At 33.4% G+C, this 144,179-nt stretch overlaps 11 protein-coding genes across 14 annotated transcripts in view; 6 read left to right on the top strand and 5 right to left on the bottom strand.

The window, feature by feature from the left end:
- LOC133190323 (BAI1-associated protein 3-like) overlaps nt 1–1,811 on the top strand; it is a 122,718-nt gene extending 120,907 nt beyond the window's left edge. Inside the window, exons 36-37 of the mRNA XM_061325876.1 lie at nt 1,141–1,386; nt 1,614–1,811. Coding sequence (XP_061181860.1) covers nt 1,141–1,386; nt 1,614–1,802 — 435 coding nt within the window. The 3' untranslated portion in view covers nt 1,803–1,811. The remainder of the gene's footprint in view (nt 1–1,140; nt 1,387–1,613) is intronic.
- LOC133190328 (uncharacterized) overlaps nt 1–43,573 on the bottom strand; it is a 292,684-nt gene extending 249,111 nt beyond the window's left edge. The window contains exon 1 of the mRNA XM_061325889.1: nt 43,570–43,573. The gene's annotated coding sequence lies outside the window, so the exon portion shown is untranslated. The remainder of the gene's footprint in view (nt 1–43,569) is intronic.
- On the top strand, nt 20,345–36,540 carry LOC133190324 (beta-lactamase domain-containing protein 2-like). The gene is made up of 8 exons (XM_061325877.1): nt 20,345–20,505; nt 21,627–21,814; nt 29,067–29,166; nt 30,544–30,649; nt 30,952–31,074; nt 34,114–34,310; nt 35,080–35,325; nt 36,007–36,540. Exons 1-8 carry the CDS (start codon nt 20,359–20,361, stop codon nt 36,238–36,240), a joined length of 1,341 nt encoding a protein of 446 aa, XP_061181861.1. The 5' UTR covers nt 20,345–20,358; the 3' UTR covers nt 36,241–36,540.
- Nucleotides 43,574–51,880: 8,307 nt separating the features above from the next.
- Nucleotides 51,881–57,840, bottom strand: LOC133190847 (uncharacterized). Its single transcript, XM_061326532.1, has 9 exons — nt 57,673–57,840; nt 56,877–56,938; nt 56,570–56,666; nt 56,155–56,223; nt 55,996–56,062; nt 55,381–55,439; nt 54,986–55,117; nt 54,782–54,802; nt 51,881–54,559 (listed from the first exon to the last, which is right to left on the bottom strand). The coding sequence occupies exons 1-9, from the start codon at nt 57,743–57,745 to the stop codon at nt 54,420–54,422; spliced, it is 720 nt and encodes a 239-aa protein (XP_061182516.1). The 5' UTR covers nt 57,746–57,840; the 3' UTR covers nt 51,881–54,419.
- A 216-nt stretch (nt 57,841–58,056) lies between these two features.
- Nucleotides 58,057–64,472, top strand: LOC133190846 (H/ACA ribonucleoprotein complex non-core subunit NAF1-like). The gene is made up of 10 exons (XM_061326531.1): nt 58,057–58,134; nt 58,808–59,640; nt 59,740–59,794; nt 59,933–60,026; nt 60,146–60,228; nt 60,582–60,742; nt 61,260–61,311; nt 62,715–62,842; nt 62,928–62,965; nt 63,787–64,472. Exons 2-10 carry the CDS (start codon nt 59,000–59,002, stop codon nt 64,371–64,373), a joined length of 1,839 nt encoding a protein of 612 aa, XP_061182515.1. The 5' UTR covers nt 58,057–58,134; nt 58,808–58,999; the 3' UTR covers nt 64,374–64,472.
- A 2,177-nt stretch (nt 64,473–66,649) lies between these two features.
- Nucleotides 66,650–70,396, bottom strand: LOC133190845 (U7 snRNA-associated Sm-like protein LSm11). The gene is made up of 4 exons (XM_061326530.1): nt 69,954–70,396; nt 68,018–68,157; nt 67,483–67,554; nt 66,650–67,237 (listed from the first exon to the last, which is right to left on the bottom strand). The coding sequence occupies exons 1-4, from the start codon at nt 70,384–70,386 to the stop codon at nt 66,713–66,715; spliced, it is 1,170 nt and encodes a 389-aa protein (XP_061182514.1). The 5' UTR covers nt 70,387–70,396; the 3' UTR covers nt 66,650–66,712.
- Nucleotides 70,397–70,566: 170 nt separating this feature from the next.
- LOC133190844 (basal body-orientation factor 1-like) lies at nt 70,567–73,949 on the top strand. Its single transcript, XM_061326529.1, has 7 exons — nt 70,567–70,752; nt 70,872–70,925; nt 71,119–71,173; nt 71,689–71,833; nt 72,195–72,274; nt 73,103–73,279; nt 73,408–73,949. Exons 1-7 carry the CDS (start codon nt 70,613–70,615, stop codon nt 73,675–73,677), a joined length of 921 nt encoding a protein of 306 aa, XP_061182513.1. The 5' UTR covers nt 70,567–70,612; the 3' UTR covers nt 73,678–73,949.
- A 5,305-nt stretch (nt 73,950–79,254) lies between these two features.
- Nucleotides 79,255–98,119, bottom strand: LOC133190321 (IQ domain-containing protein E-like). Of its 4 annotated transcripts, none has more exons than XM_061325872.1 (25): nt 98,048–98,119; nt 97,444–97,500; nt 95,006–95,048; nt 94,830–94,874; nt 94,501–94,596; nt 94,293–94,379; nt 93,830–93,985; nt 93,534–93,607; nt 93,334–93,411; nt 93,092–93,249; nt 92,772–92,894; nt 92,274–92,425; nt 91,940–91,998; nt 91,646–91,733; nt 91,195–91,357; nt 90,922–91,038; nt 90,347–90,419; nt 88,375–88,479; nt 87,246–87,344; nt 86,745–86,870; nt 85,928–86,026; nt 82,697–82,878; nt 81,892–81,959; nt 81,367–81,404; nt 79,255–80,932 (listed from the first exon to the last, which is right to left on the bottom strand). In XM_061325872.1, the coding sequence occupies exons 1-25, from the start codon at nt 98,114–98,116 to the stop codon at nt 80,843–80,845; spliced, it is 2,445 nt and encodes an 814-aa protein (XP_061181856.1). In that variant the 5' UTR covers nt 98,117–98,119; the 3' UTR covers nt 79,255–80,842. The 4 variants fall into 4 exon arrangements, with proteins under 4 accessions (XP_061181856.1, XP_061181857.1, XP_061181858.1 ...); XM_061325873.1 differs by having other exon boundaries at nt 97,877–98,117; XM_061325874.1 differs by lacking the exon at nt 86,745–86,870.
- A 548-nt stretch (nt 98,120–98,667) lies between these two features.
- Nucleotides 98,668–116,916, top strand: LOC133190320 (sorting nexin-8-like). Its single transcript, XM_061325871.1, has 14 exons — nt 98,668–98,712; nt 98,839–98,963; nt 101,551–101,683; nt 101,879–102,072; nt 107,765–107,882; nt 108,157–108,278; nt 111,800–111,880; nt 112,139–112,299; nt 112,831–112,963; nt 113,307–113,375; nt 113,634–113,744; nt 114,179–114,217; nt 114,405–114,554; nt 114,709–116,916. The coding sequence occupies exons 1-14, from the start codon at nt 98,691–98,693 to the stop codon at nt 114,835–114,837; spliced, it is 1,587 nt and encodes a 528-aa protein (XP_061181855.1). The 5' UTR covers nt 98,668–98,690; the 3' UTR covers nt 114,838–116,916.
- A 4,585-nt stretch (nt 116,917–121,501) lies between these two features.
- On the bottom strand, nt 121,502–125,868 carry LOC133190843 (uncharacterized protein C2orf81 homolog). The gene is made up of 11 exons (XM_061326527.1): nt 125,616–125,868; nt 125,084–125,246; nt 124,865–124,934; nt 124,618–124,753; nt 124,073–124,181; nt 123,621–123,824; nt 123,224–123,327; nt 122,912–123,054; nt 122,570–122,622; nt 122,253–122,324; nt 121,502–121,985 (listed from the first exon to the last, which is right to left on the bottom strand). Exons 1-11 carry the CDS (start codon nt 125,729–125,731, stop codon nt 121,791–121,793), a joined length of 1,365 nt encoding a protein of 454 aa, XP_061182511.1. The 5' UTR covers nt 125,732–125,868; the 3' UTR covers nt 121,502–121,790.
- A 458-nt stretch (nt 125,869–126,326) lies between these two features.
- On the top strand, nt 126,327–129,938 carry LOC133190842 (enkurin domain-containing protein 1-like). The gene is made up of 6 exons (XM_061326526.1): nt 126,327–126,449; nt 126,778–126,938; nt 127,527–127,676; nt 128,525–128,685; nt 128,859–128,995; nt 129,451–129,938. Exons 1-6 carry the CDS (start codon nt 126,377–126,379, stop codon nt 129,609–129,611), a joined length of 843 nt encoding a protein of 280 aa, XP_061182510.1. The 5' UTR covers nt 126,327–126,376; the 3' UTR covers nt 129,612–129,938.
- The last annotated feature ends 14,241 nt before the right edge of the window (nt 129,939–144,179 follow it).

Below are 144,179 nucleotides of genomic sequence, written 5' to 3'. Positions count from 1 at the left end.
CCCTGGGAATGAGGCTAAACCCATCAAAATCAGTGCTATCCTTAAATATCTTCTTTACTACAGGACAGCAAACTGTTGAAATATTGTAATATACTTTGAGTCCCCTACCAAAATTTTGAATTTCATGGCCCCTGGGTCAGAGATTTTGGTGTTAAGGCAGAGCTATATAGATCAGATATTGAAAATGCACAAATTATTTAAACATCTTCTTCCCTGCTCCTTGGTATTTAACATACAAATTAATTGCATGGTTATGATAAGCAAGGGTGCCTCTTCCAAAATTATGAAATTCATAGCCCAATGATCAGGGGTTTTGGTGTTAAGGTAGGGTTCTGGTTAATATATCATGAAAATGCATTATTTCTTTGAAAATCTTCTTTTCTGTCCCTGGGTATTTAGGAAACATACTAATTGCATGGTTATGATGAGCAAGGGTGCCTCTTCCAAAATTGAGAATTCTGGATCCTGTGTCTAGGGCCTCTGGTGCTAGGATGGGTCTCTATTGATTGTATAGTGAAAATACATTAATTCTTTGAAAATCTTCTTCTCTGCTCCTGGGTATTAAGCAAACACAGTAAGTGCATAGTTATGATGAGCAAATGTGCCCCTTCCAAATTTTTGAATTTCATGGCCCCTGGCTAAGGGGTTCTGGTGTTAGGACAGGGCTGTGTTGAATCTATAGTGAAAATGCATTATTGTGTTGTTTGAAACTTGATAATACTAGAATGGAAAAAGATCAAAGACCAATAAGAATTAAGGTCGCATAGTGAGCAAATTTCATTACCATGCTCAATATTAAATTCCAACATACTCCTTCTAAATTAAAATCTAGAGACTTTGAGTGTTTTATTTTCAAAATTCAAGGACAAGAAGCCAGATTTATCACTAGTATTTTCAAAACGCCTGCTAGCAAATAAACACATATTTCACCTTTAAATATTTTTGGAGACTAGTACATTTCAAAGTTCTGGGTCATGAGATCAGTACTTCTAGCATTTTGCAAAATCCAACATGTCCAAAAAGTTAGATCCCTTTGATTGTTTAAAAAATTCTGGGCGTGAAGCATTGAGATCGGGAAAGAAGCCTGTCTAAGAAATCTCTATGTCCTTCACGTCTGAAGAAATTTTCTTTATCATTTAGTTTGCTGCTTTCAACAATCCAGATTTAAATCAAATTCCTCTGACGTCATTTCTCGGATTCGGAAATTCACGGTCATTGGCCAAGCTCTGGGGAATTTTGGCCAACGGAGGGACCTATAACAACAATACCCTCCTGAATCCGGCGATGATTAATCTACTGGGGTCCCCCTTAATCAGCGGTCGCAGTAAGGACGGGGTGCTCGACACAACAGTTGGTCGAGGTGTATTTTTCTTACCAACACCTCAGGTAAGCCACCTTAAAATTCCATTCAGAACATTTGTATCAGCCTTCATCATTTTCCTCTCTTTTTAAAAATTGATCCAGAAACATTTTTTCTCCATTTATCTATCATCTTCAAATACAATACCCATGAAAGAGACGCTATAAGGTGATGTGACTGCGGGTTTGCAGACAATATTTTAAAAATTTACAACCCGTGCACTACAATGTAATGTAAAGATTTCATGTTTCAGGGACATTTATCGTTTGGACATCCAGGTTATGGTGGACAAACAGCATATGCAGACGTCCAGAATAACGTCGGGATCGGCTATCTCACAAGCTACCTCAAGTCTTTCACGCTCGGAGACGACGTACAATTTCTAGAGTACGAAGCAGCTTTCTACGAATGTCTGGAAAAATATGTCAAAGGAAATACATAGAATTAATTATAAATGCTGAAAGCAAATTACTTGGTTGGTTTGAACATATTTTATTGTAATTAATAAATACAATGGGATTGGGCACAAGTTCTGAAAACTTATTACGCCCTCTCCCTACATGTAAATTACATATTTAAATCGTCACAGTTAAACATGAAGTTTTAAAGTATACAATAATTGCAAAAGTTTACAAAACGATGCATTTTGCTGATATATAGATACACTTAATTTTGTACCAATGCATATACTGATACATTAGTTAATGCTAACAAGGAAATCTACCAGAATGTTTAATAAATAATTGAACAAAAGAAAAGAGACGTTCATTTTCTGCAGCATTCAATGAATCTACCCCCCATAATAAGACATGAGTATCTAGAATGTGGATCTTATCAAATTGTAAAAATTTATTTAAGAATTCTTTTCTGGCTTTCTCATACTTTGGACATACAAAAAAATAATGATATGTATCCTCAACTTTACCACAGGAGCATAAAGGACTTGATATTAAATTGCATCTATAAAGGTCGCTATTCAATACGCAATTATGCCGTAGTCTAGTTTGCAGAACATTTAGTCGTCTGTTACCGTAATCAAAGTATGATGGTGGAGCAGATTTTTTAGTACTAATTTTAGATTTGAATTTTGACATTGACTGTAAATTTCGAATTTCGAGTGGAATTGAGTTCCATTCATTAACTACTGTCGGAATAAATGTAGACTTATAAGTTTGTAATCGACATTTTGGAATATCATAATTTTGAGAATTTCTTGTAGAGTATATAGATGTGTTACAGCGCATATCTGGAAGTATGTTCATTAAGTATTCAGGCACTAAATTATTATGAAGCTTGAACATAGTTTTATTCTAGCTTCTTGTCTTCTACAACTAAGAGGTTCCCATCCCGTTTCAAAGTATAGTGAATCTTTAGAAGCTATAGTTGTTAACCCTGTTACAATTCTAGCAGCATAAAGTTGCAGTTTTTCTAACTTATCGTTATCACTATATTGACAGCATCCCCATACCACTGAAGCATATTCAAGTTGCGGTCTTATAAATGACGTATACATGAGTGAGAGAGTTTTTCGATTTACTTTAAATTTTAATTTTTTCAAAAGAGATAATTTTTTGTAGGCATTAGACAGTAGATTTTCAATATGCAGTGACCAACTAGCGTCGTGTGAAAAAAATACTCCGAGGTGTTTGTGTTCAGAGATGAAGTCCAATTGACATTGTTGAAAAAGAAGCTTAGGATATTCTATGTTTTTCTTTGTACTAAACATTATTGCTTTAGTTTTAGAGGGATTAAATTTCAATAACCATTTTTTAGACCAAAGTTCCAGAGCATATAGATCTTTGTTTAAGTCTCTTTCAATAATTTTCATATTATGAGAAGAATGCTGCAAAGAATTGTCATCAGCAAATAATCTACAAAAAGTAACCATATTATCAGCAACATCATTCACATAAATTAAAAACAAAAGTGGTCCTAAAACGGAGCCCTGAGGAACACCAGCAAATAAGGGTTTGGGTGTTGATAACAAGTTACGATACATCACCCGTTGATATCTACATTCAAGATAATTCTCAAGCCATTTGTACAGACTACCAGAAATTCCATATGTTTTAAGTTTAAATAAAATACCTTTATGCCAAACACGATCAAACGCTTTTGAAAGATCACAAAATACCATACAACAAAATTTTCCATCATCAATAGCTTTTACAATGTTGTCATATGTTTCTATTAACTGGTACACTGTTGAGTGACCATGTAAAAAACCAGCCTGATATTTATAAAAAAGATTATTGTCATGAAAATAATTATAAATATATTTAAACACAACTCTTTCCATGATTTTTCCAACACAGCTCAACAATGAAACTGGTCTATAATTAGACATTACAGAAGGATCTTCTTTTTTAAAAAGAGGAAGTACATTTGCTAATTTCCAACCGGAGGGAAAAATACATTCATTCAGAGATCTATTGAACAATAAACAAAGCGGTTTAGCAATAGTAAACTTTGCTGATTTTAACATCTTGTGGCTTATATTATCAGGACCAATAGCTTTGTTTGTAGGAAGTATTGATACAATATCAATTATTTCTTGCTCAGTAATACATATACTACTAATTTCACTGTTACATACATAATATACCTCAGGTAATTCTGAACCACTATCATCAACACATGATACAGATGTAAAATAATTATTGAGTACATCTATTTTCTCTTCATTTGAATAAGCAATATTTGTACAACCAGTATCTGTTATATATTGTAATGGTGGAATATCAGAGGTAACTTTAGTTTTAAAAACATCCTTCAATAATTTCCAGTATAGTTTCGAGTTGTTTTTGCTAGCGTCAGTAAGATGTAATTCTAGATTATTCTTGTAATTTTCAATTGCATGTTTTTTCATATTATTAAACTTATTTCTCACTTGTTTAAAATTTGTCTAATCAGAGTCTTTTTTGCTTTTTTGGGCTTTTCGTTTAAGTCTATTTTTTATACGAAGAGTTTTGCGCAATGCGGAATCAAACCATGGTTTATCTTTCGGCCGTATAATAACAGATCTTTCAGGTATACATTGTCTAACTATATTCATGAATGCCAAAGAAAAGTTTTCAGTTGCCTGATTAACATTTTGTGCATTACAAATGAGGTTTGCCCAGTCGGTATTTTCGATAAGTAAATTTAGTTTGTCTATGTCTGCATTTTTATATACCCACACCTTACGTTCATAAGATTGGTCTAGATTAACGCTTGATTTAAGAAAAATATATGTCCCTTTGTGATCGCTTATTGCACTGTCTGTGTGTAACACGCCTGAGTGAAGAACTGAAATATCTGGATTGACTAGAATTGGGTCAATAAGTGTGTTCGATGAGCTCGTGATACGAGTGGCTTCATTGATAGTGTTTGTGAGATTGTATTTTAACAGAATTTCATTCATGATGTGTGTTCGAGGAATGTTAAAGAAATCTACATTAAGGTCTCCAACTAAAATTATTTTACTGGAAATATCAGAAGCTTTTTCTATAGACCACATAAGATTATTCCAAAAGGATTTGTTGCTATTTGGTGGACGGTATACACAGCAGAGCAAATTACTTAATAAAATTGAAATACTTAGCATATATAAATACAACTGCATTAGGGGGGAACCAAGCATGGAATCGTTCTTCAGAAAAGATTGGCGTTAATTTTTATCCTCTGAATAGAAAACCCGATTACCTGAGAGTGAACTTGATTTGTTTTTTTTTTCTACATTCTACATAGTGAACATGATTTGTTTTTTCTACATTCTACATAGTGAATAATAGGGATACAGTGAATAAAAGGATTTAGTGTGATGTACATGTAATCACTTATAAATGCATCGATCACTTTTTCAATTGGGAAACACATGAACCATGCAGTTTCAAAATTTGACAGTCTCTACGCTGAACACGGGGCCGTACACCATGTAATACTTATGTTACATTAAAAGTTTAAATCTAAAGTTTAAACTTATCTATAACTAACAAGTGAACTTGTGATGAAATTTATTAAGATATGATTTACGAAATATAAATGTAGAAGTTTGTATATATCCGAAAATAAATCGAGTAAAGTTACATAAAACAAAGACGATTTGAAATGCTCACACACGGACACACACAAACGTTTTGGTAACTCGGAATAGTCCAGAGTAAAATTTTGTTTTCCTGATGACGGAATGTCCAGTACATCTAATATTCACGTCCGGGATTGTCCACGGCGGTTCTAAAACTGACTCTCTCACACAACACATGGCATTCACTTAAACTTCAATTAACACATTTACGCAATTATCACACATACGAGTCGGACACTTTTTGAGGCAGAGGATTGACACTAATTCCTTAAATAAATATTGAGTGGCAAATTCCTTTTTACTGTCTAAACATTAATTGTTAGATAAATAATTTTAAGTATATGAAGCATTAAAAATCATTCTTTTTATAAAATCAAATTTTGTTAGATTGTAAATTAATTTTGTAAAATTTACTATGTGACAATCCTTCCCCTCTCCGAGTAAGACTCTGTCCCAGAGTCTACAAATTCTCAAATTATTGAATAATATAAATATGACAAGGACATATATATTGAATTTTTAAACAATTTGTAAAAAGTCTCTGATAGTCCGGAGTTCAAAATCAAAATCCATAAAAGGGAACATAATTTGCTGTCGGTATGGAAGGCTGTCGGGGACAGGATGAAAAGCGCTGTTGTTGTGAAGGTTGATACGTCCGCACTACAGGATATGGTGATACGGAGTAGTTAGGAGAAGTAGCATTCTGTTGTTCTTTATTACGTTTCGGTTTCTTTTTCCGCGAGGACTGTTTAGCTTCTATATGGTTAGGATGGCCTGGGGGATACCAAATTTTTCCTGTTCTGTACGCTTCCATAGCTGGCATTTGTGTGGATGCGTCGCTGACTTGTTTGGGGCTACATGTATCCGTGTTGGTCCCGACGCTTTTCTTCTGTATGGGAACTGGAACACAGGGTACCGGTGGCACTAACCTAATAAAACTTAACTGACGCTCCTTTGCTACCAGCCGATCTGACACGGACCGAAGGGCTTCTCTCAGGTCAAAAATTTCTGTGTCCATTCTTCCGATCTTCTTTTCCAGAGCTTTGTTCTTTGTTCGCGCGTCGTTCAGTTTGTCTTCCAGGTCATCAACAAATATTTTCTTTCTTTCTTTTTCATCCTTGTTTTTCTTCCACGCAGCTGAGAGTTTACTCTCTAAGGATGTAAGTTGTTCTTGCTGACTCTCAATTATTTTCTTGAAATTTCGCACTTTATCCGTTAATGTTGTGCTCTTGCGTTGTTGGTCACCTAAAGGCTTTGTAGACAGGGAATTTATCGAGAATACAAACTCAGTCTGAGATTCAATGCTGTAAAATGGGAATTCCATGGCAGACATGCGTCTAGACTGAAACTCATTCCAGCGTTTTTGGTCGCGTTCTTTCTTATGGACTGACTTCTTTTTCACTACAAGAATGGTCACTTGCTTTGTGTCAGAGTTCCTACATTGTTTAGAAAGATGGCCAAATTGTTGACATTTAAAGCACTGTCGATTCATTGCCTTGCATTTTGTAAGATGTCCTTTGTAAAATAATTCTCCACAGCGGTAGCACAATGAATTTGACATTTTTACGCAAATTTGGGGAAATTAACTGCACGGGTAAGAGTCTTGGTACCGAGATCTAGGTATTGCACAGGAAATGCAATACCCCCGGGTAAATTACCCTTAGGATACTCCACCAATTAACACAAGTGAACTTGTGATGAAATTTATGATTTACGAAATATAAATGTAGAAGTTTGTATATCCGAAAATAAATCGAGTAAAGTTACATAAAACAAAGACGATTTGAAATGCTCACACACGGACACACACAAACGTTTTGGTAACTCGGAATAGTCCAGAGTAAAATTTTGTTTTCCTGATGACGGAATGTCCAGTACATCTAATATTCACGTCCGGGATTGTCCACGGCGGTTCTAAAACTGACTCTCTCACACAACACATGGCATTCACTCAAACTTCAATTAACACATTTACGCAATTATCACACATACGAGTCGGACACTTTTTGAGGCAGAGGATTGACACTAATTCCTTAAATAAATATTGAGTGGCAAATTCCTTTTTACTGTCTTAACATTAATTGTTAGATAAATAATTTTAAGTATATGAAGCATTAAAAATCATTCTTTTTATAAAATCAAATTTTGTTAGATTGTAAATTAATTTTGTAAAATTTACTATGTGACACTTATCTCAGTGGCATCACACGGACTGCCTTTCCGATTTACCGATGAAACATACCTCATTGATTATGTATGCTCGTCAGATAGAGCCACTATATTTCTTGATTCTTCGCAAAATCCAGATGTTTGTTTTCTGAATACACGACATCTCAAAGCAAAATCATTTTTTTTTTAAATTGCATGAAAGAAATGGTGTGATGGTTACAAATACTCACGGACCAAATTCCGTTATTTCAATGATCGACTAGTCATTTTCTCAGGGAGAAACTTACAAATCATAATGATACATGTAATTGCGCTGACCAAATCAAAAGCAAGTTTGTGATTGGATATTTTATGTGGCGTATTATGACGGAACAGCAGGACAAAAATCATGTATGTGATGCAAGTACCGGGTCATGAACGTTGCACCATTGATGGTGGATTGATTTAATCAAGAAATTTTACAGACGAAGTGATTTAATTCGACTCCATTGATTAGCTTGAAGCAATGTGACCCATGGCAAACTCGAATGCTCGATACCCCGCATGGCAGTGGCGGGAAATGGAAGATTTCCCTATATATCTAAGTATTTTAAGCCTCTAGTGGGAACACAAAACTACCACCACTTCTGCTGTCCATGTACAGATCCTGGTAGAATCAGTTTCATCAGCATATATTAAAAGACAGAAGTTTTTGATTAGGATAGGCCAGCTATTATGTACAGCCAGGTATACAGCCCATTGGTCTTTCTGACTCTCACAAGCATTACTTAAATTGTTCAATCAAGTACGACCATCTGTCCAATTTGGTCCGCTTCGTTTAAAGGCCCGGGGGGGGGGGGACCTAATACGGTAACATAAGGCCCGACGTGCCTCTATAATAAAAGGTCCGCCTTCAGTCTTACATGTACCTGCATTGCATTTAAGAAAATTTACTCTTCTGTATTTATTCGAAATTAATTTGTTTTATGTTATGATTTTTTCTAATTAAAGAAGTTGTTATAATAGTAGTCTTTCCCAGCAGAATGGACGAAAGAAAAGGAAATAATACGAAAACAAAAGTAAGAATGTATTAACCTGTTGATCGAGTTTCCTTTTGGGAAAATACGATTGGGTCTTGTATAGTTTAAATAACATTGACGTTATCATCATCTGATCATGAATTGATAATAACAAATTACGCTTTTATACCCTCAGTGGCAGATTGGTCAGTACGCAGTTTTCGTAAGGCACAAATCTTGCTAACAATGATCATTTCATTACACAGTCTCTTTCCTAAAACGTTCAGCTTCCACTTCCTAAAAATTTCGTATCTTTCAAAAGACATTTATTAATATTATCAGTAAATATTATGCATAATTCTTACCATTATTATAGTAGCTAAGAAGGGCCACTGTGACAGGGATTTGTGTTATGTTGTACTAGCTTATACCCCGTAATTCAATATTGTTAAAACAACATGTCTGTGCAATGGGGTAATAATTGTCTCACATGACAAAACAAAGTCCCCATATCCTCTGTTAAAGGTTAACTATTATTTCTACTAGATATATTACCACGGGGCGAAAGAAGATGTGAATACGTTTGATTTCCATTAGTGAACTCTTCAAAATTAGAGGCGCGTTTGGTCGTCTGACTGGGACAGCATGGCTTTGCGGATAATACAAAACATTCAATCCAATTTTAAATGTTAAATGTATTTGTCATTCCAATTAAAGAATAGACGAACTAAAAGACATATGTAAGAGAGCGAGAACCCTAAATTTATCATCCATTAATAATAAAAAAAAAAAACACGACATTTCCGAGGTATGTGTATTGTATTTAAATACCATACGATAAATAGATATATACGATCAACAATATATATAAATTGATATGATCGTTGTCATTTCTACTCTTAATGTATATAAAGTCCACAACAATAAAATATTTCATCAGCATTTTGTTACGATTTGTTCATCGATATTCAACAGATTATTTACATGTTTATGTTACGTTTGTCCCAGAAATCCCGCGAGATTTGTACATTTTCCGACTTTTTCACAAAAGAGCGCACTAAGAAGTATAACTCTTCAATAGTGGAAATAGAACGTAATTGACGAAATCAAATCAAGTCAATCGAGTTATTGAACATTTTAAGCAATAAAAGAAAACAAGTGTAACTGGTCTTGTTTTTCTTTTTTTTTAGGGGGGGGAGGGGTACCAAAATAATGCAGATACATGTTATAATAGTTTTGTAAAAGTGTTCCGGTATTGTAGCATCGAAGGATAATTATTCTATTTATTGCTGTTGCACAGTTTCAAGTCCAAATGCTACTTTTCTCTTCCTCTTTTATAAGTACAAACTAGCAGAGCTACAGTCTCGTCAGAGACTTCTGGTTTCTATTAGAATACCGAATGACAAATAATGAAGCTTGTAAATCTTAAGTGATTTGGTGGAGGCTGCAGTCAAATATGCTTTCCTTCCAGACAATCTTTTTCTTCTGACGTTGATTTTTTTTTTAATGAAAACCAAATATAATATTATTGTATACAATATACATATTTGTTTTTCTTCCATATTTGAAGAACAAACGTAAATTATATTCCAAAAGTTTAATTCTTTTGGCAGAAGGAGTTTGTGGCTATGTATTTCATACGACATTCAGCTTTTTTTCGGGGGGGGGGGGGTACATTTTTTAAATTAAAATTCTTGTTTTTTCTTCCAACAAAATATATAGATTTTCACAGTGTCCTTTCGGATTATGGGCTATATATTCTTTTCTTTGTAGAAATTGGTAGAGAAACTACGAAAGCCTATTAGGATCAAACTAAGGTAAAAAAAAATTTAAAAGGCGTTATAATGCCTTTTTCAAAAGGCGTTATAACGCGAAAAAAGGCGTAATAACGCCTTTTGAAAAGGCGTTATAACGCGGAAAAAGGTGTAATAACGCAAATAAAGGCGTAATTACGCCTTTCCAAAAGGCGTTATAACGCGAAAAAAGGCGTTATTACGCCTTTCCAAAAGGCGTTATTACGCCTTTCTAAAAGGCGTTATTACGCCTTTCCAAAAGGCATTATTACGCCTTTCCAAAAGGCGTTATAACGCCTTTCCAAAAGGCGTTATTACGCCTTTCCAAAAGGCGTTATTACGCCTTTCCAAAAGGCGTTATTACGCCTTTCCAAAAGGCGTTATTACGCCTTTCCAAAAGGCGTTATTACGCCTTTCTAAAAGGCGTTATTACGCCTCTTTTTTTCAATACATGACTTACTTAGCCCACCCTGGGGGCTGATTATAATTAGATTTCTAGGAAAAAAGATTTTTAAATGTGTAAAATATTTTCAGTGTTAAACCAACTTAGTCCTTCTCTGATGCCAGACGCTTCTACCAAGGTGTATGGATTTCAGAAATTTTGTTGAAGGCTAATTGCTCATTATACCTATGCAAATACTTTGCCTGTTTTTTACCAAGAGGAGAGAAAAATATTTCAAATTTGACATGAACTTTTAATACGTGGCTAGCAAAGCCCAAAGCTGGTTCTGCCTATATCCTGGATTTTCAAAAGTAGAGTGTTGACTTCTCTTAATATGCATGCAAATGCAAACAACTGTCTGCGAGATGTGCAGGAATATAGAAAATACTATAATTTATAATATAATTTATAATATTAAAACTATAATCTAAATATTGCATAAATAAAGATGTCTTTGGTTCAATCTTTCATATATTTACTATTTTAAAATAACGCCTTTCCATTTTTGGATACAACTCCTTTTCAAACAGGCCGGTAGTACGAATGTGAGTTGGGGGGGGGGGGTCCCCCACCCCACTTTTTGGGAGAATAGTCTTGCTATAGTTTAAATATAAAAAATCATTAATTGATTGCTTGGTCCCTTAACATTTTGTTGCAGTATGGTTAAACTCGGGCAAGTCATTGCATTTACAAAAAGTTTTACCGAAAAATTAGAACAAGTTTCCCCTCAAGTTAAGGGCAGTTTATTTTTTTCGGGGGGGGGGGGGGGGGGTTCTTGTTTTTTTGTTTGCTTGTCAATTTTATGGGACCCCCCCCCCCCAACTTTAAAAGCACGGGCCTGTCAAAACATAATAATGGCCCTTCAAAAGGCATAATAACGCCTTTTAGAAAGGCGTAATAACGCCTTTTGGAAAGGCGTTATAACGCCTTTTTAAAAGGCGTAATAACGCCTTTTGTTAAGGCGTAATAACGCCTTTTAGAAAGGCGTTATAACGCCTTTTAGAAAGGCGTAATAACGCCTTTTGTTAAGGCGTAATAACGCCTTTTAGAAAGGCGTTATAACGCCTTTTGGAAAGGCGTAATAACGCCTTTTTTTGCGTTATAACGCCTTTTGGAAAGGCGTAATTACGCCTTTATTTGCGTTATTACGCCTTTTTCCGCGTTATAACGCCTTTTGAAAAGGCGTTATAACGCCTTTTAATTTTTTTTTTACCGTAGTTTGATCCTAATAGGCTTTCGTAAGAAACAGAATCGGATCCAGACATTATTTTTAGCTCTAGTCAATCTAATAAAAATTAGATCCTTTGATCCGCTCACGTAGATCGCTACACGAGGAATCAAGGATCATCTCGTTGTTTAGCGATCTACGTGAGCGGATCAAAGGATCTAATTTAAGCAGATTGCTCTAGTCCACTAGTCGTAGTACAGATACATGTAACATTTGCAACAGAAATTATCCATCTTCCTAGAATCTGTCTATAAACGATTCTTTTAAAATTTCTACTTCTCTTACAGTTCTATTCGAGTTTTAATAAAATTTGGTACACACACACACAACCCCCCCCCCACACACACACACAAACCGCACATCAAGATACATCATTCTGCATCACGTCATTGTGTACAGTGTATATATGTTCTTGGTTTCAATGGGTATTTTATCATAATTACTTTAGACAGAATAATCTTTGAAATTCTTCCCTCGTAAATTTTGTTCCGACTTATCACATAATCACATACAAAAACTATAGAAAAAATTTATACAGTTTTATTATTCTTATTTCGATAAATATTTTTTCCTAGTTTCTCAAAAAAAAAATGATAATCTGAAAAATCCTTTCAAAAAAGTACTTATCCTGTTCTGATTTGATTTCCATAAAACCTTTTTCTAGTTTAGAAAAACGTAAAATATCTCATTCTAACTAAATTATTTTTAGACTCAAATAGATATTACAAGTCTAAGTGAAACTTTGCATTTAACTACTCATAAGTTCAAACAAATAATGTATAGCTAAAGTTGGTTGTCAAAACAAGTTATTCTAGTTCCATCATTTCAAAACACGTGTACTCTTTTTAAAAACAAAAGCATACTCATAGTGGTGAAAAAGGTCTTAATTGCTTTGACTTTTACCAAGAATACACAGCATTGTTAATCTCGATTACTTCAATATCTAACGATTAATTAAAGCTTTATGTCCTTTATTATTTAAGGATAAAGGACATTTATATCGTCTAGTCAACTGATATACTGTGGGTAATATTTTTTTTATCCTCTGTACATTATATAAGACGGAACAAAAGCTTTCATCATATACTTAAAAAGAAAAATGACTACACATTTGAAGAATGATGGTGAGTCATTGTGTAACTGAGCTGATTGCATTGTTGAAATATTTATTCAAAGAGAAGCCAATGTCTATTTCCGCACAACCCTTAGCACAGTAAACAACATCGACGCACAAAGCATCAAATAAAACAGTTTTGACAATTATTGCCCCCTGATTCATTCCAGCATATCATCATAGCAGAATTACTTACTAGTTACTGTGACTAGAAAGAAGATGGGCGAACAAGGCGAGCAAAATCCCTGTTGTGCGACAAATATGAAAGTGAAAAATTAAATCTCAATTATGACAAAAATTTCTTTAATATGTATACTTTATGTAAAATATCCATAAATCGCAACAATCTAACAAATATTGAAATTATTCGTCTATGAAATAGCATATATATAAACATCAAAGAGAGCAAAAAATGATCAATTCTTCATACTAAAACGCTATTTTTCCATATGAGAAGATCTATCATTTTGCACGCCTTGTTAGACCATCTTTTCTTTATAACAGTTAAGATTAAGTTGCTGTACAGGTAATATTGATTGAAGTACTACTCATATCAATCTCTATAAATTACGTACAACATTTTGTATCTTTGATACGTGAAAGAGGAACAATTTTGACAGAAGAGATTTTCTCTTTTATCGGGGTCACATCTTTCTTCCTTCTGAGGTATTATAATATTACATGTATTTCAAAAATTCATTAAAATTATTTCAATTATATCATTCACTATACATGGGAATCTTCGTGCTGTAGCTTGTTAATTTACTAATAAAAGAAATGTAAACAAATGAAAACAAGAACTATTCCTTGAGTGTAAAAACTAATTATACTTAAACACCCGAGTGAAATTTTATTAAGCCATTAATCAGAATAAAATTATATATATATATATATATATATATATATATATATATATATATATATATATATATATATATATATATATATATATATATATATATATATATATATATATATATATTACGTTATCGAGCTTGTAATTATCAGTCAAACTCTCTCCGTATTACATGTAGATCCTTCATATCTTGACATATAGACTGTGTTCTATTCTTCAGTCTGTAAATTCATCAAATCACAATAAGAATGTAATAAAAAGTGAAATTTAAAATCAATACGCAGATTCCCACCGGGGAGTGTTTAAGGCTTGCGAAATCAATCATGTTTAAATACATTTTTCCTTATAAGGTAATGAAAATAATTTGAATTAAACATATTGCCAGTTGAGTTGATAAATGTTAAAGCCCATGCCAAACAACATTTTTTTTTTTTACAAGTGTAAACACCTGTGAATTTATTATTTTTTAATGTGTTTTGGTAGTAGTCTACTTCACTTGAAGTTAAGTTTTTTTTTTTCAGTGAACGGAGAAAGTTAAATTATGTCTCTTGATCTAGTTTTAAAGTTTATTATTTTCTTTGATTAAAAAAAAAGAACAAACTGTTATTAACATATATTCTTAGGAAATACTCATCTATCATCAGGAATAAAATACATGCAATCTCTGCAATCCACGGCCTTTTGGTCTGCTACGCTGAGTACGCTCTCAAGAGAGCCTAGCCAAACGAAAAAAACTTAGCTTCGAAGATATACATGCTTAAAAGTTAAGTGATTATTAAGATTATAAATGATTATGCATCAACTGTTTCAAATCATCACAATCAAATATTACTGACACATAGATGACATATATACTCAGTCATTCTACAAAAAGGTGATCAAATAACCATTTTGTAGGTCGCCTACAACATCATATTTATATTTTGAACGATCGATTTCAACTTTAAGACTAAACAGACATAAATGGTTTTGTAAATACATAAAGATATATGTGCAGTCTGATTTTCGACATGAACATAATATAATGTTTAAAAACCTGTTCTACTGCAAATCTTAATTTACAAATTTCAAGACAAAATTCTCATTTGTATCATGCAGTGTTGCAACCACTATTGAAATAACGACCACTATTGAAATAATTATTTCAATAGTGGTTGAGAGTGCATTTCAAAACCAGACACAGCTTGTAACCACTATTGACATAATGTTCACTATTGAAATAATTATTTCAATAGTGGTTGAGAGTGCATTTCAAAACCAGACACAGCTTGTAACCACTATTGAAATAATGTTCACTATTGAAATAATTATTTCAATAGTGGTTGAGAGTGCATCTCAAAACCAGACACAGCTTGTAGCCACTATTGAAATAACGGCCACTATTGAAATAATTATTTCAATAGTGGTTCAGAGTGCATTTCAAATCCAAACATAGGTTGTAACCACTATTGAAGTAACGTTCACTATTGAAATAATTATTTCAATAGTGATTGAGTGCATTTCAAAACCCCACATAGGTTGCAACCATTATTGAAATAACGTTCACTATTGAAATAAAGATTTCAATAGTGATTGAAATAATGATTTCAATAGTGATTGGAATCATTATTTCAATAGTTGCTGACAATGATTTCAATATAAAAACCAAATTGCAACCCTCATTGAAATAACCCCAATATTGGAAAAAATATAAGGAGAAATTCTTCATTATGTTTTCCAACATAATAAAATTAATTTATTGAGTTTAAATATGATATGTAATTTTATGTTTCAATTTCTGTCCAGAAATACTATTAATACACGGATATCTGTGATTTAACTTATCTAGTAATTTTAAGTAATTTTGTTATATAATTTTCATCTTTGTTATTAATTGGGGAAAGTAAAAAATTATAAATACGGATAGTTGTAGAAATTAGAATATCTACATTAAAAAGAAGAAGGAAGACATCTATATTGATATCTAATATGTTATCTAATATACTTTCTGATGAAAAAAAGATTAATTTTAATCAAAAGGATATAGAATAGAAGTAAATTTTCGCTTATATTCTTGGGCTTGCCCACACTACTAATATGGAGGGTAAATCAAAAGTTTCTTGTCAATACATTAAAATCAACTATTTGGGAAAACTAAGTATAAGTGTTATAACATCAGAGGTCGTACTTTCAATAGTGGTTACACGTATAAAAACCGCTATTGAAATAATCATTTCAGTAGTGACCGTTATTTCAATAGTGATGACAACCTGGTTTAGGCTTTGAAATGCTCTCTTAACGACTATTGAAATAATTGTTTCAATAGTGAACGTTATTTCAATAGTGGTTACAAGCTGTGTTTGGTTTTGAAATGCACTCTCAACCACTATTGAAATAATTATTTCAATAGTGAACATTATTTCAATAGTGGTTACAAGCTGTGTTTGGTTTTGAAATGCATTCTCAACCACTATTGAAATAATTATTTCATTAGTGGTCGTTATTTCAATAGTGGTTGCAACAATGCAGCGTTCCGAATTAAGTGCATGGATTTTTTTCCTATATAAAAAAGAAAAACAAACCTGTTCTCATATAGAAAGTAATGTATTTTTGTTTCATACGAAATCCTACAATGTCGCAGAAACTAAATTAACCCCCGTAACGCTTTTGTTTTAATTGCACGCAAATCAAGCAGATCTGACAATGAACTGGACTTACCCAAAAGTGCCCATGGAACCTAATATGATCAATCCTAGTTTCGAACCAGATAATTGTGACCATTATTTTTTCGACAGAACAATCAAATTCAAAGAATTGTGGTCCCCCGCTTTCGGTGTCTTAGTGGATGGGATGCAATTGTTTATGGCATATTGTAACTGTCTTGTTTGTGTGTCCTGTCTTGTCTGTGCATCACACAAAGGAAAAAAACATAAATTATTGAATTAATAACAGTTATGGCAAAGATTATAGCTTCTCAAAACTACATTAAACTTCAAGATCAAGGTTATGAGGTCAAATTTCATAATACAATCCGAAAGATCAAGTGTCACAAGTAATGCACATGTGAAAAAATATCAAAAACCAGAGTATACAATTGGAAAGGTCTTGAAACAGGTAATGCACATGTCATATGTAAATGCCATATCTTCTCTAAATCAAAAGTTATCACCAATGTTAACATTTTTGAAAATTAAGTCAAATTTTAAGGTGAAGGTCATGGGGTTCAAAATCATAGTATGTTTGGAAATGTTTGTCACAGGTAATGCACGTGTCAAATATGAATGCCCTATCTTTGCTCCTTCAAAAGTTAGCAACACTGATGAAATGTTTGAAAATTAGGTCAAACTGAAGGTCAAGGTCACGGGGTCAAATATCATAGCACATTCGGAAAACTTTTGACACAGGTAATGCACTTGTCAAATATAAACACCCTATCATATGCCATTTAAAAGTAATTTTAAAAGTTTTTTAAAAGTTTTTTTTTTTGAAAATAAGGTCAAACATGAAAGTCAAGGTCAAGGGGTACAAAAATAATAGCATGCTCGGAAACACATTGTCACAGATAATGTACATATGTAATATGAAAGCCCTATCTTTTCTCATTCACATTTTATGACCAATTTAAGTGATGTTAAAATTATAGAAAAGCAGGTCAAACTTCAAGGTCAAGGGGTCAGAAATCATAGTATATATGGAAAGGTCTTGTCACAGGTAATGCACATGTCAAATACGAATGTCCTATCTCTTCTCAATACAAAGTTATAAGCATATACTGTTTATTAACTTAATAAGTAATGTCTTTTTTGTATAATGCAAAGACAAGAAAATTGGTTTTTCATAGCGCTTGCGCCCGTTAACCAGTCTAACATTCATATCATATAATCGACCGCCTCCTGGCGGCCGGTAATGAGTCCTTGCCCCAGGATAATAAAACATCTTAAACTTTTAGACAAAATCTTTATTTTATACTAAAATGTTGTAGAAGTCAAGCAGACCAACATTAAAATATTTTTAGCTCACCTGAGCTGAAAGCTCAAGTGAGCTTTTCTGATCACCCGTTGTCCGTCGTCCGTCCGTCCGTCTGTAAACTTTTCACATTTTCAACTTCTTCTCAAGAACCACTGGGCCAATTTAAACCAAACTTCGTACAAAGTATCCTTGGGTGAAGAGGAGTTTAAATTATTAAAATTAAGGACCAAGTCTCCTTACAAGGGGAGATAATCAAGAAAAGACAAAAAGAGGGTGGGATCATTAAAAAATCTTTTTCTCAAGAACCACTGGGTCAAAAAAGCTGAAACTTATGTGGAAGCATCCTTGGATAGTGTAAATTCTAGATTGTTCAAATCATGACCCCCGGGGATAGGGCGGTGCCACAATAGGGAATCCAAGTTTTACATTGAAATATATAGGAAAAAACTTCTCAAGAACCATTGGGCCAGAAAAGCTGAAACTTAATATGTGGAAGCATCCTGGGGTAGTGTAGATTCTAAATTGTTCAAATCATACCCCGGGGGTAGGGCGGGGCCACAATAGGTATTACAGGGGGGGGGGTGTCTGGTAAAGAACAGCAAGGCCAAAGTTACACAGGTGAGCGATGTGGCCAATGGGCCTCTTGTTTAATTTTGCTTCACAAAAGTGTTGTTTTCTGCAAATTTAGATATTAATTCAATAATAAGTAAACATTTTACTACCGATTGAAAATTCTAAGACTGTTTCATGATCCTGGGGCCTGTTTAGCATTAACTTCTGTAACATCGCCTTATGACAATTATTTTTCCATGATTTATAACATGAATTTGTCCTTTTGTCGTGTAATGACTGTACTAATATACCTCCTTTTTGTACTTTAAATACGGAATTAAGGCTTTCAGTGCAATTCAGCATTCTATTTCCATTAGTGAACTCTTCAAAATTAGAGGCGCGTTTGGTCGTCTGACTGGGACAGCATGGCGTTGAGGATAACAAAACATGCCAATCTAAATCCAATTTTAAATGTTAAATGTATTTGTCATTCCAATTAAAGAGTAGAAGAACTAAAAGACATATGTAAGAGAGCGAGAACCCTAAATTTATCATCCATTAATAAAAAATACGACATTTCCGAGGCATGTGTATTGTATTTAGATGTACCATACGATAAATAGATACGTACGATCTACATTAGATATAAATTGATATTGTTGTCATTCCTACTCTTGATGTATATAAAGTCCACAACAATAAAATATTTCATTTGCATTTTCTTAGGAATTGTTCATCGACATTCAACATATTGTTTATGTTACGTTTGTCCCAGAATTCCCGCGAGATTTGTACATTTTCCGACTTTTTCACAAAAGAGCGCACTAAGAAGTATAACTCTTCCATAGTGGAAATAGAACGTATTTCCTTCACATTGTACTCAATTTTGTATCAATTTAGCTCAAAAGGTTTTTACCATTCAAAATGGCTCATGGAAATTAAGAATATTTTACATGATTGTAATTTGGATCTAATGTGGAATGCTCAGTATGTTGATAAATCATGCAAAATTGGTGTGTTGGTTAAGAATACATTAAGAAATAGTTTTATCCAAGACTGGAATGTAAATGTATTAAATTCTCCAAAATGCCTTAATTATAGAATGTACAAGTGTGATTTTGGTTTTGAAAATTATCTCAACATGTTACCAAATGATCTTAGATTATATTTATGTAAATTTCGTTGTGTCAGTCATAACTTGCCAATTGAAGCTGTTAGATTTTATAGTATTGATAGATCTGAGAGACATTGTAACCTCTGCAATAACAATGAACTTGGTTATTTAAGTGTCCTTTTTTTAAGAATGAAAGACAGAAATTTATACCTAGCAATATTTACACAAATCCAAACACAATATCTTTTTATAATTTGATGAATACTTCTGATATATATGAACTAATAGGTTTAGCTAAGTTTTGTAAAACTTTTCTTAAATTATTTCATGCCTGAACTTCCTACAATGTAAACATTAAACGATTTTTTTTATACAACCGTCAGTACTGTCCATATCAAAGTTCTTTTTGTGGTTCATTATGTTACTGTTCACGTTGATTTGTTCAATTGTTAAACTCTTATTGTACTAACATACCCCATGTGGGGGCTTTAGTGAAAATAAAAGTTTCAAGTTTCAAGTATTAAATGTTGACTTGTAATGGCCTCCTTCCAAACGAACGATACTCATCATTAGTTTTGAATATAAATGTTAATTTGGAGTTCCGTAAGTAGGTGTGGATGGCAGCCATTGCGATTGAGTAATCTCGGTTGAGTCAGGCTCGCCTAGGTATTTGGCAAATATCTAGCCGAGCCGAATCTAAAGAGGAAAATAATTCTACATGAGGAATATCTGGGGTTTAATTTGTGTCTGCCTTTCTCTTACGCTACCTCTGTGTTTTCGATGGCTTAGTGATCCAGATCTCCCTCCTTGTTTCGGAGGATATGTTCATCCAGCCTTTCAAAAGGTCTACGATGTATTCAGGCAAGTTCTATATTGCAGTTTCATAAATTGTAAGCTTCTTATGATAAGAGGGTATTGAATGAGTAACAGTTGTGAATCGAACATATCGTATGCTATATGTCTTTTCATATTTAAAGATATATATGGCGTATCTGAGCTAAAAAATAAAAATACGAGATTGAGTGTCGTTGAACATTTGTTATTTACGTTCAAATTAAAATTTTCACCGATTTTGAACTTGAACAACCCAACGTTTCTGTAGTTAAATTGACTTTAAACGGTGTCCGATATTTAAATGCGGAGTCGGTAAATAAATCGGTTATTGTTTGAAATTTCTAATATCTATGAAACGCGATTGATTTAAATTGTGTAATTTACAGGAAAGTCCCATCTTTATATAAAGTAATAAAACAAATAGAAAAATCTTTATAATTTTAGTTGGTCTGAACTTATCAAAATTACGCCATATATAACTTATACCGGTCACGGTAGCCCAGTGGTAGGTATTCTCTTTAGAGAAGTGGACAGGCTTTCGCCTGTGGATGTAAGAATACAGTGATTGGGCGCTCGCTTCATGATCGGGAGGCCCGGGTTCGATTCATAGGGGCTTGTCTTCCGGATTGTTAAATGTAAAATAAATTAATAAAATTTTGAATCTGCTTTACACTTAAAAAGTTGTTACAATAAAGATTCTGACACTTTCGGACAAGAAATACCATGTTTTAAAAAAAAATTACCACACCTATATATGTATACATTGTATATATATATATATATATATATATATATATATATATATATATATATATATATATATATATATATATATATATATATATATATATATATATATATATATATAAGGTATATATACGTAAACTTATGTATATAGGTGTGGTCGTTAATTTTTTTTCATTTAGTTCTTGAAAAATCTTAATTTTGCATAACATTTAACTAATATAATGTAAGCATATCTTAGTGCAGTTAATCTATGTTATTGCTTTAATCAGGTACACTTTTCAGAATTCGGCGTATATCAGAATAACATTAGAGGTTGTGCTGATATAAAAGGGCTTAATAGGGGATAAAAAGCGAACATCTTAAACAAATTAAAAATAGGGTCACAAAGTTTTTTTTTTTAGGAAGAACATCGAGACAAAAAAAGAGAAGGGGGCCTGTTTTTCTGCCTACTACAAGGGTGAGTTAGTGGTGGATCTGTGGGGCGGATACTCGGACATTGAGGCTGGACGGCCCTGGCAAAATGACACCTTGTCCATCATGTTCTCTACAACTAAAGGAGTCACCGCTGTCATTGTGGCGTTCTTCGTACAAAAGTAAGATCTTGAGAAATTTAGATGTTTTTCAAGTATTTTTAAAAATATTTCAGGATCGACTTCCAGGTTTTATTGCTCTAAGGCTCGACATAAAAAAAATGTACAGAACTACGATGACCGATAGCTGCCGCCACTTTTGATTAAGAATATTGTCATTTTGTACAGCGTTTTTGTCAATTTTCGTTGTCAAATTACAACTAAACTTGTGATGCTATAATTATGTGCATGTACAATAATTAAACTGACAATTTCCACGGGAGAAAACCATTAAAATTCTTTCTTGCGATATGAAATGTAGATACATAAAACAGGCTACTCGAAGGTGATAAGCTTAAGGTTCTAGCATAACTGCAAGGTCGAGGTGATTCTACACATTTATTGACTGGATTCGAGGACAACATGAGTTTTGTCGGACCCAAGAACCAAACTGTTTGCCTGAGGCCGTTAGGCCGAAGGCAAACAGTTTGATTCGAGGGGTCGAGAAAACGCATTTTGCCCGAGAACACAGTCAATAAATGTTTTGTTATACCTTTTACTTTTTATTTTGACATAACATGATGTAAATTTTGTTTACCCGCACTGCGGTCTAAACTTGGACAAGTTCTGTCAAACTCCAATGTGATAATAATGTGACGTAAGCGGTCCAACATCTCATCGGCAGGTCCAATATCTCGCTCTGCGGTCAAACATCGATTTTTTATGACCGCTCAGTAAAACATTGGAAATGTTAGACTTTTTTAGTATAGAATTATATAGGAAACAATTCTAAAATGTATAACAATTTTATATATTTAGAGAGCAAATACAGACTACCACATTTAGGGTTGACATTTTATTCTTGCATAAAAACGGACTATTTCCGTATCTAAAGTTCTGTTTTTGATACACCATTCCAAAAACTTTAAGATTGGATACTAACATGTAGAGCTACTAAATCTTGTTTTTCTAACTCTACATAATACATGTAGGTAGAATGGAGTTGTCTCATACACTCTGAGGAGATATATTTATTTATATCCATTACAACAAACGTATTACTTTTGTCCGCCTTTTTAATTGCAATCCAAATAATATCTTTTTATATGTAATGGTACAAGAAATATGACAGAATGACGATTTTACGTCTAACAGGATTAATTGGGTTACGATATCCCAGGCTAATTGGGGGTGAAAATCATTAAAATGCAGTTTATTGCAGCAGTTTATCTCTTTCAAGTGACCTGTTTTATGTATCTTAATTTCATATCACTCGAAAGAATTTTAATGTTTTTCGCTGGTGGAAATTATCAGTGTAAAAACTGTACATGCACATATAGCATTACCAGTTGTACATGTAATTTGTCAACGGAATTGACAAAAACGCTGTACAAAAAGACAATATTCTTAACCAGAAAGTGGCGGCCGCTGTCGACCATCGTACAGAAGTGTATCAGTACAAAACAAATATTTTAAAATTATAATTTACTTTTTAATGTGTGTTTGTGTGTATGGAAGAGAGAGAGAGAGGGGTGTGTGTGTAATGAATAAAGCAAATCAGAATCTTTTCTACCATAAACTGTCATCTTTCTTTCCCAAAAGTAACAAAATCATTCAATGTTTTTTTTTTTCATCTTTGATTTGATAATAGGTCGATATTTTATCATCTCTAAAGCAACAGGATTTTAAATATGCTCTAGGGGACCCCGCCCTTTATTTAATTGAAAAGATTTATCGGTGTAGCGTAGGAGTGCGTGGATGGGATTGCCAGTATATTATTATAATTAATCAAGGTCTTTCATTTCAGACGGAAGACTTTACAGTGATGAAACAGTTTATTTTCCCCCTTTCTAAGAGATATAGTTTCTTGAATTTTCTTGAAACTTTCAGGGGTGGTAGAGAACGATAATATGTTGATATTTTTTTTTTCAAAATTCATTTCTGGTCGTGAGATACGTCTGATTTGCTTTTTTAAAAGAGATTTTTTCGTGCGATATCCCACGGTGAAAGATTAAGATACCAAACTTTTTCTAAATGATGGATTTTTTGGAGTAGGCGGTCGTCACCGGAAGTGATCAAAATGAAAATTTAAAGTTTTCCCCTTTGAATTAAAACTTGCATCACAATACTTCATGGATCTTTTGCAACTTTAAAAAAAAATGTTGTCCTTACCCAAAATGAAAACGGCAACTACATTAAACTTCAATTTTCGATAAGTATTGCTTGTAAATGGATTATTTGATATTAAATATTTTTTAAGTATATTACTGACTTTGAAAATGCCTAAATGTCAAATATATTTGTAAATTCATTTCCAGTCGTGAGTTTTTGTTTCCTTAAAATAAGATTTTCTTTGCGCGAGTTCTCAGCAGCGGTAGATAATTGTAGTCTAAAACTTTCAAGAATGATAGTACATGTAAGCCATCGGTACATTTGCTTCTTTTAAATATGTTATGCTGACATTACTTCTGGTTGTGAAGGGTAGTGGTGTATAATAGTTCAAGAAGTATACGTTTAAACAAGTTTTCTTTTGTTCTTTTAATTTTAAAAATGTTTGGATGATATCAAGGTTGGATAGGTGAAGTAAATGCATATTACTAGTATTTCCACCGAAAAACCACAGGCACTTGTTTCTATAATAAATTAATTCAAACACATATTATAATTATAATAGCACTACGGGTAAAAAAAATTATTACAGACACAAATGCCTGCTCGAAAAACCGAGAGTTGTTTGAAAAGAAGTATTTTTTTCATCGAAACTTTGAAGGATAATTTGTTTTTTAAAGTTATTCAAGATAAGAATATAGTTTTCATTCATTTGGAGTACTTCATAAGTGGAAATATAGTAAATAAAACAGAATGGAAAGAATTTGAAGATTAAAACATATTATTTCTAATCTGTGTTTAAATATATGTACATTTGGAAGCTATTAGGCGACTTTCATCATCATTTAGAGTTATCTAAATGCCCGTGTGCCGCAATGGTTAGAGCGTCTGATCTGAAGTGGCGGAGTAAGGAGTTGATCCTTACGTCGCGAGTTCGAATCCCAATGCGGGACGTGGAGACCGGAACTTCGGATGAGACCGTATAAACCGAGGTTCCGTGTTGCAGTAGGTGCTGGCACAAAAAAGATTCCTCACTGCTCAATGGTCCCGAGTGCCGAGTATAGGTCAAAATTTGTAGTTCTCCGCCGGCAAGTGGTGGCGTCTCCATATGAGTGAAAAATTCCCGGGAGGGACGTTAAACAACAAACAAACAAACAAAGATTTTATTTCCCCAAAGGACAAACGGGAGGATTTTCTTATTGCTGAGGTAATGCCTGTCTAGTTTCTATATCATTCAGTGTAGGCCTCCATATATACTTATGTCAAAAATCACATTTTGGGTTCTTTTGGAGTCGAACTTCGTTCATACACTGCTCAGTGCACAAGACTAGGCAATTAAGAGTTTACCTGCAATAAAATCACAACCCCCCAAAAAACATTAAAAGTATTTACTAGAGAGAGAGAGAGAGAGAAGAGAGGGAGAGGAATGAAAAGATAATGTAGAGCAAAAGAAAAAAAAGAATCTAGTACGTGTATCAGGACAAATCATGTTTAAACCCTGTGTTCTATGCGCGGACCTAGAGGAGGGGGGGGGGGGCGGGGTGGTCTGGACCCCCCCTCCCCCCTGGAATTTGCAGAGTTATTAGAAGAATATACTGAAGCAAATAAAAATGACTTTTTTGGAACCCCCCTCCCCTAGAAAACGTGGACCCCACCACCACCACCACGAAATAGTTTGGGAAATGGATTTTACGGGGGGTTGTTGTTTTGGTTTGGGTTTTTTTTTTTGTTTTGGTTCTTTTTTTTAGCTTGTCAAGAAATTTTTGGGTTGGAAATTTTTTTGACTGGGGTGGACTCCCCCCCCCCCCCCCTCCTGGAAAAAAATTCCTGGATCCGCGCCTGTGTTCAGTTGAGGTATGCATGTAAAATACAAAACAACAACACAACTGCAATAACCTCAAACCCAATTATCATTATTTGCCTATAATAATTATTATTCATTTAAAAAAAAAATTATGGTATCTTATGTATCAGATTGCGGAAGCGAGATCCGGACTGTAGACCTTGACACTGGTAAATAATCTTATGTAGGAATAACTTAACCTTTCATAATGCACATGCACATGTATATATGCATGTAAATAAGAATGTACCATTTTGAATTAACAGTTTTCCTCACTTATTTCCATGAAAAATTTTGACCTAATAATTATGCACTAAAGACCAAGGAAGGGGTTATAGCTCAACTAAACTTGAATCCACACTCCACTGTTATATTCTGAATATCATATGACTAATTTGGCTTGCTATTCTGGAGAAAATGTTTAAAAGATTTTTTCGTACATAAACGAATTTAGCCCCACACTATTACCAGTCCCCATATTTTGAGGAGAAAAACCTTTAATCCACAGGTGAAGTCACTTGAATCTTAAATCCACAACATTTGCAAATTATTTTGATTTTAAGTGTCGCTATTCGTATTCTAGATTTTAAAAAAAAAACCTGAATTCCCCTGTAAAGTTTTGAATACCTATATTTTAACCCCACTCCAACCACAAAGCCATCATTTGAACAAACCTGATTTGCACTATGTTGGAATTATGTATATTACTAACTGTTTAACTGTCGTTTTTGCGATGGGGATTTTAAAAAGATATTCCAAGCATAACTTTGATCCTCTATTGTGGCCCAACTCTATCACCGTAGACTGTGATTTTAACAACACCTGGAGATACTTGCACATTGCACTTGAAAAGATGATTTTTAGAGATTTTTCACTATATACAGTATAACATCGTTATCTCGAACTCGATGGGACCGAGAAATAAATTTGAGATATCCGAGGATTCGAGATTTAGGGGTAAAATGTTTAAGGAATAAGTAGTTGGGAGAACTTGGGACCTCCAAATCACTTCGACATATCCATGGTATTTGAGATATCAGTGTTTGAGATACCGAAGTTCAACTGTATTCCCCCAAAAATCGTTGATCCCCTATATATCCCAACTCTACCTCCGGGGACCATGGTTTGAAAACACTTAAATCTACACTATGTCAGAAAGCTTTTTCTTAAGTTTCATCTGTTCTGACCAGTGGTCCTTGAGAAGAAGGTTTTCGAATTAGTAAATTACACTACGCCATATTTGCCTTTTCTTTGTTCATCTTCCCTTCGAGGGATGATACTTTTTAGCTCACCTGAGCCGAAGGCTCAAGTGAGCTTTTCTGATCAAAATTTGTCCGTTGTCTGTCGGCGTCGTTGTTGTCGTAAACTTTTCACATTTTCATCTTCTTCTCCAGAACTACTGGGCCAATTTCAATCAAACTTGGCACAAAGTATCCTTGGGTAAAGGGGATTCAAGTTTGTTCAAATGAAGGGCCACTCCCTCCTCAAAGGGGAGATAATTACGAAATAGCAAAAAATTAATGGCATTATTGAAAAATCTTCTTCTCAAGAACCAATGGGCCAGGAAAGATGAAAATCATATGGAATTATTGTCAGGTAGTGTAGATTCAAGTTTGTTCAAATCATGACCCCCGGGGGTAGGGTGGGGCCACAATGGACGATCAAAGTTTTACATAGGAATATATAGGAAAAATCTTCAAAAATCTTCTTCTCAAAAACAGCAAAGCTATGATTGGTCATATTTATATGGAAGCATCCTCAGGTGGTGTAGATTCAAGTTTGTTCAAATCATGACCCCCGGGGGTAGGGTGGGGCCTCAATGGACGATCAAAGTTTTACTTAGGAATATATTGGAAAAATCTTCAAAAATCTTCTTCTCAAGAACAGCAAAGCTATGATTGGTCATATTTATATGGAAGCATCCTCGGGTGGTGTAGATTCAAATTTGTTCAAATCATGACCCCCGGGGGTAGGGTGGGGCCTCAATGGACGATCAAAGTTTTACATAGGAATATATAGGAAAAATCTTCAAAAATCTTCTTCTCAAGAATAGCAAAGCAATGATTGGTAATATTTATTTGGAAGCATCCTCAGGTGGTGTAAATTCAAATTTGTTCCAATTATGACCCCTGGGGGTAGGGTGGGACAATCAAAGTTTTCATGGAGTATATAGGAAAAATCTTCTTCTCAAGAACAGCAAAGCTATGATTTGTCATATTTATTTGGAAGCATCCTGAGGTGGTATAGATTCAAGTTTATTCAAATCATGACCCCCAGGGGTAGGGTGGGGCCACAATGGACGATCAAAGTTTTACTTAGGAATATATAGGAAAAATCTTCTTCTCAAGAACAGCAAAGCTATGATTGGTCATATTTATATTGGAAGCATCCTCAGGTGGTGTAGATTCAAGTTTGTTCAAATCATGACCCCCAGGGTAAGGGTGGGGCAACAATGGACGATCAAAGTAAAAAAAAAAATTGGTGTACATAGGAAAAATCTTCAAAAATCTTCTTCTCAAGAACAGCAAAGCTTTGATTGGATATGTTTTTTTGAAAGCATCCTCAGGTAGTGTAGATTCAAATTTGTTCAAATCATGACCCCCGGGGGTAGGGTTGGGCCACAATGAACGTTCAAAGTTTTATATAGGAATATATAAGAAAAACCTTTAAAAATCTCAAGAACAGCAAAGCCACGGTTTGTAATATATGGAAGCATCCTCAGATAGTGTAGATTCAAGTTTGTTCAAATCATGACCTCCAGGGGTAGGGTGGGGCCACAATGAAAGTTCAAACTTGTAGAGAAAAAAGTCACAGTTAGTCAAAAAATTATGTAAGCAGTGTAGATTTAATTTTGTTCAAGTCATACCCCCCCCCCCACTTCCTTTTAGGGGTAGGTTGGGACCATTTATGCATTTAAGCTTTTCAATACTAAACTGATTTTTCCTTTTTTCCTGGCCACAGTGCTCAGGTGAGCGATGTGGCCCCTGGGCCTCTTGTTTTTTATTAGAACAAGCTTAAATCCCCTTTGCCAAGGGATGCTTTGTGCAATATTTGGTTGAATTTGCCGGGTGGTTCTGGAGATGAATTCAAAAGGTTTAAAAGCTATGAGAAGTTTACAACAACTTCGATAGACAACGGACACATTTTAATAAGAAAAGCTCAACTGAGCCTTGGTAAGCTTAAAATTAGATGATTCAGTAATGTATGCACTTTTATTGGGGTACATGCTGTGTTTCAAATAAATTGAATTTTATTGAAATATCGACGAGAGTATATCTTCGTAGCTTGTAGTATTTCACCGAAAGAGAATTTTTTCTCTTTCAGGGGCTACCTGGACTACAAGAAGCGTGTATCCTATTACTGGCCGGAGTTTGGGAAAAACGGCAAGGAGAATATAACTGTAGAAATGTTACTAAGTCACCAGGTAAATTTAAAGCCTTTTTTTTTTAATTTTAGCTATAGTCTCAAAATTTAAAAGAAAATGAGTGATACTTGAACGAAAATTTTCAGGCTTATTCATATCGGTTACCTCATGGAATGAAATTTAAAAAAAAAATATACATTACAACAATTACTAAAGGAATAGTTTTAGCTCACCTGAGCCGAAGGCTCAAGTGAGCTTTTCTGATTAAAATTTGTCCGTATTGTGTCCAGAACTACTGGGTCAATTTCAACAAACTTGGCACATAGTATCATTGGTGAAGGGGATTCAAGTCTTTTTCAAATGAAGGGCCACATTCTCTTCCAAGGGGAGATAATAAAGAAAAAATAAAGTTGGGTGGGGTCATTTAAAAATCTTCTCAAGAACCTCTGAACCAGAAAAGATAAAACTTAGCTGAAAGCTTTCTGACTTAGAGTAGATTCAAGTTTGTTCAAATCATGACCCCAGGGGGTAGGGTGGGGCCACTATGGGCGATCAGAGTTTTACATGGGTATATATAGGAAAATAATCTTTAAAAATCTCTTCTCGAGAACAGAAAAACCATGATAAGTCATATTTATTTGGAAGCATCCTGAGGATTGTAGATTCAGATTTGTTCAAAGCATAACCCCAGGGGGTAGGGTGGGGCTACGATGAGCAGTCAAAGTTTTACATAGGAATGCATTGGAAAATTCTTCTAAGAACAGCAAAACATGATCAGTCATATTTATACGAAAGCATACATACATGTAGTTAGTATACATACATATTTCTTCAAATCATAGGTAGGACTGGGCCACATTGGGGATCAAAGTTTTACATAGGAATACATAGAAAATTCTTTAAAAATCCTCTTTTCAAGAACAGGAAAGCCATGATTAGGCATATTTATACGGAAGCATCCTCGGGTAATGTAGATTCAAGTTTGTTCAAATCCTGACCCCCAGGGGTGGATGGGGCTTCAATGGGTGATCAAAGATCTACATAGGAATATATAGGATAAAGAATCTGCTGATGAAAACCAAGAATAGCCATATTTACTCAGGTGGGCGTTGTTGCCCATGTGCCTCTTATTAAAAGATGTACCTTTTTTACCTGTTTCAAAGATGATGGAATACATTTTTTTATCAAACATCTGTGAAGTTTTTATCAAGTAGGCGAAGATATTCGGAATCTCTGATATTCCTGGTATGCTATCAGTGATCAATCAGCATTTATCTTTTTTCAAAAACGTGAATTTATGGCAGCTACTAATATACATATATTTGTGTGTGTGAAAGATGTGTTCTGGAATACCTTAAGTAAAAGTGACTACAATGTATATCAATAAAACATTTATCAATTGTACATTATCTGTAATGCACAGATACCATATTTTAGGCTGGTTTATCTATTACTAACGGTACTATTGACATCAGACTCCTCAGAACAAACCCAAGAAAGGTGGAAGAGTTTTTAGAGAACCAGAGACCGATTTGGAAACCAGGTATATTAATAACACAGAAATATTGTGTAATAGTTTTTCCCCTAGGACTTTGAGTCATCAATTGCGACGTAAATTATTGTCAAATCTATCAAAATTGATTGGAAGTTGTATTTGAAAGCAATAAAATATTTTTTTTTCAATTGAATAGTAAAATTTCCAACACTGATCACATTTCAAAGTTATCCGCATTCTGCCTGGGTTCACATGAATGCATTGATAAATCAGTATTTTTTTTATTATGCATTCATATTAACTTATATATATATAATCATAAAAATGATATTATTTGTCTAAATCAAAAGGCACTGCTTATTCATACCATGTGATAACATTTGGAATGTACGTTGACGTGTTGTTGAGAAGGGCGGATCCAAAACAGAGAAATATCGATCAGATCTTCAGAGAGGAAATAGCTCTGCCCTTTGGTAATTATTTTTTTTCTGTGAATATTTGGAAAAGCGCCTATAAATTCACCACAAGTTTTAATTGTAACATTCTTTTTACTTTTTCAAGGCATTGTTGTTGTTTTTTTTTTTTTGAAAATCAGAATTTTTCAATTTTATATAATGTATTGAATGAGTAAAAGAGAATTTTCACCATATAAAAAAATCTTATCCTTTTTTATGCCCCCGTATCGAAGATTCGGGGGTATATAGTTTTGCCCTGTCCGTCCGTCTGTCTGTTTGTCTGTTTGTCCGCAAAAACTTTAACCTTGCTCATAACTTTTGATTGGTTGGAGCTATGGCTTTCATATTTCACATGTGTATTCCTTATGACAAGACTTTTCTTTGGGTACCATCATATTTGACTCTTTGACCTTGACCTTGGAGTTTGACCCAGTTTTGCAAAATTTTACCCAACTTTAACCTTGGCCATAACTTTTAAACAATTGGTGCTAGGGCTTTCATACTTCACATGTGTAGTCCTTGTGATAAGACCTTCCTTTGTATACCAACAACTTTGACCCTTTGACCTTGGAGTTTGACCTACTTTTGAAAAACTTTAACCTTAGTCATAACTTTAAAACGCTTGGTGCTAGGGCTTTCATACTTTAAATGTGTAATTCTTGTGACAAGACCTTTCTTTGGATACCAAAAACTTTGACCCTTTGACCTTGGAGTTTGACTTACTTTTGAAAAAACTTTAACCTTGGCCATACCTTTTGAATAGGGCTTTCATACTTCACATATGTAATTCTTGTGACAAGACCTTCTTTTGGATACCAACAACTTTGACCCTTTGACCTTTACCTTGGAGTTTGGCCTACTTTTGGAAAACGTTGACCTTGGACAGAACTTATGAACAGTTGGTGCTAGGGCTTTCATATTTAACAAGTCTATTCCTTTTGACAAGACTTTCCTTTGGATACCAACAATTGTAATCTATTGACCTTGACCTTGGAAATTGACCTACTTTTGAAAAACTTTAACCTTGGTCATAACTGATTGGTGCTTCAGCTTTCATATTTCACCTGTGTATTTCTTAACAAAAGGCCTTTCCTTGGGCACCATTGATTTTGACCATTTGACCTTGACCTTGATGTTTGACATACTTTTGAAAAAAACTTTAACCTTTTCCATATCTATTCAAACGTTGCTGCTAGGGCTTTTATATTTCACAGGTTTATTCTTCGAGACAAGACCTTACTTTGGGTACCAGCATATCTGATTTGCATTTGAGAAAGTTTAATCTTTGCTATAAGTTACCATACGGGGGCATCAGTGTTTCACAAACACATCTTGTTTGTAGGTTAAATTGAAATGAGAGTTTCAAACTTTGGGCTACGAGGAAAGATTTGGTGTAACGGAATAGTAGAATAGAATACTAAGCTTAATTTAGCTTATGCATGTACTCAACAATATAAATTTAAAAAAAACAAGATGTGTTTGTGAAACACTGATGCCCCCGTATGGCAACTTATAGCAAAGGTTAAACTTTCTCAAATGCAAATCAACTATGTTGGTACCCAAAGTAAAGTCCTGTCTTGAGGAATATACCTGTGAAATATGAAAGCCCTAGCAACAACCATTGAACAGATATGGAAAAGGTTAAAGTTTTTTCAAAAATATGTCAAACATCAAGGTCAGGGTCAAATGGTCAAATCAATGGTGCCCAAGGAAAGGCTCCCAAGAGGTATATATACAGGTGAAATATGAAAGCCAAAGCACCAATCATTCAAAGTTTATGACCAAGGTTAAAGTATTTCAAAAGTAGGTCAAACTCCAAGGTCAAGGTCAATGGATTACAATTGTTAGTATCCAAAGGAAGGTCTTGTCAAAAGGAATAGACATGTTAAATATGAAAGCCCTAGCACCAACTGTTCTTAAGTTCTGTCCAAGGTCAAAGTTTTCCAAAGGTAGGCCAGACTCCAAGGTAAAGGGTCAAAGTTGTTGGTATCCAAAAGACGGTCTTGTCACAAGGATTACATATGTGAAGTATGAAATCCCTAGCACCAACCATTCAAAAGGTATGGCCAAGGTTAAAGTTTTTCAAAAGTAAGTCAAACTTTAAGGTCAAAGGGTCAAAGTTTTTGGTATCCAAAGAAAGGTCTTGTCACAAGAATTACATATGTAAAGTATGAAAGCCCTAGCACCAATTGTTCAAAAGTAATGGCCAAAGTTATGTTTTACAAAAGTAGGTCAAACTCCAAGGTTGACATCAAAGGGTCAAAGTTGTTCGTTGCAAAAGGAAGGCCTTATCACAAGAATTACACATGTGAAATATGAAAGTCCTACAACCAACCGTTCAAAAGTTATGGCCAAGGTTAAAGTTTTTCAAAAGTAGGTCAAACTCCTAGATCAAGGTCAAAAGGTCAAATATGGTGGTACCCAAAGAAAGGTCTTGTCACAAAGAATACACATGTGAAACATGAAAGCCATAGCTCCAACCAATCAAAAGTTATGGGCAAGGTTAAAGTTTTTGCGGACAAACAGACGGACGGACAGGGCAAAAACTATATACCCCCGGATCGTCGATACGGGGACATAAAAAGTATTTATGTCAGATTTCAGTTAATTAAAAAAAATCAAACTTGCACTATTTTTTTAACCTCAAGATTAAATACTGATTATTTAAATGCCCTTTAATCACAATGTCGACGACATCAGGGCCGAAAACCATACTGAGAACAGACAAACTTGAAATTTAAATTTTGAAATCTTGATATTTGTTTATAAAGTTAATTTTTTTTAATAAATTCAAAAGTTGTACTCATCTGAAATTTTGACTGTTTTCAGTTTATGGTATTGCAGCCTGGACTTAAGGCCTATTCGAATAGGTGCTGTTGTGATATCAGTTAGATCTGGTAAAGGTATTGCAGCCTGGACTTAAGGCCTATTCGAATAGGTGCTGTTGTGATATCAGTTAGATCTGGTAAAGATGTGAAAGAATCATCAAGGATATTTATTATATTAGTTAATATATTCATGTATTTATTTATTTACTTATTATTCATTTATTTATAGATATTGACATCCACTATGGACTCCCAAGAAGTGAGCTGTACCGTAATTCTCGGTTTGTTCCTCTGACTCTGACCAATCTTATAAAACATACACTACGATCCCTCAGCCTCCATCAACTTAAAATCTTCTTCACTCTCCTGAACCCGCGGTCGATGTTTATGAAGGCCAGCTATTCCGGATTTAATCAGGAACTCACGGTATAATTTTACTTTCATGTACCAGGTATTCAGAAATAGGATCTTGGGGTATTGCGATCTTAATTTTGGTAATTTTAAATAGGCGGCAGTCAGATGTGCAAAAAGAATTCGCATGCTGCGTATGCTCTCTATTTTCTACATGGCATTTCTGTCGTGCAAAGGCGTAGTCACAAACTTGAAAGATATATCTTGGGGTTTGCGATTTTAATTTTGGCAACGTTTTAATAATGCTGAATATGTGCAAAAAGAATTAGCTTGTCACTCCTGTGGTGCAAAGGTGTATTCACAAACTTGAAAAAGTGTGCGTTAGGTGGGGGGAGGGGTACTAGCCGAGTAGATGTATCTCCCAGTTTGGCAACAAGCAAAGATGGGTCATCCGACAATCCTACTTAAAAGTATTTCTTATTTTGACCAAAAAGGGGGTACGAAGATACTCCCCTCCCCAATTTAAAAAAGGGGGCACAAGCCACCTGCTTCCTCCCTTGTGACTACGCCTTTGGAGTCAGGCTACAAGTCTCTTATTGACCAAAATTGGACACTTTACCTCCTGTTTATGCGTACTCTTGGTCTTCCTATTTCTGGATTTACAATTGGATTAAAGCTCAATTCCTAAACAAATCATATACTCAAATGAAGCCAATCTAATGATGCTAATGCGACAGCTATTTTTAAGCATCTAAGGGTAAAAGAGGAGGGAGTAGATAGTGTTGTTTTTCTTGGCCGCAACATCCAAGTAACCACTCCAGTTACATGTCTTCTTATTATTTAGTTTGCTGCCTACAACAATCCAGATTTAAATCAAATTCCTATGACGTCATTCCTGGGATTTGGTAGTTCTCGATCATTGGCGAAACTTTGGGGAATTTTAGCCAGTGGAGGGACCTATAAGAACAATACCATCCTAAACCCCTCTACGATTAACACGCTGGGAACCCCAGTAACAAGTGGTCGAAGTGAGGACGGACTTTTTGACGTGGCGGTAGGACGGGGGGTTTTCTTCTTACCAACTCCTCAGGTAAGTCAAACTAAAATCACTCCAATATAATAACAATGAAAGCGCTACATTCAGTCCAATGGAAAATAAGTGTAACTATAGATTGCAACCGAAAACTGTAATTTACACATGAAAGGCATAATTTTTCTGTAATTGATAGTTTTGGGGTTTTTTTTAGAATTGGTTAATAGGGCGCTCGCTCCATAGTAGGAAGGTCGTGGGTTCAAGCCCCGGCCGCAATAAACCGAAGTCGATAAAAATTGATAGCAACTGTTCCTCCGCCATGCGCTCGGCACTTAGAAGTGAAATCTGTGGGTCTTGACCTTGAAAACTGAGGTCCCATGTGCAAACATACATTAATAATCAATAAAAACTCTTTTAGTGTGTTCATGTATAGAAATCGTAAACTTTAACATCGGTAGATATACAAGTACATGTAGTTTCAATTGGGAGACTATTGTGAACAAATCGTTTTCTAAAATTTACGCTTTGTAAGCTATAGTTTATAGTTGATAAATCTAACTCATCAAATGCAAAACTGATGTTTTTATCATTTTTGAGAAATTGGCATACTAGTATCATACTTAAGCGTGTTTTAGTACGTCCAAAGCGTATAGTCAGTTTTATGGATTGATTTTCCTGTAAATAAATCATTATTTGGTATAATCACAGATAACCTATACAATAAGTCGTCTGTTACAGGGACACGTATCGTTTGGACACCCTGGTTATGGTGGACAAGCCGCTTATGCAGACGTCAAAAATAACGTCGGGATCGGCTATCTCACAAGCTACCTTAAGTCTTTCACGCTCGGAGACGACGTACAATTTCTACAGTACGAAGCAGCTTTCTACGAATGTCTGGAAAAATATATGAAAGAAACCACTTCACTAAAAAGTTGCAGTTCGCAAGAAGAAAAAGAAAAGATTACATGAATCACTGTTGACGTTTTAGTTCGAAGATTCAAATTCCTCTGATGAAAATTTATAATATACCTCAATTAAAGCTGTATAGTATAAGCTGCGCAACGTAAAAGCCTTTGGGTACAAAAAAAGGGTACATATAAAAATTTAAGTTTAATTATACGACTGCTTCATTGCATACTCACACCAGACGAAAACAGCATTGGTGAGACCTGTATACTGAAATTTTCAATGTATAATACTATGCTCTCGATCTGTGATATATGTTTATATGTGCAATACTTTAAAGCTATATTTATATGCCATACTTAAAGTACATTTACAACATATATATTTTTATGCATGTTTTATATAATTATTACATTTATGAAGTTTATCTTAAAATGAAAATTTTATGATACTTTTTTCATGTCATGCTTGCTTTCTTGTCCTTATTCTAGATTATGTTACAGGTCATCAGATGAGAAACACGTTTTGTAATTGTATACATAGATTGACAGGGACTTGTTACTGATTCAAATAGTTATCTTTTTGGGGAAAAAATTATATATATATAGAACCCAAGAGTATTTCGAGGGGATCACTGGGACACCAGGTAATACTAGTATTTACTGTCCGGTTGGGACCGGAGGGAAAAAATAATAGTTAAAGAAAAGTCTTGATCCCTTACCTTACAGAATGAACAAGATGTGATTGTGAAACCCTGATGCCCCTGTATGGCAGCTCATGGAGAAGGTTAGAGTTTCTCAAATGCAAGTCAAAATCCAAGGTCAAGAGATAAAAAATTGGGGTACCCAAAGAAAGGTCTTGTCACAAGGAATACATCTGTGAAATATGAAAGCTCTAGCACCAACCGTTCAAAAGTTATGACTAAGGTAAAAAAAATTCAAAAGTAGGTCAAACTTGCTGGTATCCACGGGAAGGCCTTGTCACAAGGAAAACACTTGTGAAATTTGAAAGCCCTAGCTCCAACCATTCAAAACTTATGGCCAAGGCAGCCCTCTAAAATTGAGGCGCCAGTTGCCTCCTAATTAAAAAATTTTAGTCGCCAATGCTTTTTAGTCGCCTGGCAAATTTCTCTTAGGCGCCAATGTGAGTCGGGGACTGATGGGGGTAAACACGGAAGGGAGGCGTCTGGTGCGAGTATCTTTGTGCCCCCCTTTCCAGTTGGAATAGAAATGTAGGAGATACAGTAACTATAGGAAATGTTCAAAGTAGAACTGTAAAAAAAACCGTTTCTACTTTGCAAATATTTTATACTTGATTGACACCCCCTTTTTTTCCGTCCAATGCAATCAGTGCATTCGCCAAAAATAACAAAAGTCGTGAAGAAAAATTTTCCTTGAAATATTATCCAGTTAAATGCTAAATGGTTTAAATTTGAGCATGTCTGTAAACACTATTAAAAAAAATAAACGCAATCATTTCTTTTTAAGAAAGTTGGATCTAATGAAATATTTTTTAAACTGTTTAAACTATAATAATGTCGAGGGTTGTTTACATGCATTTGATGCTCGTCCGTACAATTACGACCGAACACTAGAAGTGGCAAACAATTGACCACATAACCCGTCCAATTTACTGCATTTCGCAATTGTCCATTTTCTGGAACCAAAAATTAACGGGGCAGGTATTGTCTTATCTAGTCTACTTGTCATCTACAAAAATTTAGAATTTTTCAATTTAAAATTTGTATATAACAATTGTCATATACAAATTTAAATTGAAAAATTCTGATTTTTTGTAGAGGACATACTACCTAAGCTCTATATGCACTGACGCGACGCGATATTTCGTACGTACGTGCTCTTACTAATAAAACAATTAATCAAAGAAGGTGACAAAAAAAGCCATTGTTAAAAAAAATGATTTTCCCCTCTTTTAAAATTTCTTTTCGTCTCTTCAGAAAAATAATTGATGAAAATGCTTATAGTTCCAGAATTTGACGATCGTCAAGCCAATTTGGCATTTAAAGAGAAATTTTAGGCGCCAATCAAAATTTTTTAGGTGCCATGGCGAGAAATTAGTCTTCAATTAGAGCCCTAAAGTCTTTTACAAGTGGGTCAAACTCCAAGGTCAAGGTAAAAAATATTTGTACCAAAGAGAAAGTCTTATGACAAGGAATACACAGATATATGAAGTATGAAAGCCCTAGCACCCACTGTTCAAAAGTTATAGCCAAGATTAAAGTGTGGCTAAATTTTGCAAAAGTGGGTCATTCTCCAAGGTCAAGAGCATGGCCGTAGGAACCGGGGGGGGGGGGGGGGGGTTGCCCCCAATAATTTTGCCGATATATGGATTACTATAGTAAACTTAGATACTATATGCTGGTGCCCCTTCAATAAAAACGTCTGATTGATGACCTTATTTTTTATTTATTTATATATTTTTTGCTTGTTAAGGAATTTTTGGTTGTTGATGACCCTTTTTTTTTTTTTTGCTTATTGGGAAATTTTTGGTAGTGCCCCTGCAACTGAAAATGTATGCCCCCCCCCCCCGCAACTGAAATTGCTTCCTACGGGCCTGAACAGGTCAAATATGTTGTTAACTCAAAGAAAGGTCTTGTCACAAGGAATACACATGTGAAATTTGAAAGCCATAGCAATGTTAAGGGCAAGATTAAAGTTTTTCAGACATCCATGTACAGACAGACGAACGGAGCAAAAACTATATACCCCCAATTCTTCATTTACGGGAGCATAAAAAGTACACGTCGATCCCATCCTCATTCTATTTGAAAGAAGTCAATATCCCATACCTATATAATCTAATTTCCCATTAATTAGCACCTGTCATCTAGAAGGTTTGTGTATACTACTTGCAGGATGCATAGTTACTTTTCAGAAATAAATGTGTTGAATCTTTTAAATTAAGGACATACACAACGTACCTTACCTACTGATAATTTTTCTAGATATTCTTAATATAAAATTATAGTGCCATCAGATGTTCGTAGACAAAAAATCAGCATGCATTACCAGGGGTTTTGAAAAAATATCAATTGATGAAAATTCTTGTATAATTCAAAGAAAAATATACAAAAAATATTGAACATATATTCTACATGTTTTGTTTATCCAAACTTGTTTTAGAAGAAGTGAAGAACAGCATATATAGACATTAAAATGTATCACACAGTTCCTTTAAGTATTGGAACTCTTCAACTCCAAGGGAAAAGACAACAAGGTTCAAACTATGTTGCGTATGTCCTTAATTTCTTATTACAAGCAACCTGAAAACATATAAAAGTTGGATTATATGAAGAATATGGGTATATTTCATTTTTCAGTTGCAGAAACACCTCTACTAATGTTATTGTGATTTAAATTCAAGACACGTGGTGCAGGTTGACCCATTCAAAGGATATATGGCAGAACCGGTTTTATAAATAAAATTGGCAGTAAACCAGGAAATTGCTATAATCTGTTTCTTTTAAAAACATGTCCTACAAAAATTTCAGAAAGATTTTTAAGATTTTAAACAGAAATGAGTGGGAAAAAAATCACAATATACTTAATTAATCTTCGCTTTTGTTATAACTTAGGGCGAAAATTGGAGCTTTAGGGTACTGCCGCGTGTAAAGGACTTGTGTGAGCTTATCTCACTAAACAACTACTACTGAGCAGTATTGAAAAGCGTCTTTGATTGTTCTACAAAGTCATCGGTTCTCAAAATATTCACTCATCAGTCAAACAGGAAAGATTATATTTTTCACTGTTTTGCCTAATAATGAAAATTGACCACCTTAGACAGTACATCAAGCATTATACAATGCAATGTATTGTAGAACAGTTGTATTTTTATTTAAAAGCAAAATTAATTAGCTTGCAATTAAAGAACTTCACTCGACACTCCAATTTTCCTCGGGGTGTTTCGCATATATCCATATCAGTCTTTCAATAAAAAAAAAATCAGCAAAAGTAACTGTTCTTTGATGAGATCTTAGATCTAAGTACTGTTATCAGAATATATTCTGTTTATCCTTCCTGGTGCTTATCTGCATCACTCTCAAAATTTACACTCATCAGTCAAACACGAGATTTCTCTCTTTTTCAATCTTTCATGTACCCAAACTAGGCGTTGAACAGCAATGAAAAAAATTTGTCGAAAAATCCTTCGACATTATTACTGCATTGTTAATTTAGGTTCATATGAAAGAGAACAATCATATAAGAAAATGTGAATGAAAATATTCCATCCAGCCTGTTTTTCAAAACTTTTTTAAAAATAAAAATATATTAGAAAATATGTTAATTTACACCTTATTTTCAATACTATAATGTAAAACAAAAATGGACTTCTTTTTATCGATTGATATTGCATTGAAGTGCAGTGCAATAAAATGCAGTTAAATTCTTATGGTAAACAGGATAAATTTTCTTCCAAACAAAAAAATCCACTCATCAGTCAAAAAGGAGTGTTCATTTCTTTTGGATCTTTTGCGCATATCCAAACTAGTCATTCATACCAAAAAAAAAAAAAAAGCAACACGTGACTTTGCAAAAGTCCTTCGACTTAATTACTGATTGTTAATTTTGATTCATATCAAAGAAAACAAATATTTAAGAATATGAGAATAAAAGATATGCCCTCTAGTCTGTTTTTGAAACTTTTTTTTCAAAGCATAACATGAAAAAAGGTGTGTGTATTCAATCAGTTTTTAAATTCAATTTGGAAAGAAATGGACCAAGTTAACTTTAATTGGACAATTTGGCAGGCATCACAATGTATCGCATTGTATTGCAGCAGAGTGCAGTATGGTGCAATTCTACTTTTATTTAAACAAGCACAATTATTTTACTTGTCAATGTATTAGAAATATTCCCCACCATCCACCCTCCAAAGACACCTTTTATATACAATTTGTCCTTGTCACTGAATGTTTATTTGGAAATTTACATAATGTAAGTTTTGTTTCAAAGGTTGATAACTCAAATTATGTCCCTTTGAACAACGTAGACAAAACTATCATTGATTTCTGCTTTTTATTACATTTTCAACAGTGAAATACTCTGAATTATTTATTGAATAAAAGTGATATTCTCTCACAGTGTGAAAGGATACCAAAATGATATTCTCTCACAGTGTGAAAGGATATCAAAGTAAGTAAAAAATAATTTCTGGCCTGTCATAAGATAGAGGTAGTAACTGACCATCTTGTTAGAGCTAAAACTACAAATTTCTTCCCAAATATGTTACTAAAATCCATGCTATGTAATGTTTTCAATCTCAAGCTCTGACGTCTCAACGGCTCAACTATGACGTCAAGCCTATGACACTGTGTTAAGAGAAGACAGAGGCAAAGGGAAAATCAAAGAAAATGTAATAAACAGAAAATTCAATGTTTTGTAGATGAATATGGAATTTATTTCACTCGTGAGACAGGATTTTTTGATATTTTCACTCGTGCTTCGCACTCGTGAAAATATAAAAAAAATCCTGTCCCACTCGTGAAATAAATTCCATATTCATCTACAAAACATTGAATATCCTCTATATATTATGTAAATGTTTAAGCAATGCTAACGAGTAACAGGCTTGTATACTATATATAAGATGTTAGAGAGACATTCACAAATGACCATGTGTTCAGGTCCGAGTAAATAACGGTAATGTCGCGTGTAAAGGACATAGTGTGAGCTTATCTCACTGAACAAGTACTGCTAAGCAGTGTTGAAAAGCGTCTTTGATTGTTCTACAAAGTCATCGGCGCTTTGTTTGAGTCTCAAAATATTCACTCATCAGTTGAAAATTGACCAAGTATGTTTTAATTACACAGTACATCAAGCATTACAATGCAATGTATGGTAGGACAGTTGTATTTTATTTAAAAGCAAAATTAATTAGCTTGCAATTAAAGAACTTCACTAGACACTCCAATTTTCCTCGGGGTGTTTCGCATATATCCATATCAGTCTTTCAATAAAAAAGAAAATCAGCAAATGTAACTGTTCTTTGATGAGAACTTAGATCTAAGTACTGTTATCAGAATATATTCTGTTTATCCTTCCTGGTGCTTATCTGCATCACTCTCAAAATTTACACTCATCAGTCAAACACGAGATTTCTCTCTTTTTCAATCTTTCATGTACCCAAACTAGGCGTTGCATAAAATAATAAACAGCAATGAAAAAAAATTGTCGAAAAATCCTTCGACATTATTACTGCATTGTTAATTTAGGTTCATATGAAAGAGAACAATCATATAGAAAATGTGAATGAAAATATTCCATCCAGCCTGTTTTTCAAAACTTTTTTAAAAATAAAAATATATTAGAAAATATGTTAATTTACACCTTATTTTCAATACCATAATGTAAAACAAAAATGGACTTCTTTTTGTCGATTGACATTGCATTGAAGTGCAGTACAATAAAATGCAGTTAAATTCTTATTATGGTAATCAGTATAAATTCTCTTGCAAACAAAAAAATCCACTCATCAGTCAAAAAGGAAAGTTCATTTCTTTTGGATCTTTTGCGCATATCCAAACTAGTCATTCGATACAAAAAAAAAAGCAACACGTAACTCTGCAAAAGTCCTTCGACTTAATTACTGATTGTTATTTTTGATTCATATCAAAGAAAACAAATATTTAAGAATATGAGAATAAAAGATATGCCCTCTAGTCTGTTTTTGAAGCCTTTTTTTTTCAAAGCATAAAATGAAAAAAAAAGTGTGTGTATTCAATCAGTTTTTAAATTCAATTTAGAAAAAAAAATGGACTAAGTTAACTTTAATTGGACAATTTGGCAGGCATCACAATGTATCGCATTGTATTGCAGCAGAGTGCAGTATGGTTCAATTCTACTTGTATTTAAACAAGCACAATTATTTTACTTGTCAATGTATTAGAAATATTCCCCACCATCCACCCTCCAAAGACAGCTTTTATATGAAATATATGGAGATAACGAACAGTATTCAAGCTCAAAAGTCCATTAAACAATACAAAATAGGAGCAGAGCAAACACGGACCTCTAAACATTAGAGGTGGGATCAGGTGCCATGGAGGAGTGAGCATCCCCTGCCGACCGGTCACACCCGCCGTGTGCTCCTTGTCATGATCGGGAAATAACGGAAAAATCCGTCGACAATTCAGTGTGTTAATAATGGCCTAACAATTAGTATGAAAAACGTCAGTCAGCATTTGACTCAATGATAAATTGTATTTGCTGACAAGGTCATTGTATCGACCATAGAACTTATCAAATGATGACTTTAAACGAGACAGCTGATATTCTTGTTTCATCAACTTGTTTGTCAATAATTTACCTCGTTTTAGAAATTGTTCATACGTAGAGCATGCTCTTGCGTATCGAATCAACTGAGAGATATATACCCCGTATGCCGGTGATGAAGGTATATTGCTGCATAAGTAAGGGAAGTTGACGATTGAAAAGTTAAAGTCATCACGTGTATCATAAAGCTTGGTTGTTAGATTACCATTAACGTCTTTTTCAAGTAAAATATCCAAATATGAAACAGATGTGTCAGACTCTGTGGTATCTTTTATCTCAAGCTCACCAGGATATATCGTATCGACATAAGAATGAAAATAACCATTGTTAATTGACAATACATCGTCGATATATCTAAATGTCGAGTTGAAGGCCACAGCAAGTGTTTTCTTCTTTTCACGTACAAGATTTTGGACAAATTCTGCTTCATATGAATACAAAAAAGGTCTGCTAATAACGGGGCGCAATTGGTACCCATGGGAATTCCAATAGATTGTTGGAAGACCTGGTCTCCAAAAACCACATAGATATTGTCAATCAGAAACTCAAGCATCTTTTTAATGTCAACTTCAGAGTACTTGTGTGTACAATCAGATTGTTTTTTAACAAAATAATTTTGCAAATGACCAATGACAAGGTAAGTATATTTACGAGTTCCATTTTATTGAAAAAGCAGCTGTCAATTATATAAAAAAGCCTGGACTTTAATTTATCGTGGGGAATGGTTGTGTATAAAGTAGAAAAGTCATAAGTTTTTAAGCTGTTGATTTTGGTAAAATCTTGCGATTTCAAATTTTCCAAAAGTTCCTTGGAATTTTTTTTTATACAATTTGTCCTTGTCATTGAATGTTTATTTGGAAATTTGCATAATGTAAATTTTGTTTCAAAGTTCGATAACTCAAATTATGTCCCTTTGAACAACGTAGACAAAACTATCATTGATTTCTGCTTTATATTATGTAAATGTTTAAGCAATGCTAACGAGTAACAGGCTTGTATACTATATATAAGATTTTAGAGAGACATTCACAAATGACCATGTGTTCAAGTCCGAGTAAATAACGGTAATGTCGCGTGTAAAGGACATAGTGTGAGCTTATCTCACTGAACAAGTACTGCTAAGCAGTGTTGAAAAGCGTCTTTGATTGTTCTACAAAGTCATCGGCGCTTTGTTTGAGTCTCAAAATATTCACTCATCAGTTGAAAATTGACCAAGTATGTTTTAATTACACAGTACATCAAGCATTACAATGCAATGTATGGTAGGACAGTTGTATTTTATTTAAAAGCAAAATTAATTAGCTTGCAATTAAAGAACTTCACTCGACACTCCAATTTTCCTCGGGGTGTTTCGCATATATCCATATCAGTCTTTCAATAAAAAAAATCCGCAAAAGTAACTGTTCTTTGATGAGAACTTAGCTGTAAGTACTGTTATCAGAATATATTCTGTTTATCCTTCCTGGTGCTTATCTGCATCACTCTCAAAATTTACACTCATCAGTCAAACACGAGATTTCTCTCTTTTTCAATCTTTCATGTACCCAAACTAGGCGTTGCACAAAATAATAAACAGCAATGAAAAAAAATTGTCGAAACAGCAATGAAAAAAATTTGTCGAAAAATCCTTCGACATTATTACTGCATTGTTAATTTAGGTTCATGTGAAAGAGAACAATCATATAAGAAAATGTGAATGAAAATATTCCATCCAGCCTGTTTTTCAAAACTTTTTTAAAAATAAAAATATATTAGAAAATATGTTAATTTACACCTTATTTTCAATACCATAATGTAAAACAAAAATGGACTTCTTTTTATCGATTGACATTGCATTGAAGTGCAGTGCAATAAAATGCAGTTAAATTCTTATTATGGTAAACAGTATAAATTCTCTTGCAACAAAAAAATCCACTCATCAGTCAAAAAGGAGTGTTCATTTCTTTTGGATCTTTTGTGCATACCCAAACTAGTCATTCGATACAAAAAAAAAGCAACACGTGACTTTGCAAAAGTCCTTCGACTTAATTACTGATTGTTAATTTTGATTCATATCAAAGAAAACAAATATTTAAGAATATGAGAATAAAAGATATGCCCTCTAGTCTGTTTTGGAAACCTTTTTTTTTTCAAAGCATAAAATGAAAAAAAAGTGTGTGTATTCAATCAGTTTTTAAATTCAATTTGGAAAAAAATGGACTAAGTTAATTTTAATTGGACAATTTGGCAGGCATCACAATGTATCGCATTGTATTGCAGCAGAGTGCAGTATGATGCAATTCTACTTGTATTTAAACAAGCACAATTATTTTACTTGTCAATGTATTAGAAATATTCCCCACCATCCACCCTCCAAAGACACCTTTTATATACAATTTGTCCTTGTCATTGAATGTTTATTTGGAAATTTGCATAATGTAAGTTTTGTTTCGAAGTTCGATAACTCAAATTATGTCCCTTTGAACAACGTAGACAAAACTATCATTGATTTCTGCTTTATATTATGTAAATGTTTAAGCAATGCTAACGAGTAACAGGCATGTATACTATATATAAGACGTTAGCTAGAGAGACATTCACAATGACCATGTGTTAAAGTCCGAGTAAATAACGGTTACCTTAGTAGTGTTACTTTTTTCAAAATTGTCCGATGCGACTAGTAACATGAATTACATTGAAAAGGAGATTTTATAAAATTAGAAGAGAGAGTTAGAGACCCCGATTTTGTATATAACACGTAATGCAACGAACATGTACATAATTATGAATTTATCCTGATTATTTGAGTTACCACGACACATGTATCGGTCGAACACGTGTTTACTTGGTGTTTATGCATAGACTGTCAATTTGATTGGCTATTACCTGAGAAGGAGCAGATACAGATATTAGTGTCATCGATATCTGCAAACATCTAGCAATCGAACTCAAGTTCTTTATTTCTTTGCGTCATACGACAAATCAGATTACATATATTAATAACTAAACATATATACAATATTATAAAATATAACAATATGAGAGTGAGCATAATCAATAAATAGCAAGTAAACTAGGTAGGATGATATCTTCAGATCACATCCAATAGGTAAACCCAACAAGGATGGTAACATACAAATTATTTGTCGTTTCAAGAACTGGAAGATAAAAAACAAAATTTATGCAGCAAAAAGAAACCTGAAGAAATCCGGCATCTTTATTACCGAAGACCTGACCAGATATAGACAGGCCATAGTAAAAGAACTTCCAAGTGCCAAACGAGCCGAAAGAGTGCATTCGTTCTGGACTAGTGACGGTAGAATTTTCACAAAGCTCTCTGATAAAGCTCACAAATACCTAATCCGATCTATTAAAGAGTTGCACGAACTTGCTCCACCTCAGTGGACAACATCTGACCCAGAAGCTGAAACACCCGATAACCAGTATTAGCGACTTCACTATCGACTTGTTATTAAAATGTGTCTAAAATAATTTACCATGGTTACTGACTTCAGCTCTCATTAATGAAAACTAAATAAGAATACCTAAAATAAAGTATGAATTCACTACACGGTAACAGTTTGAAATTATTTAAAAAAAAAAAAACCTCTCTCCTTTCATTATTACAGTATGACCACTGTTTTTTGGAAAGCCATGTATATAGTTTTCACACTGTTTATATTCAACAATTCTGCCCCTACGCATCTTGTTTTGTTTAGTGACACACATTTGTTACTTTTGTTATCCTTGTTTACACTTTTTATTTTCACTTTGTTTCCTTTATCTTTGTATATACGCTTTTGTTTTTTGATTTTGCTTTATTATTATTTTTACTCCTTATTTTGTTGTCACAGTTTATCCAACATGTACTCAAATTATTTTGATATTTGTCATTGCTTGCAGCTCTTACAATCAAATTTCTTCATTTGTTCAAAATTTTTAGCCAATGGCAGGTAACACAGTGTCACAATATCGAGCCGCAGTAGGAATTTATTACTCAAAAACCAGATGCACAGTCAAATCAATGCTATTCTCTATCTTTGATTTTAGAAACGTACTTTCGTATCTATTACAGGTATATAACTATTACTTTCAAATGTTCAAATGTATAGCCAACAAGAGTATGAAAAGCTCTATTCATGTCTATTTTTGCTTGCAAATTATTCATCTACTATTATTATTGTCTGGCGACATTGAAACCAACCCTAGTCCGAATGGTGTTCCTATTCATAGTTTAGATATTTTTCACCATAACATTAGGAGTATTAGAAACAAAATAGAAAGCTTAACCTCTTATGTAACTGACTTCGATATCCTATGCTTTACAGAAACACACTTGGACGCAAGTATAAGTAATTGCGAAATTTCAATTGAGGGATTTAATACAATATTTCGAAAAGATAGGAATTTCGCACGGAGGAGGAATTCTTGTTTATATATCTGAATCTCTTCGAGCCATTAGACGCGATGACCTTGAACCCACTTTAATAGAATGTATCTGGTTAGAAGTGTGTGTACCTACCTGTAATTTTTTTCTGTGCTGTGTATACCGTCCACCAAATAGCAACAAATCCTTTTGGAATAATCTTATGTGGTCTATAGGAAAAGCTTCTGATATTTCCAGTAAAATAACTTTAGTTGGAGACCTTAATATAGATTACATTCCTCGAACACATATCATGAATGAAATTCTGTTAAAATACAATCTCACAAACACTATCCATGAAGCCACTCTTATCACGAGCTCATCGAACACACTTATTGACCCAATTCTAGTCAATCCAGATATTTCAGTTCTCCACTCAGGCGTGTTACACACAGACAGTGCAATAAGCGATCACAAAGGGACATATATTTTTCTCAAATTAAGCGTTAATCTAGACCAATCTTATGAACGTAAAGTGTGGGTATATAAAAATGCGGACATGGACAAACTAAATTTACTTATTGAAAATACCGACTGGGCAAACCTCATTTGTAATGCACAAAATGTTAATCAGGCAGCAACTGAAAACTTCTCTTTGGCATTCATGAATATAGTTAGACAATGTATACCTGAAAAATCTGTTATTATACGGCCGAAAGATAAACCATGGTTTGATTCTGCATTGCGCAAAACTTTTCGTATAAAAAATAGACTTAAACGAAAAGCCCCCCCCCCCCCCAAAAAAAAAGACTCTGGTTGGACAAATTTTAAACAAGTGAGAAATAAGTTTAACAATATGAAAAAACATGCAATTGAAAATTACAACAATAATCTAGAATTACATCTTACTGACGCTAGCAAAAAGAACTCGAAACTACATGTATACTGGAAATTATTGAAGGATGTTTTTAAAACCAAAGTTACCTCTGATATTCCACCATTACAATATATAACAGATACTGGTTGTACAAATATTGCTTATTCAAATGAAGAGAAAATAGATGTACTCAATAATTATTTTACATCTGTATCATGTGTTGATGACAGTAGTTAAGAATTACCTGAGGCATATCATGTATGTAACAGTGTAATTAGTAGTATATGTATTACTGAGCAAGAAATAATTGATATAGTAACAAAACTTCCTACAAACAAAGCTATTGGTCCTGATAATATAAGCAACGAGATGTTAAAATCAGCAAAGTTTACTATTGCTAAACCGCTTTGTTTATTGTTTAATAGATCTCTGAATGAATGTATTTTTCCGTCCGGTTGGAAATTAGCAAATGTACTTCCTCTTTTTAAAAAAGAAGATCCTTCTGTGATGTCTAACTACAGACCAGTTTCATTGTTCAGTTGTGTTGGAAAAATCATGGAAAGAGTTGTGTTTAAATATATTTATAATTTTTTTCAAGACAATAATCTTTTTTCATAAATATCAGGCTGGTTTTTTACCTGGTCACTCAACAGTGTACCAGTTAATAGAAACATATGACAATATTGTAAAAGCTATTGATGATGGAAAATTTTGTTGTATGGTATTTTGTGATCTTTCAAAAGCGTTTGATCGTGTTTGGCATAAAGGTATATTATTTAAACTTAAAACATATGGGATTACTGGTAGTTTGCATAAATGGCTTGAGAATTATCTTGAATGTAGATATCAACGGGTGATGTAACTTGTTATCAACACCCAAACCCTTATATGCTGGTGTTCCCCAGGGCTCCGTTTTAGGACCACTTTTGTTTTTAATTTATGTGAGTGATGTAGCTGATAATATGGTTACTTTTTGTAGATTATTTGCTGATGATAATTCTTTGCAGCATTCTTCTCATAATATGAAAATTATTGAAAGAGACTTACACAAAGATCTAAATGCTCTGGAACTTTGGTCTAAAAAATGGTTATTGAAATTTAATCCCTCTAAAACTAAAGCAATAATGTTTAGTACAAAGAAAAACATAGAATATCCTAAGCTTCTTTTTCAACAATGTCAATTGGACTTCATCTCTGAACACAAACATCTCGGAGTATTTTTTTCACACGACGCTAGCTGGTCACTGCATATTGAAAATCTACTGTCTAATGCCTACAAAAAATTATCTCTTTTGAAAAAATTAAAATTTAAAGTAAATCAAAAAACTCTCTCACTCATGTATACGTCATTTATAAGTCCGCAACTTGAATACGCTTCAGTGGTATGGGGATGCTGTCAACATAGTGATAACGATAAGTTAGAAAAACTGCAACTTTATGCCGCTAGAATTGTAACAGGGTTAACAACTATAGCTTCTAAAGATTCACTATACTTTGAAACGGGATGGGAACCTCTTAGTTGTAGAAGACAAGAAGCTAGAATAAAAACTATGTTCAAGCATAATAATTTAGTGTCTGAATACATAATGGACATACTTCCAGATATGCGCTGTAACACATCTATCTACTCCACAAGAAATTCTCAAAGTTATGATATTTCAAAATGTCGATTAGAAACTTATGTCTACATTTATTCCGACAGTAGTTAATGAATGGAACTCAATTCCACTCGAAATTTACAGTCAATGTCAAAATTCAAATCTAAAATTAGTACTAAAAAATCTGCTCCACCATCATACTTTGATTACGGTAACAGACGACTAAATGTTCTTCAAACCAGACTACGGCATAATTGCGTATTGAATAGCGACCTTTAAAGATGCAATTTAATATCAAGTCCTTTATGCTCGTGTGGTAAAGTTGAGGATACATATCATTATTTTTTGTATGTCCAAAGTATGAGAAAGCCAAAAAAGATTTTTTAAATAATTTATTACAATTTGACAAGATCCACACTCTAGATACATGTCTTATTATGGGGGTAGATTCATTGAATGCTGCAGATAATGAACGTCTCTTTTCTTTTGTTCAAACATTTATTAAACATTCCGGTAGATTTCCTTGTTAGCATTAATTAATGTATCAGTATATGCATTTGTACAAAATTAAGTATATATATATATATATCAGCAAAATGCATCGATTTGCAAACTTTTGAAAATATTGTATACTTTAAAACTTCATGTTTAACTGTGACGATTTAAATGTGTAATTTACATGTAGGGAGGGCGTAATAAGTTTTCATAACTTGTGTCCAATCCCATTGTATTTATAAATTACAATAAAATATGTTCAAACCAACACTAGCGCTTCAAGGTTATGGAAAACGAGCAGCATCCCTTAGGCATTTAAACAGCTACATGTAAATGGACAACAATGTTTTTTTTGCCAGTTGTATTCACCGATAGTACAACAAAGGAAAGCAGACGAAAATCGCCATGGTTACAGTATGACTTTGAGAAACCTAGAATTCCACCTTTATTAAACGTGTTGCAAATGAATTGTTTGTAATTGTGAGCATGGAAATAATAGAATAAAAATGGACAGCGTGGAAAAGCATGCAAATGCGTGGAAAAAATGTCCTATGTGCCTTTTCGATCGCCTTGGGTTTTTTTTTTAAGCGTAAAATTCCTATAGTATCCGTAGTAACCCACAAAGCAATTCAACTCATTCAGATTAAGCTAACGTCTCTATATGAGTGAAAAATTCTCGAATGGGACGTAAAACAACATACAATCAATCAATCAGATTAAGCTATATTGGTACCCCATTTGCTACATGTACTCTGACGCGGGGTATGTTTATAGTCCCATTTCACATGCAAGATTGTTTGTCCAAAAAGAAATTTTAATACATGAATGCAGAAAATAATGCAATGAAGAATACTTATTGAATGAATCTGGTAAAAATAGCGTTTATCACTATAGAAATCAACGGAAAATATCCCCCCCCCCCCCGATGAGACAAAAATTCCTTTTTATGGGTTTTATGAATTGTTATTTCACAAATTCCTACTAAAGCTTTCGTTTTTTTCACCGGGGTGGGGGGTGGGGTATGTTTATAGACAAAAAAAACTGCAAAATTGGTCATCTTACTACCAATTTCAAATGAAATTACAAATAAAATAAGGTCTTTTTTCAATCTTTTAATATCTTGAATTTTGCATAAGTTTAACATACGTAAAGATTTAAGGGTCATTTATCCATATCCATGCATTTTTGAAAATCTAGGGATTTTTAAAGCCTGATTTCAATGGATAAAATTTTCAACCCCCCTTTTGAATAAGTCGTAAATAAGAGCAATTTAAAAGTTTTTGACACTGGTCTTAAAATTATAAATCAATTAATAACGAACTCTTCTCAATCTAATTAAAATAAGATGTTCCGAATCTGCCACCGCTTTTCAAAATTTTGAGAAGCGGTGGCGGATTCGGAACGTCTAATTTTAATTAGATTTAACTCTTCTTTGCATTCAATCAAGTTTTAATGGCCAAACCGCCATTTATATTGAATTAAATGGGTGCAAAATATAGGCGGGAATCGGGAGTTAGCGTGCGTGGTTCTTACAAAGGTTTCTAGATTTAGAAATAACCAAGAATTCATGACTACATGTACTTTGAGATTGCAAAGAGACTTGGACCTGAGCGGTCAGTAGGTCTTTCTCATATTTCGAGGTTACTAAGGGGGGGGGGGGGGTGATTATTAAAATAAACAGATTGTATAGACAAATGACTGTCTGGTGTCTTTAAATCGAGGGTCTGATTGGAATACAATTTATACACAATTACACGACACCTGCCTGATGCCCTATCATAAATACCTGGTGTCTAATGATAATTCCTTGTAAAGTATTTTGAGACGTTGACCAGTTTCCTATCGCTACATGTACCATTTTCTACTGTACTTTTTGCAAAAATCTTCCAACTGACCGATGGCTAGTGCTAAACTGTTTTATATATTCCCATTTAAAAAAAAAAGTTTTTTTTCTGTATAATCGAAACATAGCAAACCGGCCCTCCTTCAACAAGATGAAATACTTGTCTAACTTCACAACAGGACTCATATTACCAACCATGTGGCAAATTTGATATTTTTTCTTGCAATAGCATATTCTTTGTTGATCTATAATTATACGTAAAAAAAATGAAACCCTGCAATTTTCAAACTTGAGTAATATAATTACATGTTTTTTTTAGATTCTCATTCTCTTGCCATGAGAAGTAAATGGGGCAGTATGCTTTTTTTTGTTTTTTGTTTTTCATTACCATTTATCCAAATCTTTAATTTTTAAAACGTAATCCAAAAGCCACACAGAAAAAAAAACAAAAGGCCCATGGGCCACAACGTTCACCTGAGTAACTTTGGCCCTGCTGTTTTTCACCTGATTTACCCCATGGTAAAACCTAATGTGGCCCTGCCCTACCCCCCTGGGGTCATGATTTGAATAATTTAGAATCTGCACTACCCCAGGATGCTTCCACTTAAGTTTCAGCTTTTCTGGCGCAGTGGTTCTTGAGAGGAAGATTTTTAAGGATTTTTCCTATATTTTACAATGTTAAAATTAGATTCCCTTTTGTGGCCCCACCCTACCCCCAGGGGGTCATGATTTGAACAGTTTAGAATCTACACTACCCCAGGATGCTTCCATATGAGTTTCAGCTTTTCTGGCCCAGTGGTTCTTGAGAAGAAGATTTTTAAAGATTTTTTCCAACATATTTCAATGTAAAACTTGGATTTCCTATTGTGGCCCCGCCCTACCCCCGAGGGTCATGATTTGAACAATTTAGAGTCTACACTACCCCAGGATGCTTCCACATGAGTTTCAGCTTTTCTGGCCCAGTAGTTCTTGAGAAGAAGATTTTTAATGACCCCACCCTATTTTTGTCTTTTCTTGATTATCTCCCTTTGGAAGGGGGCTTGGCCCTTCATTTTAAGTATTTAAATTCCCCTTTACCCAAGGATGCTTTGTACCAAGTTTGATTAAAATTGGCCCAGTGGTTCTTGAGAAGAAGTTGAAATTTTGAAAAATTTACAGACAGACTACGGACAATGGGTGATCAGAAAAACTCACTTGAGCTTTCAGCTCAGGTGAGCTAAAAAAAGAATATTTGTCAATTTTAAAACTTGATCTGCAGCTTACCCATGTTTAGCAATGTACATGTACTAATTCTTGATCAAAATACAGTACATAAAAATTCACACAATAACATGAATGATAAGTTATTATTATTGTGCATATATAACACACATCTCCATCATTCTCTCCATGCAGTATATACATTCGACATGTATCTACTGTACTTCAATTCACACACACTTGCATGTACACTTTTACACATCAGAGTCTATGTACAATAATAAATTGTTCACATTTGTGATAAAATATGTTCCAAGCCTTCTGACAAAGTTTTGCAGTCTATGTTCTTACATGTACATAAATAACTACAATGATGTAGTTGTTTAAACCTATCAGTTATCACAATCAACACATGTATCTTTTACATATAACAAAATTCTGTGGTGAATTTCTTAAAGAAAAATCCTTTTGTTACCACTCAGTGATCTTTGAGTGCACTGGTATATATGCCTGTTCATGATAATGGACTTCTACACAATTTAACACTTTCACAATGTTTTGGTTTTTCAGGCATCAACTCATCACAAAAAAATCACGAAATAAGGTCTCCTAATCCAATCACAGAAGCTGTGGCCACAATCATTGCAGGAATTAATCCAATCCCCATGCCTTTTACAATGGGAGGAACTTTTGCATAAGTGATAGTCTTCTTTATAAATGGTATCTCTTTCTCTGAAGGAAAAATTTGTAAGATTAATGTGTGATTAAATCTGTCTTTTTTTTCTTTTATGTTGCAAAAATATTTAAAAGTCAGTACCAACCACATATGATAAAACAGGTGTCTTCATATTTCAAATTTTGAACTAATACATGTATATGAAAGTACTGATAAAATATTTGTTATAATATATTAAATTATTTATATTTTTTTTTAATTCAAAAAATGCTACTTACTAACAACAGAGCCTGAAGCACCTGGAAATAAAAATAAAAATAAAAATCGTTAAAACATTAATGCTTTGAAATAAAATGCATTTAATCATATAACAAATCTCATTTGATGAGTTCGGATTAGACCATATTTTATTTAAATTTACCAAATACCCCTAGACTGTACATTGTAATTATAACAGAAGCCATTGATAGTGTTCTTCATACCATCTTTCTGCAGAATCTGATCTGGTAACTGATACAACATCCCAGCCATTAATCCTGCAGGTACACAGTGCCACTTGCTATCTGATCCTGTAGATTTGTTGATGACTAAATGGGCCAGAGTATACCACAGAGCTATAAAGGGAGATAAATGTAGTTTATTTAAGGAACAAATATATTTTATTATTTATTATTTGCCAATTAAAATGCACTTGATTATCTTTTCTTTTCTTTTTTTAAAATAAAGCTGTCTGAAAAACATTCATGAAGATTTCATTGCAATGATCTCTTATCAAAGTTTATGAACTTCAAAAACAATATCTTTCACTTTGGTTCCGGTGAAAAACACACACTTTAAAATCACTACACTTCAACACGTCTGAAAAAAATCCTCTTACCCATAATTCCAAATGACTGTCCACCAGAAGCACTTTGTTTAGATATAGCTGTTAATGCTCTGTAAATGAAAATAAAAATAAGGTATTAATGAAATTTTAATCAAATATAGTACAATAAACAAGTTTTAGACTTTTCAGTTTATTCAACTCTAAACTTGCAGTACTACAAAATCGAAAAAAAAAATGATGTGTTTATGCTTTCCCTGCATGCCGAGACGTAAAGGGGTGATCAATAGTTTTGTGGTTGGCTAAACACTATATTTTCTGAAAGGGGGGGGGGGGGGGTTAAAGTAGATATTTTTAGGTTCTGAGACTTGCATTTTATAAAACCTAACACTTTCAAGAACTGAACAATATAATATTTGTGTGAGACATGCAAAAATTCTGATTTTTAAATAATTTGAATTACTGTGTTTTTTATTTAAATAATATGGTGTATATATAAACATTTGCATCAAGTTTCACTGATATTAAATTTTTTTTAAAAAAATGGTATTTTGGGGAAAAAAAGATTAGAAGTGCAAAAAAAGAAAATGTTATGTTGCAACATTGATTTGGTGACTCCATCAGCGACAGCCATAACACAATTAACATGAATCTGCATCTAGTACTTACTGCTTTCTTAAGATCTTATATGAAGATCCTTTGAAATATTCATTTAACTGGGGTCTTTTTGGTCCTCCTACAGTAAGTAAAATATATACCAGTAAGTACATTGTATTCACATTACATCTGTAATAACTTTTGAGAAAAATATTTTTGAAACCACATTACCTTCAGCTTCTCTTAACAGTAATTCTTTTCTGTATTTATAAAGACCATTTATGGCCCCAATAGATCCTCCTAAAAAAAGAATAATACTAATAGGTTTTCAATATGTTTACCTTTTAATTCATCGGGAACTTAGTACGGAGAGATATAAAGACATATCTCCTTCAAGATGTCACAAGCATACCTTAAATATAAATCTAGAAACTGCATATCAATTCTAAATTCAGGCATCAGAGGGCTACCTAGACTATTGCTTTCATATTTATACTATAAAATTAAAAATGGATACATGATGGGTGTTTAACAAAGAATAGCTTAGTATCAAATGGTTAACTTAATAGTAGTGTATGTATACTGTGGAAAGAATTTTGGGTCTATAGTTATACACTTTTTAATTCTGTAAATAGAGTGAACTGACCTGTCAATACACTGTAACCTATGATAGCGAAACTCTTTTCCCACATTCCCCGGTGACCAGTGGCTCCCTCTGGGTATATATACTGAGATTCAGGATTCTACAATAAATATGTCTAATACAGAAATACTTTTAAAGAAACATATTTTTATTTTTCTATCTTTTGTGGTGTGTGTGTGTTTGTTTTTCTTTCATTTCTCTTTTCTTTTTTTTTGTTTTGGTTATGTTTTGTGCGTGTGTTTTTTTCCCCATCAATTTTATCAATTTTTCTATGAAGTTGCATAAAATTACAGGAGCAGACCAGAATTACCTGTATGTAAGCTGGGTTAAAATTCAAGTATGGTGACACCACAGCACCCTGTCCTGCAGTCACTGGAACAGACAATATGACTTATAAATTTATGTGTTCCTTAGACAAACTGTGTTTTTATTAAGTTCACGTTATCTAGTAAGACTTTTTTCCTGTTATATAATTAAACATTAATTAATACATTATTTACAGTTTTCATTGCCTGGCAGCAACATACATGTATCACTAGTGCAACAAAACTTTACTTTCATCGATTTCATACATGTTAACTCTACCATTTTAGTTGGAAGTCTAACATTCATTTTACCCATCTCCAGCCTACCACTTTCATTAAAAAATCTACTGGTCCATTTTTGGTTTGCTTAGGTGGCCATTTTTTAAACTACTCTTTTAAACTACTTTTTTTTCTTTTCATCAATTTTTTTGTGTATACTGCAGGGTTGTCCCTAAGACCCGGGGAATTTCCCTGCCTATAATGATGTAATTCCTCAGTCATTTTGGTATTCCCCCTAAACTCCCCATTCGGGGAGGAACCCAGTTCCCCCATCTACTTTTAAATGTCCCTTTCTATTTCAATTCTTAGGGACAACCCTGATTTCTGTTTGTAAGTCCATAAATAAAGACATTTTGGTATTTTTTTTTTAAATAACCTTATATTTTGATTTAAAGATATGGTAATATTCTGCAAATTTTCTATCATATGCCTACATGTGTCAATGACAATAATTTCCCAATGAAATGAATGATGAAAAACTTGTTTCAAGGTTATCCGTGTTATACAGAGAAAAACAGTTACCTGGAACATTTATGTCTTGATCTGAATATGGAGCATACGACCCATATGTCGAATTGTCCTTCCTTCCATTCATGATTCTGTTGAAAATGTAAAAAAAAAACAGCCTGAAAACAAGTAATGACTTTTACATGTGCGTTTTATAAGTTAAAACGGAAGTGCTGCAATCATTATTCATATGGGCAATTCGTCGAAAGATATTTCGCGTACAATCAGAACAACGCTATATAATAATGTCTTATTACATTACATCGAAAATTTATGAACACTAAAATAAAAGATTGATAATATAAAAAAATATCAATTAATTTTGAACTTTGACTTATCTATCAGGACAAAGAAAAATATGTATTCGAATTATTTATGTTCCAGTTAATGCAAATCTTGGTACGCCTGTACTTAGTTTCACTTTCCCACGTGTTTCTTTCTACTTTTATTATTACCGATCCCAATTTGCACGAACTGGTAAGTCATACACTGATTATACACAGACACCTATCCATTATAAATTAGAAGTATACTAAACATACCAAATGTTTGTATAGAATACAGTATAAATGTTTCTACAGAGGCATATAAGAGTGACTACTGACTGATGTTTATGTTTACAAAAAGTATAGTTCCGAGATTCCTCTGACTCTAACCCCTGCTTTAAATTTATATTGTCACATGTCACATAGTAAAAGCAGGGGTTAGAGTCAGAGAAATCTCGTATTAGAAGTACAGCTACTGTAGCACCCTATTTTGAACAACAGAATGTTTCAAGTAAGGTTTGTATGAAAAAAAATACTGCTCTTGAGAATGATATGTAAATAGTACTCAAGGGGGAAAACATACATGTACATGTATACATACATTCAGTGCACTTTATGAATTCAGATAAAATCAGAGTTGATTTGACTTAATTTAATTGTTGAAGAAAATATTTTCTTTGGAGATAAAAATATAAACCAAGATATGACATTCAAAATCTGGTCATAGTTAACCCAGTCAGCTCATGGGTACTAACAATATGTCTTATTGGTCCTTAACCATATTTTTATATGAGAGAATATGTCAGCTGCATATGGTATAGAGTGTGTCAAGACTATAACTTGAAAGTAAACAAAAATTGTGGATTTTTCTATTTTATTTTCAGGTTTCAATTTAGTGACTTTTTCAGCCAGGGGAACAAAGGGGAAAAGGGATTTCATGTACATTTAATTATGACTCTAAGTTTTCACTGTGTCTAACTGCTTATTTGAAGATTTTTAAATGCACTCTTTTTACAAATAACTGTCACTGTTTGAAATTAAATACATTGTAAAGACAAGTTTAATAAGTGACAACCATGGACCCAAACACAGATACTAAAGAAAGTTCAGTGGAAGATAGTGATGTGGGAGTTCTTACCAACAAAAGGGTTCCTATGGCATCTTCCACTAAACCTAACACAACTAATGATCAGCTTAAAAATGACAATGAGGAAACTGGATCACAGTTGTCATCTACAAAGTTTGTTACTAAAGAAACACAGGAATCAATAATTATTGGAACTGAGAAGAGACAAGACGTAATTGACATTGTTGTTGAAAATGGTGAGAGAGATGAAATTGACAACAAGCCTATTGATGAAACTGAAAGTAACAAAGCATCTGAGCTTTTACCAGTATCTTCCGGCAAAGTTAGAATGAATCATTCACACACCTCTGACATTTCAACCCATGATTCACAACCAGTGACAAAAACAGCAGCAAACATAGAATCATTACCCTCAAGCATTTTGCCAACTGAACCATTGCCATCTAAACTGACAGAAATTATTGTGATAGACACGAACAGTGAATTGTGTAAAACAGATGACAAAGCTGTTGATTCAGCATACAGAGAGAAACAGGATGAATCGTCTGATTCCAGCAGTGATTCAGAAGATTCTGTAACATTTATGCAAGAGGAAAAGTGCATTGTTATTGACTCAGATGAGGAAAATAAGTAAGCATTATATAAAATCTTCATATTAATTTTTATTATCAAACAGACATTGTTTTTATCATCTATAAAATACAATAATTATATTTCCTTCATTTTTAGAGCAAAAGGAAAGAAAGACAGTGACTTGAGGACTAAAGGAGAAGTGTACCCTGAGGTAAGTGCAATGTAGATGAGGTCACCTCAGGGTGGAACTTTGAGATGCAATATGACTATGATCTTTTCTCAAGGAAATTGAAGTATTGAGATCATAAGGTTTGTCACAGAAAAAAAAAAGATTTTTTTTATTTCACAGGAGTTACCTCCCCTTGATGAGCTTGTTATTACTGTGGATCCAAATGTAGAACTTGTCCATACTGGTAGTATTACAGGAGTTGTGGGATGTTTGGGTTAGTACACACATTTTGGTCTAGGATGTATTTTTCAGCAAATTTGATTTTAAAAAAAACTTGCAGGTTCTTCCATGCTTCTTCCATGCATTACAGATTAAAAATGTTATCTTTTCCAGTGATAGTAAAAGCAAATCAAAATATCCCTCCTTTGAATGAGAACACCATTCTGTTTTTGGAAGGAAGAGTGGTGCTTGGTCAGGTAATTTTCTTTTGCCTTGAGGATAATATTACATGTACTTGTATTTTATCTTTCATACTTGGGCAAGTGATTAATATTTCAGAATAGTCTTGTCAAGAACATTAGAGATTCAAATACATTTCCACTCTGATTCTGATTTATCAGCTATAATTAAAGGACTTTCAATGTTTTTTTTTCTTCATTATACTAACTAATACAGCATCACTTGACAAAGGACTTTCTGGATCTTAAATATCACACTCATTCATTATTTGCTTAAATTCCTTTGACTTAGTCCTATCCTTAAATATTGCTAAATGGCAAAAGTAAGTTTGATAAGTTTTGTTTTTGATGTTGATGTGTTTGATTAACAGATCTTTGAGGTGTTTGGACCTGTTGGATCCCCATGGTATTCTGTCAGATTTAACAGCACCAAGGACATTGAGAAAAAGTCCATCAGTAGTGGACAGAAGGTGTACTGTGCCCCAAAAGTAGAGAAGCTTACCAATTATGTATTTGTAGAACACCTCAGACAGTGAGTTTACTTCTGAATCAATCTGAGTCTATAGTCGACCCTAAAACCTGCTACTGCACCTTAGACATGAAACAAAGCGTTCCATACAAGACACATACTTTACTGTTCAAGAAACAAAGTGTATAGTGCATGTGGTGTAGTAGCATGTTTTAGGGTCTGTAAAAAATGTGTCAGACTTGTAAACATATTAAAGCACATGGACTCGTCTAATGAAAATCTAGATATAAATCCTTCTAACAAAGAGAAAGAAAGGAGGTATTAGGGCTGAAAATCACATAATTTTGGGTGAAAATATTGAACAATTTATATTTGATATATATATATAAGAAAAATTTAACTGCTAACAATTATATGTATTAAAATTTGTGTTCTAGCTGGTCCACTTTACATGACTACTACATAATTAAAGTAAATACATGACATTTGTATACGGTATCAAACAATACTTAAGAAATTAGTTCAACATTGTGCTGAAACATTATCAGCTAATATTTCAGACTATTTTTATTTTTATTAGAATGAAAGGTTCTGATGCATCCTGGGAAGACAATAATGAACCGCCAGCAAAGGTAACTAATGGTTGAATAATTCCCTCTTCTTACAATAGAGGGAAGACATATTGGGTTTGATAGGGATGTTGAGATGTCACAAATTGTGGCTAGCCTTTTTTGGGGGAATAATTGAAAGTATAATACATATGTATTATTGGTAGAGTTCTAAAGAGCAAGAGCACTTAGGGTCTTTTATGGCCCTGAGAATTTCTGAAAAATTGAAACTGCTCAGTTTTGGTTGAAAATGTAGTATTCATAACTTGGACCCTTGGTGACTGTGTATCTTTTGAAAATGACGTAATTTTCTCTCTAGTCAATGCATTATGACGTCATAAAATGCGTCATTTTTCCCATATCCTGTAAATTCCCTTAAAAATGGCCAAAAATTGATGTATTTTTTCAATATTTCATATAGAGCACAACCTCTGATCCAAAATATGCAATATTACATAATGAAAGGTCTGTTTTTAAAGATCACAAAACATATTTTAATTTTTGGATTGTGGGCTTTGCTCATATTTTAATTCTTTTCTAAAGGTAGTCAAATATGCATGTTTTCTGCAAAATTCAAGAACATTGCATTTTCTTAAGGTATTCAATGTATAATGAAGGGATATTGAACAATTTTGAATCACTTTAAACTAGTTAAATATGCATTGCCAGATAACGATGAAAGTGAAATGAATCAAAATCACATGACTGGTAACATATAAGAAGACAGTCGTTTTGAACCTTACTACCCTTGATGAAAAGAAGAAAATTTTAATTTTATCAAGATATCTGTGGTAAATGATTCATTTTATTTCATATTTTAATAAAGAGAGAGTTTTTGCATATTTTCACCAAGAGATTTATATGAAGTTCAAATTACTTTTTATAATATCTTAATAAAACATGTGCTGCCCATAGACTTCAATGTAAAATTCAAGGTGCAATTAATTGGACAATAATCGAAATTTTGTAAATTCCTTTGGTGGAGTATTTTTATTTGAAAACACCTTCAAAATGCTACCATAATTAAAAATATCGGACCATTCATTTATTAGGTATTAAATATGGTCGTTATACATTGAATACCTTAAAGCCTGTTTTCCAATACTTAGATTCTCAAAAAGAAAGATTGTTAAAGGAAATGAAAGCACTAAGTCTCTACTTTATTTTGATGTATGAAATAGGACAGAGGGTGATAGTCAATTAATTGATATAAGGACAGGGCCATTTTATGCATAAAGTGAACCTAGCTCTTTAACTCAAAATCATGTCTTTAAGATGCAATCCATGTGGAAATGATGACAAGTAAGGAAAAAAATTGGCTGGAGCATGCAAGAGGGAATTTTAAGACTCTCTAGATATTCAATATTCTTCACAATGTACATCATTGTCACATGTTGAATTTAAATTTTCTCATCGTCTTATCACAGTACATTGACTATTCTGATGATGAAGAAGAAAGGAGAGCCAAAGCGAAGGCTCGTAACCGTGGTAATGAGGAAGAGGGTCTCCAGCTTCCTGGAGCTCGAAAAATTCGCAGAAGAAGACAAAAAGACAGGTTTATCTCAATTTACATATGCATATGGGTACTTTCAAATGTATGGTAGTTTTATACATACTCTAATGCTTTCTAATATTTTCAGACAGACCTTTGAACCTGAAACAGAAGAAACAAATTCAGGTATTGCACTTTTTGTTTGTCAAATTTAAAAATATGCAGTGTATATACATGTACTGTATATATAACTTTGATTTTGCTTTTGTTTTTTGGTTTTTTTTTTTTTTAGGTTTCTGTGGAAATCCTTGCTATGCACTGTTTCACATTTTAAAATGTTGACAATTCAGTTTTCAAGACTTTTTTAATTGTACTTTAAATTAGGAACTTGAAACCTGGCAGTTGATATTGTAAGATTACATAAATGTACCATACATGTACATACAGAAATAAAAATGAGTCACAGGTGATTTCACTTCACAATTACAGACTTACAGTATATTCATTTTTTTCTGTTTTCAACAAGTCCTATTTACGGAAATTTTTTTTGGAGGGGGGTGGGGGGCTGATGCTTTAAGATGAAGATTCGATTCTTCATTGCATTTTGATTTCTTGTGAAAATTTATACAAGTTTTGATATCTTTAGGATACTGCCCAATTTCCACAGAATCACTTTTGGTCTTTACAACACACAAGGTTTACAAAGAAAGATAATGCATTTGCACTTAAGTTATCTGCCTGGATGTGTTTATACTTGTACATTTACATGTACTTGCAAAAAAGATAATTCAAAGTGAAAAGAAATAAAATGTACAGGTCACGGACCAAATGATAGGTATATACATGTATTACACTGTGGGTGCATGATTATGTTGTCTGTTTCCATCCACTGAAGAAGTCAGACAGGACAGTTATAATTTATATTACTTTTTATAATTTTAAAAAGGCTATGTTTAACCTATATAGCTGATATTATCTCTGAAATATTTATTTGATCTTCTTAACAGGTGCTGGGGAAAGAAAATCTGGCAACTTTGCCCATACACACCAAGGGGAGTATAGAAATAATAAGGCTGGCAGAGGGAGAAATTTCAACCAAAGGGGAGGAAGACACCAGGGACAACCCAGAATGGAATACCAGTCCTTCCAACCATTTGGAGCACCTCCAAGGTTTCCACAAATGTCAGAAAATCAAAACAGTCCAACAGTGTATGAGAATGGTGGACCAGTCAGGCCATCTGTCTTCCAGCCAAGTGTGCCCCAGGTGTGGAACAATCCCTCTCAGTATCAAACCAACTGGAATCCAAATAACTATTCAACCATTGCTACCACACAATCAACAAGTTTCCAGATCAGTGGACAAAATCCAACAAATGAAACTTTACAAAGTGGAGGACAGTATTACCCAAATCTTAGTGGAAGATTTCCCAATATGTCACTCCCTCCTCCCCCACATTGTTTTGGACAGCCACCTCCTGTGTTCAATCGGCCAATGCTGACAGATCAGAGGTACATTCAGAATCCTGCATTCCAACAACTTCCAGGGCCCCAGTTTGATCCAAATGTTCCTCCTCCAAATTTTAATGTGGGATAGCATGGGAACTGTGTTTATCTTTGTAATTTTCTGTACAAAAAATCTTCAACTCTTTGTTTTGTTATAGAAATATTAGTGTATGTACAGTAGCACATTCTGGTTGTGTATTGTATGTTACTAGAAGTATCTTAGCAATATTAAATCATTAAAAAATAAACTTTATCCCTTATTTTTTTATGTACATTTACAGTTAAAAAGTGAAAGACCAGTCATAAAAAAGAGGCACATGAGCCAACAATGCCCATCTGAGTTTTATTTCTCTTCTAAATAAATGAATACTTTGATAAACTAAAAACTAACAAAGTCATACAAGATGAGCAGTATGATCTTATGAGTAATTTTTTAAGTCCCAAACAATGCAATGTAGATGACATCACAATGCTTTTAAAGCACAAAGCTATGTTTCAGCACTGACTGAATATAGCTTTGGTTTATTGGGTTACATTTATTGGGTCTGTAACAGAAAGGAGAAAATGTATGGCTGGACCAGGAATAAAACCCGGGACCCCTACATCACTAGTCAGGTGCTCTACAAACTGAGCTACCTAGGCCGATATCTACGGCCCAAACCATTACAGGTCAATGCATTATCTCATTTGATATCAATTAAAGATTCCTACAGAAGACTATGCATTAAGTTTTACTGCGTTTTAACTCTAAACTTCACCAATAATAACGTGACAATTGAACTGTCAACTTTTGTGCTGCAATGTCATCAATCTTTGGAATACTAGTATTCTCCTTTGTATTAAATCTTGTTTCTGTGAAATTAAATAGGAGGTGCCCTTGCATGAATCTGCTTTATTGATTTTATTTTTGAGAAGTAAAGGAGAAATGACTTCTCATAATATGACATCATAATGTGTTTTGGGTATGACATGTCATGGGTACTATGTACTAGAAAGTGAGTTTAAGTCTACTTGACTATATTATAGAAAAACATCTAATGTGTTTTAATAAGCTTGCATAGCTTTAAGATTTGCATCAATTGCCATTCCTAGCCTTAATCACCTGCAAGGTGAAAGCACTTTGCTGGTCCATCATATAAACACACAGTAAACTTGTCTAAACAGGCCATCACTCATTCCAAAGAAATTGGCTGGATTAGACAACATTCCAAATTAAACAACATTTTAAACAATTGAAATTATTGAAAGGAACTTTAAGTATAGCATTGTATTAGGCAAGATTTCAGTATGCACAACATCTGGATTAGACAAGTTTCAGTGTGTATATGTTTTAAAACTTTGCATTGTTCTGAAATTTTTTTTTCTTTTTTCCTTTCTGAAACTTTTGGAACTATCCCCCCCCCCCAACAACAACAACATCCAACTGAAATTTGTTACACTAACTGGAGAATGCCTCTGTGCTCATTTATATGGTTTTTCTGTAATTTGGAAATTTCCTTTCGGAATATGATACACAAGTTTGAAAAATGAAATTCAAGCTAAGTTAGTATACCAAACAGGACAAAATTTTATCCAATGAAATCTTTGTTGAAGATGAAATTGTGGCCGTTTTGCTTTCCGCAATTATATTTCAGCCCCATTTACTTTTCCGCAACTACTTCACAATGCCTTTCCACAATAAGTTTTTAATACAAGAGTGTTGTGACCTTTATTCGATACCTCATTTCTGCAATTTTTCAATGGCCACAGGTAGGTCTCAGCATCAAACGGTTGCCGATATTTACCTGTATGTTCTTGTATTCCTCCCAAAATTCTACTCAGTAGTGGTGAGTATCAACTCACAATGCGATAAAAATGAAGTTCATACTGGTCAGTGATAGGTTCAGAAGTCATGGAAAATATTTGCCTTAAATAAAATAGTTTAAAAGTATCATTAACCATATAATATATGATAGTTACACATAAAGAAAAGTCAAATAATGTTTTAAATAGCGGCAATGTTTCTTACCAAAGTAAGCAAAGCCACAATTAAAACCGATACTAAAAGGGTTCATTTGGTAAGCTTTTTGTAATGTTAACTGAAGAGATACATGTTAAAATAAGTCACGGAAAAGCAAGAAATATAATAGTTGAATAGCTGTATAATTTTCGCGAAAAGCAGTCGCATTAAAGGAACAGTTATTTCTTCAAAACATAGCAGTTTTGTTTATTTCCCTGTACCAATATTATGGTCCAAGATTTCATATTCTAAACCATTACCATCCTACAGAAACTCAGTTCTGAAGAGAATTTTCTACAGAAGTAAAAATAACGCTTTGTTAAAAAAATCAACAATTTCTTTCAAATTCATAATATAGATACAACAATATATCTTCTCTAATAAACAACTGAAATACATGTACATATCTTCCTGAAAAAAATAAACAAATTTCATTCTAGCATCATTATAGAAACAACATTATCTCCTCTTATAAACAATTGATTGACATGTCTCTCTAAAAACTGAGATACGGATTTGGAAGGAGGAGGTTCTCCTTCATTAAGAGAGGTAGGGTCTTCTTCATTAAGAGAGGTGGTGTCTTCTTCAGTGGAAGAAGCTTCAACCTGTCCACTTGGCAAATGAGGAGTTTTTTCACTTGATTGAGGTTTTTCAGCAATTTTATCTTGTGTCTGGTCACATTCACTCACTGTTGACGAATCTTTCTGATTTTTACCTAATATTTGAATCTTCTCCAAGGATTGAACTTCTGAAATAGAGTCTTTCTTCTCTGGTACCTGCTTTAAATCCGTTTTAGATGAGATCTCGTCATTTGGAGGAAGGGAGACAACTTTGTTTTCACTTTCCTCCTTGCTGTCCTTTTTCTGTGAATACAACTCGGTGGTGGTTGTTGGCTGGTCAATCACTGACAACTGTGCCATCTGTTCTTTTAGTTGTTTAACTCTCCGTTTTTCTCTCTGTAACAGAGATCAATAAATTCATACACTGTAACTAATAATGTAAATGTTGGTACCTTGAAATTGAAAGCAATCTGATTTTGTTCAACAATACTTTGCCTGGTTTAAATAATGTGTAAGCATTTGATACTTTCGCTGTTCTGGTCCTGTATCTAATGTTGTATTTGACACAAAACATAAGTAATCTAGATTTTCACAATATTTTCTGTAAAATGACACAGTTCATTCAAGTCTTGTGACTTTACCTTGTTCTCCTTGCGTAGTTGTGCCTCTTTCCACAATGGGCACCTATAGAGCTCATCAACATCAATCATTGCCTTAAATAAAATAGTTAAGTATCACTAATCAGAACTATGCTGTGTCTGCAGGGATTGCAGAATAAACATACATGTAACATACTGTAAATTCTTAGATATATGCTTAATAAAAATTGTGTTAAATAATCGAGTAATTTCATGAGAAGCAGCACTCGAAATTTAAAATTCTTTGCTCCTATTTTTAAATTACTGAAATACAAGTAAAAGTTATAGACCAACTGTCAAAAACTTGAATTCATATTCTCAAGAATTGATGGCTTGGAGTCATTCTGTGATATTAACTGCTCACATAAAATAAAGAATCTACAGTTCGTAAAACAAATGCACTTACAAGAAACTTTTAACACTCAATTTTTTTTTTTTAAAAAGCAAACACTTGACACTTAATCCTGACCTGCTTGTTGTGAAATACAAGTATATATTAATGCTGCTGAAAGAAGGGGCAACAAAGTACAAAACTTACCAGATTGAAATGTTTGTCAAAAGCTACAATGTATCCTTTACACACTCCTCTGAGATCAACTGCACTTCGGATCCACACCTGAACTAATAGCCTTTCTTGAACACACCTTTGCAGAAAACTAAGTGGCCCACTTCTATAACCTTTAATAAAAAAAATATTGATATAATTTGTTGGATGGAAAAAGATTTTTTTTTTTTAATAACTGTTTCAAAGTAGATGTAAATCATTACATGATTATTTAGGGTTTTAGACAGAATCACTGTACAATTTTCTTTTTGTATAAAAGTTTTTGCATTTGAAAATGATAAACAAATAAGCATTGGTTTCAGACTGGCCTACAATGTACCAAATATCTTTGATATGCTATTAATGAAGGAGTATTCTTCAAAAAGTATTTCAACTAAGCAAAAAAATCTTCTCATTTTCAATTTTTGGGGTTTTTTTGGAATGAAGTTTAATGGCAGAGAGTTTTAGCCTTTGTTAACAGCAAGGTCTACATATTAAATGTATGAAGAGAGGAAATTTGAGTAAACCTGTTTTGTTATGAGTCCACATGAAAAAATTCTAAACTCCAAATCCTCATTCCAATGTTTACACACATAGCAACAAGTTGTCTATAGCATGACTATGATTTTTTATCAATGAATTTATACAAAAATTTTTAGTGTAATCTTTCTGTCTCAAAATGAGCAAATGCAGCTTGCACTAAACATTATGTCACATGCCTTTGAGTATGACATAATTCTTTCATCTGCGCATCTATGAAAACTTCTGAGGTTTCCCCAGTTTGTTAGAATTGTCAGAGAATATTCTGAGAAGTAAAACTTCCAGGTTATCATGGTTATGGTTAGCTGCAGACCTGTAGCTTGCTGGTCTGAAAAATTGCAATGGACAACCAGAGAGCCAGCCATTTCAAAGTGTGCCATTTCTCAATTTATTTCTCCAGATATTTCAAATATTACTAACCATGTGTTCCTAACATATTCTTTTACTACTTCCACAACAAAACTGCATGTACAAGTCATGAACGAAGCGCATTGGACCTAATTGTCTTGCAACCCAAAATGGCATATAAATAATTAGGTGAAATTCTTAATGGTCTCAATTTCACGCCCAAGAGGGCTATCAAAAATGGCTTTGGGGAATGTTTTATTGTGGAAGTAGTAAAAGATTATTTAGGAACACACGGTTAGTAATATTTTGAGATGGCATCATAAATTTATGGAGAAATAAATTAAAAAACAGTGCACTTTTATGTGCTTATAAATATACACTTTTTACAATGGTGGCATTGTAGCTCTCTGGTCATCCATCCCAATTTTTTTTTTTCATTCCAGCAAGCTGCAGATCAGAGTTATGGGAAGTCATTTAAGTTATAAGAAATGTATAAAGATCCATTAATATTTTTGTGGTCATATTAAAAACAAAAAATTAACAAATTCAGCTACGAAACTTCAATCAAAATTGTGATTCGGAGGGTCTAAACTGTGACATCACAGTTTAGACCCTCCAAATGTCTTGTACAGTTTGAAAAGTTGGGTCTAGTTAACAGGTTAAAAATCTAGTTAAAAGTGAATTAGGTAATGTTATTAGACTATCCAATATTTACCACTGCACTCGCCCGAACGGTCGCACCATCAACATATTATTTTATGTTGTGAAAGTACATGGATCACCCAAATGAAATAATGTTTCTACATGCAGATATTTGTGATGGTTTGGTCTGTGGATATACGTCTGGGTAGCTAAGTCAGTAGAGCACCTGATTAGTGATGCAGGGGTCCCGGGTTTGATTCCCGGTCAAGCCATACATTTTCTCCTTTCCTGTTACATATTTATACATATTTATACAATGATGGGATAAATTATTAACCATTTAAACAAGAGAGTTGAAAATGTTCTGTGTATGACAATTCTTGATCATTACAATACAAACCTTCCATTCTAGTGAGAACATTTCTTCTTTGCTTTGGAAGTTTTCTTTCACTGTCATCCCTATCATTCTTCCCCTTGGGTTCATCTGTAACTTTGTGAGTAGTATGTAACATTTCTGTGGCACTATGTGAGGAACTGCTCTTTTGTAAGTGATGGCTTCTTTTATCATCGTTACGAGAGATAAGTTTTTCACGCGAAGTGTTCCTTTGCACAGTGTCGGACAGTCCCTGAGCTTGTCTATGTCTTCTGGATTTCCCTTCACTAAATGACACATATTCGGCAATGTTATTTAATGGCACTATGTTTGGACATGGCAATAAGACTCGGCTACTGTAAAGGGCTCTTAAAGGGTCGAAAGAAGGCGATGACAAGTTCAGAGCATCGTCTTCTACTTTTCCACTATTCGAATCTGCCTCCTTCATGGGCGCAGCCATCTTTAAAAGAAAGTGCCCGAATCTATCTTCAGTTTCGTAAAGAAATTACGCTCTGTATCTGTAAACAATTGAGCAATCTATTGAATATTTTTTATTGCCTTCAAGACTGATGGTGAAAGAATGCAATTTTGTCAGTTTTTTTTTTCCCATAAATTCCGAAATAAGGGAAATACGAAACTAACAAAACAAACCCGTTGCCACAGTCAACACAAGTACCCCATAAAAGATGCCTCCAAAGAAGAAGGGAAAGGGAAAGGGTAAAAAAGGAAAGAAAGGAGGAAAAGGAGATAAAGAAGATGGAGCAACTGATACAGCAAAAGTTGGTACTCCAGAACCCTCTGAAAAGGAATTACTCTTGCAACAAGAGTGAGTAGCTATGCTTTTCCTCCCGAATTTTCTCTAGCTGTATATTAAACAACATGAACAAGTAAAGAAAAGCAAGATTGATTTAACGGTCCTACATATGTACAAATTCTCTTTTGTAGATTGGAAAAGGTGACTGCTGAATTACAAAATGCAAAGAAAAGAGTTGAAGACTTGTATCCTTGAATTAAGTCTAATTAATAAAAAAAATTGAAACACTGGTCGATATAATTTGAAACTCTATTTTTATCATATTGATTTAATATGCACCATGTTTTTTTTTTTGTTTTGTTTTTTTGTTTTGTTTTTTTTAATTGTTAAACAATAGAAATTTTGAAATATGGAAGTAATCCCTTAACACAATGCAAGACGTAAGGAAAATGAATGGCTGCAACAAGAAGGGAGCAGGGTCAGAGTTGAAAGTGTATGTATATTAATTAATTCAATTTATTGACATCACCATGTTGGCATACAGTCAAAATAAGAAGTCAAATTACAGATAACAGAAAAAAAGGAAGAAGAATATTATAACATAATTACATGCAAAGATTTATAAAAAATTATAGAGAATATTATAATATAATATATAGAGTTTCAATAATCATAGTTGTTGCCATGTTGCCATTTCCAATACATGTGTAACAGGAAAGGAGAAAATGTATGGCTGGACCAGGAATCAAACCTGGGACCCCTGCATCACTAGTCAAGTGCTCTACCGACTGAGCTACCCAGGCCGATATCCACAGCCCAAACCATTAAACATGTATCATGTTATCAATATTAACCCACTGTATATTATCATCAGTTATTTGACTATATTTGTAGGTCTATCATTTATAATAGGTTACTAATATTTTGTATCTATAACTATCCACAACAAGTTTTAATAAAAATCTATCACATGGGTTTATAACATTTTGTTTTTATAACTATTCACAGCATGAATACATGAGTTACATGGAGAAGAAGACAACAAAACGTAAGACAACCATTATTACTCTGAGTGATCACAACAAAGAAGAAATCCGAAACATTGAGCTAGAGAAACAGAACATGGAAGAGGAGTTCAATCAAAAGAAACAAGGTCAGTTCAGGAGCTATAGTGTAGTTTTGGGGTTGTTCAGGATGTAGAGTGGAGCATCTGTAGATTCGTAACCAATTTATTAGAAATTTTCAGAAACATACATGTTTCAAAATGTAATTTGCTATTACATGTATATGGGATACTTGTTTCATTATGAGTATGTTCATAAATTATGAAAATCAAAATTATCAAATTAAAATTGAGCAGAATTTATTTCATACCTACAAATTTAATATACATGTAGTAATTTAAGCTGTTGAAGTACAAAATGTACGGACAAACTTTTATATTTAAATGTCTGCACTGGAAAAATGATTATAGTATTTGACATATATTGAATAATACATGCATTTATTTGCAGCACTTGAAAATATGTTATTTGCAAAGCAAAATATTCTGAAGAAAACAATAGAGGAGTTATCAGAACTTCAGGAGTACAAGGTATTTTATTACTTGCAAAACATACATGTATATATATATATCCATAAGGTTGGAAATCCCCCTTTACTTACAGTGTTTAACATTTGGCCTGGGTCATATGAATGGAACAACAGTAAACATAGAAGTCTGCATCATACTTGGTTAATATTTGATTGATCTAGGGACATATTCAGTTAAACGCATTAATTTTTTCACTTGAATAATTATCATTATTTTGATAGACTTTGTGTCATACTGTGTTTAAAGGTTTTAAACCCTTTTGTTGAGTTTTGGAGGAGGATAAGTACATGTAGTGCACATAACTGTGCTTATCTAATTACGCTTAGAGAAGACCAGGCATTTTTCATTTTCAGTTGTGCATGTACAATGTAAAAGCCATGCATTATTCTTTATTAATTATCTTGGAAATTCCTTTGAAGGTATTTTAATATCAGAAATCGCTAAATCAAATCATAGACAATTAAACCAACATAGGTAGTATTAAGTTTACTTCAAGTTATATTTGCATTTGAGAACAAAATCTGCTTTACAAAACTACCGGTAAGTCAAAACTGGAAACCAACACCTTAAGGTTAAAATATGGAAAATTCTCAAAAATCTGTTTTTTGCTCAGTTTTGAAATGGGCATTTTTTTCTCTCTTTTGATTATTCATTATATACATTAACTTCAATACAGTGTTACTTTTATGGATTTGTTTCGGCAAAAGTAGCAAAAATAGAATTGCATGTACTATGAAAATATTTTTAGACAACTGTGATTTTCCTAGAAAACTATAAATGAAATTATATGCTATGGCATCTAAACTGAAATAAATTACTCTTTATCAGGATCTACAAACTGACCAGCTGGATAAAATAAAGGAGCTGGAAAAAGAAGTGATGGTCATGAGATCCAAACATTCAGAAACCATCCAGCAACTCAAGTCCACCTTCCTTGCAGAAAAAAGGGAGTATCAACAAGACTCAGAAAACAGGATAACAGCCCTGGAAAAATTAGCAAACAAGGTAAATAGAGAGCTGAAAGTACATTGTTAGAGAAAAATTCAAAAAATATATGATATTTGACAGGGATATGAACATTTCAAGATCTTGCATGTAATTTTTCTAGTAAAAAAAACTTATGTAATTAACAGGAAGCTAGTCAGTGCCTGTCAGATCACACCAACAGAATAAAACAGGAAAACAGACAATTACGAAAGGAATTACAAGAACTGATACACATGACTCGCGTCTATCAGGCACACCAACGGGACCTCGAGGAGCAGAGAAAACAGCTGCTGAGAGAACAACAGTATGCAAATGACCTCAAAAAGCTCAGGAGTACAAGACAACATAAGGTGCTTAAAGCGTTTGACATGCTGGACAGTGGTGAGGGGGATGTGCCCCAAGAAGCAGGAAGATGAATCAATGTCTGAATGACTGTATTGTAGTTCTCACACTTGAAAGTCATGAAGACTTACTGTTGTTGCGTGTGTTTAATCATGCTCGAAAAAGTGTGAAGTCATGCCTTTGAAAATAATTGTTTTCAAGAACAGCCAGAGGGCTTTATCCATAAGTGACATTTAAATATGTGTTTACATGTATAATACCAATTTCTAAATCTTATATGATGCATTTGTAACAAAAATCATTTTTACTTCACTGAAGATGACCATACTTGGCTATAGCCTAATTATATTTCAAGTTTTTGTTGATTTCTATTTTTTTCCTTAAAACTTGCTTGTTCTTTGGGTTGTTCAGAGTCTGGGTAATTTCATTTTAAGTCATTTTTTATGCTTTATGTAGAATGTTGTTTAAGAACACTGAAGTAAATTCAAAGGTCACTTAGAGGTAATGATGGCTGTAAACACTCTTATGTGGGAACATCAAAGTGCCTAAAAGTGCCTAAAAATACCAATGCCCAAATTGCAATTGATATGACTCCTGAAGATCAGGGGGATATGTGGGTCATGTCATATTGCCCTTTGATGACACACCTACATGCCAAATATATCATAAACAGAGGTTGAAAGTTAAAAAAGTCAAATGCCAGGCCAGACTTTATATCCAAAAACTAATAATTTGACTTAAGAGTCTTAGGTCCAAAGCATATATGGATTATGATACACTGACTTATGAAAAATACATGCCCAAGTCAAAGTGAACTGCTTATTTTAGCAGTTTATAAACAGTTATTAGGCAGTCTGGAGGTATTTGGGCAGTTTTTAAGCAGTTCCTAACAGTCTTAGTCTTAGCATTCCTTAAAACTGCTAACAGACTGGTTAAGAAACTGCTAAGAATTTGTGTTAGCAGTTCAGTATTGAACAAATTTAAGCAGTCAAACAAGCAGTTTCTCAAAACTGCTAAAAGTGCAACTAATTCATTTCAGCTTCTCACATGAGGAAATACAATACTTTGTCACTCTTGGTGGTCCTAGCTTTCACTAGCCTTCATTACAATTGACCATGTGTTACTGTTAATGCATCACAAATAATTGGGGGCCAGGCAGGAATTTCTTATACAGAAAATAAAATTAGAAAGAAACAAAGATATATTTAAAATCTTACTAGAAATGATACAGTAGTTTATGATAAATTGAGGCTACACATTAAAAAGGCATGCACACATGAGCTTCTATATCCCATCAACTTGCAAATGCAGTCCTCTAGTTAACAACCTGCTGTGTCCCCCATGGTTGCTTGAAACTTAGGGTTGTATCCATTGAGGTGAGCCAGTCAAGATTTGTGCGCGCTTCTCGGACCAGTTCAAAATTTCAGTACAAATTAATGTTTGTGAGGGTTACTTATGAAATTATATAGATGTATACAGTAAAGAAGTGAAATATACTTTGGGAAATACATATCCGTCATCACTGTATTGGATTGGATGTGAACATCAATTACTAGTTACAAATGTATCTGAGTCCATGAGATGGGAAATATTAAAGATCAATTTAATATGACCATGCGGCAACAATGAAAAAGGGTGATAGGAAAATTTTAAAGATTTGCTGGCACTAGTATGCTGAGAAAAGGGTAAGTCTGGGCTTGTGATATATTAATATCCCCTCTCTCATTTCAAATTACTAATTATAAAACATAATCTGTTTGTATTTTATAATTATAAGTACTTAATTTAGATATAAAGATGGTAAATGCAATATTTTATCAGTAATTACAGTTTACATATGTACATGAATTAATTTACATCATTAGATAAATAAATGTAATAAATGTTACTTTATAATTCTGAATATAGGATCAAACATTCCTCAATATATATATATATATATATATATATATATATATATATATATATATATATATATATATATATATATATATATATATATATATTGCAAACTCTCTTCAACAAGACTAACAGATTCTTTTTAAGAACTATATGTGAGTCAGTTATATTAGCCAGGTCAAATTGTAAAGCTAAATGCAGTAATTTATAATTCTTTCAAGATAAGTGGCTATATTGATGTATATGATCTTTTTATTGACTGGCACTTCACAAGCAACTATTATAATTATAAATTCAAAATTTTTGCAGATAAAAGTTGATTGAGGGATCTGCAGATTAACCCCCTGTATTGACCAAGCTGTAAACAGGTCCGGACGATTTCCAAATATGGAGGTCAAGAACGATAACTGAAAGTTACTATAAATATACATCATATACATGTAAATATTTTTCTGCCCAATCAGACAATAGCATTTTTACACACCCCAAAACATATTTCAAAGGAACAAAAAGAGAACACGTGCTTTTGTTTTTGTCCTCAAAAAGATTTTTTTGACAAAAAATCTTTAGAAGTAAGATGAAAAGTTTGGAAGAATAAGGTATTCCCGACATATTTACTGTGAACAAACCTGACATTTTCATCTGACGGAAAAGAAAAAAAATTAATGCATATAACTATGCGATCGTTTAATTACGGAGGAATAGATCACACCGACAAGCTATTATCAAGTACAATTATAACAATTACGAACATACGTTTATGTTGGTAAATATAATTTTGCTTAGGCGTCCGATTGTCATCGATAACGCGTAGCTTCCATGTGTATAGCTCAACGTACTGCACACAAGTATTCATCGTATAGACTACATGTACTTTTAAAATAACACGGGTTTCATGAGCGCCGAATACCATGTCATATACACTCTAAATGGACATAAGGAAAGGTGGAAAATATGGAGAAAAGGGAATGTTCATGAATGTTTTTTATCACCATATCTTACATGTATCTCGCATATCAGAAATGCATGGACGGTTTCGTAATAAACACTCAGGAAATAATTAAGACTGTTATTCCCATACGAAAACTTTTTCATGTCAGGCTCTAAAAACTGAAAATCTGCCGTATTTATATCAAATTTCTTAACACAAGTTAAACTTTTGAGATTACTACCTCGTAGAGACAGATTTTTAATCCCACTTAGAATTTATATTAAGCTTTCAAGTCGTGTTTGTTCACGGTAGAATTGTCAAATATATTATATTATTCTTAAATATGCATAAAGTTCACAAAAAGTTTGGTCTAAAAAAATCTTTTGAGCAAAAAACTTTAAAACCACGTGTTTTATTTACTTTCTCATGGATTCGTCTAAATGCCGTTATCTGATTGGTCAGAAGGATTAGCACCTTGTTTATTCTGTGTATTTATAGCAATTCACGGTTATCATTCTTGACTTCCATATTTGGAAATCGTTCAGCCTGGTAAAGTTGGCACTTGTTTATAAGAAATGCAAGAAAATTAACTTGATGAAAGGACTTATTTACAATTTACACCTGTATGATAATTGAGTGAAAAATGAAATCCTTAAAAAATAATGTTTATTCATCTACACAATGATTAAATCTAATACTAAGCTAAATTCCCATCTGTAATGTTAACGTTATTTTTATGAATGAATCACCCTGGAAGCATAAATTTTATGCATTTTCATATTCATAAATGGGTGGAGTTATCTCCTTATAAGTAGACAAGAAAACTGCTTATAGCAGTTTCTTACCAGTTTTTAAGCAGTTCATATATTTTCATATTTATATGTAGGTGGAGTCATTTCCATGTATGTATAGCAAAGGAAACTGCCTATAGCAGTTGCTTAGCAGTTTTTAAGCAGTTCACCTCAACCGTCCTATTGACTGCTTAGATACTGCCAAGGAAACTGCTAATTAGCTACTGCTAAGATACTGCTAATGAACTGCCTAGCAACTGCTTAAATGGTGGACTGCTAATAAAAACTGCCTAATGACTAGCATGCAAAAACCTTCACCCAACAACAGCGGAGAAGGCTAGTAAACTGTCTAAAAACTACTTCAGCATTGAACTGTGAAGGTTAAAAAACTGCCAAAGAACTGCCTTCCACTTTGACTTGGGTGTACACAATGCCAACCATCCTAGGATAAAAAGGACAGACTTCTAGTCCTAGCCCAAACAGTGTGCAAGATATGATCCAGACATGATTGAATATGTAAAGAAAATATTCTGAATTGATGCCATGATGACCTATATTTAGTTATGACAAACCTTTCTCCCATCAACTGAACTAGTTTGATTGTCCCCATGGTGCAAGATATGATTCGGACAAGATTTGACATGTACATACATAAAGATCCAAAATGAGGTGTGACACATTTTTCCTCCAAGATGCAAGAATTAAATAAGTTAGATGGTCCTGTGTTTAATGGTGTACAAGATATATGCAGACATTATTTGACCATGTATGGCTCCTAACGAGACCTTGGTGACCTACTTTTTGGTTGTGACACACCAAGTTCCCTCAAAGATGCATCAGCTGACAAAGTTTGATGGTCCGGCCTAGGCGTCACAGTTAAAAAGAGTTGGACAAAAAAAGTGCTGACAGACAGACAGGAAAGAACATGCTTTATTTTCCTTTGAATTGAAATGTCGCACTTTCATTGGGTTAAACCTGACATGTGACATACTGCTGACTATATTTCTATGTCCAGCAGGTGAGAATAAATATTTGACAATTTATATGGCGGATGCTTTTCATTTACATTTCAATATTATAAATTATTTATTGTGGAAAACACTTTCCATAATGTTTTCTTTTTGAAAGAAGAATGGTGGACCTTTTAAGAAATGACTTCAGATTTGTTGATCATGTCTACATCACAGTGATGGTACCATTGAGAGAAAAAAAGGAAATGATTAAAAGTAAAATGTGCTCAAAGGTTTAAGATTACTTGAAATGTGCTGGTAGAAGGTGAGATTGATAATCTTGAAGAGTTTGACTATGTGAAATTCAATACTCAATAGGCTAGTTGAGATTAACAGAATTGAAATATGTTGGATTCAATCATTTTGAACATCACTTCTTGCAGGCCCATAGCAGTAGGGGGTTGGAGGAGCCTCCCACTGTTCAAAGAATAGCCTAGACTTTTGCTGGCTGTAGATTTTATTTCATACAAACATCATGACCCCCCTCGCCATCTATGAGATAGATCTACCCGATATATATTTCTGTAGACAGTAACAAACAGAAGTAATAATGGCCTGTCAAAATACGAATTTATTAATTCATAACCAGCATAAATGAATGGAAACAAGATTTCAGGTAATACAAATCTTCAATCCACAGTCTAAGGGGAGACAAAGATATCTTGAATAACCTGTGTTGTGCACTGGGTTTTAATGTGACTACACGATATCATGTTTTATATTCAGAACATTTTATGATTCAGAAATGCTGTATGTGTACCTTAAGTATTAATTCTGATAACCAGGCTTGTTCTTGTAACTTGCTATGGGTACATATTTCATTACAGTAAGTGTAAATAATTCAATGCAATACCGTAAATGTATTATATTTCGCATGTTCAATATTTGGCAGAAATTGAAAAAGAATACATAGCCAAATGTAATACATTTACAGTATACAGTACCTACCAGTTTAGAGTATTTTTCTTATAAAGGAACACAGAAAAATACTTGTGAAAATTTTATTTTCTAACAGTTAAATATGGTTATGAAAAAAAGACCAAGAACATAAATTAATTACACTATACATACAAATACTTCTGTACAATTTGTAAATTATCAAAATACATTTAACAAATACAATGTATTACTAGACAGATCTTAACATAAAACATGTTACTAAGGTCACAAAAATTTCAATAATTCCCTCCAGAAGCAACAGTCAATGTACATGTGTAAAACAACACAAAACACAATGGAAGCATCAACAAATGTAAACATGGAATGATGCATACATGAAGGTAGTCTAGTAGCAATGCTACAATTTTTCAAGCAGGAAGTCTAAATACATGTACCTTAAACTTATAGGCAACCAGGTAAAGCCTGAAATTCTTGAATAAACCTTTAAAACAAAGTTATGATATAAAGTATGAATAATAAATTTCCTAGCATTAAATAATTTAAGCTGTATACATGTACAAGGTAAACTTGTATATTGATTGACCTCTGAAATAAAGGACTCCAGGCCAGAGCCTTCTACATCAAAAGCTGCAAATGATGAAACAACAAGATTGTACAGAAATTTGTAGTTACATGCATGTATCTTTACTTCATTATTTACAAATATGGCCAAAAACATTTCAGATTAGACTGCAACAAGAGAAAATGCATCAAAGATTGACACTGTAAAAACAGATAGACATACATGTATTTCATGTTGAAATTGCATCCCAGTCAGTAATACTTGAAAAGTAAATACTTTCATACTGATAACACAGACTAAAAAGAGTTGTTCAATATTGATATTGCATCTTGGTCAGTAATACTTGAAAATTAAATATGAGCTTTCATACCAATATCTTCCTGTTCTATAAATAAACCATTTTTTTTTCAAGAAACTTAATCAAAATGACCCTTGGATCAGCAGAATTAATCAAATGTAATACTAATACATACATAATTATATATATATTCCTGCAAAAACAAAAGGAAAGCACATTACTATTTTCATGTTATAAGGACACAATATTTTTAATTACAGTGTACCAGAAAAAAAGACATGCAAGATTGGTCAACATATTCATTAATTTAAAACCCCCTGATATATGTTGTTAATCTAAACAAATTACTACCAAGGAATTCCCTTCAACCCTGGAAAACAGTTCTAGTCTATAAATAGAAATTTCTTTAGAGTAAATATCTCTGTATAAACATGGAAAATACATAAATTCTGTTAAAACACAAACATTTAGCACTATCACAATATCCATTTAAAAAGATCTTTTCAACAAAGCTTCGAAAAATACTACCGAATAAGCTAATTATCTATGCTGTATCCATAAAACACAATAGTTAAATGCAAATATACACATAAGAAATATATATACATGTATATAAATCCATTCAATAATTTGAACATTATTGATCAATATTGCAACTATAGAATTAGATAACATGATATGAGTTTATATTTATCACAGATTGTGGGACTTCCATAAATTTGAGCCATTTAAAATATTTCTCACTATCATTAAACAACCAATTTATATGCACTGAGACAAGAATTACTAAAGGGACATCAATCCACATAGTTCGTCTATGTGGAAAATCCACATGCTCCACACAGTCATCAGAACTGAATGTCATCATCATCATCGTAAGATTCATTGGCTCTCTGGCTATGTCTGCTGTTTTGTCGTTCAAGGACTCTAGAAGTTCTCTGAAAGAAAAATGAATTAATATTCTCTGTGCTTAAAACAAATTGATGAAAATAACCAAAAAAGGATCATATGGAAATTCCAAAAGCAAGACTGATGAAAGTTTTGAATCTTATTTGAAATACCCTGGTATAAATATTTAAGTCTGTTGCAAATTTAAGTTTCCACATTTAATTCAATAAAAAAAGATACAATTCTGTGTTAATTATACATGTGTATACAAGTACATGTACATATAGTTCACAAAATAAAAAAAATTTTGATTAACAATATAAAAAAAAATACACATTTGTAAAATTCTGTACATAGTACTTCTGTGACTTTACAAATGAATGTTTATAGATGAAAAGAATTCTAATACTGAAAGTAATTTTCTGTATTTTATCATGGTCAATCATTCATACAAATCCATAAGGTCCTCAATATAATAACTTACCCTGGACCCATGGCTCGTTCTGGAGTGACTAGACATTGCTGAAAAATAAATTAGAAAGGTCAAATTTATATGTGCACTATATCCAAATTTTTTTTTCACATTGCAAATTAAAGAACAAAGTGCCTGATAAAATTAAAAAATATCCCAGATTTTAGATAAAATATGAGACAACTACTTCATGTAATCCTTCACAATGGACAGATTTCGGCATACATGTATTAAGGGGTTCACTAAGGTGGGAGGAAGCCAGTGAGAACACTCGTCTTGTAAGTGTGTGTGTGTGTGAACACTGTTCTTTGTCACATATGACCCTTCTCATTTTTAAAGACTGAATCTGGGTTATAATGGAGCCAATTAATGCACTATAATCACTATCCTTTCAAACACCTGAATGTCGTATACCTGAAGAGGTTCTAGAATGAGCTTATCACTATCCTACTCCAACACCTTAATGTATATTAACTCAGGAGGGTCTACAATAAGTTGATCTCTATTATTCTACACAAACACCTAAGTGTAGTATACCTGAAGAGGGTCTAGATCTCCTACCACTGGACATCATGTTCCTCACTGATGCACTGTCATCATCATCCCTAAAAAGAAAAGATCGAAATAATAATTATAATGATTAGTATCTTTAAATCTGTTTTGACAGGACTTAATTTCTCTCATATTTTCAATTGAGGAATTGTCGACACATGTACAACTTAATGAAGCTATATTTTCAGATTTTTTTTTACTAAGGCTGTCCAAAGTTAATTCTATGTTTAACGTCACCCATACGTGTAGGTTTGGAGAAAAGTACATTTGAAAAAAAAATAATAAATCAGTATATTTTAGTGTTTCTATCCTGGTTTTCTTTTACTTTAAACAACTAAAAATTGCATTCCATAGGAAAAGACAACATCTATGTATGAGGTATATTTGGAATGAGTCTATCATTTAAAATAATAGATTTCCTATAATGATCCTTAAATAATAAGCCTACCTGTTGCACAAATATTTACAGTATCTTGATTCATGTAAATGAGTGAATACTTATATTTGTTTTAAATTTTTGTTTAATTTTTTTCCCCCTCCCTTCTAGGTTTTGAAGTTTTCAGGTGATGTTAAATATAGAAATAATATCAGTCAGCCTAACTATGAATTTGGAACACATTTTTGTCATAGACATATTTACATCATAAGAATTGTCAATCTAAGTAAAATCAATTTTTACATTTACAAATTTTACATTTTCTCTGCAAGATAGTAATTAATTACCACAAACACAAAGTTTCAAAGTAATAGTATTCATGTATTTGAAATACCAAATGTTTCAAGTCATTACCTGTACTTTTTAAGCTTTGTTTTCCTGTTGTAATGACCTTTGACACTGGACTGTATCAGGTCAACAGCATCGTTATAGTCTTCACTCTCATCATCATAATCATCGTAATCCCTCATGAACCTCTTCATCTGAGATTTACGTGTGCTGTGTCCTCTTAGTGCTGACCCAATCAAATCTGCTGCCTAAAAATAACAAAACTACTACATGTGCCTCGGTAAACACAAAGATTCTATGGTGAATACTCCCCATCATACAAGAGAGAGTTATAGAATTATAAAATAGGATATATGTAAACATTTACCATGATCAAAGCTGTCAACATCATGGAAGGAAAAATTGTAAGGATGGGGGCCAGGGGGGTCACCTAGGCCCCAAAATATTTTTTCCCACATTGTTTACTTTAGTTGATTTACATCACAAGTTAGCAGAGAAATCAACAATGACAATACAAGCAAGTGCTGTAAGGACTAGTATGACTTTCTTATTATAATATTGAAAAAATGAAGGTGGACATCAATGAAAATTCATGTATATCAACTAAATGGAAATTGGAAGAAGTAACAAGAGGCCCATGGGCCACAACGCTCACCTGAATCAATATGGCCCTGCTGTTCTTCATCAGCATATTTCTTCTCCTATATTTCTCCTATATATTCATATATAAAGCTTTAATCGCCTGTTCTAGGCATACCCTACCCCAAGGTGCCATGTTCTGAATGAAATTGAATATAAACCTTCTGAGGATGCTTCTATCTTCATATAACTAATCATGATTTTGCTATTCTTTAAAACAGAATTTTAGATATGTCTAACACCCTACCCTGCTTGGGGGGGGGGGGGGGGTTCATGATTGCATGATTTGAACAAACTTGAATGTACACTACCTGAGGATGCTTCCATATCAATATGACTGATCATGGCTTTGTTATTCTTGAGAATGAAGAAGATTTTTAAAGATATTTCCTGTATATGATCTTTTGTTAAACTTTGATCCCCCATTATGGCCCCACCCTACTGCTGGAGGATGCCTTGAACAAGCTTGAATCTACAATATTTGGGGATGATTCCATTTCAATATGACTAATTGTGGCTTTGTTGTTCTTGAGAAGAAGATTTTTAAAGAATTTCCCTATATATTCCTATGTAAAAATTTGATCCCCCCATTGTAGCCCCACCCTACCCCCAGGGGTCATGATTTGAACAAACTTGAATCTACACAACCTGAGAATGATTCCATATCAATATGACTAATTGTGACTCTGTGGTTCTTGAGAAGAAGATTTTTTTTCTATATATTCCTATATAAAACTCTGATCCCTCATTGTGGCCCCACCCTACCCCCAGGGGTCATGATTTGAACAAATTTGAATCTACACTACCTGAGGATGATTCCATATCAATATGACTAATTGTGGCTTTGTTGTTCTTGAGAAGAAGATTTTTAAAGAATTTTCCTATATATTCCTATGTAAAACTTTGATCCCCCATTGTAGCCCCACCCTACCCCGAGGGGTCATGATTTGAACAAATTTGAATCTACACTACCTGAGGATGATTCCATATCAATATGACTAATTGTGGCTTTGTTGTTCTTGAGAAGAAGATTTTTAAAGATTTTCTCTATATATTCCTATGTAAAACTTTGATCCCCCATTGTGGCCCCAACCTACCCCTGGGGGTCATGATCTGAACAAACTTGAATCTACACTACCTGAGGATGATTCCATATCAATATGACTAATTGTGGCTTTGTTGTTCTTGAGAAGAAGATTTTTAAAGATTTTCTCTATATATTCCTATGTAAAACTTTGATCCCCCATTGTAGCCCCACCCTACCCCCGGGGGTCATGATTTGAACAAATTTGAATCTACACTACCTGAGGATGATTCCATATCAATATGACTAATTGTGGCTTTGTTGTTCTTGAGAAGAAGATTTTTAAAGATTTTCCCTATATATTCCTATGTAAAACTTTGATCCCCCATTGTGGCCCCAACCTACCCCTGGGGGTCATGATCTGAACAAACTTGAATCTACACTACCTGAGGATGATTCCATATCAATATGACTAATTGTGGCTTTGTTGTTCTTGAGAAGAAGATTTTTAAAGATTTTCTCTATATATTCCTATGTAAAACTTTGATCCCCCATTGTAGCCCCACCCTACCCCCGGGGGTCATGATTTGAACAAATTTGAATCTACACTACCTGAGGATGATTCCATATCAATATGACTAATTGTGGCTCTGTTGTTCTTGAGAAGAAGATTTTTAAAGATTTTCTCTATATATTCCTATGTAAAACTTTGATCCCCCATTGTAGCCCCACCCTACCCCCGGGGGTCATGATTTGAACAAATTTGAATCTACACTACCTGAGGATGATTCCATATCAATATGACTAATTGTGGCTTTGTTGTTCTTGAGAAGAAGATTTTTAAAGATTTTCCCTATATATTCCTATGTAAAACTTTGATCCCCCATTGTGGCCCCAACCTACCCCTGGGGGTCATGATCTGAACAAACTTGAATCTACACTACCTGAGGATGATTCCATATCAATATGACTAATTGTGGCTCTGTTGTTCTTGAGAAGAAGATTTTTAAAGATTTTCCCTATATATTCCTATGTAAAACTTTGATCCCCCATTGTAGCCCCACCCTACCCCCGGGGGTCATGATTTGAACAAACTTGAATCTACACTATGTAATGAAGGTTTCACATAAGTATAAACTTTTCTGGCTCAATGGTTCTTGAGAAGAAGATTTTTAAAAGATGACACCAAATTTTCACCAATTCTTAATTATCTCCCCTTGGAAGAGGGCGTGGCCCTTCATTTGAACAAACTTGAACCCCCTTCACCCAAGGATGCTTTGTGGCAAGTTTGGTTGAAATTGGCCCAGTGGTTCTGGAGAAGAAGTCGAAAATGTGAAAAGTTTACAGACGGACGGACAGACGGACAGACAGACAGACAGACAGACGGACTACAGACAAAATGTGATCAGAAAAGCTCACTTGAGCTTTCAGCTCAGGTGAGCTAATAAATAGAGAAATCATAAGGAGTATTTTAGATGCTCAAACCATAAGCCTTACTCCAAAATCTTAAGGGTTATCAGCTCTGCATGAGTTCCAATTTATGTTCATAATTATGAAAACATCTACTTTCTTCACAAATGAGATTAACAATGGCTATATTTTCTAGTAATCACTTCCCATATATTCACACATACCTCATCCAGTTCCTCTTCATGTTTTCTATATTTGTGATTTGTCCATCTATTCTGGATGGTCTTAGCTGCACGATTCCGTCGGAAATTTTCCACTTTTACCTTTAAAAAAGTTAAAATATTCTTTACATTAAACCATCAAGAAACAGAAAATCTAGTGCAAATGTTGGTGTGGACTAGTACTACTGTAAGCATGATAAATTTAGCTACATCTTTATTTTTAAATCATGATTTATATTTTTAAAAAAATCACAGTTATTCGGCTCATGAACTAACAATTGCTTCAAGGAGTACACATACAGTATATCAGTGAATTGAAATATATGCATAGCAACCTATCATCAATATTCATAAAAGATATGAAAAAATAAAGAGATATGGTTAAATAAAAACTGGCTTAAAACAAAAACACAAAAGGCCAAAGCAAAGCTCAATTAATCACATAAAAAATCTATCTAGCAGCTTTAGAATAGTAAAACTGTAAGTCATTGGAGACATTTGTTTAGCTAATGCCCTCTGCAGGGGCACTTTAAATCAAAGTTAACTTGAATATGACCTTGACCCTTAATATCAGTTTTGCATATCAAATGCTCATCACCAACAGGCAGCTCTAAAAGGTATGGATGATCGCAAACATTAGGACATACAAACAGACAAAAATCTACTCAATCCAGTAAATTTAGTATGAAATGGTTTACTTACAAGATCAGCAATTTTATACAAAGCAACAAACTTCAGATATCATAAAGCTAATTTTCAAGGTGTAAATTGCCAAAAGCATTCATTATCCAAGCAGCATCAATTTACACCCCAGACCTACATTGAAATCTTGATCCACCTCTTTCTTTTTCTCTGCATTATTTCTGTGATTTTTCCACTGTTTCTGAATAATTCTGGCTGCATGTTTTCTTTTCATTTGTTCTACCTTACTTTCTAGCTCTTTTTGCTAATGAAAATATCACAATAAACTACTGAATGACTGAAATAAAATATACAATGTCCACCTACACATTTTGTTTTAAAAATCTACACACAAGCTATCAATCACATAATCTTCAATTACATTGCATGTACATAAAATAAGAATTTGCTTGATTGCTTTCATATTACCGGTAAGTGCTGTCATAAATAGTTATCTACTTTCTGTGAATGCATTTAAATAAATTCAAATTCATTTCTGCAAACAATTCGTTGACTAAATATGAAAATAAAAACCTTGAAGTGAATGTTAGTAAGGGGCTGAAGTGATACATATAGTTGTAAAGTGATATTAATATACAGGCAGGAGGGGGGTATCCACACCAAGCAAAACATCACCTACATTTTTTATCTCCATCTCTCTATGATGTGTCCGCCATTCTCGCTGAATTCTACGAGCAGCTACCTTTTCTCGGTGCTTATTGGCTAATTCATTTAACTCCTGATGAGATTTATTAATTATTATAAGTAAAATTATTACGAATTGGCATTTTCAAGGTCAATTAATGACATATATATAATAAATGTAAAATAATAAAGGACTGAAATTTTAAGATGCCATGCAAGCAAATTAACTGTAAAAAAAATATGTTAGAATAAAACAATGTAAAAGTAGCTCAAGCTGAAAGATAACACCTATACCAAAGAAATATATAACCATGTGCAATTTTACATGTATGCATGTCCTTAGCAGATGGATGTTTTGTTTTTTATAATAACATTTTTTATACATATACAGTAAAACTCAGTTATAGCAAAGTCCTGGGGACTTGTGTATTTAATTTGGTACATCCAAAATTTGTTGTATCTTTAAAATGAATTCGTAGACCTATATATGTATATGGAATGTTTTCCTTCTTTAGACTACTGGATATGCTAATTGAAGTTCTAAATGCAAAATAGTTTAAATTGCATGAGGTTAATTTAGGGAAACCAAAGTATAATCATCACAGTGTAAGGTATGTAAAATACCATACAATACAAATGATATGTGTTTAGTAAAATTTCACTAATAATTACTTCCAAAAAATATCAATTTGATATCTCTAATAATTGGGATCTTAGAAAAACCACTATAAAAATGTACATTTCCTAATATTTTTATGTACCTTTATGGGGCAAAAAAAAAATCAACTTGCAGAATCTATAGCCATATTTACTATATCAGAGTTCATTATAATAATAAAATTTTACAAGGACTTTTAAGAATGGGGGACCAAAAAAATATTTGCTATATTTTCAAATTCGCTATTTTCAAGTTTGTACAAAATAAGTCTTACTATACTGACAAATGAATACATATTGCTATTCTAATTTTCTAATCTACACATGGAAAGTGAGACACAGGAACCAATTGCTATTTGAAAAGGAGACCCATGGAATAATACTTTAGAGACACTGTTATATACATGAATATATAGCCACATAGATATGATAGGATACTGGTGACAACTATAAGTGTAGATGTTTACCTCTTGCTCCCTCTTTTCTTTCCTGTGTGTTTTCCATTCTTTCTGTAGTTTTTTGGCTGCTCGATTCTTCATAAAGTTTTCCAATTTCTCCTCTTCTTCCTGCTCCTATAAAATGAAGAAAAATTTAACATCCTCTACACTGCATATAAAAAAAAAGTTTCGAGTCTTAATTACTGTAACATTTATAAAGAAAAAATTCTTTATGGGCTACCTGATTTGAATGGTATAGTATTTGGCCGAATATAATACGCATTGGTGTAAAATACGCACCCCCTTTTTGAGCCTGAAACTGGGGGAAAAAACGCAGTTCGGTTGTATTATACGCAGCAGAAAATTTTATCAAGCGGTGTTCTGAACTTTTGAAAATCGCGGTAATTTGCTATGAAAATCGGCGCGGAGATAAAGTGCCGAAAATTGACACAGCACGATATTTTATTCAAATGCGTTTTTATTTCTTAATCTTGACTTTCCATATCGCGGCAATCTGGAGGAAATTATTTATTTTAACAAAGCACGAGATAATGTTGCATTAAAAGTATTAACAGAGTTTATTATTAATTTTTTTTAGCATACGGTGATATTGAAATTATACGTCGCCATATTCTAACTATTCTTTGTTGAAATTATTTTACTTCAACAAAGCACGAGATATTGTTGCAAGTTTAACAGTTGTCATATCTATTTTTAGTTTAAGGTAATCATGTTGAAAATTATGTAAATTTAACAGGGCAAGCGACATTGCAAAATCAAAGTATTCATAGACTACGATTTTCTTCTTTTGAACTTGAAATTAATTAATTAAATAAATAGCTGTTGTTATAAAATAAAATCAAAATTTAACAAGCGTGTAAAGTGTAGTTATCAACACACCTCCAAAGCTGTGAAAAATGATGTACAAAGGTGGGATATATGTCTTCATACATCGAGGTAATCTTCGTGGATATCTTATTTTCTACAGAGCATGAGTAAATGATAACACTTAAGTTTCAATATACTTCATATTTCCTTTTTTAACTCTCAATCATTTTAACACGAGGCCGCTATAAGATAAAGTAAAATTACATTTAACAAGCGTTTAACTGTTTAATGTGTCGTAATCAATACACGCTAATACATACGAAAGATCATAAACCGACCCCCGATTTTTAACAAAGAAAATAATCAAAGCCATTAATAAGGGCAGTAAATAATCAGTGCTCCAATTGTAAAAACAATGCTTTTGAGTCGGTAAACAATTTAATTGTCTGGAGGGGTGTTGAGGGGTAATTATCAAGTGACAAGCGCACGTGTTCACAACATTGGCTTCCATTCATTGGGATGTATAGAGGGGTGTTTATGTTGAAATGAATTTTCACCGAGTTATTTAAAACCTAAAATAAATTTTATTTTAATGTATTTCATTAAAAAATGACTTATTACTTTTTTGACCTAGTGTCTGACTGATTAGGTACACGTGTATTATGATTATGGAAGCACGTGGCGAAGGAATGTGTGAACATCTATAAATAACATCGTTAATGGCGCCCTACACGGAGACGATGAACATGCAGCTCAAATTAATTTTAACTTGCTTTTAAATTTAATTTAACTATCAAAAGGTTATAAATATAACATTTTTTACAAGCCTACATTCCAACAATAACTTTCCGAAGTTTTAAATACGGCGATAAACAGCAAGAAATTGCATAAGTCTCTAGGTAATACTACGGTATGTGCGTATGATAGCCATGTTTCACATGAAAGAAAAACCTATCAAAATCCCATTGTGGTGTAAAATACACACCCCTTTCTCACAGAAAATTATTTTGGGAAAAAAGTGCGTATTATATTCAGCCAAATACGGTAAATATTTTTTTTTTTCAGTGGGTGCCACATAATGTAGGAGCAGTGTCATCTATATTGTTTTGCAGGTTGCATAATGTCTCTGCCTTTACATGTATGTCTAATTCTCAGTAACAAGGCTTGTACTTACTCGTCTCCTTCGTCGTCCCTCTGATGACGTGCTATCTACTGAATATTTCCTTCCGCTGGGAGGCCGACTGTTTCTGTAACACATTTATACGGTATGTAAAAGTGAAACCCTCACACTGCACATATAGAGAATAAAGAAAAACCTCTAGTTTATATAGACCTTTTTTTCTGGGCATAATATGTACTATTAAATATTTACGTTTTGAATTTACCAAATTTTAAGGATTTTTACAAGGCTCTAAATTTGCCTTATTATTGAGTGGAATTTTAACAAGCATTGATATTTCATACTTTTACATGTTATATGGAAAAGAATAAACAAAACAGATGTAAGATTTTGATGCTTACTGCTATGTACACCTACAAAAATGTAATCTTTATATACATATAACATCTATATTTTTTCAATAATAAAATGTTTTTAAATGCTTCTACTAGTCCATTATTTATACTCATTTTTAATGTCTATCAACAATACAATTAAGCATGATCAGTGTGTAATTTAACATTTTAAAAATCAAGAATTGAGGAATAAAACTTTACATCTTAAAAAGAGTCATTAAAAACTGGTAATACCTGGGGGATTGCTGCCTGGGAGTGATGGCCCCGGCCATGACTTCTCGTCGGCGTGTGGCCTTCCCTTGCTTGTCACTCAGGTAATCAATCTCAGCCTGGAGGTCCTTGATCAGTTTCCTACAGAAGAAAAATCCCATTGAATGAAATGACTGAAAACAATATCTGTCCTAAAGACACCACCATCAATAATACTGTTTCCAAGTAAATAAATGACACATTTATCTTATTTGTGAATTCAGTAAAAAATGCAATAAAAATGTCTCCTACACTTACTCATACTCTTCCATTTTATGTCTGTTTTCTGTTTTTTCATCTTTCAATCTCCTAACTTGTTTTTTATATTTCTCCAGTTCCTCTAGTAACTCTGTTTCCCGTTTGTCTAACTGATCTAGTCTGTCCTGTACAGACCCCTCAAGCTCTATTTTACCAGCCACAGCTGTGCAAATCAACAGAATACAATATTCTGATTTTAAAACAATAGTGATCAATTACTGCACCATTTATCAATTAAAGAAAATATAAAATTGTTTGCAGTATTTAAATACAGTTCTATTTCATGTTACTCTTCAAATATCCTCAGTCACACTTGATAGATTACAACATAGTTCCAACTTATTAAAAACTGACAAAAAGCTACAGAATGAGATGTCTTTGTGATATGTTAACAGAAGTTTGCACTCCTTCTGATCTATTGTCAAACAAGAAAGGGAGATAACGTATGTACCTGAACTAGGTCTGCGCTTCTTGTCTGTTCGACCATCATAAGACAACAGTGAATCGGTGTCTCCTGATCTTTTACTCTTCTCTATTTTCTACAGGAAGCAAATTCCTTTTTTATTTCACACCAAAATTCAAGCATTCAAGCAAAAGTTATTATTATCAAAAACATTCTTTACACATGCTAAATATTTAACATTTGTTAACCAGCAGTGTATCCATAAAATAAAACTGTGAACTGTGAAATAATGACTTAAATCATTAATGTCATTCTTTCTTAACAGATTTCCTTTTAAAATACCTTTTCTAGATTATAGATGACAGACAACAGCTGCTTCTTGTTCATGTCTTCATAGTCACCTGTGAAACAAGTGTTTCCTTATAGTAAATAGTGCACACATGTCCATGATTTATAAACTATTCTCAGTGTAAATAACTAAAAAATCGACAATGCCATAGGTCCAGGGATCCTTCATGGTGCTTATGTTAATGATATTTATCTTCTTGACCTTGAACTAAAGCAAGAGGTCTCAAAATGTACGATTTATTGCATCACAATGGTCAAGTCAATAATCGGATCAAAAAAGGGCAAACACATTTTAATGTGGGGCTCCAATAAACAATGAATAACTTACCCATTCCTTTTCTGTCTTTGCCCTCGATTTCTCTATTCAGGTCCTCCCTGAGTGCTTTATTTTCCATCTGTAACTCTTCATTCTGTTTATTAATTCTAAGAACGGTTTCATTCAGTGCTCGAATTTTGGCACTGTTCTCTTTTGTTGGGGTCCTGCACAACAAAAAAAGCAAAGTATAAAACATCAACAAGCTTTCACTTACAAACAGTGCATTATAAATTACATGTATTGAAAAAGGAATAAATGGCTTTCAACTCTTTGAGGCTGACATGGACATGTATATGTCTGCACCATTCTTATCTGGATACAGGTATTAATTTGGGCAGTGGAGTGTCAATAAAATCTTTGCAAAGTTGCAAAATCATGTATATGAGAATTTCAATATCTCATAATAGTGAATCTCATTTGTACATTCTCATATACATGTACTTATACTAATAGTAAATTCTTCTCATTATTGTATTATCCAATGCATGTCGAGTTTTACCAATCCCTTACCGAGATGTGCCCATCATCCCTGTGTCTTTCATATTCTGTAATCGGACAATCTCTTGGTAACACATTTCTAACTGTACTTTCATTTCCTCTACTTTTGTGGTTTTTAACTCTGCATGCAATTTTCTAAGGGAAAAATGAGAAGTTTTACACAAAAATTATTCTATGTAAAATACTGTTACTAGGGTTTTAACCAACCAATAATTATAAAACATGTATCTTTGAGACAATGTACACAAAATGATGTCCTGAGACACCTCTGTTTCATATTTTATTGTAAAATTGTTTATAATTAGATTATTGAATTCTTTAAAAGGACCTACGCATAATTTGCTTCTTTATCCCTAATTTGGTTTTCTAGTTTCAGAATCTTTTGTTTTAAACTTTGAATCACAGCGCCTGACTCTGGTCTCTTTTCCCCTATGGTTCGCCGCATCTCTTCATTTTTTGTTGGATCTAAGAAACCCTCTATTTCTTTCTCCTGTGGAATAATTTAACACAAATTGCAAGAATGACTAAAATCCAGACATACAATAAATCTCCATATAAAATTCAAAATACAAACCTTCTTAATGTTATCCTCTTCTGTTCGCCGAACTTTGGCTTTGAGCATTGAAATCTCCTGATTTAGTGATTTGATTTGCTGGAACAAAAAAAAATAGGTTCATTTTTTTTTAAAACCTTGGTTTCCAATTTTTAATACAAAACAATTGAAACAATTTTACTTACAAGTCAATCAGGAAACTATAAAAGTGTGTTTTTTACCTTTTTGAGTTCTAGCACCTGTTCGTAATATTCCTCCTGAGACCGATAAGCTGGGGTTCCTGTTGGAGGTTTTGCTGAAAATATACAACATTCATGTATAAAATACATAATTCTCCAAGTGAAAAGTACAAATTTTAAAACTACATTTGATTCATTGCCTGAAATGCTGCGTGTTGTCATTCAATCAGTTGTTTGTATATTGGATCATATGCATTCTTGTTTCTTGCATTGGAAAAAATATATTGCTAGCCTAGATCACATTGACTAGTTGTTGTTCTAGCCACAGCTGTTCTTACCTGTAGGATCCCCATGTTTCTTAGATTTTTCTGTTCCTGCCATCTGTCTAAGATATGAAGACGTACTCAGATAAGCCATGGCTGTTTCATTGGGTCGCTTTAATCCTGTGAAGGTGTTTGTAGTTCCCACACTGCCTGTGCTCTGTGTGGTGATTCCTGCATCCAATCAAATCAAATCTTAGCATAACAAATATTTAGATATATGAAGTAATGTCTTGAACTCTCAGTCTACAAACTATGATTTATGAATTTCTATTTCACAAAAAGAAAATTGTAAAAATAAATCCATAAATGATCGTGTAAAGTAATTACTAAAAGTTTCATTCCAACAGGTTTTTTTTTTTTATTCACTAATCTTTTTTTTTCATCAACAATATGATAAGCTGTCTTTTCTCATCAACTCCAAACCAGGAAAAATCCTATTAATTTCTATTTTGCACTGAAGTCTGATTAATAGTTTTACCTGTCCCTGTTCTTCTTAGTGTATCAACCCAATATTCTGTAGTGGTTTTGTGTCGTGGACTCTCAGGGTGTCGATAAGTTAAAGCTGCTATAATACACAAAAATAGGAAAATATTTTATACATTTCCTTTAGCTGCATCTTTTCATCATATTCTATGGTGGATTATCAAAATTTGAAATGTCAGACTTGCTGAATATTCCCATCTTACGTGTTTCCCTGTGTTTGACAGCTGTCATCCAAAGGTCATGACCTGTCCTTCCACTCCTAGTAGGAGGAGCACTATGAGCTCTGTTGCGTGGTGTAACTAATAAAAAATACTGATAGGTAATTCATATCATACATGTTGTTTGATTTTGTTTTAAAATATACATATTCTATATATATATATATATATATATATATATATATATATATATATATATATATATATATATATATATATATATATATATATATATATATATATGTAAATTGTTGGAAATTTTGTTCCAAAAATGCATGTGAATATTGTGGTCATACCCCCAAATAATACCATACCTTTACTATTTTTCTTGTTTTTCTCTTTCTTCTTTTTATTGTTACCTTGAAAATCAAATTTCTAATATTATTTCTAATATCTGGTGAATATAAGCATACAAAAATATTTTTCTTGGTTTTAATTTGAGAAATATAATGATGATGATGACATGCATGGTATGAACATTTCCAGCTACCTTCCTTCCTTTTGGTCTTTATAGGGGCTGAGTTTCTTGAAACCTTTAAAAATACAATGGGAAGAAAAATAAGTGATAAATTTTGTTTTTGGGTTAATTGATTAAGCATTGATATGTAATTTTTGGACATACATCATGACATTACACGGATTGCTGTGCTGATAAATTGAATAATGCATGATTCAGAGTTGTCCCTAGGAATTGAAATAGCAGGGGAATATTGGATCAAATTGTAAACTGGGTTAAAAATTACTTAGCAAATAGAAAACAAAGGGTGGTCCTTGATGGTTATGCATCAGCTATTGGATCAACTAGTTCAGGTGTCCCTCAAGGATCTGTTCTCATGCAGACCTCTCTTGTTCCTATTATATACTAATGATATTTCTTTAAACTTAACAAAAAATGTTCCATTATTTGCTGATGATACATCACTCTGCATTATTGTTGATAATGATATAGTCAGTGCTGCAAACTCATTGACAAATGACTTAGAGAAGTTGGATCAGTGGTCAAAACAATGGATAGTTGACTTTAACCCAAAGAAAACAGTGAACATAAATTTTTCAGAAAAAATATTTATCATCCCAATGTTAAATTTGGTCTAATGATTGAACCTTCAAACAATCACACACATTTAGGATTAAACTTTCAGTGTGATGCCAATTGGAAATCTCACATACAAATCATATATGAAAAAGCATGTAAACGTTCAAATGTTTTACGAATGTTAAAACATTCTCTTTCTTGAGATGCGTTAAAAAAATATATATGTCATTTATTAGACCAGTCTTAGAATATGGTGATGTTGTTTGGGATAATTGTAATGAAAGGGAATCATCTTTATTAGAAGAAGTTCAAATCACTGCTGCAAGAATTATTAAAGGAATGAGAGTGAATTCATTAAGAACACTTTTATATGATGAACTGGGGTGGGATACATTATCTGTCAGAAGGAAAGTGCATAAATTAATATTATTTTACAAGATAGTGTATGGGATAGCACAACAATACATGTATCTCCAAGATCTCCTAAGACCTTGTATTCCACCCCATACCCCATATTCATTAAGAAATAATGATGGTCTTACTTTTCTTATCCCTCAAGCTAGAGCCACATCATATATGAATAGTTATTTCCCATCTACAATTATTAAATTATGAAATAATTTACCATATCATATTAGAAATCTACCAACTATAGCGTCTTTCACTAAATGCTATTAAAAAAGGCTTATTACAGAACTCCCAGTGAGCTTTTTTAATCATGGTAAATGTAGTCAAAATATTGTTCACCTTCAATTAAGAAATAATGCTAGTAGTCTGCATGCTGATTTACAGACAGATTTTATAAGTGAAAGTTCCAAATGTGAAAACTGGTTTTCATACTGAAAATGTGTATCATTTTTTCTTTGAGTGTCCATGTTATGTCGAGCAAAGAAATACTCTTTTGAATTGTATATCCAGTACAGACCTGCAGCATCCTCTGTCTCTAAATCTTTTGTTATACAGTAATATTCCTTATGCTAAAAATGTTAAATTATTTGATTGTGTTCATGAATATATTTTACAAACTGAGGGGTTTCATAGATGATATGAAATTTTGTAATTTTATTATTCAAATACACATGCATTTTATTTCATATAATCTATCTTAATTTGCTGTATTTCCCACTTATTATTTTTTACCTCATTTTTCTCATAAAACCCGTAACCATTTACAACTTTCTTCCCCCACTTTTTTTTTCTGCTTAATTTCCAATCAATTTTGTTATATGAACCTGTAACTATTTCATGTAGTATTATGTATAATTTAAATGAACCTTGTACCTGTGGAGAGGGCTTATATAGGCTATGCCTGCTGCCCAATCCATTTATGTTTCTACACATAATAAAATATGTTCAAATCAAATAGCAGCTAGGGGACATGTATTTAAAAGGTAGAAGGAAGTCTAGGGTTCCTCCCCTAACAGAGGGTTGAGGGGGAATATCGGAATAACTGGCGGATTATGTCATTATAGGTGAAGAAATTCCCCAGCCTCCAGGTCTTAGGGACAACCCAGGCCCTGACATTTACATTTTCATGGTACAATGTAAATTGATAAAATTTCACTTCTTTGAATACATTGTGCCTGTTTAAATGATATACACTACATTTTAAAGATAAATTGAGGTAGGATCAAAATTTTACAATGTATTCTTTCCATTCTTATAATATTTACAAACATATACAGTAAAATATACTTATAGCGAACACATGTAACGAATTGAAACTTACAGCGAAGTGATTTTCATTTCCTGTGACTTTAAAATATATTGTGAACTTAATGAGTATAAGGAATTATGTTTATAATGAAACAAATCATCCATCCCTGACATTTCATTGTATTAAGGCGTGTTTTACTGTATATGCATTCATTAGTATAGGAATATAAACTTACAAGTGTTGTTACAGTGTGAATGTCTGGATCTGACTCATAGTCATCAGAATGGTATTTCTGCAAAAAAAAAAAAAAAAAAAAAAAAAAAAAAAAAATATATATATATATATATATATATATATATATATATATATATATATATATATATATATATATATATATATATGTATATATATATATATGTATATATATTAAACTTTAACAATATAATACCTGAATTGTTTCATTATAGAAATTGGACCACTTTAAATTGCTTGATTAAAACTATCCATTTTCCATGCATCAATGCACTTCCCATGACAAAGTAAATGATTCTAAAGGTTGTTTTATTGTCAAAGCAACAGTCTATGAATTTAAGTAAACACTGTTAACCTATGTCATTATATGTATTAATTTTACTTATCAGTAAAATAACTAACAACACATTACTTACCAAGGGCTTTTTCGGCATAGTAAACGTGCACAGATCTCGTGTCCAAACTTGACATTAAGCAAATTTTAAATTATCAGCTCCATATAAAATGCATGATGCTCTTTTATTTCTATTACTTCACAAGTTTTAAAAATAAAATAAAAAAGATAATTGCAAGTCTTCTATAATAACTTGTAATTTAACGGCATCAACCGCATCACAACAATGTGCCCCGTTGTTGACATTTGTAAACAGTGTCATGGAAGTCAATGGTACTGCTAATAGACGGAAAGATGGTGCTCAAATTGTTTCGGTAGTCAGAGGATTATTTAAGTAACTGGAAATATAAATCTCAGCTATAGACCATCTTTTAATAGCCTTATTCAAAATTTGTTAATGTTGGGTAACTAGAAACATAAAATAATGTTATCTATTTCTCTAGGGTAGGATATCTTTAAATTGATATTTCATTTTTTAACAATATTGTGATATTACTGCAGTAAAAAAAATACTTGTAAATAACATTATTTCATAAAATATCATAAAAATATGCAAATAAATATGCTTTTAAAGTTTTGTTTTTTTTTTAATTGGTAAAATAAATCCCTGTTGATATAAATTTCGTTTATTAGCCATACCTATAGTCTATAATCCAAATGAATCAAGTATTACATTAGAGCAATTTTGGTGCATGTCTTTATAAATATTATAATGAAAAGTTATCAAAAAATAATCGAAATCACTGAAAGAACATTTTATGCTAAGATCTAGACAACAACCTATACTATTTGCACGATATTATGCTTCAAGAGTTTGGTCACATGATCTGTTCAAAATGTCGGCGGATCTGACTCTCGGTAAGCCTGCTAATTTGTTTACGATGCGTTAATTCACTAAGTCATGCGACATGACCTTGGAATTTTTAAATTCATAGATAAATGAGATTGTAGATATCACAGCCATGTTTTCTGGTTTATTTGAAGGGTCAGTCCCGGCGTACTACAGAGAGGTTTATGAAATTCTGTGCCCCCATAACGAACAGGTTGATAAAGATCTTTTTATACAGCTGCTGTTAAAGTCTAGCTTGCCGCGCCCTACAATATCACAGGTAAATATAAATTTTTTATAAACTTTGATTGTGAGTTGGAATGCACAGTCTTTTTCTATGATTTACCATACTGTACCCCACTTTGAAGTGGGCGGATCCCAAGATGGCTACAATGTTTTTATGTCTTCGACAAAGGGTGAGATAACACTCCAAGGCTTTCCTGCCACTGAGGGAAAAATATGCTGGTATATTATGTTGTACTAACATTGTTGTACTATTATGAGATTGGAGATTTATTTGCTCTCTTTTTTACAGTATGCTACATTCACTTTATTGAAAGTGCAATCTTAGCCAATCTAATACAATCACTTAAGAACATTTTTTTTTAAATTATAACATAAAAAGGAGGGGAGGGGAGTTAAGGCCATGGGTCATGACCATGATATGAAGTTCCTTCAGGGTTGTCTGTAAGACATGGGGGACGGGGAATTTCCCCACCTATAATGATGTAATCCCCCGGTTATTTCGGTATTCCTCCTAAACTCCCCAGTAAGGGAGGAACCCCAGTTCCCCTTCTACTTTTTAAATGTCCCCTTCTATTTCAATTCTTAGGGACAACCCTGTCCTTTTTGTCCGGTGCTTAATCTTAAATTTTGTAATATATTGTTTTCTATTTAAGGGCATTAATTTTAATCAACTTTTTAAATGAAGAAGCTGTACTCATGATATCTGTACATGTTTATGAATAACAATTGCATGAACTACCCCAATTTAACAAAAAGTAAAAATGATACAGAGCAGCATTTTCCCTTTATTCAAAGTAAAGGGTTTGAGGACAATTGTAACAGGCTACCTGGGGTTTGTAACAGGCTACCTGGGGTTGAGGTTTACAAAATATGTGGACCTTAAAATTATTTTTAAAATTTTTAATTTCTAAGCAGCATTTTTAGCTCACCTGAGCTGAAAGCTCAAGTGAGCTCTTCTGATCACATTTTGTCTGTAGTCCATCTGTCTGTCCGTCCATCTGTCTGTAAACTTTTCACATTTTTGACTTCTTCTCAGTTCTCAGAACCACTTGGCCAATTTCAACCAAACTTGCCACAAAGCATCCTTGGGTGAAGGGGGTTCAAGTTTGTTCAAATGAAGGGCCACATCCTCTTGCAGAGGGAGATAATTAAGAATTGGTGAAAATTTGGTGTCATCTTTTAAAAATCTTCTTCTCAAAAACCATGGGCCAGAAAAATTTCAACTTATGTGAAACCTTCATTAGATAGTGTAGATTCAAGTTTGTTCAAATTATGACCCCCGGGGTAGGGTGGGGCCACAATGAGGGATCAAAGTTTTGCATAGGAATATATAGAAAAAATCTTCTTCTCAAGAACAACAAAGCCACAAGTAGTCATATCAATACACAATCATCCTCAGGAAGTGTAGATTCAAGTTTGTTTAAATCATGACCCCCATGGGTAAGGTGGGACCACAATGGGGGATCAAAGTTTTACATAGGTATGTATAGGAAAAATCTCTAAAAATCTTTTCAAGAACAGGAAAGCCATGATTAGTTATATTGATATGGAAGCATCCACAGGTATTGTAGATTCAAGTTTGTTCAAGGCATCCTCCAGTAGTAGGATGGGGATATAATGGGGGATCAAAGTTGTACAAAAGAATATTTATAGGAAATATCTTTAAAAATCTTCTTCTCAAGAACAACAAAGCCTGATTACATATTGATATGGAAGCACCCTCAGGTAGTGTAGATTCAAGTTTGTTCAAATCATGACACACAAAAGAAAGTTAAGATTCAATTTCATTCAAAACATGGCATCTTGGGGTAGGGTATGCCTAGAACAGGCGATCAAAGCTTTACATATGAATAAGAAGAAATCTGCTGATGAAGAACAGCAGGACTATTTTGATTCAGGTGAGCATTGTGGCCCATGGGCCTCTTGTTTGTCAGCTGAGGTGGTCAATTTGGCCAGTTGCCGGTTATTCGGTTATTAAATAAAACACTGACAGAATAATGGCATGAATATAAGAATAACTGACATTCTTTAGAAGTCAATCTACAAAAAGAAATGGTTTGATATTCATCACATCCATTACTCTCTGACATTGTGTTTATAATGTTAAATTCCAAAATTTATACACTGCTCATTTTTTTTTCAACATTTTCTTTTCAAAGAAATGGACCCACTTCTTTTTCCAAAACCATCCACTACTTTCTTCCAAACCCTAATGTTTTGGATGGAAAAATATAAATTCTGGATATATGAATGTGTTTTTTTTTTCGGGGGGGGGGGGGGGGGGGGGGGTCTCAGATATACAGACTGATGTGGAGGGGAGGAAGACTTCCCATATGCAATATCATTCAACTTCACAGATACTTTAGTCTAGTATCAAGGTCAACAGGTTCATATGTAAATAAACTGATAAATAACCTTTTTCCATTGCAATTAATTAAAGATAAATTGCGTTAGATATAAGAGAACATAGATTGGCATTCTAATCACTCAAAAATTGATAACTGTAGTCTGCTGTTATGAAGAGTACATACAAATTATCCTTCATGTTTTACTAATAAAAAAGAAATTAAGATTTCCAGAATGTACTAAAGTTTTGTGCATGATTTCTATGGTTTGTTTAGATATGGGATATGGTGGAGAGCAAGCAGGGCTACCTGACCAGAGTAGGGCTGTATAAAGCCCTGGCTCTAACTGCCCTGGCCCAGCAGGGCAAAACTGTCAGTGAAAAACTATTGGAGAGTTTTTCTGGGCATGGTGAGATTAGTTATCAGCTTTAGTAAATGATGGCTGTAAATAATGAATATATAGGTTCATATGTTAAAAAAAGATCTAGATTTTTATCCCATTAGACTTGGATAGACAGCATTAAGATAGCATAGGAAAGAATTAAACATTTAAAAATTTAATCATTTTAATCCAAGTTTTTATTTTAATGTAACCATTTTCTAGAACTTCCAAGACCCAACTTAGGTGATTTATCAGACTTACGGGCAACAAGCATCAAAATGCGAAGACAGAAATCTCCCAATGTACTAGGATATTCTTACCATGAACTTTGTAAACTGGACACAATTAAAGTAGAACTTGTTCCTGAGAAGAAAGGACTTATACTAAAACATGTGGAATATGAAGTCACAAGCCAGGTAAGGGCATTAAAGGATCTTTCATTAAGAAATTGTTTTCTACTGCATGCATTTAAATCTTTAGAACTTTCCATGAAGAAAAATTAAGATTTTCTAATTATGTTCATGGGTTTCATCTTAATTGGTGTACAATAGATTATGATAGAAATTTTGCAATATATAACTAAGAATTACATATTCTTGAATTTATTCATTAAAATGTATCAAGTATTTAAGCATGTTTCTAAAAATTTGCAATGTAAACAGCCTGACTGTTTTACACAATATACATTTATATCAGCTGTGTTCTTAGATTTCATTTGTTTGAGCAAAATTAAGGTAAATTAAAATACATGGAAAAAAGTTAGTGTTATTCTCTACAATAGCTAGAAACAGCTGTTGAAGTTCTCAAATTTTGTTTACTTCAAATAAGTGTCTGTTCCCTTTTCTGTTGGCTGAAATCTTGATAAATTTTTGAAAAAAATCACAGTGATATGTATGAAAATACATGCATAAGTAGAAATATCCTGATGTGCCACGTTTGATCATGAAATCAGTTGTGTGTACATTTCAGTGGCTGAGATGCTCATTTACAATAAATTCTTAAAGAAAGAATTAATTAATATGAATATAATTTAGATTTTTTCCCCCCTGAATTTCATGGTATAGAAACCATAAGCCTCTATAAAATTTTAACAATTATCTAACTATGCTAACAAATCTAAATTATCCTCTTAATTATTTATTTGAGAGGAAATGAAATTACAGAACATGATAAAGGCATGTAGAATACAGAACACAAAGAGGTCCTTGAAGTTAAGTAGATGTACTTATAAACTTGGATGAGAGCTGAGTAAGGATTGGGTTACTGATAATTGGGTTGCTGATGGACAGAGGGATGTTATGCAGTTGGAATGAGATCATTTTTCTTCTAATAAAATTGGACTTTGTTATTAGTTATTACTGTTTTGTAAAGTGTTAACATTAAATAAGTGTACTATGTCATTGCAGCAGGTTGAATAATAAAATAGGGCATAATATTAGATACATGAAGCCCATTTTTACAAATCAGAACAGTAGTTATTTGAAGCTAACCCATATTTCTGTCCATCAGACTTTCTGTACACTGATGTTACTATAAACATGATAAAGAAGTTTCTATGTAGGCCTAAAGTTGGGTAAATTCCCCTGTGTATGGTAGAAAAATATCTAAGCTCTCGGAACATCGTTAGCAGAAAATTCAAGCCTGCATATTTTACACCCATCATGTGTAATGTTTGTCTCTCAGTAGCTCACATTTAACCCCATTCTCTAGCGTAAATAATAAGTTTAACAGTAGATGTTGATTTTACATTTTAAATTTTTTTATGTGTGTGTGCCTATAGAAAAAAATGTAACATCAAGTGTTAAGAAACAAAAAAAAAAAAAAGAGAAGTGATAAAAGAAAATCAAGAATCAATACTCTTCATAACTTTTACGTATTGAAAGATGGCTTAATGGCAAGGAACTGGTACTGAGGGATTCAACATTTCAAGATAGAGATCTTATAAAGAAACAGGGAACAGAAATGGCCACTCAGAGTTACTTAATTGTGACATAAATATATTTATATATAACTTAATTGTGTTTCATAAGTGCATCTTATAAAGTATGATTTATTGAGCTTCTTTTTTTCTTCTCAGTACAGATATTTGTAAATAAGTGGTAAAAAAAGTTAATATAGTCACCATATATTGACATTTGCAAATGTTTTCCCTTATGTAAAATTATTTGAGCTAGGTGTATTTACATCTGTGTATAAACAGGTTCATCATCTGACCATAAATTCATTGTTTAGGGTAATCATAAACAATTAATGTAATTTCATAGTGACATTATAAGTAGTAGACATGTTCAACACATTTATACTGTTGAGGTTTGAAAAAAAAAATCATTTCATGGTTTTAAAATTATAGTACCCAATTACATGTATTTGTTAAAAATCTGTCACAGATGTAAATATAAGTAATAAGGTATCATTTTAAAACTTTTATTAGCTCACCTGAGCTGAAAGCTCAAGTGAGCTTTTCTGATCACATTTTGACCGGCGTCCGTCTGTCTGTAAACTTTTCACATTTTCAACTTCTTCTCAAGAACCACTGGGCCAATTTCAACCAAAATTGCCACAAAGTATCCTTGGGTAAAGGGGATTCAAGTTTGTTCAAATGAAGGGCCATGTCCTCTTCCAAGGGGAGATAATTAGGAATTAGTGAAAAAATAATGGCATCATTTAAAAATCTTCTTCTCAAGAACCATAGGGCCAGGAAAGATGAAACTCATGTGGAAGCATCCTTAGGTAGTGTAGATTCAAGTTTGTTCAAATCATGAGCCCCGGGGGTAGGGCGGGGCCACAATGGAGGATCAAAGTTTTACATAGAAATATAGAGGAAAAATCTTTAAAAATCTTCTTCTCAAGAACAGCAAAGCCATGATGAGTCATATTTATATGGAAGCATCCTCAGGTAGTGCAGATTCAAGTTTGTTCAAACCATGACCCCCGGGGGTAGGGCGGGGCCACAATGGAGGATCAAAGTTTTACATAGAAATATATAGGAAAAATCTTTAAAAATCTTCTTCTCAAGAACAGCAAAGCCATGGTGAGTCATATTTATATGGAAGCATCCTCAGGTAGTGCAGATTCAAGTTTGTTCAAACCATAACCCCCGGGGGTAGGGCGGGGCCACAATGGAGGATCAAAGTTTTACATAGAAATATATAGGAAAATCTTTAAAAATCTTCTTCTCAAGAACAGCAAAGCCATGATGAGTCACATTTATATGGAAGCATCCTCAGGTAGTGTAGATTCAAGTTTGTTCAAACCATGACCCCCGGGGGTAGGGCGGGGCCACAATGGAGGATCAAAGTTTTACATAGAAATATTTAGGAAAAATCTTTAAAAATCTTCTTCTCAAGAACAGCAAAGCCATGATGAGTCATATTTATATGGAAACATCCTCAGGTAGTGTAGATTCAAGTTTGTTCAAACCATGATCCCCGGGGGTAGGGCGGGGCCACAATGGAGGATCAAAGTTTTACATAGAAATATATAGGAAAAATCTTTAAAAATCTTCTCAAGAACAGCAAAGCCATGATAAGTCATATTTATGTGGAAGCATCCTGAGGTAGTGTAGATTCAAGTGTGTTCAAATCATGACCCCCGGGGGTAGGGCCGGGCCGCAATGGAGGATCAAAGTTTTACATAGAAATATATAGGAAAAATCTTTAAAAATCTTCTTCTCAAGAACAGCAAAGCCATGATGAGTCATATTTATATGGAAGCAATCTCAGGTAGTGTAGATTCAAATTTGTTCAAATCATGATCCCCGGGGGTAGGGCGGGGCTGCAATGGAGGATCAAAGTTTTACATAGAAATATATAGGAAAAATCTTTAAAAATCTTCTTCTCAAGAACAGCAAAGCCATGATGAGTCATATTTATATGGAAGCATCCTCAGGTAGTGTAGATTCAAATTTGTTCAAATCATGACCCCCGGGGGTAGGGCGGGGCCACAATGGAGGATCAAAGTTTTACATAGAAATATATAGGAAAATATCTTCTTCTGAAGAACTGCAAACCATGATTAGTCATTTTGATATGGAAGCATCCTTAGGTAGTGTAGATTCAATTTTGTTCAAATGATGACCCCCAGGGGTAGGGTGGGGCCCAATGGGGGAAGGAAAGTTTTACATAAGAACATATAGAAAAATATTTCTTCTCAAGAACAGAAAAGCTATGCTTAGTCATATTGATATGGAAGCATCCTCAGGTAGTGTAGATTCAAGTTTGTTCAAACCATGATCCCCAGGGGTAGGGCAGAGCCACAATGGAGGATCAAAGTTTTACATAGAAATATAAAGGAAAATATCTTCTTCTGAAGAACAGAAAAGCTATGTTAAGTCATTTTGATATGGAAGCATCCTCAGGTAGTGTAGATTCAATTTTGTTCAAATGATGACCCCCAGGGGTAGGATGGGGCCCAATGGGGGATGGAAAGTTTTACATAAGAACACATAGAAAAAATATTTCTTCTCAAGAACAGAAAAGCTATGTTTAGTCATATTGATATGGAAGCATCCTCAGGTAGTGTAGATTCAAGTTTGTTCAAATGATGACCCCTGGGATAGGGAGGAGCCCCCCTCCCCCCCCCCCCACCCCCCGGTCTTTTCAATACTGAACTGATTGTGCTTTTGCCTAGCCAATGTGCTCAGGTGAGCGATGTGGCCCATGGGCCTCTTGTATTGACATGGAAGCATCATCAGGTAGTTTAAAATTCAAGCCAATGTGCTCAGGTGAGCGATGTGGCCCATGGGCCTCTTGTTGGGATGTAAATATGGGTTGGTACGTGATCAAATCTACCATAAAGCCCCAAGGGCTTTATGGGATTTGATCACATGACCAACCATATTTGCATCCTGATAAAAATTTTAAAATGATACCTTATTCTTAATTATATGCGGATTTACATGACTTTAGTTATTTACATTCTATCAATTTCTGTACTCTGGTTTTAAACAATACAAAATAATGGTAATGAAACAAAAAGACCTAGCTAGCTCATCTATGTGTAAATTCTCATGCAATTTTTAAACAAAAGTGGTTTTAGTACATGACCTGCCCTTCGTATATCATTTATTCAATTGTCTTTTTTAAACAGGTCCAGCACAATCTCTTGATTTAGCTATATAGCTTGATTTAGCTATATAGCTTGATTTAGCTATATAGCTTTATTAAGCTATTCAGAATAGCTTGATTGAGCTATTTTACCATCCTTTTTTCTTAAATGTGTTATTTTCTCAGCATGTACAAAAAGTTGCACCTTGGTGCAGTGATAATATTCAACCTTGAACTCTTCTGAAAATAATGCATATAAAAATCACTCATCAAATTGCGTCTCCTAAAGAGACTTTGTACTCAAAGTTCTAAATGTTTTGGGGCTATATAAAGCAATTGAAACAGTTACTTCTTCAATGAAATTTTAAAGGCCAGTTATGGGCAACAAGATAATTCAATACAATGAAAAGCAATCATACTTATCCACGCCTCAACGCACACAAGGTAGTACGCAGTTACTCAAACAATGGAAATTCATCTTTTGCTTAAAAGTATTCAAAAGTTGCAATGTTAGAATTGTTTTTGATTTCGGTTGTTGTTTTCATAGCCCATAGTACATATATGCATAGTCAAATATTTGCGACTTTTTGTTTATTTCTTACAAAAAATGTTTTTGTGAAAATCTGCATAGAAATAGCTTTATCAAGCTATTTTGAATAGCTAAATAAAGCTATATAGCTATTTCAAGCTATATAGCTAAATCAAGACATTGTGCTGGACCTGTTAAATGTGTTTTTTGTGATTTGTTTATTTAAGGAGCACATTAACCATGCATGAACTTTAAAAGAGTATTTCATTCTTGTCTATAGCTATAAAGTTGTATTTAAGACTGTATATTTCTGTGTCAAGTATTTTGTTGTTTCAAGGATTTTTGTTGATTTGTTAGGTTTACTGAGGAAATCAGAAAATTCATGTAAACGTGTATATCCTTGTTTTTCAATGTTTTAGTATACACAAAAGATTTTAAATAGATTATAAATAGATATTGAATTAAACATTTCCTTTCCTAGTTTTTGACCCTATGTTAGTACACATTTTATTGTAATTTAATTTATTTGTATAGGTTTGTAAAACCACAGTGTTGAGAAGATACAATGACTTTCTGGCATTCCAAGAAATGTTAATGACAAGATTTCCCTATAGGCTTATTCCAAGACTGCCCCCTAAGAAGATGATGGGAGGTAACTCATACAGTCTGACTTAAAATCAATCAATCATTAAAAATTAATCAATAAAGTACATGTGTCCTTGTTCAGAGTTAATAGCTGCAGTCAAGGCCAATATTACATAGTAAACAAAGAATAAACAATACTGAAAGAAATATTTGTACTATAATTTAAACTCAGTAATAAGTTTTTTTTCTTTTTTTATATCAGCTGTCAGATGATATTTCAATTAATCCTTAGTAAAAAAATTTGTTATCACATTAAGAAATTCCTACTATTGTTTTTAAAGGAAATAGAGAGTTCATAGAGCAGAGACGTAAAGGTCTGCGGCGATTTCTGAACTTGATTGCAAGGCATCCGCAGATGTACGATGACAAACTCGTCAAATTCTTCTTCACTTATTCAGGGACAGTAAGTCTTGATCATCATTAATCATACATATATGTGATGGGATATCAATAACAAGCACCATTATAAGCTTATAAGGCGGGGGAGGGGAGGGGGTTACTAAATGTACAGTAAAATTCATTTAAAACTTGTTTTATTTGGACATCAATCCTCATACATACTTTTGTGTAATTATTGTAATCACTTTGTTGTTCATTAGGTCCAGGTAGAATTTGGCTGATTTTTGCATTTTAAGGTGAATGCTGTATGTAAACCAATCAAAACTATGATTTTTTTTTCTTAATTGTCTTTTTTTTTACTTTTAATAAGTTAAGTTAGAACTTATAGGATCATTAGGATCATACAATAACAATGAAAACAGGTCTGGAACTATATCATAGAACACTGACACAGAGTTATTGAAATATTTTGTCAAAGATATAACTTATGAGGCATGATCAAAATTATAAGCAAAGAATGTGTCCAAATTTTGGTCAAATTGATCTTACAAAATATGCATTGATTACTTATAGAATAAGTTATACCTCGATGCAAAATGAATACAAAATATTTGGGTAAAAACTTAAATAGTTGATTTTCATGCATGCTTTTTATGCCCCGCCATGAATATGGCTGGGGCATATAGTGTTTGTCATGTCCGTCTTCCGTCCCTCCGTCTGTCCTTCCGTCACACTTAGCGTTTAGCTCTGTTCAAAGCTCAGTTTCAAAGAAACAATCTAAGATATTTTTATCAAACTTCATATGCTGATAGATATTGATGAGAGCTATGCAACTGCATCAACATTTTTTGACCTTGACCTTTCCTTTGACCTTGACCTCACTTTTCTTAAATTAGTGTTTAGCTCAGTTTTAAAGATACCATTCAAGATAGTGTAATCAAACTTCATATGTTGATACATACTGATGTAAGCTATTCAACTGCATCAACATTTTTTGACCTTGACCTTTCATTTGACCTTGACATCATTTTTCTTAAATTAGTGTTTAGCTCAGTTTTAAAGATACCATTCAAGATAGTGTTATCAAACTTCATATGCTTATACATACTGATGAGAGCTATTCAACTGCATCAACATTTTTTGACCTTGACCTTTCTTTTGACCTTGACTCACTTTTTTTTTAAATTAGTGTTTAGCTCAGTTTTAAAGATACCATTCAAGATAGTGTTATCAAACTTCATATGTTGATACAAACTGATGTAAGCTTTTCAACTGCATCAACATTTTTTGACCTTGACCTTTCTTTTGACCTTGAACTCACTTTTCTCAAATTAGTGTTTAGCTCAGTTTTAAAGATACCATTCAAGATAGTGTTATCAAACTTCATATGCTGATACATACTGATGAGAGCTATTCCACTGCATCACTATTTTTTTTTTTACCTTTACCTTTCCTTTGACCTTGACCTCACTTTTCTTAAAGTAGTGTCAAACTTCATATGCTGATACATACTGATGTAAGCTATTCAACTGCATTAATATTTTTCAACTTGACCTTTCCTTTGACCTTGACCTCACTTTTCTCAATTTGTGTTAAAAATGTTGCATTACTAATATACCCTCGGCGGGGCATTCATGTCCTATGGACATATTTCTAGTTTATAAAGTAAAACACAATATGAAGTTATGGTAATATAGGATACCTCCAGCTTATGATGTACTTCCATTTGAAGTATGTTTTTGATTTGGTCGAGTGCTTATTATCAGGTCAAAATTAGTAGGTACACTGAGTAAAAGACACACACTGAAGCTATTTTAATGCAAATTTTCACAAGTTGTCATTTTATTTAAGATAGACAAAAAATTGCAAATAAGTATAAACTATTATTGATAATTGTACTATGGACAGTTTTAAAAAGCAAACCCTGTAAAAGATAGTTTAAACATTACTGATTTTGACACTTTAAGCAAAAGACGTATTTGGGTACTGCACAGCACCTTGAGTGCAATGAGGCATGAATTGTACTGAATTATTAGCAATCAGTTATCATATGTTAACCACAATTACATGTAGTCTTCTTTGTTATTTCATTCAAAAAGTAATGGTTAGGTCACAAATCGACTAGCTATATATGTATATAGCCCAAAATTTTAGAACTTTGATTGAAATTGCTCTAAAGGAGACAAATCGTGGAAAGCGATTGTTCATGCATTGTTTTCAAAACTACCACTGCACAAAGGTGCATTTTGGGGGGGGGGGGGATGCTCATAATTTCTGAAATAGCAGCTAGGTTATTTCAGCTCTGCAAAAATAAAGAAGGGTGACTCTCCCATTTGTATCCTTTAATTAAAATTTTTTTAAATGCATCTGATATTTTCCATTTTTTCAATTTGTATATTTCACTTTCTTAAAATATTTAGACACATTCTAATTGTAGACTGCCTTGGAATTTTATCCATCTGTTTTCAAGAAATGAAGTTTTCCAAGTTTATATATATATATATATATATATATATATATATATATATATATATATATATATATATATCTGCATGCTTTTTTTTTTGGGGGGGGGGGGGGTTGAAACTAAAACTTATTTCTTGTCATTTTTGTTTTATATCAACCCTATATGAGTCAACTCTTGCCTTTAATATGAAGCTTTTGAAAAAAAAAAAAAAAAAGAATTATGTAAGAAGAAAATCATTTTGTGTTTCTCATTAAAATAATAAAAAAAATATTAAAATTACAAATAAATTAACATACTGAAAAATTGGGGTATTTCCAAATCATACTAATTTAGGTAAATAAATACATGTATTTAGGAGAAGTTTTGTCTTTTGTACCATAGGACTGGCGGTAAATTTAGATTTTGCTTTGATGTTGCTGTGGTGTATTTGCCAGAAGAATCACCGTTTTTTTAAGTCACGCCCACCTTTTGGCATCAAGCCATACTGTGACAAGACCTTGACTGATGAATGAATGACGATAATTTCCAGACCTTGGCAATGGCTGATGAATGAATTAAGTCAACATTTTCAATTCAAGAATACTAGCATTAGCTTGTCGGTGTTCGCTTCATAAATGTTTCTGTATGTTTTCTCCGCACATCCTTAATCAGTAAATGATACGTCCTATCTCGAATTCTCGTCATTCTCTTTCCCATCTGTAAATACATATAGCAATTTCACATCAGAAGTCCCCGCATTTTTTTTTTTTCATCCAATACCATTTCAAACTTTCATTAAAATGTCAGAAATCATTTCATTTTTTTATTAATCATCCTTGCAGATGGAGACAACTATTTATACAGACTCCGGACCGTAACTTGACCGTCGTAGTAGGCGGCCCTAATTACCAACTTGCTTTTCTCTCATTGGTCCTCTGGTACAAGTAACTTACACAATAAATATTAATTGATATTAATTGGTTAGTGGTAAATACACTCACAGTTTTTATTCACTCGGGGCTCCGCCCCTCCTGAATGAAAAACTGCGAGTGTATTTACCGCTAACCAATTAATATCTGTAGTGTAACTATAACATATCCCATACCACGTTAAATTATTTTCACATTTGTCTCAAATAGGATATGCTGCACAAGATAAAAGAGGTTTTTAGGGGAATCCCAGATGAATTTATGACCAGCAACCTTGCAAGTCAAGCCAAGGTATGTAGATAGGACCTGCAAAAATTTTGCGGATGCCTTACATCAAGCATTCTGTCTGGGTTTTTTTTCTGATAACTTTGTTCTAAGACTAATTATCCTCCAAGGTTTAAATATGGCGATGTTTTCAGCAACAGAAAGTTTGATATCAAGTTGATTCTATTTGTCATGCAGAGAGTGCAGTTATATACATTAATTATCCTTGTTATGTTGATTTCTCTCCCTTACTGTAAGCTTTTCACTAACGTTTTATCCATTCAGGATCTGGTGCCCATGGATACACAGACCCAGCTTTCTAACAGTAAGGAACATATTAGGATTTTATATAACAGTGTCTGTAAATTAAAAGACATCACTGAGAGAATGGTCTTCAGGGCTACTAACTATGCCTGTGATATGCTCCAGTTTGGGCAGGAATTAAGGTAAGGATAGAGGGATGTTCATAGCTTGTATGTTAGGAAATATATTTAGGAGTCCCAAAATGTAAAGTAAAGGTCAAAGTTACTGCCTTGGCATTCGCTTCAGTATTCCTTGTGATAACAAAAAAGTAAAAAAGAAAAAAATAATGTTATACCCAGTAAAGAATTCAAAATATTCTAAAAAGGAAAAGTCTATTTTCAAAGATCACCCTTCAGTCATTCTTTATGGAAAGTGAATTTTTGCTTGTGGTTTTTGTATGTCTTTATAATTTTTTCAGTTTACAGTAAACTGTTAAATTTACCAAACAGGTTAAAAATGAATTAATGGTTTTGATGAAGTGATTTTCATTCTCTGTAGTTTTAAAATTTATTTGAAATTGATGGTTATGATAAAATATATTTACAATGAGTTAAAATAGCATGTTTTACACCTTAAAAAATCTTGAATTAACTGCCATATCTTCCTAACTGTGTCAGAAGCAGTATGAATATCCAGAATAAATGTTATTGATTCTTTATTTACTGTGATTGTAGTCAATTAAGCAATGACAGTACCCCCATCTCAGCCTGGGCAACAGGAACTACTGACACCTGGAACCACCTACAGAAGGGATTCAAGCACCTGTCTGTGGAATATGCTGCAATATCAGAAAAAAGCTCAGTAGAGGTCAGGACCAGAGTCTTTTATTAAATACAGTGTACACGTGTTTATTCAAAGTCATAGAAATATATACATTATAAAGATCAAGAAACATGTACATATGCATGCAATAGATGAAGTAGATAAATAAAGGGAGACAACCATTATGTTAAATCAGATGCCTGCTCTTAGTGTTCAGCTTTGTAATTAAAAAAGAAATCAGAAATGAATCTTTCTTTTTTGTGATTGTATGAAAACAAATACCTCTTCAAAAAAGACACTTTAACTAGAAAAAAATTACTAAATGGAATGTTCTTTACTTAGCCTTTTTTATTTTTATTTATTTTTGATTTTTTAAATTATTTTTCAGGCTGGAGACCAAGATGAACACGTTCTAGAGAAATTATCATTCTTCCAGGATATGTTAATATCTTACAGAGTAAGTGAACTAATAGAATATGATTACTTAAAATAAATTTAATCATAAATTTTTAAGTTGACAGGGAGGTAAATATAAATAAACAAGCAATTTTTGAATACATGAATACTTGAATCTTGTATGTCTTTAATACGTGGTACATGGATCAGCATCTTTAATCCTTAAACACAGGTACCATATGCAGTGTTGCTGTATTTAGCTTTCTAAGAATGCAAGTATCAAGTTGATTTACTATAACAATCAGACTCCTTTTTTCAGGATTTATGTGAGAGACATGAGAAAGGGGTTCTACAGGATCATCAAAGGGCCATTGCTAAAATGGGGCAGTATAAAAAGAAGAAAATGTCTGCAACTGTTAGCTCTTCAGAGGTTTGTAAATACTGCAGTTCAATCATGCTTATACTGAGTTTCTGTCATTTAAATATGACTGGTGTTTACTTACAGATTTTGGTAAATGTTCCCTGCATTTTGGATACAATTCTTGCCTCTTTTTTTTTCTAAAATGGAGTCAAAAGTAATTGAACACATTGTTTATAAAATAGTAATTAAAATGAAGAATTTTATTAAGATTGATTGAGGAAGATATAGAAAGTACAGTTCTGCTGTAATTTATTGTGTTACTTTGAAGGATCTGGATACTGTAGGTGTACATATACATGTACATAGATTAGGGCACTAAAAATTAAGCATAATCTTCCTAATCAATTTTAAAATAAATGTGATCATAAATTAGTGCATTTGGACATGTATTATTCTGAAATATCTTGGAAGTCTCATCATTGTATATATTTATTTGGAATCAGGCTGGTGCTGTTGAACAGTTGGAGCAGAAAATACTTGATGTGAGTTTAAAACTCATAACAATTTTTAAAATCATTTTTTTTTTCTTTTGACAAAGCTTTTGGATGTAACTACATTACCTTTATACATAGCTGTTTGATTAAAATTAATGTAAATATATGAGTAACATTAACATTAAAAAAAACTAAATGTTTCTGAAATGTTGGATCTTTAACTTGTATATTGCAGCAAGAGGGTCAGATAGCCAACATGGAGAACAGAAATTACTACAGTTTGCATTGTTTACAAATGGAGACACAACTGATTCATGCCAACCTGGATATTTTATATGACATCCTGGGTGACATGACAAAGATTCAAGCTAAAGCACACAGGGAGGCAAGTCCTAAATAAACCCTATTCTGCAATTTATTATATGTTAAATAAATTGCAATAGTTTTTACTTTCGTAGTAAGTGTTATACTTTTTAAATTAATCAGTCAACATGTTCAAATAAACTATTAAATGAGAAATCTTGTGTCATGTATTTCAGCTTGGAAAAGTGTGGGGTGATATCCAACCAATCATAGACAATTTACAGGGCCCCCGCCCTGATTCTCCGGCCAGACTGTCCCCTGTTGGTTCTCCCACCAGCAACAGTCATCCAGGGATCACTGCATAATACCCTACTGCCCACACAACAGTTAAAACTTATGTAAACTGGTTGTTATCTGCCTCAGAAACTAATCATTCCAAGTCAAACCTCTAACAGGCCTCTATGTGACTCCTAAAATTTATGCGCCAACTGGCTCCTAAATCCTAATCAAAAAAATATAGTCGCCAATGCAAATTTTTAGTCGCCAGGTAAATTTTTCTTAGGCACCTATTTAAAAACTGATATTAGTCAATATATAGAGACATGTCCATTGCTAACTTTTCTCCTCTTTATAAAAAAAAGTGAAAATGTTTATAGTTCAGTAATCTGACAAACATCAAGTAAATTTAAAATGGTCACCAATTTGGCGACTTACAGAAAAATTTTAGGCGCCATTCATAATTTTTAGGTGCCCTGGTGACTAAATTAGTCACCAATTAGAGCCCTGTCTAAGATCTTGATTTCATTAGTGATTCAAAATGGCACTTGTAATTATTCAGCTTTAAGTACGTGTGTAATCTGGTGTTTCAGGAAAAAAATGTCTTATGCAAGATTTACTTGTGCAGACTGTGTTAACTGTGAAATATGAGAGGAATGGACAAGGTTCATGAGAAGTTTGGAAGTGCATGTATTATTCAGGTCAGCTGAATCCCCACTAGTCACCTACTATCTTTAGTCTCCATTGTCACATTCATGTATACAAGAATCGTGAATATAGTCCATTTTAAAAATATACACATCCTGAAAATGTAGCTATCGTACCATACAATATGTTTTGATGCCATTAATAATTTGAGGAGCCATGTATTGTATCCTGATTTTGTTACCCTGCAGATATGCTAAGAAAATCAATTCATTTTTTTAAATATTAAATGTAATGCTATTAATCAGGGAAAAATCATGCACTTTGTTTTATCATCAGGATTTCAAAGATTTGCATTGAGTAAAATATAGAAAAACTTACAGAGATTTGCATTTGTCTAGAAATGAAATAATGAGTGCTACAGATCTTAAAAAATAAAATGTGGAATACTTGTATTTCACTATTTTTTTTTTATTATAATTATTAATCTGCTTGTCCAGATAATTTCGGTGTCTAAAAAATTTTTATTCCAATTTTTTGGCTTGGCTATATGTTTTTGTGTATGCAATCTTGCATTTTACTGTATTTGTAGGATCACATTGCATTTAACAACTTCTCCCTCACTAGTTTCCTGTAATGATTAAGCAATCTGTAAATCTAGGACTTCAATTCTGATAAATATTCTTGTTCTATCTATTGTAAAATTACAACAAACTGCTTTTCGATTTTTTATTTTAAAGAAAAATTGAAATTGTTAACAGAAAATATCAATTTCAACAGTAAATGAAATATGGGCATTGAAATTTAACATTCTCTTGAATTAATAGTGGAGAATTCTTACAAGGAAACTGGACATCAGTCTCTGTAATTCAGAGAGATTGAAGCATTGATATTTAAACTGCAGAAACTTCAGGTTCTTTGTCATATGCATTATCTTTATGTATCTGTGAACAAAATCACCATAAAATCAATGAATTATTTAAAGGATGTAGGGAGTATTCAAGGGGCATAACAAATGTCTCTGTGACATATACAGTGTGTCATATCTTGTGCTGATAATGCCTATTCCATCCAGTTTGGAGTTATTCTTGTTTTTTTTATAATGTTATTACTGTCTTATGTCTTATTGTGGGTTAAGGGAACATACACTGTATTTGTTTATCAAAATTAAATCTCTTTGTAAAATGCAATGTAGTCCAGATATCTTGGAAGGTTTAAAATTTAAAGTTTCTTTTTCTAAAGTACAGTTATGTACTTGCTTTTTTTAACATTCACTTTGTTGCAGCTACTGCTATAAATAATGATGAAATTAATTTTGCTGGAAGAAAACCCTATTGTATATCATAAATTGATTGCAAGATTTTCCATGTACAGTGAACATTTTGCAGTCTTGTCCATTATATCTTTTGGATACAATTGTTCTTGTTATATATGTATCAGTATGAATTTATAGTTAGGGCATATTGCAATGTGATATTTGTCCTACTTAAATTGTTACCCGACAAATAAAATTGTGAAATTTGCTCAGTTGTTTCATTTTCTCATCCACACATCTTCAGTAGTACCTGGTAAACATGAAATGTAATGAGAAGTATATACGATCAGAGTATGAAGTTTGAAATTCCAGTCAGCAAGCAAGCCAGAGATAACAAGATTAGTAACTTGGGTTACTAAGTTTTTCACAAATCTGTTTTTATTACTTTATGTAACTATAACAAAATTTGGACTGAAAGGCTGGCAGGATTTTCAAAGAGTTTCATTCTGTTTCTGAGACCTGCCTTGACAGTTAATAGTGATTCTCTGTAACCACTTAAACTTCTTTGCCACACATGGTCACCAATTTTGATGAAACTTTGCCCATTATTACAACTTGACACCAGAAACATATATCAATTTTTGTTGCTATGTGTCTTGGTTGCCATGGTAACAGCCAGAAAAGTTGAACAAATTGAGATTTTCAGCTACTTTGAATCTTTATTAAGCCTTAATAAAGACTAAGAAAAACAAACAAACCCCAAAATATGACACTTTGTTGCAACTTATGCTATAAAGAAACTATTTAGAATTTATCTCTAAGTAAGTGGTAACCATGGGTACATTTTGAATACATTTTAGATGCTGAAAAACACTCAATATTCACAAATGATAGATGTTACATGATCAAACTCAATCAACAACTTAAGAAAAACAATAAAAGATATTTGACCTTAATTAATCAGGTATTGGCAATATTATTCTAAAAATAACTTTCATGGTTGTCATGGTAACACAGTGTTACCATGCAAAATCTGTTGGTGTGATTGGGTTAATGCTACTATCTTGAGGAAAAAACAATAAAATTCATGACTGACACATATACATCCTTAGGACCTTGCAACACCAACAACATAAGAAAAATTGGGATTAATTGTTGTTGTTTTTTTTTTTTTGCAGTGTAACCATTGAAACAACCTACTAGTTGTTTAAAGTGATATATTTTTGCTGCTTTGGGAATTTATTTACCTTTTAATCAAGAAACATATTATTTGACTAACCTTGAATAGTACTTATCTGGTAGAACTAAAGTTGAATATCATATATTGATAAAGTTTGTTGAAAAATACAACACTGTTGCTATGGTTTCCAAGAAGAGAAAATGTTTGATTTTGTTAATTTTGTGTCAATATTAAACCTTATATGCCAGCTTTTTGCATGCAGTTAGAGATTTGGTGGTAGTCAAAATTGAAAGGCAGGTTAGTTTTCATATATATATAAAGTTTTGGGAATCTACATACCAGGGTACGTATCCAAGGAAACAGAATATTTTTCAGATTTTTATGCATGTTTTTTCGCCTTATTTCCATAGCAACATTCTATTTAAAGAAATGAATTTGAATTTTTTGAAATGTGAAAATCAGGGTCACACCAACGCCTTTAAAAGTTGATCATCTGTTATATAGAAATATGCTTTTTAAAAAGATAGGATAAGATTAAAACACTAAGAGAGTAAATTTAAAATCCTTTCGTGGTATAAAAACCATGGCAACCATTGCCAACCTATAAGAAATATCATATTTCGTCCTTGGTATACCGTATATACTCGCCTATAAGTCGGTTTTTTGGGAGTTGAATTTCGGTCTAAAACTCTATGACCGACTTATAGGCGAGTCATAAAAAGATTAGTATTTTTCTGGATGGGGAAGTGTAAGATTTTTTAAACATTTCCCACGATTATCGTTGAACAAGGTCTGGATATATTATATCATTTATGTATTCTAAAATTATACATAAAGTACAAGTATTTACATATTTTGATAACTTTTTTTTATCTTAAGTGTGCATTATGTTTTTTTCTTATGATTTAAAATTAAATATCGGCGTCGTTTCTAAAAATATTAATCGAAACCAGGTTAAAACATCAGAGCATTGATTTGAAATTGTCAACTGATTCTTACAAAAAGTTGTACCGACTTATAAGCGGGTCAATAGCAAATCCCTCCAAAATAACCTCAAAAAATACAACCGACTTATAGGCGGATCGACTTATAGGTGAGGATATACGGTATGTTACAAAGATCTGTTGTCTATTATTTGCTTGCATTTCAACCTTTAATTGTTTTTATTCTTAAGTTTATGACTTTATAGAATTAAATGAACAAAATTATTACTTTTGATGAATTATACTTTGTTTCCATAGTTATGTATTTAGTAGTTGATTTACCAAACATGTTTATCATGCATATAAGACACCAGGCCTTCAACTTTCAGAAACAGCCATTGCCACTTGTTTGCTTTGCTGCAAATGTTAACTGGGGGACTCTGAGCATGTTGAAAAATGCCATTTTTCAAACTTTAGGACATCTTGCTATGGTAACCATGACACATAGCAACCAGTTTTTGCCTGATTTGAGTTTACTGCATCAAAGACTTTTATCTTAGAGAGTGTGGAGAAATTCTGAGACTATGCATGCCACAGCTCCTATATAAAAGTTCAAGTCATTACACAGAATGGCTCTTAATTCCTCAGTGCCCCAAAATCATTTCACTGACAGGAAGTATAGTCTGTTCCATGTATAATGTACATATTTGCAGGTCTTCTATGACTATGTAGTGAAAGACCACACATAAATACACATAAATAAAAGAGGATAAGATATTTCAATGGCTTTATCAGAGAGATTACTTTGACCTTGAAAGTGGAAATGGTGACCATGACTTTTGACCTTTAAATCTGTAACTGTACGTAGCACATTTATCTCTGTGAAGGATTACCATTGTGGTGGTCAAATGGGTTCAATCGCCAGTGACCAGATAGCTCAGTTGTTAGAGCATTTGACTGGAGATTCAGAGGGCCCAGGTTCAAATCCCGGACTGGTGTGTCTCATTTCTCTCCTTTCCTGTTACACATGTATAATATTAGCAAATGCAGTCTTTGGTGATCTGACACTATGATAATGCCAGCCATTTCAGAAAGGGATTCATAAATACTCAAGATTTCTCATCACTTGCCTTTTCAGTAATGACATGGCACACATTTAGAATCCATTTGGTCACACTTGGTTGATCTCCGGAAATAATTACTACTCCCTCATAACACTGTAAATTTCTGTAGACTTTTGAAAAATCATGACATATTGGTTTGTTTCAAATTGTATCAATCGAGTAAAAATGGTGTGGAAATGATAAAAAAATTAGTGTTTTATAATATTGTTTTCAAGATGAGTCAAATTTTATTTCCTATTGTCAAAAATTAGGTGGAAGTGCTCAGGCGAGACAATTTTTTTAAAAACTTTTTAAAACTTTGTTTATGCAATGTACCAGGTGTGTCAACCTGGGTTTTGCCAAACTTACTATCTGCAGTTTTATTTGTGGATTACCTGGTTGCAATATTTTGAATATAGATGTGTATGCCAACTCCAATCCCTACCTTACAATTGGAAAATGATTTGGATATATGCTTCTATCTAGCTAAGTATACTGTCTAGGCTATATATATTTATACATATTTCATATCAAATTTTGAATACCTTGAAATCCAGTCTTACTATCTTCATAGTGATTTTTTGAGAAAAGAAAATCTGCTACCACCAGCTAGAACTACGTGTACCAGTATTTTTATTAATCTACCCAGGATTATGATATTACGCTGTAATTATGGCAAGATGATTTTCAGGTGCTGCAGTTGACCTTTACCTGTGCACTCGGCACCAAATCTTAGCTTTTGGCTGGGAATTTTGAAACATACCAGCCAAAACTTTATGTTTAACCATATATAGCTTAAATAAGTATATCAACATAAAACAGTTACAATCATGACTAATAAATGACCCAACCTTTGACCTTATAAATTCAAATTATTTGTCAAGTCATTTTTATACCCCCTGCTTGAAAAGTGGAGGGTATATAGTGATAGGGGTGTCCGTCCGTTTGTTTGTAAGTCCTTCCATCCATTACGCTTTGGGGTACACATCTCTTATCCACATCTCCTCCTATACCACTCAATAAAATTTAATACTTTCACAGAATCTTTGTTACATGAGTGCCATTGTGCACCTCCTATTTTACTTTTTTTGATCAGATGCATGGTTTGGGTTTCCAATAGCAAAACATAGACAACTGCCATTCTTTCTCTAATATTGAGGGATAGCCATGCATCTCTTATCCACAACTCCTCTTATACTACTGAATAAAATTTAATGATACTTCCACAGAATCTTTGTTACATAGTGCCATTTTGCACCTCCTATTTCGCTTTTTTATCGGACACATATTTCAGAGGCCTGTTCAACAGAGCGAACGTTCGCGAGCGCTCGCCAAAATTCCTTATCTTTCCAACAGAAATGTTCGCGAGCGCTCGCGAACGTTCGCTCTGTTGAACAGGCCTCAGGTCTCCCATAGCAAAACTTGGACTTTGCCATTATAAACATATGGGAGGTGGGGTATCATTTTGTGAGCTCAGTGCTCACAGTACCTCTAGTTTTTCTTTAACCTATGCTTGCAATAATTAGCAGATTTGTACCTTTTAAAAGGATGTGTTTTACAACATCATGACCTAAATTAGACTTTGACCTCTGAACATAGGTTTTAGTGCACTAAAACAACATTACATATAAGCTTGAATCAGTTAAAAAAAATAATAAAAATTTATTTGATAACAATCACATATTCAATTTCTCACATCAATTTTCACTGTTAGATTTATTCATGAATATCACAAGTGACACTTTCATCATTTAAAAAATGATATTTGTGTCAAGCAGAATTTAACATGTGCACATTACATGTATGTATATAGTACTATTAAGTAGAGTAACTGTATATAAAACAACAGTATATAATCACTTGTTTTTCAGAAATATTCTGACAACAACAAATTTGAATTTAAATCCAATCATTAGGAATCCCTCACTCATCCCTCTCATGTTGATATTCGGGGCTGACTAGGAGGGTGGGGTACAATGGGGGGTAATGGGGGAGAGTCTCTGATTGGTCTAAGTATTGGGGTGGTTCTGTCAAGCAGATCAGTAACTTCTAGGGCTGGATTTGTTGTTTTATTGGCCACTGGATGTAGTCCTTGTAGATTTGTTGTTAACACATCAGATTTACGTACATACTGTAATACCAAACATGAGTACTCTTTCAGATAAAGATGATTTCCTTGTAAATTACATTAAGTACAAACTGCAAAAGAGTCCAAATTTACTTCTTGAAAGAAAAAATGGATACACACATGTATAGGCAAAATGAGTTCTATTGCATATTGATAGCTAGTCTTTGAAAAAAAAAAGTCAAATGAAAATAACCCTTCAAAAATTCTTTGGAACCAACTGCCAGACATTAAGTTTTTTGTACCTCCTAGTGTAACATTTAGATGACTTACCCTCTTTGGTCCTCTCCTAATTCTTCCGCCCTCCTTTACTGTCACCCCAGGAGCTAGTTCCATTGTCTCTATCTGCAGAAAAAAATATTTGGAGAATAAAAAAACAATTCAAAAATTATGGATACATACACATGTAGAATGTGTAAACAGTTCCCCAGTAAAAGAAAATAATTAAGTTATAATCTGAAAGACTATGAATTTGCATTCAATTTGCTTACACCAAAGTTAAAAATTATCTTTATAAGTAAGACGTGCCCAATTATTACTTTAATTAGCTATTTGAAATAATTCATCAAAGATTTCTGTATTTTACTCACCATAGGTGGAGGTAACTCGGTCTTTGCATCTGTTTGCCTAGATGAGGAATCATCTACAACAGTGGATATGAGAAAATCATAAGACATGAATATCATTCATTAATATTAATCAAATAGTATCATGTAAAAGCATGATGAAATTTGCAGAAATTCAAATACTATGGAACCAGTGCTACAAGCAACCACACAGCACTATTCAGTGAAAATTCAAACAGATGAACTCTGATTTGCAACAGTTTACAGATATTAAGATGAATGCATATATATCCTTAAATTATTTAGGGAAAAATGATATCACATGTTTTCCATTATATGTATGTATACAATACAAATGTAGCTCACCAAAAGATTTATCTAGCGATTCTTCTGGGGATGTCTTCTTTTTCTTTAATTTTATTCTCATGAATTTTCCGTGTCGCATGGCCTCTAGTCTGGCTTGAGCTGCTTCAACTGATGGATCTACTACCTGATAATTAACTTTAACTCTGAAATAAGAAATAATAACTCTCTTCTGCAACCCGCAAATACTGAAAAACATCAACTTTCACTCTCATTTTATCAAAACTACATCTTTAATTTTTTTGTAGAACTTCTCTTCTTTAAATTGTTAAAGATGAAATCTATAAGCATTGCTCAAAATATATTTATACATACTTATGTGATGGTAGTTTTTCTGGGTTTAATTTGACAACAGCCAGAACATTGCCCATCTCATCATAAACAACATCTTTGTTCCCTGGTGGCCTTCCAGACTGAACCTGAAAGAGTTAATCCCCTTTAAAGAGCATTCTCACTACAATGCATATCAGGGACTTTCTGATATGTCACTAAAATAATTATACATGTAGTACAATCTGGCATATCAAAGGAAGACATTGTTCATAATTTTTGCATGTGTTTAATAAATATTTATATATATATATATCATTTTTAGAATTGTCTATTTCAAAAGAACTTTGGTAGTAAAGTAATTCTCTTTCTCTATAACTCTCTTACACACACATGAGAGTATGAGAGAGAGAAAAAGATTATATATGTGCTTAAAACTTACTTTGAGAATTGAATGACATGATGCTGGCATATTCAACAGACCACTGGCTTTGTCCATTTGCTTGAATTCTAGACTGGCCTCAATTTCAGCTGCTACCATCTTCATCTCTGTTTCTTCCAATGATTCAGACATTCTGCTGACATGACTGGAGCCAAGTCTACCCTTGTATGGCTTGAACTTAAACTTCCTCTCCGGTTTCTTACCCTGTGATATTGAAAGAGTGAGTGCAATTTAAGTGCAAATTACTGCATTTTACAACAAATATAAATTATTACAATCATAAATGTTAAAATGAATTAAATTTTATTCACAATATTCTAGTACCCCGGTAATTTTAATTGAAGCATAGTTTAAGATACACATATAAGTGAGGACTTTTTATCATACCCATTTTATTTATTATTATCATTATACTTCCTGGATAAAATAAAACACAAATATCCTATCGGTACCCTATTAAATTGGGTTTTGGTTTTTTGTGGACTTTCTTCTTCTGCTTCTGAGACTTTGTCTTCCATCTCTGGAACCTCCTCCTCAACTTTTGTACCTTCCTTCCCTGGTCTAAAAAATAAAAAGATTTCAATTCATGAATTTGTACCTAATACATGCATGTATGTGTGCATTAACCCTCTACAACAAGTCTCAACAAATTACAGAATAATTACGTATTTATATTGTATTTGTATAGTAAATGTTTAAAAAAAAGTTGTCATCAAACAATTGAGTTATCATTAAAATGCAATAATAATGCACCTTAATTTGAAAGCTCAAGAATTTCACGTCTTAGATTATTTTCTTTTAATAAATTATATCATGGACAATATTGATATAGTCAATCCTTATTATCTAAAACTGGATGGCACCCAAGAACAAACTTTGTGATATCCAGGTATTAGAGATATTGAGGTTTAAATACATATAGAAAAGGTGGTTGGGACTTACAACAAAATTTGACATATCCATGGTATTCGAGAAACCAAAATTTAACTGTACTTACAGTGGAGAAACATCTTCATCTTCAACATCAGGATTTTCATCAAAGACTTCTGCCACAGGGGAAATAGGTCTGGGAGGAATGATTTGTTTTGGGACAGATCCCTGGGCCCAGCAGTCAGTTGAGGCAGGATCTGGCTCTTAAAGTGAAAATCAAATGGCATATTTCTAATTTTTGTGCCAATAATAATAAATACAAATATTGTTTATTTTTTAAAAATATTTTAAAATGTAAACAGCACTTCACATACCCTCATCTTCCATCCATCCAGGATCAGTTTCAATTTTAACTTCTCCTTCATCTCGCGCTAAAAACTGCCACTGAAACATAAAAGAACTTGAGAATTAACTTTAATTATACAAATAACTTTAAAAAACTCAGACACAACAAACAAACAAGCAATAAAGAATATTAAATGATATCTGTGTTGTAAATTTTATAATTTTTGTCTGCTCTGTTTTAATCTTACATCAATTATTTGAAGAATCGCATCTTTTGCCATTGTAACTGTGAATGGAAGGAGTTGTTTATCTATGTAAATATCGTATATTTTTTCCATTGTGGTATCCACCACCTCTTCCATAATGTCTTCAATGAAATCCTCTGCTCCATCTTTGTCAAGCATGAAATTCCTGCAGAGTATAAATGGTAATATTTAATAATCATAATATATTTCAGCTCATTTACAATTAAGCTTCAGGTTGCTGGGTGCATGGTCAACAATTTACCCAAAAATCCAATTAAAAATATGAAATATGATTGTTCTAGTCCCAGTCTCTTATCAAGCTAAGAAAAACCCACATGATATTCCTGCGATAATATTAAATTTTATTAGCTGCTTGAAAAAAATGTGCATCTAAGCGCTATAACTAAATGGCATCTACATACATTCAATATAGTCTTATATTTAACGTAATATTCTGTAGCATTTTATTATAACGAGTGACTGTGGTCTTATTACAGCAAAAAGAAGATAAATGTAACGAAACTCGTCTGCATACCAGTCCTGATCTGTGAATTTTCCAGGAACGATTTCATGTGCAACCACGGGTGTATGTGCAGGTGGTGGCTTAGAGCCTTTGTCTGCCCGTGATTTGGACACGGCAGCTCGCGACATGATTACTTATTTTTTGTTCAGTCGATATTTTGACAAAATACACCCTGAAATAAAATCCCGAACTATCCCGTATCTGTCATGTTTTCGCTCGGTTTTGCTTAAACCGGATGTTGATGTTACCTAGACAATACAAGCTCTCGTTAATACGAGACATTTATTTTTCTCCTAAAAATATATCAGATGAATTTTTAATTCAGTTTATTTACAAGTTGGTACTGTTATATTAATTTTGTTTTCTTTTTGTCTTTTCCGATAAATTCTTTGCTTATTTTTTTTTTTAAAGATTGGTCACGTGACTTTCAATATGGAAGGTATGTGTTTTAGCGTGTATAGAAACCACTTGATCAATGTATTTGCTTTGCTTTGTCTTCAAATAAGATGTTTATGATAGACGTAAGATAAATGGTTAAACACTCTATATTTAAGAAATTAAAGTATTGAGAGTTAGTGATGAAAAGGTACCAAGTAATGTTGTAAGTTCCATGCTGATTGCAAATATTTGTAATAATTTTTAAGATTGAGAGTTAGTGATGAAAAGGTACCAAGTAATGTTGTAAGTTCCATGCTGATTGCAAATATTTGTAATAATTTTTAAGATTGAATGACAAAAATATACCCCTGATCAGTAATTGAACTCACAAAAGCATGCACGGAGGAGGAACGATGATGGTTAGTGGTAGCGGCTATGGCCAAACACATTTTGGAGGAGGGCGCCCAGGTATTAAACAAAGTAGAAAATACATGTAGGCCTATACACATGTTTGAGAAATGCTTTATGATTATACATTCACCTGTACAGATTAATAAAGGACCCCTTGGGGTCACAGGGATGACTGGACATGCAATCATAATTAATATTACATTTTAATTAATAACAAACAATCTAAGCTTATAATTAGTGAAAAGATGCATAACTTTAATTATTCTATTTTATTTGTGAAACAGTTTGATTGCCACCATATTAGTGTTTCAATTAAGAAAAGCACAGTACCATTTTTTTCTGTTTGCTAAGAGAAAAACATTCAACTAGCCACATTTCTATTCAGAGAGCAGAATGCGAGACCATTTGAGTGAAAATGTGAAGAGAATGAGGCAAATTCAGAGACAGTCTAAGGAAAGAGAAGCCAATGCTCACCAACCAGTCAAAGCACTATGGAAATCAGAAAAATATAGTGGAATAACATCCAAAATCAGAGATGACATACAGGTTTGAATTTATATGTTACACATTAACAATACTTTGTAGATACTCATCAACAAATTATGCATAGCTAGATGTGCTTAAATGATTTCACCTTATTGTAAATGTTGACAGATATATAGAGAATAATAAATACCCTTTTCCATATCACATCCTATATCAGCCAAAAGGCTGAAGACCTGGGGGCTGATATTGGTCGAGGGCTGATACAGGATGTGATGTGGAAAAGGGTATGTTTTATTATGTTTATACTTAGTAATAAAATACAGCACACATCAACTTGAGAAAAATACAAATAATTAATCATGCACTGACTACTGACATATAGCTTATTATATTTAAAATTAAGTGAATGTTAACAAAAAAAGGTGTACATTGTATCATCACAAGTTTTGTTTATTAAGGTTTAATCTACTAGGGGTGTGATATGAATCTGTATCAGCCCTGCAGGATCCGTATCAGCCCTAGAAGCTGATATGGCTATTGTGACGTCAAGCATGTTGCATATGCAAAAAACCTGTATTTATTACTAAGTATGTGATAAAGTCTGATGTAACACATGTATTGAACATTTAATTTTGTTAATTTATTCAGAGGCCTCCATCTGCTCCAAGGCCAAAGTCAGCTAATTTCCTTCGTGCACACTCAAGAAACGGTCCCTCTGTTAAAAATATTTCTCGTCCCTGTACCCCTGACCCTCCAGCAGAGAAGCTAACTGTCCCCCCAGCCAGGTGTTCTAGTGAGGTAGGTTTATGTCTTTTTATTAAGACTGATTATTTTAGCTTAGTCCATAAGACCATAATTAAAAAAAAATCGTAGATTATTGTCCATATTTTTTGAAAATTATGGCAGGCAGATTTTAAATTTGATTTTGTATTTGTTTCATTGTACATATATTTTTGTTGATCTAATCAGTCTAAGGAAATTTACTTATCATGCCCAAATAAAAGTCCTTTTAGAGTTCCATTTCAATGTAAACATCTCTTACAATAAACCCTCACCAATTTTTCACAACCAGTTGTCCTTGTTAAATATTACAGCAAACACCATCTTGTCAGATGTCAAAATCATGTACACAGTCATGGGATTTTAAAGTGAAAGTTGAATGGAAAGTAGAATAATGATCCCTGGCAATCAGAATCAAGATGTTTGCAAAATCCGAATTAAAAAAAATGAGTCAGTGGTAAAAATTTGGGCAAGTTGGGATGAAAAAATACATGTAGGAATTATTATGGTCTTATGTTGTATACTAAGTAACTTGATCACATATCACTTATGTTTGCATGTATTGTGGACTTGTCAGCCTATAATTACATTTTTAAAAATTTTACCAAAGTATGGGACTATGGGTAATGCAGAACTGTTAAAGTAATGTGGGCTAAGTAATGTTAACAGTCATATACATGTATCTGTACATATTAAATTAACTGCACATAGGACAATTTAGCATGTTTATTATGTTGTTTATTCCTGGGAATAAAGTCTACATATACTATAGGGATTATTTATGTGGTACAAACATGTTTTATTTGCCTTTACTTTTACACCAAGATTTATGTAAGATGTTTCACATGCTTTCTTTATATTGACAGATTAAATTTCATAGAAATAACTTAGACTTTATCAAAATCAATGGAATATCAGCAAAACATCAGATGATGAAGAGAAGTCCCAGTGTGAATGCTTTGGATGAGTTAAAAAAGAAAGAGGAGGAAGAATACAGCAAGCATCAGAGAGGAGAGGTTCCTAAATAGTATGTACAATGTTAAGATCAACACAGAGCTGAAGATACTCAGCTCAGAAATTATACACTTAATGCATGTTTACTTTAGTCAATGGCAGATGGCCAGTAATTTCATTTTGAAAATTGATGAAGCAGAAACACAGAACTTACAGTTTAATATTCGTTGTGATATTTTCACTCAGCCTTCAAGTACGCAAAGACCAGTGGAAGAAAGAAGAAAGGGATAGGATAGCTAACACACCAGACCCAGAAATGCCTCCTGGTCATCGACTACTCCCAGAGAAAGAACGTCAAGAAACTCTCAAACTTCTACTGATAAGTAAGTGTGTTAAGTTGCTATTACCTGCAATAATGTTATCCTTCCCCCAAGATTACAAGATACTCCCTACTCACTGGACTATAGTCTCTCCATATGATCTTTGTTATGGTGGAGATGCAAGACTGATTAAACCAAACCGAAATTTGAGTTTTCTCAAACAAACATTTTATGTTTGTCTTGCAAAAATTAATGATTCTGTTAAAAAATTGCTTGCATAAAAATATTTTTCTAAATTCTTTTTAGAAAGGTAAAAAATATTTTTAAAATTAATGTAAAAAAAAAAATGTGAATTATTTGGACTTTGGACTTTGATGTAGGTTCTGTAGTAAAACGGGGCCATGGTCTTGGGAAACTGAAAAACAATGAAGACAATTTATTGATGTTAAATAAATTTAATAAAGAGGGGTACTTGTATATGCATCTGTCCTTACTGAAATTTTTAATTTTACTTGCAGAGGAAAAGGAATTAGTGAATGAACTGAGTGCTCTACCTCTACGTATGGACACTTTTAGAATCAGGTCACAAAAACAAGAATTAGAGGGTAAAATAGCTGAGATTGACGAGGCTAAGAAAATATTCAACCGTCCCAAAGTGTTTGTCAAAGTTGACAGTTAAAGTATTATAATCTGTAAATACATGTAATGTGATTCTTATTGAAATATTTGTTTCAATATTGAAACATTTGTATAAATGCATTCCTTTTATGTAGATACATTTGTAGATGTGTATTATATCGATTACCTGCTGATACAATTTACTCCTTGGTGATTGTTGAATAGATAATTATATAATCATTTCTATTAAATCACTTTCTGAATTTCATTGAAAAGTTAGTCAAACTGGTTTCCTCCCGAGTTTATAATATAGACACTACTAAAGTTAATTTCAAATCAAATCAATAGTAAAATTTATAATTATACCATACTTTTGTTTTTCAAAATGCAAAATGAAAGGATATTTTTTTAACCTTTTTTTGCATCACGGAACATATTATAACTGTTAAATTTTGTATTTAAATATGTTTTGCCTGTGTTGTAATTTGTTATTGTCTTGTTAGCTCTTCTGAGCCAAAGGCTCAAAGAGCTAATGCTATGGCCATTTGTGCGGTGTGCGTAAACTTTTTAGAATATGGGCCATAACTCAAGAACCCCTTGGCCAATTATTGTCAAATTTGTCACAGGGTATCCTTGGCCCAAGGGCTCCCTTTTATACTAAAACTGGGGTTGTGACCCTTTAACAAGGGGAGATAATTAGGAAAATAGAAAAAAAAGTACTGGTTGCTAAAAAATCTTCTTCTCAAGAACCACTGGGCAGATTATCACTAAACTTACACAAAAGGATGAGGATATGTTGTAGATTAAAATTTGCACGGGGATTTACCCTGGGGCAAAGGGCGTGGTCTCAAGGTCACTTCAAAGTTGACCAAAAATTACATTTTATTAAAATGTTGATATTTTGCTTACTATAAGGACTAGGATCATCAAATCTTGTCAGTTGGTGCATCTAAGGACCTCATATCATGTTGACTCAAAAGTAGGTCACGGTGACCTACTTTTTAAATTTTGCGACCATTCTTTTTCAAAATGATTTAGAGGCATATTTTGAACAATTTAAGGCCTATGATCATCAAACTTTGTCAGTTGATGCATCTTGGGTCCTCAAAGTACGTCAACTAAAAAGTAGGTCACCTTGACCTACTTTTTGAATTTTATGGCTAATCTTTTTTAAAACACTTAAGGTCATTAATTTGAATACGGGGAGGCTTAGAATCATTAAATCTTGTAAGATGATGCATCTTGGGGCCATAAAACATATTTATTAAAAAGTTGGTCACAGTGACCTACTTTTTGAACTTTGCAGGCATTCGATTTCAAAGTGTTTTAGAGGCATAATTTGGACATTTTAAGTCCTATGATCATAAAACTTTGTAAGTTGATGCATCTTGGGTCCTCAAAAAAGGTCAACTGAAAAGTAGGTCACCGTGACCTACTTTTCAATTTATATGACTATAATTAAATATTTCAGGTACTAATTGGCTTAGAATCATCAAACTTTGTCAGTTGATGCATCTTGGGTCTTCGGAGTAGGTCGACTAAAAAGTAGGTCACCCTGACCTACTTTTGAAAATTTATGGCTTTAATTAGATATTTCGGATACTAATTGGCTTAGAATCATCAAACTTTGTCAGTTGATGCGTCATGGGTCTTCGGAGTAGGTCGACTAAAAAGTAGGTCACCGTGACCTACTTTTGGAAAATTTATGGCTTTAATAAAATATTTCGGGTACTAATTGGCTTAGAATCATAAAACTTTGTCAGTTTATGCGTCATGGGTCCTCGGAGTACAACAACTGAAAAGTAGGTCACGGTGACCTACTTTTGAAATTTTATGACTGTATTTAATATTTTCAGGAATTATTTGGCTTAGAATCTTCAAAATTTGTCAGTTGATGCATCTTTGGTCCTCGGAGTAGGTTGAATGAAAAGTAGGTCACTGTGACCTACTTTTGAAAATTTATGCCTGTAATTAAATATTTTGGGTACTTATTGGCTAGAATCATCAAACTTTGTCAGTTGATGCGTCATGGGTCTTCGGAGTAGGTCGACTAAAAAAGTAGGTCCCCGTGACCTACTTTCGGAAAATTTATGGCTTTAATAAAATATTTTCGGGTACCAATTGGCTTAGAATCATAAAACTTTGTCAGTTTATGCGTCATGGGTCCTCGGAGTACAACAACTGAAAAGTAGGTCACGGTGACCTACTTTTGAAAATTTATGGCTTTAATCAAATATTTCAGGTACTAATTGGCTTAGAATCATTAAACTTTGTCAGTTGATGCGTCTTGGGTCCTCGGAGTACAACAACTGAAAAGTAGGTCACGGTGACCTACTTTTGAAATTTTATGGCTGTATTTAATATTTTCAGGAATTATTTGGCTTAGAATCGTCAAAATTTGTCAGTTGATGCATCTTTGGTCCTCGGAGTAGGTTGACTGAAAAGTAGGTCACTGTGACCTACTTTTGAAAATTTATGGCTTTAATTAAATATTACAGGTACTAATTGGCTTAGAATCATCAAACTTTGTCAGTTGATGCATCTTGTGTCCTTGGAGTAAAACAATTGAAAAGTAGGTCACTTTGACCTACTTATAAAATTTTATGATTATAATTTTAAAAAACATTTTAGGTATTAATTGGCTTAGAATCATCAAACTTAGTTGATGGGTCCTCAGAGAATGACAAGTGATAAGTAGGTCACCATGACCAACTCTCAGGTACTAATTGGCATAGAATCATCTTGGGTTCTCAGAGTGTGAATTGGAATTTCAAGGGTTTATACAGGATACTTCGAAGCTTCAAATAGAAGTGATAGGTTGTACAGTTTATCAGAAGAGCGATTAAAGGCCCATGGGCCTCTTGTATTTATTTTGTATATGTTATCTGCTTCTATGGAGTATATTCATTTCATCAACAATCAGCTGTTTTTCTGTTGATGGTTCCAAATATTTTATGCATCCAAAGAATATACTTGTTCACTTTTAAGATTACAATTGTACTTCATTGCCTTGAAACAAAAGGTAAACTGTAATTATTTCACATTTTGCTTCAAGACACCTTAGAAAAAGGGAATATTTCAGTTTATCAACAATACACGTTTTATAGGAAGCTTTTACATCGATTTTATAAATACATGTAGTTGCTCAAAGAATGCAGATTTAACTTGATTCATGGTTAAGAAATGTACAAATAGTTATTAAAAAAATATCAAAGTAATCATATATACTTTGTAATTTATTCATGTTCATCATTGTCTGTTGTTTGTAAACTTCTGAACATTTTCACCATCTTCTCTTGATTTCAACTTTCTAGCTCACTTGATCCAAAGGCTCAAGTGAGCTTTTCTGATCAAAAATTTTCTGTTGTCTGTCTTAATTTGCTGTTGGAGTTGTTGTTGTTGCCGCCGTCATTAACTTTTTACAATTTCGTCTTCTTCACCAGAACCACTTGGCAAATTTCAACTAAACTTGACACAGAGTAGCCTTGGATAAAGGGGATTCAAGTTTGTTCAAATGAAGGGCCATACCCTCTCCCAGATATCCATGGAGATAATTAAGAAAAAGTAAAAATTAGGTGGGGTCATTTAAAAATCTTCTCAAAAACCACTGGGCCAGAGAAGATTAAACCTTTGTGAAAGCTTCCTGACATAGTGTAGATTCAAGTTTGTTCAAATCATGGCCTCCAGGGGTAGGGTAGGGCAAATATGGCAATCAAAGTTTTACATGGGTATAGATAGGAAAAATCTTTAAAAGTCTTCTTCTCAAGAATAGGAAACCATGATTAATCATATTTATATGGAAGCATCCTCAGGTAGTGTAGATTCAAGTTTGTTCAAGTCTTGACCCCTGGGTAGGGTGGGGCTACAATGGTAATTAAAGTTTTCCATAGGAATACTAGTACTACTTAGGAGAAATCTTTAAAAAATCTTGGGATGAAGAAAAACAATGCCATGATCAGTCATATGTATGTATAAGCATTGACAAGTAGTGTATGTTCAGGTTTGTTCAAAGACGACTCCCAGGGGTAGGGTGGGGTCACTATGGGCAATCAAAGTTTTATAGGAATACATAGAAAAAATCTTTTTCTCAGGAACAGCAAAGTCATGATTTGTCATATTAATATAGAAGCATCCTCAGATGTTGTAAATTCAAGTTTGTTCAAATCATGACTACCAGGGGTAGGGTGGGGCTGTAGTGAGTGATCAAGTTTAACATGGGGAATATATAGGAAAAAGAATCTTCTGATGAAGAACAAGAAGGGCCATAGTTACTCAGGTGATTGTTGTGGCCCATGAGCCTCTTAATCTATGGGTAAAGGGGAACAGAAGTTTAAAATTTCATGGTTTCTGCCTTATTGGGGGCAAGAGGTGGGGCCAAAACAAGGAAAAAAATTGCAATTTTCAAAAAAAAATTTCCTTTCCTCCAGCAAATTGTTTGCATTATCAAATAGAATACTTACCGTTTTACCAAAATTTACCCCCCCCTCCCCTTTCTGGGTCCTTGGTTTAGGCCCTAGGATGGGGATTTGTTGATCTTATATGAAGAATATATTACATGCACATTTTTGAAAATTTTGTTCTCTACTCATGGACATCAAACAGGCAAACTCTTTTCATGATTATAAAAAACACATAGCTTTCCACCAAAATTGTGAAATTCTCTGCCCTTGCATATATGGTTCAAGCCCTAAGGTTAGGCTCATTTGTTCATATTGGGGAAAAAATTATTATAAATGTTTGAAAATTTTCTTTTCTAAAGAAAAAAAGTTAATATAAATGTTTGAAAATTTTCTTTTCTAAAGAAAAAAAGTTAGCAAACTGAGTAAATGATAACAATATGTGCATAAATCTTGGCCAAAACTTTAACATTCATGTCCCCTAGCTTGGTTCAGCATTCACTCTAAGTTGGTTTTATTTTGGAAATACATAAAATGTTTCTAAAAAAATTTGTGTGCTTACTCATGGACATTGAGAAAATATAATTAACATGATTATATATAACAACCAGTCCTTGGCAGAGTGTCTGCAAGATTACAATGAGTACTTAACCCTTTATCAGAATAGTAAATTTGATGTCTCCTGGATCAGTGTTCAGGTCCCAAAGTGGGACTAAGTTGGTCAAAAATTAAAATACATTACATTTTTGAAAATGTTATTTATTTGTGGATGTTGCTGGCAAATTGTTTGCATGATTATTATGTGCAATTAGCCCTCTACAAAAAATGTACAATTCTGGGATTAGGGATCATGTCAGGAGAAGGGGAGGGGGGCTAAGTTGATCATATTTTGATTGTAAAACATCTGGACCTGGACTTAGATGATTTTGATATGCCATTTGAAATGTCATCTGAAATTTATTATACAGTGTACTTTTTACATCTTAAGGATATCTGCTCCTCAGCCAGGAAGGATAACCCTTAAAATTATTATTTAATTTAAAAAGGGTCAAATTAAGTTTGAAATTCAAATCATTTCATGCAACAATTTTTATTTCATTCATCTCGATATGATTTAAGTTTCTTTGAAGTCTAAGAAACTGTACTGTAAAAAGTTAACATTTGTACCCCATAAAAGTACAAAAATAAATGCATCTCTAGAGAAATCAAGTTTCCTTTAATCTAGCCTTAGACACCAAAGTTTATTAGCATGATATGAAATTAGAAGTGATCTGTGATGTCTTCCATTGATAAGCACAAGCTTTTTGCACTGTGTTATATAATACTTGAAGAAAATAAAAGAACTAAAATACCATATAAGTATTTAAAAAAAACATGCAGTTTTCCCCAATGCCTGGATACATATAATTTTTTATTTGTTGATCAATTTATAAATAGAAAATGCATACCTGGTGCTTTCATATATATTTGAAATTCGATAATTTTCCCTATATAATATGATTAACTATAATGATAAACCTTGAAGAAAAACTGGGGGTAAATATACATTACTTTGTGAATTTGTGAGTATTTTCAATTACTTCACTGCTGATTTTGAGAACCTGAGGATCGGACTACCTTAAGATTTTTTAAAATTAATTTATTTACATTTTTCTCGTAATAAACAAGGTATGCATAAATCAAAAATTCTGGACTTAGATTTTAGCAATAGACAGCATTATATTTTGTTATATTTTTTTCGAAAAACTGATGAATTGATATATCCTCATCGAGAACGAGGAGAAGACAGGTAGAAGGTCCCTCAGCCCAACTCTTTATCTTTCCTACAGTGGTTAGAGTGTCTGCTCTAGAGTCGCGGAGTAAGGAGTTGATCCTTACGTCGCGGGTTCGATTCCCACTGCGGGACGTGGAGACCGGTCCTTCGGATGAGACCGTGTCGCAGTAGGTGCGGGAACGAAAAAGATCCCTCACTGCTCAATGGCCCTTAGTGCCGAGTATAGGTCAAAATTTGTAGCCCTCCACCGGCAAGTGGTGGCGTTTCCATATGAGTGAAAAATTCTCGAGAGGGAAGTTAAACAACAAACAATTAATTAATCAATCATATCTCTCTTACCTAAATATATGTATTTACATAACTGGTATGACAATGACATACTTTCTCTCAATAAATTTGAGTTAACGTAAAATAGATGAAAAAATTGAGATAAGCTTTCCTGAGAAAAAAACGCACCCTATTATATCAAAGAAGAGAGGCTCAGGGGCCATATCGCTGATCTAACCAACAATCTAGCCAACTGACTATATTTTTGCCAAAGTAGCTTTACAAAATCAAATATAATACAAAAAAAAACATACACACACACACCCTCTCACACACACAGAAAAAAAAAACTTGCATGAAATGCATAAATGATTTTTTCATACATCTTAATACTAATCAAATAACTTTAAAAAATGTCATCATATAGAGCGGGAATAAACATTTTATTTATACTTCTAAATACTTATCAAATAATTATAAAAAGACCATCATATTGTGCGGGAAAATACATTGTATTTTCAATTAGTATACAAACTCATTTTGTCGCATTTTTCGAAGGGTCATATTTGAAGAAAAAAAAACTAGAAAATTCTAAATAGCGTAAACAAAATATAAGGAAGTCTTTAGTATTGAATTTTAGTTCTTTAAGAAAGAGAGAGAGAATTTTCATGGTATGGAAAAGTCATAATTGCACCCTTTTCGCTAAGAAAAATGCGATGCTTTAAGTCACTTATGGATCCCTACATCTATCGAACTTATTACAAACTGGATAAAAAAAAAGAAACGAAATTGTGCTATTAAACAATCATTCCTCCATTATTTCTAAAAGACTCATTTCCCTTTTATAACATTTTATAACATTTACGAGAAGTAATTTGCAAGAATATTGGTCAAGCTGTGCACATTTTTTTTTTAAAGAGCGTTAATATTTTCGATATTAACACACTTTAAAAAGAAATATTTTTTTTCAAAGTGCGTTAACTCGAAGTTTAACGCACTTTGAAAAACAAAGGCACAACACTGTAGTTTAAATACTGATTTTTTTTAAAGGTAGTAACTTACAGAAAGAATCCTATGTACGTAATATTCTAAATTGCAGCCACTGAGCAGCTCTATCACTTACCCGTATTACTTTTTAAAAAAACTTTGAAAACATGTATTTCAAAATAACACTACCCTAAGATACCCAGAATGTAAATCTATTTTGATGAAGATGTAGGTTTAAAATTATTTGTGTTTAAGAAGTACAATGATTTGGTGCATTTCTAATTATTTTAACACTTATTAAAAAAAATCAATGCAATTTAAATTCCAATACATTTAATGCTTTAATACAATATTATTCTACGAAGTTTAAGGTTTAATTTCCGACACCAGTTTGAAGGGCTTTGAAAGGCATGATTGGGCCAGTGAGCTCACAAGAGCTTTATAATTTTTTACATGAAACAGATGAGATAGAGTACAGACCAGCATTTATTCACCACATATTGAAAGTGTGCACTGAACTATTGTTAAGAAACAACAGGGGGTCCATAGGCCAATTAATTTTACTCTCTCAGATCTGGGCTGTAGAGGTACCACCATGAAGCTTTGGGTGGGGCATATTTCATGCAATTATTTGTTCGCCATCTTCGAGAACTAGAACAAACCAATATAAGGAAAGGTTAAGGAATCTTGAGGAGTATTCCTTAAGGAGGGGTCTGTTGGAATGCTCATCAGAACGTTGTCCTTTTTTCACATTGCATCGTGAAATGAAATCAATTTGCGGCTAATGGACTTATGCGAGAAGTGCTCACTTTTACAGTCGACGACTTACTTTTACACTGGAAGCTCTTCTGCAATAGAAATATTTAGCTTAACAGATAATTAAAAGATAATAATGGGTCATTTCAAAGCAGATATTACGTTGTCTAGGAAGAGAACGACAACTGCTCTATCCTGAACCCCCTCCCTTTACACCTTGACCAACTCCTGCCAAATTTACTTTCCGGAATGTTTTTTCTTCCCTATTTGATCCCTGTAGAAAATGAGATTGAAAGAAGATACTGCCCCTAAAAAAAGATATTTTAAGCTACATTATTCTGCCTCCCATCATCTCTTTGTGTTTTCTGTATACCGGCTAATCATGTTAGCGCCCCTAACACTATACTTATAACCTTTATTAAGGGTTTCAAAATCTATTATCAATAATGTACCTCCGTACATATTACAGGTTTAAACGTTAAAGCAAGCCGTCGACTGTAAAAGTCAGAACTTCTCGCAAAAGGCCATTAGCCCTGTTATCTTGAAATGTGTATCAGACTATTACTTGGGCAAGGTAGGGGACCCAAAGGGCTACCATTTCCTGCACTCAGATTAGGGATGCAGATGGTGCTTTGGGTGGGGGCATAGTTTAAGCATTTATTTGGCCGCGATCTTAGAACATCAGACAAAACAAACACTAGGGAAGGGCAGGAGGTCTTGGGAAATATCCCTTACTGGCTTTGGGAAGGGTCTGTGGGAGAGGACAGGGCCAATATTCACATCCAAACTTGATTTTTTCAGTTTGTATAGTGAGATGGGTGAAAAAGTTGGTATATTTTCACCTTATGTTTGAAGCAATCAAAAACGTATTTCAAGCCAAGGTAGGGGTCATATAGGGCTATCATTTCGTGGCCTCTGAGTCTGTAGGGGTACCACGAAGTGGTTCTATAGGGCATATTTCAAGCATTCATTTCACCACCATCTTTAAGCAGACCAAGCAAACATCGCGGAAGGATAGAGGATCTTGGGAAGTATACATATTCAGCTTTGTTAGGGGTCAATGGGACTGGACGGGGCAAATATGCTCATCCAAACTTTGTCATTTTTTGACTTATAATCGTGAGATAATTTAAAATTTTGACTACTAGTATTTTCACTAATCTTACTATTTAACACACAGAAGTGAATGGGATTGGGCAGCAGGCTCATCTTATTTTAGCCCTCTCCCTACATCAAGGTCGAGTTGAATACAAACATTTTTGATATTGACAAACAAAACAAAAAGTAGAAAATATACCAAAATGAAGAAAATAAGAAAGAAAAACAAGAGGCCCATGGGCCACATCGCTCACCTGAGCACATTGGCTAGGCAAAAAACCGAGGGGGGGGGGGGGCTTGAATTTTAAACTACCTGATGATGCTTCCATGTCAATATAACAAATGGCTTTGTTGTACTTGAGAAGATTTTTTAAAAAAAATTCCCATATATTCCTTTGTAAAAATTTGATCCCTCATTGTGGCTCCTCCCTATCCCAGGGGTCAACATTTGAACAAACTTGAATCTACACTACCTGAGGATGCTTCCATATCAATATGACTAAACATAGCTTTTCTGTTCTTCAGAAGAAGATATTTTCCTTCATATTTCTATGTAAAACTTTGATCCTCCATTGTGGCTCCGCCCTACCCCCGGGGGTCATGGTTTGAACAAACTTGAATCTACACTACCTGAGAATGCTTCCATATAAATATGCCTCATCATGGCTTTGCTGTTCTTGAGAAGAAGATTTTTAAAGATTTTTCCTATATATTTCTATGTAAAACTTTGATCCTCCATTGTGGCCCCGCCCTACCCCCGGGGGTCAAGATTTGAACAAATTTGAATCGACACTACCTGAGGATGCTTCCATATAAAAATGACTCATCATGGCTTTGCTGTTCTTGAGAAGAAGATTTTTAAAGATTTTTCCTATATATTTCTATGTAAAACTTTGATCCTCCATTGTGGCCCCGCCCTACCCCCGGGGGTCAAGATTTGAACAAATTTGAATCTACACTACCCCAGGATGCTTCCATTTAAATAGGACTCATCATGGCTTTGCTGTTCTTGAGAAGAAGATTTTTAAAGATTTTTCTTATATATTTCTATGTAAAACTTTGACCCTCCATTGTGGCCCCGCCCTACCCCCGGGGGTCATGATTTGAACAAACTTGAATCTACACTACCTGAGGATGCTTCAATATAAATATGACTCATTATGGCTCTGCTGTTCTTGAGAAGAAGATTTTTAAAGATTTTTCCTATATATTTCTATGTAAAACTTTGATCCTCCATTGCGGCCCCGCCCTACCCCCGGGGGTCATGGTTTGAACAAATTTGAATCTACCCTACCTCAGGATGCTTCCATATAAATATGACTTATCATGGCTTTGCTGTTCTTGAGAAGAAGATTTTTAAAGATTTTTCCTATATATTTCTATGTAAAACTTTGATCCTCCACTGCGGCCCCGCCCTACCCCTGGGGGTCATGATTTGAACAAACTTGAATCTACACTACCTGAGGATGCTTCCATATAAATATGACCAATCATGGCTTTGCTGTTCTTGAGAAGAAGATTTTTAAAGATTTTTCCTATATATTTCTATGTAAAACTTTGATCCTCCATTGTGGCCCCACCCTACCCCCGGGGGTCATGATTTGAACAAACTTGAATCTACACTACCTGAGGATGCTTCCATATAAATATGCCTCATCATGGCTTTGCTGTTCTTGAGAAGAAGATTTTTAAAGATTTTTCCTATATATTTCTATGTAAAACTTTGATCCTCCATTGCAGCCCCGCCCTACCCCCTGGGGTCATGATTTGAACAAACTTGAATGTACACTACTTAAGGATGCTTCCACATGAGTTTCATCTTTCCTGGCCCTATGGTTCTTGAGAAGAAGATTTTTAAATGATGCCATTATTTTTTCAGTAATTCCTAATTATATCCCCTTGAAAGAGGCGTGGCCCTTCATTTGAACAAACTTGAATCCCCTTTACCCAAGGATACTTTGTGGCAAGTTTGGTTGAAATTGGCCCAGTGGTTCTTGAGAAGAAGTCGAAAATGTGAAAAGTTTACAGACAGACAGACGGACAGACAGACAGACAGACAGACAGACGGACAGACAGACAGACGGACGCCGGACAAAATGTGATCAGAAAAGCTCACTTGAGCTTTCAGCTCAGGTGAGCTAATAAAGAAAAAGGAAAAACGAAAAACAATCAAAATTACAATGAAATATAAGCAAAAAAAAAGCAAATATCTTTTTCAAAAGTAGGTCATGGTCATGAGGTCAAAAATATTGGTATCAAAAGAAAAATCTTGTCAAAGATATACATAATTGAAATATGAAAGCCCTGGCATCAACCGTTCAAAAGTTATAGGCAAGGTTTAAGTTTTCTCAAATGTAGGTAGTAGATCTCAAAGGTCAAGGTCAGGAGGTCAAAAAAGTTGGAAGCCAAAGGCAGGTCTTGTCACTAGGAATATACCTGCGATATATGAAAGCCCTAGCATCAACCGTTCAAAAGTTATGGTAAAGGTTAAAATTTTTCAAAATAGGTCAAATTCCAAGGTCAAGGTCAAAAGGTTATACAATGTTAGTATCTAGAGAAAGGCCTGTAACAGGAAATACACATGTAAACTATAAAATCCCTGGTACAATCATTCAAAAGATATGGCCTAGGTGAAAGGTTGCAAAAGTAGGTCGAACTACAAGATAAAGTGTAAGTTGGTGCCCATAGAAAGGTCTTGTGACGAGGAATACACGTGTTATGGCGAAATATGAAAGTAGGAGCACGAACTAAACAATAGTTATAGGCAAGGTCAAACTTTATTGCGGACAGACAGATACGGACGAACAGTTCAGAAACTATATGCTCCCGAATCTTCAGTTACGGGGGCATAAAAATTAGATTTTTCTTCATTACATATTGCGTTGCTCTCGACGCAAAATTTTATGACATAAAATATTTTAGTTGATTTTTAGCCTTAGAAAATTCATTAAGAATATTTATAAATCAGCAGGACTGTCCAAGGAGTATACAAACCATTGTATAAGATCTACCACAGTGACTATTACCCTGCTGAACCACTGCGGGTAATCCCGTCACACCACCACTGTTAGCATGGTTAGTGGTCACAGGAATGAATCTTCTATGTCAAGCTACTGTTATGACACCCCAGGTACAGTTCAAATTACTAGTACTTACCAATTTTTTTTTTTAAATTTAACGGTTGACGGCTGATCTGGTGTCTTATTATGCTTCAATGTTTTGTAGATGACCAGAAGCAACGTCAAATGCATTAAGTTTCTGTACAGGAGAGACCGGTCCAGTGGCCACTCAAGAAAATGTTATGTCAGGTGTGTAATCTATATAAACAGCAGTCTTAATTTCAAAAAGAAGTTTAATAAATAGTTTTTAAATTTATTTCATATATCAATTTCAAAATCTATGAGCAGTATAACATGTTCTACTTCAAATGACATGACCGATGACGCGCTGATCAACTGCACACTGGCTCCTGAGGCTATACAGGAAGTGACTTCTGGGGGTCGACGGCCAAAATTCATGTTCTCAGAATGTAGCAATCATTACCATTGAGAAAAGTTCAAGTTACTCTTTCTTGACGTTTTTAGTGTCATTGTTGTTGTTCACTTGTTGAATAAATGGTCCATCAAATGTTAAATATTATAAGGTTTTCTTTTCTGGAGATTTGTTCAGAAACTTTTCAGGCAATAGTCAAATGCTCAACATAGCGTGGCACTTCAGTCAAGTAATAACGTCTGCAACCAACTCCTCATTTTAAATTGCCGTATCAATAATTATAACAGTCAGCATAATAATAACAATAGTGTTGCGTTATGCATATTCTATGCCTAAATAGTAGACAGGGTTTGACACATAGTGCACTCGCCTCCGACTCGTGCACTATGTGTCAAACCCTGCCTACTATTTAGGCATATTACATGCATAACCCAACACTATTATATAAATAAAGCGTAATTTATTTTTTAGGATGTGTAATTCAAATACTTTAAAGCTTTATAAATCGCCTACGACAGGTTTAAAAAATCGGTAACCGCAATGGCAATTTTAAATTAAATATTTTTAAATAAGTAAATAACTACAATGACCATGAATTAAACATCCTTTTTTTTTTTAAAATATAACTCGAGGGAGATAACTCGCGTTTTAGCCTGATACTTTTTACTACCAGAGATCGATATTTTAAACCGCGACGGTGGGGATTACCTGGATGGTTGAACCGCGGGGGTACGCGGTTTTTACCCGTGACACCTGTACTAACCGCGATAAGATTCACACCGCGGGGTGTGCGGTAAATGTATAAACCGCGTTGCCCGCACTGTAATCACCTCACATAAATGCCTTTTGCGTGGAAAGTGAGAAATATGATAAACTGCAATCAATAAAGTTTTCTTTATCCAAATTTGACCCCCCTCTCCAAAATATTCATACAATTCCTGTCGATGTGCGCTTTGCGCTTTTTTTTTTTTTTTTTACTAAACTATATTTTAAGAATTTTAGAGTTTTTCTCGTTTTGAATTATCGTCCCTTTAATTATACTTCAAATATTTCAAATTGAATGTTTCTCTTTCCTGGTCTCTGTTTAAAAAATATCACTTGATGCCTCTCGAGATATTCTTTCTCCCTGAAATTTGGGGGATATACTTTTACCCCTTGTAAAATAGAAATATGATTCCCCGGCTCTCAAAGCAAAAATGAATAATGAAATTATCAGAAATAATTATTCATCATTTTATTAATAGTGTCTCCAATAAGCCTTCAAACGAAATTTCAGTCTGTCTTTTTAAGTTTACTGCAATTGTCAGTCTACACGATCCATAAGTATTTTCATGGAATTTAAATTTCGGTTTGTATGGTAACTGCATATCATACAGTTTAAAAGTATAATGTCATGAGTTCCTTAGCACATGCTTAACAGCATAGACTTTCTCTTAGATACCAAAATATGCTGTATATTGGCAATATGAGCTATTTTGAAAAGTAAGTCAAAGGTCAAGTTCAACGGTCAGGGGATCGGTACCATAGAATTTTACAAAAGCCATAGTGCCAAGCAATATATTTGTAAAATATCAAATCCATACCTTTGCGGTTCTCGAGACAGACGGACAGACAGAAAGACGCACAGCCTAGCTGCAATAATGTAGCCCTCTCCCTTTTTGGGGGGGGTGGGGGGTGGGGGGAGGGCTCCAACTCCTTATGATCTCCGTAATGGTGCAAGTGCGGGAGTGATTCACTACCGCACAGATTTCGGCTCAAATTATCAGTAAGTGGGTATTTTATTAACATATCTTACCTGAACTCATAAAATGTAGTTATGCAGGACATGAATTGATCCAAAAATATACAGAACAATCCG

The sequence above is a fragment of the Saccostrea echinata genome, unplaced genomic scaffold (assembly GCF_033153115.1).
Source record: "Saccostrea echinata isolate AGI-Se365-2 ecotype Australia unplaced genomic scaffold, CSIRO_AGI_Sech_v1 ptg000022l, whole genome shotgun sequence".
Classification (NCBI taxonomy): Eukaryota; Metazoa; Mollusca; class Bivalvia; order Ostreida; family Ostreidae; genus Saccostrea; species Saccostrea echinata.
This window is presented reverse-complemented; position numbering and strand designations above follow the sequence as displayed.

Coding starts and splice junctions, on each gene's coding strand:
- LOC133190324 (XM_061325877.1), top strand. CDS start 20,359: ATGAGGAATATCTGGGGTTTAATTTGTGTCTGCCTTTCTCTTACGCTA. Junction 21,815..29,066: donor GTGGCGTTCTTCGTACAAAA/GTAAGATCTTGA, acceptor TTTCTCTTTCAG/GGGCTACCTGGACTACAAGA. Junction 34,311..35,079: donor GATTTAATCAGGAACTCACG/GTATAATTTTAC, acceptor CTTATTATTTAG/TTTGCTGCCTACAACAATCC.
- LOC133190847 (XM_061326532.1), bottom strand. CDS start 57,745: ATGAATGGAAGGAAGGACAATTCGACATATGGGTCGTATGCTCCATAT. Junction 55,118..55,380: donor ACAGTCATTTGGAATTATGG/GTAAGAGGATTT, acceptor CTCCCTTTATAG/CTCTGTGGTATACTCTGGCC. Junction 54,560..54,781: donor TGCTTCAGGCTCTGTTGTTA/GTAAGTAGCATT, acceptor TTTTTCCTTCAG/AGAAAGAGATACCATTTATA.
- LOC133190846 (XM_061326531.1), top strand. CDS start 59,000: ATGGACCCAAACACAGATACTAAAGAAAGTTCAGTGGAAGATAGTGAT. Junction 60,229..60,581: donor GAAGAGTGGTGCTTGGTCAG/GTAATTTTCTTT, acceptor TTTGATTAACAG/ATCTTTGAGGTGTTTGGACC. Junction 60,743..61,259: donor TTTGTAGAACACCTCAGACA/GTGAGTTTACTT, acceptor TATTTTTATTAG/AATGAAAGGTTCTGATGCAT.
- LOC133190845 (XM_061326530.1), bottom strand. CDS start 70,386: ATGGCTGCGCCCATGAAGGAGGCAGATTCGAATAGTGGAAAAGTAGAA. Junction 67,555..68,017: donor TTGACAAACATTTCAATCTG/GTAAGTTTTGTA, acceptor ATTTTATTTAAG/GCAATGATTGATGTTGATGA. Junction 67,238..67,482: donor AACTACGCAAGGAGAACAAG/GTAAAGTCACAA, acceptor TCTCTGTTACAG/AGAGAAAAACGGAGAGTTAA.
- LOC133190844 (XM_061326529.1), top strand. CDS start 70,613: ATGCCTCCAAAGAAGAAGGGAAAGGGAAAGGGTAAAAAAGGAAAGAAA. Junction 70,926..71,118: donor AAGAAAAGAGTTGAAGACTT/GTATCCTTGAAT, acceptor ACACAATGCAAG/ACGTAAGGAAAATGAATGGC. Junction 72,275..73,102: donor CAGAACTTCAGGAGTACAAG/GTATTTTATTAC, acceptor ACTCTTTATCAG/GATCTACAAACTGACCAGCT.
- LOC133190321 (XM_061325872.1), bottom strand. CDS start 98,116: ATGACACTGTTTACAAATGTCAACAACGGGGCACATTGTTGTGATGCG. Junction 93,986..94,292: donor ACTAAGAAGAACAGGGACAG/GTAAAACTATTA, acceptor GATTGGATGCAG/GAATCACCACACAGAGCACA. Junction 93,608..93,829: donor GAAACATGGGGATCCTACAG/GTAAGAACAGCT, acceptor GTATATTTTCAG/CAAAACCTCCAACAGGAACC.
- LOC133190320 (XM_061325871.1), top strand. CDS start 98,691: ATGTCGGCGGATCTGACTCTCG. Junction 102,073..107,764: donor AATATGAAGTCACAAGCCAG/GTAAGGGCATTA, acceptor TTATTTGTATAG/GTTTGTAAAACCACAGTGTT. Junction 111,881..112,138: donor ACCTTGCAAGTCAAGCCAAG/GTATGTAGATAG, acceptor TTATCCATTCAG/GATCTGGTGCCCATGGATAC.
- LOC133190843 (XM_061326527.1), bottom strand. CDS start 125,731: ATGTCGCGAGCTGCCGTGTCCAAATCACGGGCAGACAAAGGCTCTAAG. Junction 123,825..124,072: donor CCAAAACCCAATTTAATAGG/GTACCGATAGGA, acceptor TCAATATCACAG/GGTAAGAAACCGGAGAGGAA. Junction 123,328..123,620: donor CATGTCATTCAATTCTCAAA/GTAAGTTTTAAG, acceptor TAACTCTTTCAG/GTTCAGTCTGGAAGGCCACC.
- LOC133190842 (XM_061326526.1), top strand. CDS start 126,377: ATGCACGGAGGAGGAACGATGATGGTTAGTGGTAGCGGCTATGGCCAA. Junction 127,677..128,524: donor CAGCCAGGTGTTCTAGTGAG/GTAGGTTTATGT, acceptor TTATATTGACAG/ATTAAATTTCATAGAAATAA. Junction 128,686..128,858: donor AGAGGAGAGGTTCCTAAATA/GTATGTACAATG, acceptor ATTTTCACTCAG/CCTTCAAGTACGCAAAGACC.